This window comes from Harpia harpyja, chromosome 2, assembly GCF_026419915.1.
Source record: "Harpia harpyja isolate bHarHar1 chromosome 2, bHarHar1 primary haplotype, whole genome shotgun sequence".
Classification (NCBI taxonomy): Eukaryota; Metazoa; Chordata; class Aves; order Accipitriformes; family Accipitridae; genus Harpia; species Harpia harpyja.
Genome location: NC_068941.1, coordinates 90,134,000 through 90,248,783, shown reverse-complemented (window position 1 = coordinate 90,248,783; position 114,784 = coordinate 90,134,000). Strand labels below are relative to the sequence as shown.

Below are 114,784 nucleotides of genomic sequence, written 5' to 3'. Positions count from 1 at the left end.
GGGAAGTAGTTGATTCACCATCCCTGGAGGTATTCAAAAAGCAAGTGGACGGGGTACTCCAGGGCATGGTTTAGGGGGCATGGTTAATGGTTGGACTCGATGATCTTGAAGGTCTTTTCCAACCTAAATGATTCTATGATTCTAAGGCTTCTTGTCTGTTGATGCACATCAGGCCTGAGGCCTCCTGTCTGTTGGCGCCTCCAACACGTACCATTGACAAAGCTGAAGGGTTTTTTCTTGCCTAATTAGTACCTACCAAAATTTTGAAGTTTTCAAGCAAGCAAAAGTTCGTTAGTACAACGATACAGTAAAATTTTCCTTCTCCTGCCTTTGTTCGAGGCATCAGAACCACTGTCCGCACGACCCCTTGGACGGGAGCCAAACTCCCCTTTGTTTTTTTTCCCTTTTTAAAAATGGAGGCTATGTTTCCCCTTTTCCAGTCAGTGGGAACTTCCCTGGACTGCCACGACTTCTCAAATACGATGGATAGTGGCTTAGCCACTTCATCTGCCAGTTCCCTCGGGACCCGCGGCTGCACCTCATCAGGTCCCATGGACTTGTGCACCTTCAGGTTCCTTAGATGGTCTCGAACGTGATCTTCTCCTGCAGCGGGCAGGTCTTCGTTCTCCCAGTCCCTGCCTTGGCCTTCTGCGTCTTGGGCGGTGCGGCTGGAGCACTTGCCGGGGAAGACTGAGGCAACAAAGTCGTCGAGTACCTCAGCCTTCTCCATGTCCCGGGTAACCAGGTCTCCCCTTTCCTTCTGGAGAGGGCCCCCATTTTCCCTCGTCTTTCTTTTATGACGGACGTACCTATAGAAGCTTTTCTTGTTGCCCTTGACGTGCCTGGCCAGATTGAATTCCATCAGGGCTTTGGCTTTCCTAACCTGATCCCTGGCTGCTCGGGCAATTTCTCCGTATTCCTCCCAGGCTACCTGTCCTTGCTTCCACCCTCTGTAGGCTTCCTTTTTGTGTTTGAGTTTGTCCAGGAGCTCCTTGTTCATCCACGCAGGCCTCCTGGTGGTTTTGCCTGCCTTCCTCTTTGTTGGGGTGCATCGCTGCTCAGCTTGGCGGAGGTGACCCTTGAATATCGGCCAGCTCTCTTGGGCCCCTCTTCCCCCCAGGGCTGTATCCCACCGTACTCTCCCAAGCAGATCCCCGAAGAGGCCAAAGTCTGCTCTCCTCAAGTCCAGGGTAGCGAGCTTGCTGTGCGCCCTCCTTGCTGCCTGAAGGATCTTGAACTCCACCATTTCATGGTCACCGCAGCCAAGGCTGCCCTTGAGCTTCCCATGCCCCACCAGCCCCTCCTTGTTGGTGAGAACAAGGTCCAGCATGGCACCTCTCCTCGCCGGCTCCTCCATCGCTTGGAGAAGGCAGTTGTCATCGACGCGTTCCAGGAACCTCCCGGATTGCTTGCGCCGTGCCGTGTTGTCCCTCCAACAGATAGGTACTGGGGTGGTTGAAGTCCCCCGCGAGGACCGGGGCTTGTGAACGAGAGGCTGCTCCTCTCTGTCTGTAGAGGTCTCATCCGCTCGGTCCTCCTGGTGGGGTGGCCTGTAGCAGACCCCCCCATGGTGTCACCTGTCCCTGCCCTCCCTTTCATCCCGATCCATGGGCTCTCGGTCGGCTCCTCGTCCATCCCCAGGCGGACCTGGTCCACGCACTCCAGCTGGTCATTGACATGGAGGACGACACCCCCTCCTCACCTGCCCTGCCTGTCCTTCCTAGAGAGCCTGTCTCCTTCCATGCCAACGCTCCAGTCACAGGAGCCACCCCACCACGTCTCCGTGATGCCGATAAGATCACAGCCCTGCAGCTGTGCGCACGTCTCAGCTCCTCTTGTTTATTCCCCAGGCTTTCTGGGCTCCATGCCGAGGCTCCATCCTGGGGACCCCTGTGGGGACAGCCCATCCCCACGTCACCGTGACGCGGGCAGGGGCATGGGCAGGACGCAGCTCAACCCCCCGTCCCTGAGCCCCCAGTCCCAGCCCCAACCCCAGCACTGCCGGCCCTCGTGCAGACCTTGGGGCCACCAGCACCCCGTCCGGGGGGCTGGCGGGGAGCCCTCTCCCGTGCCGGGGTCAGGCACCGGGGGCCGAGCAGGGCTGGGCGCGGGGGTCACCCCAGGCAGAGCTGGGGGGGCGAGTGGGCAGGGGTTGGCGGCGCCAGGAAGGCTGAGGGCGATGGTGTGGCGTGACATGCAGGGGCTTTAATGACAGAGGTGTCGCTAAAGGGGAGTCTGGGGGACCACGGCGGGGGTGGGCGACAACGGCGCCTGTGGGTGTCCCCCAGGTCCGGCTGTGGCGAGGCTCACAGGACCCTCCTCTTCTCCTGCGGTAGTCGAGGGTCCTGGCTTCGACACCTGGGGGAGAAGCGATGCTGAGCCCATCACCGCTCCCACCCCCGGCCGGGGCGGACCAGGACCTGGGCCCCCTCGGCCGTGGGGCCAGACAACACCACTGCCACCGCCACCGCCAGCATCGACGCCGGCACCGCAACCAGCACCTCTGCCCCTGCGCTGCCTCCTCCCACTGCGCTGCCTGCGCCGCCGGCCAGCCCAGGGACTCCTCCTGCGCCTCCTGCGCCGGGGCGGTGACCGGCGGACCCGCCGGCACATGGCGGTGCTGACGCGGGGCGGCCACCCTCCTCCTGCGGGCTGGGGCCGGCCGGCAGCCACGGAGGCCACGCACGGTCGGGCGTCGCCGTGGGGAAATTGTGATGCCACACGTGAAGTTGGCCTTGTAACGCGCCCGTATCGCAAAGGGCATCGCCCCGGCACCCCTATATAAAGCGGGGTGGTGGGTGCAGAGCCATCACCCTCCGGCAGGGCAGGGCGGCCACCGAAGCCGGGGAGCCAGAATGGCCAGGTCCAGGTGAAGCGGGAGCCGAAGCGGGAGCCGGCGCTGCCGCTGCTGCCGCACCACGCGCTGCATCCTCAGCCGCCCTCGCTGCCGGTACAGGGTGAGGCGACGCAGACCTGCGGCACGCGGCCGCCGGTACAGGGTGCGGTGGTGGGATGGGAAACACAGCGGACGCTGCTGAGCAGACCCCAGCACTGGGCGTCTGCGGAGCCAGTGTCCCGAGAAGCCCAGCCACCGCTGACTCCATGCTGCCAGAGTACCGAGGCCCTGGCTCCACCAATAAATCTGGAATGCTGGCATGAGCTGTGTGTGTTCTGGCTGTGTGTCCCCCTGTGCGCCGGCTGCGTGTCCCCCGCCGTCGTGTCCCGTGGGTGGGCGTCCGCGTCTGATGGGGGGGGGGGTGTGTGTCCCGTGGGTGCGCCTGTCCAGGACCAGCACGCGTCTCCAGGGCTGGAGATGCCCCAGCCTGCCGGCTCCTGTGCTGGGTCTGACCCCCGTCTCCATGTCCCAGACCATCTCCACATCCCCAGCCCATCTCCACGTCCCCAGGCCACTTCCATGTCCCAGCCCATCTCCACGTCCCAATCGGCCTCCATGTCCCCAAACCATCTCCACATCCCTAGCCCATCCCCATGTCCCAGCCCATGCCCATGCTCTCCGGGCAGTGGTGCCCTCCCCGAGGGAGCAGTGTGTCACCCTGTGGCATTCCCAGGGATTTTGGGCTGTGAAGGCTCCCGAGGGTGGCCCTGAGCAGGCGGGCAGGTGCCACCTGCCAGCGATGCCCTGACCACTCGGGACAAGGATCCTGGTCCTTCCCATGGTCCTGGGGGAGCCGTCCACCGCAGTGCCCCAGGAGAGAAGGGCAGCAGCTTTTTTTCACTTTTGAGAAAGGCCTTTTGAGGAGTCGGGTGGGAATTAGGAGCTCCCTGCTGCGGGTCCCCGTCAGGGCACTGGCACTGTCTCCATATCCCAGGACACCAGCACGGTCCCCATGTCCCAGGACACCGGCGCTGTCCCTCCCCATCCCTGGCTGCTCTGTGGCCCCTGTGGCCTCGCAAGACCCGGCACCAGCGGGTGCCGCAGACCCCCGGGACGGACCGAGTGTGGTGCCTGTGGGGGGGATGCCTCAATGATGGCCGGTCTGTGTAAGAGGTGGGTGGGGGCAGCCCTGGCCCCCCCCCGGTGACATGAGCCCAGGGACTGTCCCAAAGGGGCTGTGACCCAGCAGCGCTGGGGACCAAGCCCTGTCTCCACTTCTCCCAGCCACAGCAAGCACGCGTGAGCGAGCCAGGAGCAAGCCGGAGCCGGCAGCATGCGTGCCGCCCTCCAGAGCTTCCTCCGGCTGCTCTGCAGGTTCCTCTTCTTCAGCCTCACAGCGGCATTCGACGACGTCCTGCTCTGCTTCACCTTCCTCTTCCTCTTCATGCTGCTCCTGCCCCTCTTTGGGCTGCAGGACCGTGTGCTGCCGGCCCTGCTCGTCCTCGGGAGAGCCGTGCTCCCCGTCGCCGGCATCTTCCTCACCCACCTGCTGCCGGCCCTGGCCGCCTTCCTCACCGCGCTCTTCCCGCCCATCCTCCTCTTCCTCGGCATCACACATCTGCCGGTGCCACTGCCCGGCCGGGCCCTCGCGCTCGGCTGCGGAGCGGTGCCCGAGACCCCCCGCCTCAATATAGCCCCCGCAGCCGCCCCCTCCTTGCACCTCTGCTGAGGGGGAGCCGTGCCAGGGAGGGGTTCCAGGGGGGCATCGGGGGGGACACGTGCTCTTTCTGCCCCACAGCTGGGAGATCCCCTGCAGAGGCTGCCGGAGCTCTCCGTCTTGGCGAGCCCCTGTGCCGCGGGGGTCAGCCCCTCCGCATGGGCGCTGTCGGCCCATCCTGTGCCCCCCGGTGAGCCCCGGTGCCTCGGGTGAGGGCAGAGCCACCGGGCAGCACCGGGGACGGTGGCTCCAGGGCCAGTGCCGGAATCGGTCGGGGTCTCAGCTCTGGGACAGATGGATGCCTCCAGGGAGGTGATGGCAGGGGCCATATCCCCCCACGTCCCTCCCTGCTCCTCTCTGCACCGCTCCGAAGGTGCGAGATGAGGCTGTGCCCGGGAGGGTGCAGGATGGGTGCTCCCCAGCACCCGGTGCAGCTCATGCACCCTATGTACCCCATGCGCCCTGTGCAGCTTGTACAGCCTGTGCAACCCATGCACCCCATACGCACTGCGCAGCCCACGCACCCCGTACGGCCCGTGCACCCCGCTCTCCAGGGCCCAGGGGCTCCAGGAGCATCCCCTTGCAGTGCAGCCGCCTCCCCACTTTGTTGCTGTTAAGTTCCCAGCAAAACAACGCTGCAGCCTGACAGCCCTCGCTAATTGGAGTAAATTAATTTATCCTGGGTGCAGCTTTTTAGCACTTGGGTTGTTTCCTTGCATGAGAGATGAGCTCGCAGCTTCTGAATCCCTCTGGCTCTTGAATCGTTGTAGAGCCCAGGCTGTAATGGAGCCAGTGGGGTGAGGGGGGCTGCTGTGGTCAGCGCTGGGCAGGGGTGCTGGGGGGCCATGAGCTGTGGGGTATTAGCTGTCTCCCCCTTGGTTTGTTCATCCTCCGAAGAGATGCCGTGGGGCAGAAGGTGGGCGCGTGCCCAGCTGGAGGCTGGCGGCCGGCGGCTGCTGGGCACCCAGGGGTGGGCTGCATGGCGGGGGGGTCGGCCACAGGGATGGGGCACCCTGAGGATGGGGGTGCCGGGGTGGGGGGACCTGGGCATGCTGGACCGGTGGGAGCCTGGAGGCTGCTGGCAATGCAGGGCTTGCGTGCTGCTGGGGTGGTTGGGGCCACTGAGGGCTGCGAGGGGCTCACGTCACCCCAGAGCCGGGAGGGGGCCCGAGTGCCCCAGCCATGACTGTCCCAGGCACGGGGTGCTGCCTTCCCTCCCCTGCTCGCACGGGGCTCTGCTCTGCAGAGAAGAAGGAGCAGCCCCTGGGCACCGTCCCCTGTGCCCTGCGTGAGCACCTCTGCCCCAGGACAGGAGAGAGCTGGGGGTCTGCATCCGTGCCGCCCCCTCCCCTGTTCTGCAAGGGCTGGGCACGGGATGGCGCGTGGGGCCGTGCAAGGGCTGGAGTGGGGCTGGTGCGTGGGCTGTATCCCGCAGCACCCACACTTGCCCCGGCCCCTCCTCGGCTCTGTGGTGCCACATGGCCACCCCTGGGCATTGGCCACGCTCTGGCCCACGGGCCGAGTCACCAGCCCCGTTGCTCGCAGGAGGGGCTTGATAAGAAAAGTTTGATGTTACAAGAGAGTTAATAAAAGTCTTTCCTTCCCTCCTCTGCCCCGCTGCAGCAAATGGTGATAAATGGTTTCCATATGGTCCCCATAAAGGCAGCGAGTGCCACATGCCTCTCCCCTCTGCCCCAGCCGTAAGCAAATAAATTAAAGCAATTACTGCTGCAGCTCGTCTGGCTGTTAATGAGCCACGAGGAGCGGCTGAGAGCTCCCGACATGTCCCGAAAGCTGGAAATGTCAGCATCGCTCTTAAATACGGCGCGGCAAAGGCTGCCAGGTGCTGGGGCCCTCCAGGGCCACAGGCCGGCGGCTGGAAGGGTTGTGGGGTGCTCCGGGGAAGGGTTGTGGGGTGCTCCGGGGAACAGGAGTGGGGTGCTCCAGGGTGGGAGAGCCGCAGCGAGACGGCTGTGCGGGGTGGATGCGTCCAGGCTGTGCTGGGTACGTTGCCCTCCCAGCGTTGCCCCCAGCCTGGAGACCCCCCCAGATCCCTCAGGATCTCCAGGGGAGCCAGCTGAACCCCTCGGCTTCAGGGACCCGAAGCCGCGCGTGCTGGGGTGCGGGTTGGGGCACGTGGCCGGGGGCGCAGGCATCGGTGCATGGGCAGGGGTGCAGGGCAGGGGTGCAGGCAGGGTTGCGTGTTGGGGTGCAGGGCCAGGGATGCAGACTGGGGTGCCGGGCAGGGCAGAGATGCAGGTAGGGATTTGTGTTGGGGTGCAAGGGCAGGGGTGCAGGCGCAATCCGCGGGCCGCGACAGCCCTCTTGTGGTCCTGGTGCAGCTGGGACCCGGCTGGGGAGGGGACGGGGACGGGGAAGTGTCCCCGTGGGGTTTCCAGCTCCTCCCCGCAGCGGTGGGTCCCGCTGCAGCCGTGGGGGGCTCAGCGATGGGGTGCTCTCCCCACGACGCGTGGCTGAGCACCCTGTCTCAGCGCCGGGCCGTGCTGCCAGCGTTCCTGGGGACCAGGGAGTCCGCAGAGACTGAGCAGAGGCCAGAGGCCAGGGTGATGGGCAGGCACTGGCAGGGGTGTGTGGCGAGCGGGTCGCTTTGTGCGAGTGGGAATTGCGTGTGGGGCACAGATAAGAACACAGCACTCGTGCAAGCAGGATGCGTGCAGGGCGCCAGCGTGAGCACGGTGCTTGCGCAAGCGGGACGTGCACGCCAATGTGAGCGCGCGACTCGTCAGCAGGGTGCTGTGTGGGGCACCGACGTGAGCGCAGTGCTCGCGCAAGTGGGATGCATGCGCAGGGTCCCGTTGTGAGCATGTTGCTTGTGCAATGGGATGTGGGTGCAAGCACAGTACTTATGTGAGTGGGGTGTGCTTGTGGGGCACCGACGTGAGCACATTGCTCACGCAGGTAGGGTGCAAATGCAGGGCATCGATGCGAGCTTGTGTGCTTGTGCAAGCAGGGGCTGTGTGCAGGGCAGTAGGCATGTGGAAGGCACTGTTGCAAGCGTGTGAGTGGGGCGTGTGTGGTGGGCACAAATGTGAGCCTGTGAGCAGGGGGTGTGTGCAGAGCATAACTGTGAGCACGAGTGGGGCGTGCAAGCAGGCCACCACTGTGAGTGTGCGAACATTCAGGGCACCATTGCAGCGTGCGAAGTGTGCAGGGCACTGTTGCAGCGTGCGAGTGTGCGCAGCGCCATTGCGAGCACCAGTGCGCCGCTGCGGTGTGTGGGCGAGGGGCACGGTTGCAGCACATGAGTGCGCAAAGGCACTGTTGTGAGCATCTGATGCACCGCTGCAGCGTGTGAGCACGCAGGGCGCTGCTGCCAGCGCAGGGTGCTGCTGCTGCAGCATGTAAGTGTGCAGGGCCCCATTGCAACCGTGCAGGGCACCGTTGCAGCGTGTGAGCGTGCAGAACAGCGTGCGAGCATGGGTGGCCCCGTTGCAGCGTGCAAGCACGCGGAGCAGCATTGCAAGCATGCGGGGCACCATTGCAACCGTGCTGGGCCCTGCGCAGCGGAGCGGGTGGCAGCAGCAGCTGGGGCACAGCGGGGTCCCTGCCCGGACCCCCGGCTCCAGCTCTCTCCCAGAGCCTGGCTCCAGCGTCCCCCGGCTCCCGCAGCCTGGGAGAAGCCCGGCCGAAGCCCCTTGTGGCACAAGGTCCCTGAGGATTTGGGGACAGGCCTGGGTGGTCCCAGGGGGGTGCAGACCCCCATAGCAGCTGGGTGCCCCTGCCCTGCTCAGCCGAGGCCCTTGCTGGCAGAGGCAGCAGGTCCTGGGGGGGGTGGCAGGAGGGGTCCCCGGTACCCTGAAGCGAGGGGTCGTGGGGGGCATGTCCCCCCCGCTCCAGCTCTCGCCCTGCGCCACAGCTCCCTCGAGTGCAGCCTGAAGAGCCATCGAGCGCTTGCTCACCATGAAGTGCCAATTCCGGCACCAGCTGCACCGCGGCGCTGGGCCAGGCGCCCGGGGGGGGTGGCTGCACCCGCAGCCCCCGTTCCCTCCGGGGACAGCCGCAGCACCCAGCAGGTCACGGCCACCCCAGGGGGATGCCTTGGCTGCAGGGTGAGGATCCCCATGTGGGCAGGGGGGGGCTCCGGGGCAGACCCCCAGCACACGGCAGCATCCTGCGGCCGCCAGACCCAGCCTGGCCTCGGTGGCAGCCCGCGTCCCGTGGCAATGATGCGGCACGTCCCCAAGGCGGTCGCGGGGACGAGGTGACCCCAAACGCGTGTCGGTTGCCCAGAGCGTGCCACGCTTCGTGCCACCACCCTCCAGCATCCGTCGGCTGCAGGAGGGCCCTAGCAGGCAGCAGCCGGCAGCGGGTGCCCGCCGCGGGCAGGGGCTGCCGGTTTGCCCTCGGCACCGGGCCCAGTGCCGGCTGTGCCACGGCTGCGGCTTGCCGAACGCTCCCGCTCACCCCGGGCTGCGCTGGAGCCCGCCACCGTTGTACGCACAGGCAGCCTCATTAACCTTTCTTGATTAAGGCAATTATTTCCAGCACATTATCCTCTAATCTAAACATCGAGGCTGCGCTGCTCCGGGTGGGGGGGGGATGCTGGGGGCGGGAGCCGGCACCCACAGCTGGAGGGGCTGTGTGCTGCGGGGGATGCTGGCAGGGCAGGATGGGGGGGTGTCGCCGGGGTCCCTAGGTGGGGGTCCCCTCCCTGCCCTGCCTTGTCCCAGACCTGCAGGCAGAGACCTCCCTGGTGGGGGTGGGATGTGAGGAGGGGCCAGGGAGGGTCCTTGGGATGACCACGGCTCGTGGGAGCCCCCACCCCAGCTGCTCCCCCGTGGGGGCGGCCCCCCCGTGTCCCCCAGGGGCTGGAGGAGACCCCTGCGTGGGGCTGGGGGCTCCGGGGGGCTGTGGTGCTCGCCCTCCTGGTTGTGCGACTGAGTCCTGCATCCTCGCGTGGGATGCCCCATCCCTGCAGGAGGGACCCCCCCAGCCAAGGGAACTGGGGGGAGCTGGGTGGGCTGGCGGGTGCACCCCGGGAGCCGCTGCCTGCGTCGGGGACGATAAATATTTATGGGTGTTAAGGCAGATGTTCTCAGCATCGGTGGGATGGGAGGGGGCTGTTAGTGCGGCCATGCACACTGTCCCCCAGCGCCCCGGCTCCTCCGGCACCGTCGTGTGCCAGGCAAGGTGCCGGCGGCACCGGGAGACGTGGCAGCAGGGAAAGGCCAAAGCTGGTGCCAGGAGCCAAAGCCCAGAGCCTGGGGGTGCTGGGTGACCCCGGCTCCCTGCCTGGCCCTGGGGCTGCCCCATGGGGGTCACCTCCCTCCCCTGGGGTCACCGCCGGTGGGAGACCCTTGGCTGCACCCCCGCCAGCTGTGATGGGTGCTCACGCATGCACTGGTGGTCTGCTCCTTACCAGGGACCCCAGCCAGGAGGGAGGGGAGCCCGGGGCTGGGGAGGGGGCCGGGGAGGGTGCTGGGCACGGTGGGGCTGCCTCAGTGGCTCGGGGTGTCAAGGGGCAGCCTGGGAGCAGGGTTTGGGCTGGGGAATGGGGTCCGGAGCCATGGGGACACGAGAGATGACAGAGCAGGGACCTTCCCAGGAGCCAGGCAGTGGCTCCCTAAGGAAAACGGGTGCCAACGCACGGGTGGGCAGGGCTGGGTGGGTGCGTGTGTCCCCGCCACGTGTGCCATGTGTGCGTCCCCACCCCGTGTTCTCATCCCCACTGCGTGTGCATGTCCCCATGGCGTGTGCCATGTGCGTGTCCCCGCCACGTGTGCATGTCCCTGCCACGTGTATGGTCACATCCAAGTGTGGGACTCCCCCAAGGCAGCTCCGTGCCCCCCCTTGCTCGTGCCCGGGGCATGCCGCCAGGCTCAGCCATCGCAGCAGAGCCCTGCCGTCCCCTGTTGCCAGATGCCGCCGTGTTGGCGAAACCCTCCTGGCAGGGCTGGAGCAGCCGTGCCGGCCGGGGACCCCACAGTCGGGGGTGACGCTCCTTCCTCTGGGGCTCTGCAGGCGGCAGGGGCTGGGATTTTGGGGTTCCCCCCCACCTCCCCATGCTGGGTCCCAGGAGGAGCACAGCCCCCTGCCCAGCCTGCTCTGCCCAGGGTGCCTGGGTAGGGGCTGGGCCCCCGTTTTAGGTGCCCCTGCCTCCCTAGAGCCCCCCCAAGCCATCCCTGCCAATGCACCCAGCAATGCTTTTGGGGGGGGGGGGCTGTGTCCCCGGCCCACCCTGGTTTCGGGGCCTTGGGCAGTGCTGCCGCAGGCACTGACCGGTGCCCCCTCCCGTGGGGACAACACCTCTGGGGGGGGGGTCCCCACCTGTAGGCTTCGGAGCAGGCTGGGGAGGGGGGGTGGGATCCATCGGGACCGCAGTTTCAGCTGGGGTAGGCTGGCCCTGGCCGTGGGGGGGGTCCGGGCTCCCCATTCAGCCCTGCAGCAGTACCGGTGGGCGTCTGTTCGCTCCCCTGGCATGCAATGAGCTGCAAGGTCTCAGCTGCCTTCGAGGGGGTCCTCGCACGCGTGCTGCCCACGCAGGCAGGCCTGGGTGGTAGCGGTGGGGGGGCACAGAGACCCCCCCAATCCTGCCCGGGCAGGGGGGTTGCTGAGGGGCTGGGGCAGGGGACATGACCCCACGTCCCCCGGGGGTCTGACCCCGCAGGGCGTGGGGGCAGGAGCAGCTTCCCGGGGAGTCCCGTGGGTCCGGCGTGGGAGGGAGCACTGCGCCCGCCTTTCCGGAACTCCAGCAATGGGAACAAGCTGGGGGGGCCGAGCCGGGCCTGAGCTCTTCCAGCTGGGGGGGGGGGGGTGGGCTGGGACCCCGAGTCACCCCAGGGTGCGGGGGAAGGACCCTGGGGGGCTGTGGGGTGCAGGGTGGGTGCTGCCAGTACAGGGAAGCTGGGTGCTGAGGGGGGTGGGGGGTGGGGGTGAAGCCCCCCCCCCCTCCCTTGGGGCTGTATGTGGGACCCCCACGCACTCCTGCTGCTGTGGGACCGGTATCACTGTCCCTGGGGGTGTCCCCACGCGTCACCCCCTCCCCACTCACAGACCCCCCCAGAGCCGGTGCCCTTCTGCAAGGCCTTTTATTTCCACGTCAGAAAGCCCCCCCCCTTGCTCCGAGGGACCCCGGCACCGCTGTCCTGCACCACTGCCGTGGGGGGACTGGGACCACGGCAGGGGCACCCTGTCCCCAAGGGCAGGCGGGGGGGTGCCCCTGGCCCTGGGACCCCCGTGGTCAGCCCTGGCAGGGGCTGGGGCCATTGGGTGAGGACCCAGCGCCCAGAGAGGGGCAATGGGGGCAGCACGGGGGGGGGACACACACGTGCTGACACTGAGCAGGGCACGGCAGCGTCACCATCACTGTGGCACACAGCGGCACAAGACAAGGGCAGGGGGGGACATGGGCCACCCCCATGGGTTGGATGCAGACCGGGGGGAGTGGGGTTGGGTTTTTTTTTTTCCCTTTTTTTTTTTTATTTACAAAATTCCTGGCCGCTCCCTCCCGGCTGGGAGGACAGGGAAGACCCCAGCAGGAGCAGGCAGTGCCAGGGCCAGGGGTCTCCTGCCTGCCCTGCCAGAGCCCCCACCCACTGACTCGCCTGCTGCTAAAAATAATAATTATGTTAATATTAATAATAATAGTGATAATAATGAGAAAAGAGCTGCGGCTGTCTCCTGTGGCAGCCAGCCCTGGCAGCTGATGGGGCCGGGAGCTGTGCCATCCCCATGCCGGCGGCTTGGCTTGGTGGGCCGGGGCAGCCCAGACCCCCCACCCGGGCGGTGCCGAGGCCCCGATCCTGCGCGGGGGCGCGGGGCGCAGGCAGAGATCCGGCCTCGGCCGGCCGGGAGCTGCGGGTGGGCGGCTCCAGATGTGGAGCTGCACATCTGGGGAGAGAGAGCGCGCCGGCCACGGCGGTGAGATAGCCGGGAAGCGTAGGGGGGGGAGCTGGGTCCCACCGGAGCATCCATCCCACCCCCGAGCATCCATCCTGCCCTGGAACATCACCCCATCCTGCCCCGGAGCATCCATCCCTCCCGCCTCGGAGCATCCTGCCCACGGCTGCCGCTGCCCCACACTCCCACGGGTCTCTCAGTGTCTTTCTGAGGCTAAACCCAGAGCGTTTGGGTCATTCCCGGGGCTCCCCCCAAGGCTCTGGCCCCAGGAGGGGCTGCCCTCCGAGCCGAACCGTGCCAAGCCGAGCCGCGCCACGCCACGCCGATGCTGGTCCTGGCCAGGGTCACCCCCCTGCGAGGGGGCTGAGCTCCGTGGGGCTGGGCTGGGGAGGCTGCAGGGCAGCAGGGTGGTGGGTCCCACAGCCCCACGCGCCCCGATCCCCACGGGAGCCCCCGGGAGCGGGTTGGAGGGGCCGGTACCACCGGGCTGCGAGGCCACACTCAGTCCTGCTCCGTGTCGCGGCTCCGGCACCGTCCCGGCTCCCGTGGGCGGCACGAGGTGGCCGGGCACGGCTGCAAGGGAAGGTGAGGGGTGGGCACGCCGGGGCGGGGGATCCCTGGCCTCCTTGGCCCCGCTCCCCCTGCCCGTCCCAGCGGGATGGGGGGTTCCGGGGCCGGTGCATCCCAGGACCTACTGTGCTTAGGAATAGGCCAGTCCCTGGAGCGGCCGCGCAGGCGTGTGGAACTTGTCCGAGTCCTCGAAAGCCGGGTCTGGGCAGCGGGAGAGCGGGAGGGAGGCAGAGAGAGAGGGTGAGCCGAGGCAGGGGGGGGGTGACCGGTGGGCACGGGGAGGGGGGGACAGGGACGAGGGTAGCATGGTGCCCCCATCCCCGCGGTGCAGCCTCAGCCGTGCCCGGGCTGCAGGGAGGAGGCATGGAGTCAGGCAAGCACCCTGCTTGGGCACGGTGCCACCGGGACCCCCGACCCCCTCCGTGGGGCAAGGGGGATCTGGGGGTGGGCTTGGAGCCCCCCGGGCAGCGAGGGCAAGCCCTGCCCGCACTGGGCTCACCTTGCAGGCTGCTGCCGCTGGTGCTGGCACAGGCGGGCGGCGGGGAGGTCTGCGGCCGCACCACGGGGGCGAAGGCGCTTTTCTGCTTCACCGCCGAGATCATGTTGACGGGGGAGAAGGAGAAGACCCCGGTGGGGGTGGAGGCGTTGGTGCCCGACGGGAGGGTGATGGAGGAGGCGCCGAGCGGGGGGCTGGCGGGCATGACTGCGGGGAGAGACCCACTCAGGCCGGGCAGAGCTGGGGATGGGGCATCGCTCCCCAGGCGGGATGCCAGCATATCCCGGTGATGCCACGTGGGACCCGGCTTGCAAGGGCCAGGGCTAGGACTGAGGCTGTCTCGGCTGTGTCCCCGCTCCCCCTTGCCCTCGCCACTGGCTTTGGGGACACCCCGGGGCTGGTGCACGGCATTGGGGACACCCTGGGGCTGGTGCATGGCGTTGGGGACACCCCAAGGCTGGTGCACGGTGTTGGGGACACTCCAGAGCTGGTGTATGGCATTGGGGATGCCCCGGGGCTGGTGCACAGCGCTGGGGACACCCTGGGGCTGGTGCATGGCACTGGGGACACCCCAAGGCTGGTGCACAGCACTGGGGACACCCCAGGGCTAGTGCATGGTGTTGGGGATGCCCCAGGGCTGCTGGTGTACGGCTTTGGGGACACCTGAGGTTGGTGCAGAGTGTTGGGGACACCCCGGGGCTGGCACATGGCTTTGGAGACACCCCGGGGCACTGACTTACTGGCGTAGGGGGAGTTGGCGGTGGAGCCGTTGAGGAAGCTGGGGGAGCCGGGCACCCCCAGGCCGGCCATGGTGCCGCTGCCGTAGCCGTTGATGCCGGCGGTGCTGCTGTAGCTGCTCTGCTGCGGCGTGGAGCTGGGCACGTAGCCCCGCGGCGAGACGCTGCCCGTGTTTCGGGAGTAGCCTGCGGGCGAGAGGGGCCGGGGGTGGCACGGGGCAGGCAGGGACCCCCTCCCGCTGCCTGGCGTGGACCCCGGCCCACCTTGCTCGGTGCCCTGTGGGGAGTCGCCGATGTTGATGGCCAGCTGGCTGCCGAAGGAGTTCACCCCCATCATGCCGGCGGGGCCGTGGGTGCCGGCCAGCGAGGAGAGCTGGCTGGGGTTGCGGGGGACGCTGTAGAGAGCCTCGGCAATGTCCGCCGCTCGCTTCAGGATGATGTCCTGGGGGGGGGGGGGGAACGGGACGGGACACGGGGACGGCATCACCCCATGGCACGCAGAGCCTGGGGTGACCCCGGGGCTGTGCCGGGCAGCAATGTGGCAGGGGCAGCTGAGACCGCCCAAGCTCGTGTCACCTCCCAGGGCACCCGCAGCCCCGAGCATCCCCGGCCGGGCTGTGCCGGGCAGCGATGGGGCAGGGGGGACCGCGACCCCCCAGCTCGTGCCGCCGGCCGGGAAGGATGTGGGAACAAAGGCGGCTTTGGAGGCGCCAGCCCCGCAGCCTGACCCGGCTGCTCCCCTTCCCCTGCAGGTGGGGGGCTCGGGGGGGCCCACAGCGCTGACTCAGCGCCCAAGGAATCCTGATGTGAACCAGATGTGGGGCTGGGAGCCCGGGGCCAGCTCCTGCGTCCCCGCTCCAGCGTCGCAGGCTCAGGGTGCACACCGCGCCGAGCGGGCAGGGTGGGGGGCCGGGGGCAGGAGGGTGGGATGAGCCGGGGGGGGGGCTTGGCAGGACGGGGGGGGGCCGCGGTACCTGGTTGCTGTGGGGCATCCCGTAGAGAGCCTCCACCAGGTCGGCTGCCCGCTTCAGCAGGACCTCCTGGGCAGGGAGCGGGATGGGGCTCAGGGGGGGCCCGCACCCCCACCCCAGCCCCATCTGCACATGGGGGACATGCAGGCACCCTGCCCCGGCACCTCACCACGTCCCCACACCGGTGACATGTCCCCACGTCGGCACGTCCCCGAGCTGCCGTGCAATGCCCAAAGCCCCAGCCCAGCGCTGCCACAGCGGACCCACGGGGCGGGGGCCCGTTGTGTCCCCCCATGGGCCCCTCTGAGCCCCCCCATGGCCCACCCTGCCCCAGGCTCTGCCAGGGGTGGGGGGCAAACAGCACGGACCCACGCACACAGGGATCCCAGCACACAGCGGGAGCTGGGGGTTAGGGACCCTGGCCAGCCCACAGGCTGCACCCAGTGCCGGGGGGGGCACAAGGGCTCTGCGTCCCCCTCCCTGTCCCTTGGTCCTCTGGCACAGCCAGGGAAGACCCCTGGGTCGAGGCGAGGCAGTGCCCAGCACCCACGGGTGATGGCGTGTCCCTCCCTGCATCCGTGGGTGTCACCGAGCACGGCAGAGCACGGCATCCCCGCCAAACTCCAGGCGGGGGGTCCCTACCTTGGGCAGACGCTCGGGGTCCCCGGGGTGCCGGGGGATGACCTTCTGCAGCCGCTGGAACCCGTAGTCGATGGTGGGCTCGTTCAGCGCTGCCGAGAGAGAGGGGCTCAGCGGCTGCTGCGCAAGGGGCCACCCCGCCCCCCCCCGTCCCGGCCCCATGGGGAAACTGAGGCACAGACTGTGAGGCGAAGGGCTGAGCTGGGGTGTAGCAGGGGGGAACCCCACCTCCTGCAGGGACACCCCAGCTGTCCCCCCCTGTCCCCCACCCGTGCCAACAGCCCCTGCACCCCTTCCTCTCCCAACCCCCTGTCCGACAGCCCCAGCTGCCAGCCCCACTGCCGGGGGTCCCGGAGGGACGGGACGGTGCTGGAGCAGGGCAGGAGCCAGGGCAACCTGCAGCACGGCACGGAGCCGGTGTGAGGACAGACTGCCCAAGTCAGCGGCAACACGCCACGGCACACGGCCGCCACGGTGGGACCGATTCTCCACCGCACCGTGCACGCTGCCCTGCTTACACCCCACATGTGCATCATCCCCTACCCACACCCCACGTGTGCACGGCCCCACTCACGCCGCACACGTGTGCGTGGCCCTGCTCACGCCATACACACGTGCAGGGTCCCTGGGCTTGCTGCCTGGGGTTTTCAGTAGTGGTTTGCAATAACCCTTACTCCATCACCCCAATCCTACCCCCAACCCTGTCCCCGCCAGCAGGTCCCCCCCCCCCAGTCACAACACTACCCTTCTCCTAACTCTACCCCCTGCCCCATAACCCAACGCTGTCCTGCCCCAAACCCTTGCCCTACGCCCATCCCCTCGCCCTAACCCTGCAGCAGAGCCACCCATGGGGGGGGTCCCGCAGCAGGGCAGGGCTGTCCCCAGGGGCTGGCAGCAGCCCCAGGGCCGGGCAGCGGGCACAGAGATCCCCTGGGTACCGTCCTGGGGGTCTGTGCCCCCTTCCCGGGGGTCTGCACCCCTCACCGGTGTAGACGAAGCGTCCCGGGGCACCCTTGCAGAACTGCTTGGACTTGTAGGAGAGCGTCACCTCCACCACGCCGGGGATGTGCCGCGGAGGGGTCTGCACCCGGATGGCGTGAGGTGTGATGAGCTGCGGGGCGAGACGGGGCTCAGCCCATGGCCGGGGGGGGGGTCACGCCAGCCCCCCCCGCCACCCCCCCCTTCACCCTCCCCTACCTCACTCCACACCAGCATGGTGCCGAAGACGACCTGCAGCCCATCGAAGAAGTTGTCGCCGATGACGATGACGGTGGCACCTCCGGTGGTCCAGCCCTCGCTGGGGCTGATGGCTTTGATGCAGGGGGTGGCTGCTTCGGGCGGGAGGGGAGAGACAGGGCAGCAGTGAGTGTGGGGGCACGCGGGGCGGGAGCGGGGGACGCCGGGGTCGGGGCCGGGGGCGCGAGGCTGGGGGAGAGAAGGCAGAGAGGGAGAGCAGAGGCAGAAAGTGAGAACCAGGCAGCGGCGAGGGGGGGGACAGACACGGGTGGCCACGGATGCACGGACACGGACGGGGACGGTGAGGGAGAGCGCATGCAGGGGACGGACGGGGGGATGGAGAGCACATCGGTGCAGGGGAGTGGAAAGAGCACGCACAGGACAGACGGACGGAGAGCAAATAGGTCAGACGGGCGGACGGGGCACGTATGCAGTGGACGGAGGGACACAGACGGACGTGGCGGATGCACGGACGGACAGAACAGTGGATGGACAGCGAGCACCCAGGAGGGCAGGACAGCCTGCACGCGCGGGACGGACAGAGGGAGGAAGGGACAGACAGAAAACGCAGGTGCACGGCAGGCGGATGGAGAGGCCGTGTGTGCGTGCTGGGCGGACGGACAGACGTACAAGGCATAAATACGGCACTGGGTGCCCACCTCCAGGGCTGCCCGGGGCTGTGCCAGGGCTGGGGGAGCTGCAGCCTCTGAGCGGTGTGGGGCAGAGCTGGGGCACAGGCATCCCCTCCTCGGGGGTCCCGGCACGGGGACACAATTTCTGGGGCTGCTCCAGCACCGCGGGGCAGGCACGGCCACGGGGCTGCCCTGGCACCGTGGGGTGCACGTGGCCATGGGGCTGCCCTGGCGCTGCGGGGCACACACGGCCACGGGGCTGGGCTCCGGCACAGCCGGGGCAGGGGATGCCACGGTAGGAGCAGCACCCACCGGCAGGGACAGTTGTCTGCCCCTCCATGCGGCCGTGCACACGTGCCGGGGCAGGGCACACGCGTGTGCATGGGCACGTGCTTTGTGTGCGTGGGCACGCCGGGCGCCCGGCAGGGACTCACCTTCGGAGGGGTCGAGGCGCCGTGCCCGCCGCCCGTGCTTGGAGTTGTTGTGGACAAACATGTTGTCAGACACAGCCAGGACGTGGCCGTCCACGTTCACCGTCGTCGACACGACCACCTGCGGGACAGCCGGCTCAGGGCCACCGTCCCCGCAGCCCCAGGGCCGCCACGGAGGACGGGGGCTGGCGTGCCCTTCCCCACGGGGACCCCACAGGGTCCTCCCCCGCCTGCCGTGGGTATGTCACCCCACAGTGGGATCCTCACCCCGCTGCTCATCTCTAGTGTCCCCCCACACCCCTGAGCATCCCGGGACTGTCACGGGTGCCCTCCGGCCCCTCTGTGCCTTGGTGGTGACACGCGTGTGCAAATCTGCACCTGCGTGGTTGTGCACGCCTGTGTGCACATATGTGTACATGTGCCAAGGGGTGTGTGTGCATCTGCACACGTATGTGCGTGCAGGAGCACTTGTGTGCACGTATGCATGCATAGATGTGCATGCGTGTGCATGCATACCTACATGTGCACGCACGCGTGTGCCCCCATAACCGTGCAACACGCAGCGCCACAGGACCCCGGCCCCGGCCCTGGCACTGCCCCGGCATCAGCACCAGCCCGTCACCGTGTCACCGGCCTGGGGGACCCCGGACCCCAGGGGACACCCCAGCCCATCCCCTGTGCCCCCCCCCCCCGCACCCCGCTCCCCCCCTCCAGCCTGGACTTGGCTGCTCTCCCGGAGCTGCTTGGCGCTATGCAAATTGGATAGGTCGTTAATCATGTAAAAATGTCACAATTATCATATCTTTACGAGAGGCCCTAATGAAGGCGCCCGTGCTGGGTGGGGGACGGGCCGGACCCCCCCCTCTGCTCCGCTCCCGAACCTCCAGCTGCTGCGGGGAGAGCTGGGCTGCAGGCAGGGGACACGGGGGGAGTGTGCGGGGGGCGAGGGGACACGGGGGCTGCAGAGGGGTTCAAGAGCAATTAGGGTTTGCAAGTTAGGGTTTGCAAAGGGGTCGAGGGGAATCGGGGTTTGCAAAGGGATTGAGGGGAATTGGGTTTTGCAAAAGCGTTCAAAGAGAATTGAGGTTTGCAAAGGGATCGAGGGGAATTGGGGTTTGCAAAGGGGTTGAGGGGAATTAGGGACTCGATTCCCTGAATGGGCTCCCTGAATGGGGAATCGAGTCCCTAATTCCCCTCGGCCCCTTTGGGAAAATATATGAGGTCTCCAACCCTGTCCCCTCCTGCAGTCCCCCTGTGCGGGGCAGGGTTTGGAGGAGGAGGGGGTCCCAGTGCTTACCTGGAAGCGCCGCATATCCCGGGGGTTCCCCGCATTCTTCAGGCAGTTTTGGTTGCATTTGAGGAAAAACTTGAGGAAAAACCTGGGATGGAAGGAAAGAACCCAGCGGTCAGTGCTGGCAAAACCGGGGGGGGGCGCGGTGCCAGGGACCCCCTGATGTCTCCCCCCCACCCCATCCCTTGGTTCCTAGGGGCTGGGACGGGAGGAGAGCGTGAGGGATCACGGTTGCACACGCATGGTATCACGGTTGCACATGCGTGGGGATCACGGCGCACACTCCTGCGTGCATGGATGCACGGACCCACGCCTGGGGGCACAGCCAGATGTGCTCCCCAGGACCCCCACCGCAGGGTCCCCCTGCACACACATGTGCTTTCGGGCACCGAGGTGACAAACTTGCTGTCCCATCCCAGCCCTGGGCCACCCCACGGTGCACGGCCAAAGGCAGGCACAGCCACCGGCACCCTGCGTGGCCACACACGGGCGCACGGGCACACGCGTGCACACACACACACACACATATATTGGCTTTGCACCGTGCCCGGCCATCACGCTGTGCCAGCTGGCTTTGCCATGGCAGCTCACCGCGCTGTGCCCGCTCCCGGCCCCGGTGACCGCACGGTGCCGGGTCACTGCCGTGCCAACTCACCACAACACAGTAAGTCCCTGAGCTGTGCCAGGTCACCCCACCATGCCAGGCTACTGCACCATGCCAGCTCACCGCACCGTGCCAGGGCACTATGCCACGCACGGCCACCGTGCCGTGCCAGGACACTGTGCTATACCAGGTCAGCGTGCCATGCCAAGCCACCGTGTCCCTCTGTGCCATCTCCCTCCATCGGCCTGGCACGGGGCAGCGCATTTCCCGGCCCTCTTGCCAATGTGCCTGGGCTCTGCCCTGCCCGTGCAGGCAGCACGTCGGCAGGGCCTGGGCATTGCACGGGGCTGGTGCATCTCCGTGTGCCATCCTGTCCCCATCCCGGCGTGCCATCCTGTACCTATCCCACTGTGCCATCCTGTCCCCATCCCGGTGTGCCATCCTGTCCCAATCCCAGCATGTCATCCTGTCCCCATCCCAGTGTGCCATCCTGTCCCCATCCTGGTGTGCCATCCTGTCCCCATCCTGGTGTGCCATCCTGTCCCCATCCCAGCACGTCATCCTGTCCCCATCCCGGTGTGCCATCCTGTCCCAATCTCAGCACGTCATCCTGTCCCCATCCCAGCGTGCCATCCTGTACCTATCCCACTGTGCCATCCTGTCCCCATCCCAGCATGTCATCCTGTCCCCATCCCAGTGTGCCATCCTGTCCCAATCCCAGCATGTCATCCTGTCCCCATCCCAGTGTGCCATCCTGTCCCAATCTCAGCACATCATCCTGTCCCCATCCCAGCGTGCCATCCTGTCCCCATCCCGGTGTGCCATCCTGTCCCAATCCCAGCATGTCATCCTGTCCCCATCCCGGTGTGCCATCCTGTCCCAATCCCAGCACGTCATCCTGTCTCCATCCCAGCATGCCATCCTGTACCTATCCCACTGTGCCACCCTGTCCCCATCCCAGCGTGCCATGGTGCCCCATCCCAGTGTGCCATCCTGTTCCATCACAGCATGCCATCCTATCCCCATCCCAATGTGCCATCTTATCCCCTTCCCAGCATGCCATCCTATCCCACCCCACTGTGCCATCCTGCCCCATCCCAATTTGCCATCCTGTCCCCATCCAAGCGTGGCATCCTGCGCCATCCCAGAATGCCATCCCGTCCCCTTCTCAGTGTGTCATCTGGCCCCCACCCCAGTGTGCCATCCTGTCCCCATCCCAGAGTGCCATCCCGTCTCAGCAGCCTGTCCTGGCATCTCATCAGCACATCCAACTCTGGCACCTTACCCCGACATCCCGCTCCAGCACCCTGCCTTGGTATCCCACCCCAGCACCCCACCTCAGCCCCCCACTATGGGCCCCCCAGCCACCTCCCCAAGCACTGCAGTGGGGCTGGGGAGGGGGACGTAGGGGACAGGAGGGTCGGCAGGGGACGCAGGTGCCCAGCTGGAAGGTTCCCACGGCCCCATTAGCTGCTGGTGGAGGCTGGGGGGGGGGACACGGGTGCCCCGGGACACGGTGCAGCACCCGAGACCCCTGGGACCCCCTGCGATGCAGGTACAGGGACACGGCAGCGGGCACAGCCTTCCTGGCCCCAAACCCCCTTCAGCCCCATCCCGGGGGGGCACAGGCCAGGGGGACACCAGCCCCTGAGGCCATTGCGGCCCCCCCCAGGGGACTCTGGGCACCCTGAGCAGAGAGTGCACCCCAAGACCGTGCCCCCCCCCCCCCCAGAGGCTCCTGCCATCAGCCAGCGCCGGGGCACACAGAGAGGGGCTCCCACACCGCTGCTGCCGGGACGCTGCCCACGGGGGACGGTTTTCCTGGGCAAGGGCAGGAAGAGGGGGACCCCCCCGTGTCCCCCCATCACCCGCCGCCTGGCAGGTGGTAATCAGGGGAAGGAAGGAGCTGGAAAACGGCAGGAAAACACCCCCCCCCCCCCCGCCAGGAGATTGACAAGGGCGGCATGGGGCTGGGGGGTGACCCCCCCCCCGGCCCCCCCCAGCCCCCCGGCCCCGGCTCTGCGCTGCTGAGGGGGGGGATAATGCTGAACCCCAGGTCGGCCTCGTCCCCCCCGAGCGGCAGCCGCGCATATGGGCCCGGGAGTTAAAAATACAGGCGCTGTGCATGCATTAGCATCCCTAATGCACAGCGCTCCCCATTTAATATGCAAATTCCCGGCGCTGCTGCCGAACACCTTCTGTTCCGAGCGCATAAATTTGAATTTGCAATTAGAATAATCTTGTATAATTAATGAAAAGCGTCAATTTTAGCTCCTAAGTAATTTGATTAACATGTTGATAGGGCACTTATCTGGCTCTCTAAACCAGTGGGGCTGGGCGTCGGGCTGGGGAGCGGGGCTGGGGGGGGCCGGGGGGGAGCGGGCGGCGGGCTGGGGACCCGCCTGGCCCCGGGTGACCCCCGAGGGCCCTGGGGACGGAGGAGGAGGACGAGGGGGCACTGGGGAAGCCCCCTCCACCCCCCGGCTCCCCTCAGCACAGCCGAGGGAAGGGGATGGGGATGCCACCAGCCCGGGGATGTCACCTCCTTGGGGCACAGCCCCGAGGGGTCCTTGGGGAGAAGGGGGCTGGGGCGGCCTCGGGGGACACTTGCCTTGGGGGGGGGATCACCTCCCACCCGGCAGGCAGCCGGGGCTGGGATCAGCCCCAGCCTCCAGCACAGGGGGGTCACAGGGCACCCCCCGCGCACCCCAAAAGCACCAGCGTGGGTGCAGCACCCAGGACACCTGCGGGACGAGGCGGCTGAGGGGACGGTGGGACGCGGGGACGTCACTACCAGGAGGTTTGTCTTGGCTGAGCCGCGGCAGCTGCATCCCACGGCCGCGCTGGAGTCCCGGGGGCCGCGATCCCCACAGCTGGCCGGGGCACAGCTGGCCGGGGGCGGCGGGGGGGGGGGCACAGCTGGCTGGCGCTGGCAGGGTGGGAGGGAGGCCGGGGGTCGGGGACCCGCCGCAGCGGGGCCGGCGTCACTCCGGGGTGCGGGGGCCAGGGGGTGCGGGAGCAGGGTCTGTGCCAGCCCTCGTCCCCCAGGGACCCAGGCACCCTCCGGTGCCACGGGGACTCAGCGGAGGGGGAAGCTGCTCACGGGGAAACCCCCCCCCCCCGGGATCAAGGGACCGTGCTTGCAAGCAGGGTGAGGTGCTGCGCCCCCCCGGCCCCAGTGACGAGGTGACCGAGCCCTGCAGAGCGAGCTGGGGGTCCCTAAAACCCCTCAGCACCCCTGGGCTTCGCTCGGCGTCACCAGGGAGGTGCCACCGTGCTGGGAGCTGCATGGGGACAGAGGGATGGGGACACGATGGGGATGCTGTGGGATGGAGGGAGGAACAGCTCAAGGGCTGGTGGGAGGGAGGGAGAGGAGAAAGGAGGGAGGAAGGAACGGGTGGATGGATGGAGGGATGGAGAAGAATGGGGGATGGATGGAAGGAGAGAGGGATGGAGGGACAGAGGGATGGGTAATGGACAGAGGGAAGCACGGAGAGAAGGCTGGGTGGATGGAGGGAGGTGGGGTGCGTACAGTCTGTCCAGGGAGGGCAGAGGGACAGGGCTGCAGACAGACAGACAGACAGACGCCTGCCCCAGAGCCGGGAGGACGCGGTGTCCGTGCACACACCAGCAAGCGCTGCCTGTGCCAGGCTGGGCTTTCTGCTCCCCCTCTGCCCCAGCCTGGTGGCCCCATCCCGGCAGGGAGGACGGGTGCACGGTGCACCCCTCACCGTGGGGCGCGTGGCCGGCCCGTGCCGGGGGGGCACACGCCTGGGAACACCGTGCGGCACCGGGGTGTCCCTGCGGCACGTGGCCCCGGCGCGGGAGAGGGGCCGCCACGCGTCCCCCCCGTCGCTCGCCGAAGTGGCTGGATGCCGCCTGTATTATTTATTTGTTTGATGCACATCGGAAGTGCCGCGCTGACGGCAAACGGCACTTTCCCCATCTGTCACGGCTGGCTGTCACCGCAGCCCGGCACGGGGCCGGCAGCCACCGCAGCAAGCCAGACCCGGGGGGGGGGGGAACCGTGTGCCCTCCCAGCCCCCACATGCTGCTCCCCCAGCTCATTAGCTCTAACGAGGCCAGTGCTCGCACCCGGTCCCCAGCCCGGGAGATTCCCCATCCCAGTGCCTCAGGGGACCCCCCGCCGCTGCCACAACCCCCCCAGCCCCAGCGAGGTGCAGGGGGGGCCCCGCGCCCCGGGGTCCCCGGTACCTGTCGATGATGACGGGGTCGGAGGGGGTCTCGTTGCGGTTCCCGCAGCTCTTCTTGTCGCAGCAGCGGCTGGGCACGGCCGGGGAGAGGAGTCGGCGTGAGGGGAGCCGGGGGGGGCCGGGGCCAGCCCCACACCCCCCAACCCCCAGGGGAAAACCCACCAGAGCCCCATTTCCCACCCTTGTACCCCCCCAGCATTGCCCAGCCCTGCACTGTGGAGTAGGGGGGTCCTGACCCACAGCGGTGCAGGGCGGACAGGCGGGTGCTGCACAAGGGCCCAGGGTGCTGGGCTGGGGGGGGGGACGGACCCCAGGACAGGGACATCGGCCATGTGATGCCAGGGCATGGGGGGCCGTGGCAGAGAGGGCACCCCTGGGGTACCCCCCTTATCCACCCCACCGCCCCGCACCATGGGGCTGGGCTCCGATTTGGGGTTCTCTGGGGCTCAGGGTACACCCCAGCCCTGGGAAATGCTTGGTGAGCCAAGGGGGGGGGCTCTGAACCGGGGGTGCCCCAGCCCCACGCCATCCCTCGGGGGGCTCCACCTCACCCACGGGGGACACGGCAGCACGGGGCTCGTGCCGCCGCCGGCCAACAAACGTGGCGGTGCCGGCCCTGGGGAGTGCAGCGGGGAGGGGGGGCCCCCGGCCCTGGCATCGTTAGCGTGGCTCCTGGAGATCAATTAGCCGCGCTGGCACGGAGCGTTAATTTGCACAAACACCGAGCGCGAGGGTGGTAAACAAGAGCGGCGCTAATGGGGCACGGGGGACCCCGCGCTGGCAGCAGGCAGCTGGGGCAGGCAGCTGCCCGCCTGCCCAACACGGCACCCCTGGTGCTGCCGGATACCCGTGGGACCCCCGCCGGACCCCCCCCACCAGGACCCCCACGGGACCCCCACCTACCTGCACATGATCTCGTGGGTGAGGAGGACCCGGCACATCTCTGGGTTCTTGTCCTGCCCTTCGTAGATAATGGCCTGGGGGGGGGGGGGGAAAGAGAGCGCGCAGGGGGGGTGCCACCGCCGCCTGGCACCCTGCCCGTCCCCTGCCACCGCTCCAGCCTGTCCCCGAAACACGGACCCTCCCTGGGTGACCCCAGCCAGGCTGGGGGACCCCGATGGCAGCCGGGGTGGGAGCAGCGGGTGGGAGAGGGACCGGGCAGGGAGCGCTCGTGGGTGGGTGTGCAGCCGTGCACACCTCCGAGGAGTCGTGTGGGTGCGTGTGCACGCGTTTGTGCCCATGCACGCGTGTGTGCACGGCTGTACGTGCCCGCGCACACGCTGCTGCAGGCGCTCGTGCACGCCTGCCTTCGTGCACAGACGCGTGTTCGTGCACGTGGAGGGGTGTGCAAGCGCACGTGTGCCCACTCTGCACACCTGGGTGTGCGCATACGGCTGCCTGGCCTTACAGCCCCGCATGGGCGTGCACTTACAGACGTGCCCGCCTATGTGTGCACACATGTGTACAGATGTGCCCGCTCTGCACAGCTGCATGCACACGCACAGACGTGCCCGCCAGGCACACCCACGTGTGCACACGCGTGTGCAGGTGGCCCTGGGAGCTCGGTGGCCGACGGGGTCGGGGACTGCCGGCCCGGCCAAGCCGCCAGCCCCACGCCGTTACCTGCTTGGACATGGAGTCGATGAGGCGAACGTAGAGGTCCTGCTCAGTCCGGAGCCCTGCGGCGAAAGGGGAGGGGGTCAGCCCTGCCCGCACCCCCCCAGCCCCCCAGCCCCGGCACCCACCGTTGCTGTACAGCAGCTGGAGCCGGTAGTGGATCCCGTTGTTGGTTTTCTCGCCGTTCTGCTCCTGGGGGGAGGACGGTTGGATGGGGGGGGGCATCACGGTCCCCTCTCGGTGCAGCCCTCTGGCAGCCCCGGCCGGACCCAGGGCCGTGGAGCCGCTCTGGTAACTCCTCACATGTGCAATGAGTTTGAGAGAGGTCTCAGCCTCTGCAGCGCAGGCTCCTGCACCCCTCCAAGAGCAGGGGGATTGCCCGGTGGAGTGACCCCCCATCCCCGCCACAACCCCATCCCCACCAAAACCCCAGCGCCGGGGGGTCTCACCCGCTCCTTCTCCACGAAGTCGATGAAGGAGGTGCGCTCGATCTCCACGGGCTGGCCCTGCCGGTCATACATGGCCAGGACGAAGTGGAAGAAATTGGATTTCCGCAGGTTGGAGGGGGGCTGCTTCTCAAAGTGGGCTCGGGCCAGGCCCACCCCGCTGTCAGCAGAAGGAGCGGGGGGGGCGGTGAGCAGGGGGTGGCTGCCAGGACCCTCAGCACCCCCTCCCCAGGACCTCCAGCACCCCCTCCCCAGGGGTCCCCATTGCCAGGGGACAGGCTCGGTGGGAGCTGCCAAACTCCCGCAGGGTGGATGGGGGGAGCAGCCAGGACCCCCACGCTGCCCCGTGGCCACGACAAGCCCGTGCCATCCCCGTCCCCAACCGGTGTCACCGTCGGTGCTGCGGGAGCCGGCGCGGTGGCGGCGGCGTGGGGGGCCGCGGGAGCCGGACCAGCCCCCAGCGCGGCAGCCAGCGAGGCGAGGGGGCCAAGATAAACACGCGGATGTAAAAAGTTCCCCCCTTTCATGATTAAAAACACATCGGGCGACGAGGGAGGCGGGGGGGCGGGTTTGGCTCCCCCCCGCGCCAACCTCGGGGGGGGCTTCAGCTGCTGGAGCCAGTTCCCACGCTGCGCTGGGGACAGCCCTTGCACCCCACGGGGACCGCAGGGACCTTGCAGCCCCCCACTCCCCCGTGTGGGGCAGGACCCCATGGACCTTCCAGTCCCCCCCAGCATGGAGCAGGACCCCACAGCCCCCAGATCCCACCCCCACCATGCCAACAGCACCCTGCGGACCCCACTGGCCAGAGCCCGGGGCAGGGGTCAGCACTGGGGTGCAAATAAAGGGGGGGGACATGCACAAACACGCAGGGGGGTGACCCAGCACCCCCAGCCCTGCTCCCAGGAGCCCACCTGGGGACACAGTTTGGGGGGTGATGGGCTGGGTGCAACTCCCCCCCCGCTGCCAGCCCGAGGGGGTGCCCAGTGCAGGGGTCCCTCCGCCACCATCCCCGGCCACGGAGGGACACGGCCACTGCAGGAATGGGGGGGTCACACCCAGCCCCCTGCCCGCAGTACCCCGGCGGGGGGGCTGTCGAGGAGAGGAGCCCTGGGGTGCAGAGACACAATGCATAGGTGAGCAGCAGGACCCCCAGAACCCTGACCCCCACTGGGCCCCAATTTAGCCGGGGACAGGGCACATGGAGGGGGGGGCCAGGATGGGGGCACCCCTCCACCCACAGCTGGAGGATGGAGTGGGTCCCTGAGCCCTGTCCCTGCAGAGCCCCCAGCCCCACGGGACCCCTTGCTTACACCCCGCCGGGGGGGCTGTCCCAGCCGTGGGGGTCCTTCGCTCCTGCACAGCCGAGCCCCCCCCCCCTCCGCTCCCCCCCAATGCTGCTCCCATGGGCTGGCACTGCCCAGGGCCAATCTCTGCTCCCAGGGGCATCGCTGGATGCTCAGGGACGTGGGGACACGGGGACATCTCCCAGAGTCCCACACAAGCCACAGCCACCAGCATCCTCTCCAAACAAGAGAAGAAAATGGGGTTCAGCTCTTTTACCAGTGACCTGCTCCTGTGGCCGGTCCCAGGACCCTGGGGCAGAACCAGCACAGGGTGGGGGGGAGACCCCCCAGGCACCCTCCCCTCCTTTAATCATGGTCCTTGAGCTTTAATTAACCCCTGGCATCGCCCTCAGCCCCAGCCCCGACCCCAGCTGCAGGCACCAGCTGAGGCCAAGTGTGAAGCCCAGACCCTGAAAACCTCAGGGACGCTTCTCTGGAGACAAGTCTCCGTGACGGAGGAGAAAGCTCGTTAAGCTGATCGCCGGGGAGCCAAAACGTCCCCAGTCAGCAAACACCGGGGCATGTGCCTGGCACACGGGTGCCTGTGTGCACGGCCAACACGCGTGTCTGGGCACACATGTGCGGACAAACATGTGCACACTCGTGTCCCCGGGCACTGCTGGTGGCCGTGTCCTGGCACACCCCGTGGGTGGCCCTCGTCCCCTACCCAAGGCTGCAACCAGTGCCGATGGGTTTGCTCACAGGGCCCATCCCCACGGCATCTGGCCCTGCAGCGTGGGGTGCTGACCCCACCCGGGACCCCAACCCAGTGCGCCCAGTCGGCACGCCACTCAGCTCCCCGAGGGACGGGGACCCCCGGTGCCGCGGGGACCCCTCCGTCCCCCCAGCAGCATCCCCGGCCCTGCCACGCTGGAACCCGGCCACGGGGCTGCCAGCTGATGGGAAGGTGGCACGGTGCCGGCAGGGCGGCCGCAGCGAGCCAGCGCCCGCCCGGCTCCCCCATTCCCCTCCGCCCCCCCCAAAGCTTTGGCCCTAAAGTGCTGGGGGGGTGGGGGGGGTGATGGAGCCGCCAGCCCGGGCGGGTAATGGCTGCATCTCCGCTCCCAGCGCTGCCGAGACCCCGGCGTTCCGAGAGCCGAGCCTGGTTGCCATTAATTATTAAAGGCAATCAGAGCATTTCCTAGCAGAGGAGCCCAGCGAACGTCTCTTACAGTAAAGCAGCATCTTCCCTTGGCGGAGCCGCCAGGCACCCGGGGCACCACGCAATTACGCAGTCACGGCTCCCCGGGCGGCTCCGCCAAATGGGGGGCAGAGGGGGGAGCGCCGGACCCCACCCAGGAAGCCGAGACCCCGGGTGGGCTCACCCCACGGCCCACAGCCCCTCTCTGCCTTGCCCCGTGGCCCTGGCCCCCCTGCCCTCCCCTCGGCACGCCTGGGGCAGCCCCTCTGCCCGCAGGGGCTGCAGCCGTGGGTGCAGCTGGCATCGCCCGGGGACCCTGCGGTGGCCACGGGGTCCCACGGGAGTGGGGGGGGTCTTTGTGGGTGCTGGTGTGAGCCCCCCAGCCAGGGGTCTGAGAGGGACATGGGGTGGAGGCAGGCTGGGTCTGGAGGTGACGGGCACCCCAGGAGCGTGTCCACACGCATGACACTGCCGGCATGTGTGGCACATGCTCAGCTGCCGGGCACCACGGTGGGACGGGGAGGAGAGGGGGACATGGAGGGCACCACAGGCTGCCCAGCACCCGGCTCGGCAGGGGCAGGGGTGGGCAGGGGGTCTGTGAACCCCATCCTCATGCACCGGGCACGTGGCACGCAGGACCCCATCGGCACACGGCCAGCCACGTCCCTGCCACCGGGCAGCATCGCTGCCGGAGCCGCAGCGGTGGTCCCAGCCCTGTGCGTCCCCCTGCACTGCCAGAGCCGGGGCTGGGGGTGAGGGGGACGGATTTCACCCCTCTTTCTCGCAGCCCCGCTCTGGGACACAGGGAAGTTTCTGGGTGCGCAGCAGCAAGGCCAGCACCTCCCTGCGCCCCGGCTCGGACACCGCAGCCCCTGCCCTGGCACTGACCCCCCCAGCTCCCTGGGGCCGGGTGGGACCCTTGGTCCAGCCGCTCTCTGGGGGCTCCAGGCTGGGCCACGGTGGTGGCTGTCCCCCCCGACGGTGGCTGCGCTGGGATGGGGCTGGGGTGGCTTTGCCGGGGGGGATCGCTGCAGTTTTCAAGCATCCTCAGAGTATCTGCAAACGCGGTGGCTTTGGGGGGGACCCCGGGGAGCCCCCAGGGCTTCAGCCGCAGGGCGCAGCCTCCGGCGCAATCACGGTCCCCGGCGGAGAGCCAGCGGCAGGGCTGACACCGCAGCTGGGGACCCCGAGCTCGGGGTCGGCGCACACAACCGGGTGATGTCGTCCACGGAGCGGGTCGGTGCTGGAAGTGCTGGGGATGTCCTGCTTTGCTGGGGCCCCATGCAAAGGGGAGACATCCCCCCCTAGACTCTCAAGCCCCTTGTCCCTGGCCGAGGGCGTGGGGCACCCCAGGGAGGCAGTGGGCAAGCTGGCCCGGGTCCCCTCGCTCCTCCATGCCGTGGGGCATCTCCTGTCACCCCTGGACAAAGCCGCAGCACGCTCCAAGCACAGCCCCCCCTTTACCAACCCCCCGAACCCCATGGCGCACACAGGGGGTACAGCAGGAGCTGGGGTGCTGGGGACAGGGGTGAAGGTGTCCCCCAGCAGCCGCTGGGACCCCTCTGGGCACAAGGTGCAGAGAGAGCAGGGGACCAGGGTGCACAGAGTCCCCCGGGAGGGCATGGGATGGGGTACGCGGAGCCCTGAGCCCCCCGGCGAGGGCAGGGGATGGGGCCAGCCGGGACACGGGAGGGCATCGGGCTGCGGCACGGCAAGCCCGGCGATGCAGGCTGCCTGAGCGGCTGCAGCGGTCCCTCGCCCCAGCTGATGCTGCCAGCCCTGCCCGGGAGACAGGGATGGCACCGCTGCCAGCCCTGCCCTCGCTCTCAGCGGCTTTTCCCAGCAGAGCCGCGGCTCAGGGTGCAGGTCCCGGCGCCGGTGGATGCACGGCATGGCACAAGCCCCTTGCAGCTCCAGCAGTTGCTCTTGCCCTGCTGCCAGCACCCACTGGCCCTCCCAACACAGGGCAACAGGCCTGGCACGTGTGGGATGCCAGGGGGCTCGGGATGCCCCAGGAACCCGGGGGTGCTGAAGTCTGCGGGGGCCCCCGGGACACCCAAGGTACCCAGGCGTAGGGGTTACCCGGAGGCCCAAGGAGCCCAGGGCATGTGGGGCACCTGGAGCGCCTGAAGTACCCGGTGGGCACGAGGCACCTGGGATGCCCAAGGCATCCAGGCTGCCCAGGGATCCCAGGGTGCTGAGGATGTGGGGTGCCCAGCGTGCCCAGGGTGTGCAGGGCGCCTGGGATGCCCACGACACCCAGGATGCCCATCGTGCCCAGGATGCCCACAGCACCTGGGATGCTCACAGCACGCAGGATGCCTGTGGAGCCCGTGGTACCTAGGGTGCTTGCGGCACCCAGGATGCCCACAGTGCCTGGGACGCCTGCGGTGCCCAGGATGCCCATGGTGCCCGGGATGCCTGCAGCACCTGGGATGCCCACGGAGTCCGGGATGCCCATGGAGCCTGGGATGCCTGCAGCACCCGGGATGCCTGCAGCACCTGGGATGCCTGCGGAGCCCGGGATGCCCATGCAGCCTGGGATGCCTGCAGTGCCCGGGATGCCTGCAGTGCCCGGGATGCCCGCAGCGCCTGGGATGCTCCTAGAGCCCGAGATACCCACGGAGCCCAGCATACCCACAGCACCCGAGATGCCCACTGCACCCGGGATGCCCGTGGAGCCCGGGATACCCGCGGAGCCCCTTACCTCTGTGCCGCCGTGCTGGCGTCCAGGATGCTGGTGCCCTGCAGCCAGCGGACGGAGGGCAGCCCGGCGGTCAGCGGCTCTTCCTTCATGGGCAGCCCCCCCCGGGGCAGCGCCTCCTGCACGGAGAACATGGCAGGGGCTCAACGGCAGCCCCCCAACTTTCCTGCCCCGGGCCCGGCAGCGGAGCTCAGAGCCGGGCAGGTGCCGGGGGCCGCCGTCCCGGCCGCCGGGGAAGCGGCATCTGCGGCGGGTGGCCGGGCGGGAGCCGGGGGGAGGCTCGGGGGGAGGCTCGGGGGGAGGCGGGAGGCGGAGGCAGGCGGAGGCAGGGCCGGAGAAGTTGGAGACGGAGGCGACCAGCAGGCAAGTGCGGGGACCGGGAGGGGAAGGGGCGGGGGGCGGCGGGGGGGGGGGAGGGAGGGATGGGGAAGGCAGGGGAGGAGTGGAGGGAGGGATGGAGGAAGGCTTAGGGGAGTGGAGGGAGGGATGGAGGGAGGCAGAGGAGGAGTGGAGGGAGGGATGGGGAAGGCTTAGAGGAGCGGAGGGAGGGATGGGGAAGGCAGAGGAGGAGTGAAAGGAGGGAGGGATAGAGGGAGGCAGAGGAGGAGTGGAGGGAGGGGTGGAGGAAGGCTTAGAGGACTGGAGGGAGGGATGGAGGCAGAGCAGGAGTGGAGGCAGGGGTGGAGGAAGGCTCGGAGGACTGGAGGGAGGGATGGAGGGAGGCAGAGGAGCCCTGGAGGGAGGGATGGAGGAAGGCTGAGACGACCGGAGGGAGGGGTGGAGGGAGGCAGAGGAGGAGTGGAGGGAGGGATGGAGGAAGGCTGGGAGGAGGAGTGGAGGGATGGAGGGGGGAGGAGGCCGGAGAGGGGCGCGGGAGGGGGCAGGCTCGGCCCGGGATGGGGCGGGGGCGGGCGGCGGCGGCTCGTTACCGGGCGGGCGGCAGCGGCGGCGGCGGCGGCGGCGGCGGGCGCGGCGCGGGGGGGCGGCGGCGGCGGCGGCGGCGGCGGCGGCAGCGGCGGCAGCGGCAGCAGCAGCAGGAGCGGGCGGGCGGGGGGGCCGGGGGGCGTCGGGGGGCCGGGGGGGCCGCCTCCCCGCCGCCTCCCCGTTCCCCGGCCCCGCCGCCCCGCCGCGGCCACCAGCACCATCAGCACCAGCACCCGCCGCCGCGGCCCCGCCGCCGCCCCGCCGGCCCGGGCCATGCCGCCGCCGCCTCCCCGGGGAGGCAGGGCCGGAGCCGCCGGGGGAGGCGGGGGCCGTGGCCGGGCAGGCTGACATCATTCCGGGGAGGAGCGGTCCCTCCCCGCGCCGGCGGAGGGGCTCCGCGGCCAGCGCCGCACCGGCCGCGCCGGGGGAGGGAGGGATGGGGGGGGGGGGGGCGGCGGGGAGCGGGCCACCCCCCCCCCCCACCCCCCCCGGGGCCGGACAGGAGAGCCCCTGCGGTCCCCCCCCCCACCCGCCGGGGCGACTGCCGCGCCTCCCGGCCCGAGAGACCCCGGGGGGGGACCCCGGAGAAGACCCCGCCGCGTCCCCCGAGATGCTCGGGAGAGACCCCCAGGCGGGCGCCGGGGGGGGGCCGGGGGTCCCTGCACCTCCAGGGTCCCCCGCACTGACCCCCGCCGAGCCCCTCAGGCACCTCGGAGTGACCCCAAAGAGCCACCAAGTGCCCCCCAAACCCCAGCGTGACTAACCAGGCCCCTTGAGACGCCCCACACGGGACCCCCTGCGCTCCGGAGACGCCCCAGGGTGACCCCCAAAATCGCCCCCAGTGCCCCACTTAAACCCCACTGACCCTCTCTGGGGCACGGCCGGTGGGGTCTCAGCCCCCCACATCACCGTCCCCACAGCAGCGTCACGGCGAAGGGGACACGTCCCCATCCCCTCCCTGCTGTGCAGCCCTGCCAGGCAGGGTACAGGCAGGGTACAGGCAGGGTACAGGCAGGGAAGGGGGTGCCAGCCCTGTACGGCTGCCTCCAGTCCCTGCATCGCTGCTGGCCTGGGGGGGCAGCGGGCAGCACCCATCCCAGCTCCTCCTGGGGTGTCCCCAGGACCCAGTGAGGCTGGCTGGGTGCCCCGGGGGGGGGTGGACATTCCCCAGCGGTCCCTCGCCCGTGGGGAAAGGCCCCGAAGGATGCTGAGGAGTCGGGGCTTTGCTTGATCCTCCACTGGGGAGCCAGCGCTGCCAGCCCGGGGGAGGCGAGGGGGGGTCCTGGGGGAGCAGAGGCCTCCAACAGCCAAAGGGGCTGGGAATCCCAAACCCTGACCGGCTCCGGCTCTCCCTTGCTGCAGGAGGGCATGTCCGTGCCCAGGCAGCCAGGCTGCGGGCAGAGCCGGCGAGGGTGGCAGGCAGGGACCCCCGGGCAGCCCCTCACCGCGAGCAGCATCCCTCGCGCGCTGCCCTCTCGCTCGCACGCCGTGCAGGGGCTCTGCAGCCTGTCCCCCGATGCAGCTCCACGCTGCGCCCTTTTCCCTCCAGCCACGCAGCCCTGGGGCTGCTGCAGCACCTGCAAGGGGCTCTGCAGACTCCCCCGCCGCGGAGCTCAGCAGCAGGGGCCGAGCCCCCCCCCAGCACCCCCGGCTGTCACCCGGAGCCTCCTGAGGGCTGGCGGGGCCAGGACGTGTCCTGCAGAAATCGGGTGTGCGTTTATCCATGTGCCCGTCCATCCCAGCATCCATCTGTCCCTGCCCATGTCCATCCCAGCGTCCATCCATCCATACTCCCATCCTTCCCAGTGTCCACCCGTCCATGCCCCTCTCCATCCCAGCCTCCATCCGTCCATGCCCCCATCCATCCCAGCATCCATTCCTCCATGCCCCCATCCATCCCAGCATCCATTCCTTCATGTCCCCATCCTGCCCAGCTACCCCAGGGATGGGCACCACCAAAGGGACCCCAGCTCCCGCTGCGGGTAGAGCGGGGGGGCAGTGGAGGACCTGCTCCCTACCCCCCCCAATCTCCCAATTCCAGGTAGTGCTGGGCTGAGCCGTGCCGGGGAATGTGGGTCCCTCCGCTGGGACTGGCCCCCTGGGGAGACATGTTCCCTGGCACGGCTCCGGTAATGGGCCCTAATGGAAGCAGCGCGGCCAAGCGCTGGGGGGGGGGCGGCAGCACTGTGGGGGCTGCCCCCGCTCATGGCTGGGGGTGAGGGGGGATGTTCGGGGCCCCTCGCTCCAGCCACCCCCACAGTAAAACCCCGTGGGGCCAAGCAGTGGGGTGGGGGCTGCTGCACCCACCGCCCAGGGGCACCCACAGGGACCCCCGCCCCCCCCCCACACCTGCTTGCTGTGAATAGAGGGACACTGGGGAGGGGGCCGGGACCCCAGGGCAGTCGGGCTCCAGGGGGGGTCCAGGGGGGGACACAGAGGGTCTCACCCCTGCTCGCCTCCTCCCAGATGGGTTTTACGGACAGGCTTCTCCCTCCTTCCAGCTAATGGGCTGCGGGGCCCATGGGAGCCGCCGTGTTAGGGTAAGTGCAGGGTGGGGCTGAGCTGGAAGGGGGGAGCCCATTTATTGCCTCCCCAGGGACCCCCAGCACTGAGACCCCCCCCCCTTCCCCTGCGGGCAGCACTGGTGCTGCCAGGAGGGCTGGGTCCCTCCCGCAGTGGGCAGATGGGGACCCCCACGCAACCGGGATCCTGCCCCCAAACTGCCCCTCCTGGGGGGGGCTGGGGATGAGGGGGGAGAGGATGGGGACCCTGGGCAGGGCTCGGCCTCAGCCCTTGGCCCCAGTCTCACCTGGGCTGGCGAGGGGCCCCCCAGTCCCGTCCTGGCACGGGGATGGGCACAGGGAAAGGGGTTTGGCAGCAGAGCTGGGAAAGGCGACCCACACCAAGCCCACGCCAGACCCATGCCACCCCACACCAGATCCATGCCGAGCGCAGGCCATCCCCCCCCCCCAGCCAGGACCACCCCAAAGCCCCCCCAAGCCCCCCACCGCCCATGCCAAGCCCCCCCGGTGCATGTCACCCGTGCCATCTAGTGGGGTAAGGCCAGAAGGCAGCCGGGCACCCACCGGGCACCCGTTGGGTGCCCACCCCTCCCACGCCTGAAGCAGAGCCCTGTGTCCCCCCCCCAGGGACACCATCCTGGCACAGGGCACCGTCCCAGCACGGGGTGGGCAAGATGAGCAGCCCCAGCCCTTGGGCGCAGCCGCTTCAGCTCCGGTTTTATTGCAAAAAGAGTCCGTGGGGATGCGGGCACTCGGGGACGCTGGTGCCATGCGGGGTCCCGGCCCCGCTTGCTGCCGGCATGGCCCCCGCGGAGGGACCCCGGCATCGGGGGCGGCAGCCCGCGGTACTAGGAGGTACGGTCACTGCTGTGGGAATCCCCGCTGTCCCTTGCGCCGAGCTCAGGGCTGGCAAAAGCCTCCGGGCTGGTGGGCGAGGGGGACAGATGCTGCGTGTCCGGGACGCCGGGGTGAGGGTCCCCGGCGGGCTGCGGGACGGCACCCGCTTCTCGTTCCTGCGGGGCAGAGGTGTCGGGATGAGCAGGGTGGTGGGGGCTGCGGTCCCCAGCCCCATGGTCCTGGGAAGCCCCACTGTCCCCCTGGCCTGAGACCACGCTGTCTACGCCGGGCAGCCTGTCCTCCCGGGGCCGAGCCGGGGCTGGGTTCGCGGCGGCTCCTCCGTCCTCCGGCACCTCGTCCCCACCGGCCGGTGCCGGGCGAGCCGCCCTCCCAATGCCGTGATCCTCCTCGGCGGCCACCGGCGTGACTTGCTGGTGGCACATGGGGCACGTGTCCTGCACGTAGAGCCACTTGCGGAGGCAGGCGGCGTGGAAGAAGTGACTGCAGGGGGTGATGACGGCCACCTGCATGTCCTGCGGGCAGGGAGAGGACATCACCCGGTGGGCAGGAGACCCCCCTGGGCTGCCCAGAGCGGGGTCCCCCCGACACCGCAGGGCTGCTGGCGAGGGGAGGGGGCTGACCTGGAAGCAGATGGCACAGACATCGTTGTGGTCCTGCAGCTGCCCGCCAGTGGCCCGGGGCAGGGAGTTGATCTTCTTGGCAGCCTCGCGGCGCAGCAGAAAGCTCCTCCAGCCCGACTGAGCGCGCAGCCAGACATTGAAGTAGGAGTGGATGATGATGACGGAGGCGCCCATCCAGCTCCACTCCCCGAAGAGGGACTCCCAGGTGCCGTAGCCCACCACGCAGACGGCCACCAGGAACTCCAGCACCCGGCTCACCGCGTTCACGCAGTAGATGATCTCGTCCATCCGCTCCAGCGGCGTGTCCTGGAGCAGCTCCACCATGAAGAGGGCGTAGATGAAGAGGGTGCCCATCACCTGGGGGGTGGCGGGACAGCACCTCGTTGACGGTGGCCGGATGCCAGATCGCACATCCCCACCCAATGTTCCCAGTCGGGGCTGGGGGAGGGTGACTGGGGCAGGGTTGTGGGCACGGGACGGGCAGGGATGCCCACCCCGGGGGGCCCAGTGAGACCCCAGTCGGGGGGAGCGGGAGCTGCTGTACCTGCAGAGAGGTGAGCATGCAGCTGGAGACCAGGATCAGCAGCCAGAAATCCAGGTGGAAGAAGTGGGCGATCTTGTAGGCCATGAAGCAAGGGAAAACCAGCAAGAAGAGGCACGTGCTGACGCCGCGGAAATGCTTCCAGGGGCTCCTAGGGGAGGCACGGCTCAGCGGGGCCGTGCCCACCCCGGGAGCAACACCCACCGCCCTGGGACCCCACGCTCCAGCCTCCTCCTCTGGCACCGATTCTGCCCAAAAACAGGCAGTGAGGACCCGAGGCGGAGGGAGCACGTGGAGGGCACGGGACCCAGCCTGGCTCTTCCCCGACGCAGGGCGGGAGGAACCCCACCGCTCCTCCCCACTGCCCCCCAGCACAGGGGACCAGATCCTGCTGCTCTTCCTTCCCCCAGTACCTGTTGCGGGAGGCCCCCAACGCCAGCACGATGGGATCAGCTATCTCGATCATGGACTGCAGCGTGGAGGTCACCACGATGAAGAGGATGATGCTGAGGAGGAAGGTCCGCTGGAGGATCTGCAGGTCGAGCAGCCCCGTCTGCAGCGCCAGCAGCAGCAGCGTCACACCCTCCGTCACCCCCCTGCCAGGAGCGGGGCGTGAGGCCGGCGGCCGCAGGCACGTGCCACGTGGCACCGCGTGTGCCGTGCCCCGGTCACCCCTCGGGGACGCACCCCGGTCCCCAGATCCCTTGTGACACCCCCGTCCTCCCCACCCTGTGCTGGGCTCCCGCATGCAAACTGGGCTGGGAGGAGGGATGCCTGCCGGTGCCCCCCGCCTGCCCGTGCCCCCCGCCGCCGCGGGCTCACCTGTGCATGACGTTGCCGTTCTGGAAGGCGCCGAAGCCCAGCAGGTAAAACTTGCAGAGGCTGAGGACGCCCAGGGCGAGGTAGGAGACGGTGAAGGTGAGGCCGATGAGGGAGTACGGCGTGCTGCAGCACTCGGCCGCGCTGCAACGCAGCCCGGCGTGAGCGCGGATGCTGGCAGGGGCCAGGCAGCACAAAACAGAGCCCCAGCCCCTCCTCACCCTCCTCCCGCAGCCGCGCCAGAGGAAGGCTGACCTCCCCCCAGCTCCTGCCTGCCCTGGTCCCTACCTGCTGAGGAGGAGGAAGAGGAGGCCCTGCTGGGCCAGGGGACTGCTGGAGGAGGTGAGGAAGGAGGAGAGCCGGAGGGAGAAGAGCACCAGCCAGAAGACGAGGAAGAGGAGCGGGATGGCCAGCTGGCTCCAGAGGGACACCCCCAGCGCGACCAGCCGGTACACCTCCAGCGCCTGCGGGGACGGGATGCTCAGCGGAGCTGCCCCCCATCCCGCCCCACACGTTGGGGGCAAGGAGCGTACGGGTGGGGCCCGGCGGTGCGAGGGGACAGCCCTGCAGCCGACCCAGCATCAAGCCGGGCTCAGCATGGGACCCTCCATCCCGCAGCCCCCCGCCCCGCTCACCTGCACAACCTCCCGGCAGGCGGCGGCAGCCAGCTGGAAGGGGACGAGGACGTGGGAGCCGAGGACGTAAAGCACCTCCAGGGCGGTGAGGATGGCGGCAAAGGTGTCGAGGACGGGCAGGGCGTGGAGGGGGAGGCCGCAGAGGCGAGCCAGCACCGGCAGCAGCGGGGCACCGAACAGCCAGGGCTGCCTGCTCCTCATCAGGAGGGAGCAGAGGACGCACAGGCAGAGCTGGCCTGCGGAGGGGACGGGGACGCCTGGGCATGCGGGAGGATGCGGGACCCCCGTGCCCCCTCCCTGGCTCCCCCGGCACAGCCACTTTGCGCCGGCACCCGCCGCGGGAGATGGGGGGCTGGGGGCAGGCGCTGGCCGGGGGGGGACGCCTGGCAGGCAGCCCTGCCCCACGGCAAACCCTGCTGCTGCCCTCGCCCCGCCACAAGCAGCACCCCGAGACCACCCAGCCCCTTCCCCTGCGAGCCCCGGGGGTGGTGGTGGCAGCGGAAACCCCCCAGGGCTCATGTCTATCCCCCCTGCTCCATGCCAAGCGGCGCGGACCATCCGGCTCAGCCGTGCCATCGTCACCCACCACGCCGTCCCTCAGGTGACGGCTCCTGCGGCCGGGTCAGCGCAGGAGACCCTCACCCTGCCCAGTGCCACCTCCCGTCCCCTGACAGGGGACGTCTCGGGGGGCTGGGACCCCCCCGGCTCACCTGCGAGGGCGGTGGCGAAGCGGCCGAGCGCCGCGGGGTCGCTGTACACGGCGCCCTGGAAGCCATACTCCAGCTCGCGGCGGACGTAGTCCCTGCAGGGAGAGAGGCTCAGCCCCCGGCCCCCCCTCCGCCGTGCCCCGGCACGGCAACCCCCCGAGCCCCCCGGACTCACCTGGCCACCGTGTGCCCCGCGCCGAGCAGCAGCGCGGTGAGGAGGTGGAGGTAGAGCTTCACCAGGGACCGCACCGGCAGCATCAGCACCACCAGGCACAGCAAGTGGCCTGCGGAGATGGGGGGGACAGGGGGGTGAGACGGACCCACTGAGCCCCCCTGCCTGGCTGAGCCCCCCCTCCAGCCAGGCAGCCCCTGCCGGTGACACGGCCGTCACCGCGCGCAGCGCCGGGGTGGCGCGGGCAGGATGGGACTGGGAGAGGGACACCTCCGGGGTCCACAGCTGTCCCCGCTGCCAGGGGACACACGGTGCCGGGGGGGCACAACGTTGGGGACGCAGCGTCCGCCGGCCCTGGGGACAGCCCCACACCCAGCGGGTGTCCGCAGGGGCTGCTGCGGCGAGATCCCAGGCACGGCCAGCCCTTGGGTTGTCCCCAAACGTGGCCATCCTCTGGGATGTCCCCCCGTGTCCCCAGCCTGGCCACCCCAGGGTGTCCCCCTGTGTCCCCAGCCTGGTCATTCCTGGGGTGTCCCCCCCTGTCCCCAGCCTGGTCATCCCTTGGGGTGTCCCCTTGTGCCCCCAGCCTGTCTGTCCCCTGGGGTGTCCCCCCGTGCCCCCAGCCTGGCCAGGGCCTGGGTGTCCCCTTGTGTCCCCAGCCTGTCCATCCCTCGGGGTGTCCCCAACCTCTCCATCCCTCGGGGTGTCTCCACCACGTCCCCAGCCTGTCCAGCCTCTGCATGTCCGCAGCTTGGTCATCCCTTGGGGTGTCCCCTTGTGTCCCCAGCCTGTCTACCCCTGGGGTGTCCCCCGTGTCCCCAGCCTGTCTGTCCCCTGGGGTGTCCCCCTGTGTCCCCAGCCTGGTCATTCCTGGGGTGTCCCCCCCTGTCCCCAGCCTGTCCATCCCTTGGGGTGTCCCCTTGTGTCCCCAGCCTGTCTACCCCTGGGCTGTCCCCCGTGTCCCCAGCCTGTCTGTCCCCCGGGGTGTCCCCCCGTGTCCCCAGCCTGGTCATTCCTGGGGTGTCCCCTTGTGTCCCCAGCCTGTCCACCCCTTGGGGTGTCCCCACGATGTCCCCCCCCCCTGCCCCCAGCCTGTCCATCCTCGGGCTGCCCCCCCCGTGTCCCCAGGGTGGCCGCCCCCCCCTCTCCCCCCAGTCCCGCCGCAGCCCTCACCCAGGCAGTAGGCGCCCCGTAGGGCGGGGGGCCGGAGCAGGGGGGGGTCCCCGCGGCGGGGCCGCAGCAGGTCGCCGAGGGCCGCCGCGTCCCAGCGGTACAGCAGGTCCAGCAGCGCCAGCCCCGGCACCCGCAGCGCCACGTTGGCCACCGCCTCCAGCCGCGCCATGGCCGGGGGGGGCCGGGGAAGGGGGTCCGGGGTTGGGGGGGGGGGGTCCCCGCGTCCCGCAGCCCCGCCCGGGGGGACAGGGGGGACCCCCGACGCTGCCCCGGCCGGCTCCTCCGGCCCGGCAGGGGGCGCGCGTCCCGCGCCCGGCAGGGGCCCGTCTGCCTCTCGCCGGGGCCCGGCCGCCTCCCGCCGGGAGCTCCCTCTCCCGCTTCTCCCCCCTCCCGCTTCTCCCGCTTCTCGCGCCGCCGCGGCCGCGGCCGATCCGGTCCCTCCGCCACTTTCGCTTTCTCCCGCCCCGCCCCTACGCCCAGCGCGCAGCGGCGAGGCCACGCGCCGGGGCGGTGCGCTGACGCTGCGCCCGCCATCTTAGAAGAGGGCGCGGCGCCGTTTCCTCCACTAGGCCTCCCGCCATCTTGGATAAGGGCAGCGCGCCGGCGGCGGGGAGTGCGCGCGGCCATCTTGGGGAGGGGGGCGGTGCTCTGCGGTGACGTCGCTCCCGCCGCCCCGCCCCGCCCAGCCCCGCGTCAGCCATCTTGGGTGAGGGCAGGCGCTGAGGGTAGGCTCTGGCCGCCATTTTGGTAGGGGAGTCGGGGAGTGGGGGGGCCTGGGGTCCCCGGGGAAGGATGGGGTCCCCTGCCCCCAGAGGGGTCCAGTGGGGGCCTCAAGGACTGTCAGGGGGTCGCCTGAGGTCCCTTGGGATCAGTTGGGGTCCTCCGGGGTCACCTGGGACCAGATGGGGCCCTCTGGGGTGAGGTGGGGTCCTTTGGGGTTGGCTGAGGTAGTGTGGGCTCAAGCGGGGGTCCTCTGGGAATGGGGGGGACCCCATGGGAATATCTGGAGTTCTGGGGGTCGGCTGGGGCTGGGGGGGACCCCCCAGCATTGGCTGGGATCAGTGGGGACCTCGAGGATGGGGTCCCTGTGAGCCCCATCCCTCCGGGGTCTCAGGGGCCATCGCCGCTGTGGGGGGGACGAACTGGGGGGGGTCCCATGGCAGGTCCCCTCCGCACAGAGAGGTTGTGGCTGGTTTGGCACAGCCCCCTCCTCCCCCTCCCCCTCCCCGGGGCAGTGTGGGGCCAGGGCTGCCAAATTGTGGGGGATGGATGCTCCTCTGGCCTTGGGGTGCACTGGAGAGGTCAGGGATGGCAAAGCCCCACTGCCGGGGGCATCCCGGCTGTTCCTGGGGGGGGGAAGGTTCCCCCAGGCCCCCGGGCTGAGCAGCAGGCTGCAGCTGGGAAGGGGTGGGCAGGCTGTCCTTGGCTGTCCCCATGCACAGGGGACCCCAGAGACCTCAAGCTGCCACAGGGAGACCCCAGAGACCCCAGGCTGCTTCTGCATGTGGGTGCCCATGGCTGGGTACTGCGAGTGCTTTGAAAACTCGGAGCTGATCTTTAATCATAAGTTGAGAAAGCAGGGCGGGAGCTGAAGGCGCACAGGGTCCCGGCGTGGAGCTGCTGCCATGGCACGGGGACGTACCAGGCATGAGCCGGGCCGGTCCTGCCATCGTCCTCTCCTGGCTTCCCCTTGCCAATGCTGCTGCGGGCGTCTGGTATCCCAGGGAGGACACCCTCCAAACCCTGCAGCCCGTCCCCCCCAAACCCTGTTATCGGTACATCTCCTACGGGTGAAGCTGATTTTTCCCCCTGCTATACCGGGAAGCAGAGCTGCGGGCACAGCCCATGCTGCCAGAGGGGCTGCGTGCCCCGTCACGGGGCTCTTCTCCTCCCAGTTCGGTGCAGGATGGTTTGAGGTGCAACACCCAGTCTGGCGCTTCCCTGCTGGGTCAGGCTGGGCCTTTTCTAGCTTGAATTTTGCCGTTAGAGGCAGCAACAGGGCACCCCCCACTTCGGCTTCATCTCTTCCCCCTCCTTCCCTTTCTCCCTGGGGAAAAGGATGGGACTGGGACAGACCTTCCCAGCAGCAGCACCCCAAGTCCCGCTTTCTGCTGGGTTTCCACCTCAAACCTGTCCCGTTTCTCCCGGGTTTTGCTCTACCCCGGCCTGGGGCGAAGGGAGCCGCTCGCTCGGCAGGCATGCAGCCTGGGCTTCTCTGTGCACTGTGTGTCCCCGGGGGACCTGAGCAAGAAGTCAGACCTCGGAGTTAATAAATCAGCTCGAGTAATAATCACAAGGCCGTTTCCTAAATTACTTCTTCCCCTGCATATGCATCCGTACGGCTCCTCGGGGACAGTCGGCGGAGCCCGCTTGTCTCTGGGAATTGCCTGTCACCCGCGTGGTGACATCCTGAGCGGCGCTAATTGCTCGTTTAATGGGGCTGGTGGCTCTGGAGGAGAGGGACTTCTCCCCTGGTTTCACTTGGGGCTGAGTTTGCCGAGGTGGTGGATCCCGCAGACGGTGCTTGCGAGACAGCCCGGTCCCCCTGGGAGCTGGTCGGAAAGCAGCCTCCGGTGGGATGCTCCGCTCCGCCAGCATCAGGGGGGCCGAGGTTCCCGGTCCTGCTGAAAAAGAGGGCGCAGGCACCCCAAAACTGGGCACTGGGCTGGGGCCGGGGCCGGGCCGGGCCGGGCTCTCAGCTCCCCATCCCTGTGTCTGTGGAGCCGGGCTGGCAGCACCCCCGGCTGGGGGGCAAGAGGAGGGAGTTGGATGCAGCTGGAGGGCTGCAGATGTGCCGGTCATGCCGTAGCCCAGGGGGGGTTTGCAGAGGGACCCCCAAGAGCCCCCACAGGGGCTCCACAGGGGTCCCAGCCATCCTGGTGGGGTGACAGGGGACAGCCCCATTTTGCCCTCCCCCTGGTTGGGTGGCACAGGGGGGCTGGAAGACCAGTCCCCCCCCCACCGTAGGCATCCATCCGCTCGGCATCCAGCTCCTGCCTGCTCCCCCTGCCCCCCCCTCTGCCTGCAGGCAGCGCGTCTGCGGGGTCTGCACGTCCTCGGCGTGGGACTTGCCACGGTGCATTGGCAGGAGCAGAGCGAGGAACCCAGGAGACTCCGGGAGAGGATCCAGCCAAATCCCTCGCTGGAGAGATGCCAAAGCGAGAGGGGGGCACGCAGCTGGCACAGCTGCAAAGCCCCAGTACCAATGGTGGGGATGTCCCCCTCTCCCAGCCCCAAACCTGCTGCCGTTGGCGTGGCCGGTGGCACTCGCTCTCCTCCGAGATGCCGAGAGGAGAGGCTGGTGCCGAATTTTACCGCCCGTGCAACTGGGAGCGTTTAAACGTGCCGACCAGGAGCATCTTCGTGCTCCTGCCACAGCACCCACGGCCAAAACAGCCCGAACGGTCTGCAAAGCCTCGTTCTGTGTCAGTTCATCGCTGAGGATGGTTCCTGACTGAGCCCCGGGCTGAGCACCGATTCCTGCCGCCAGTCAGGGCAGGGGACGGGGGGGGTCCCGGGGATGTGGTGAGCCAGGCTGGGGACACCCTGCTGCTGTACTGGGACACAGCTCATCAGCGGGGAGGGGGACGTAAACGCACGGGGACAGCAGCATCGCCATCGCCGGACCCCGTGCAGCACAGACCCTGGGACAGCACACGTGGTCCCGGGCTTTCCGCCCGGGCACCCGTGACCCCGTAGGGATGGGGAGAAAGGTCCCAGCAAGGGTGGGCAGAGAGATTTAGTGGGAAACCTCCTGGGGACCAGAGCGGTGGGTGACAGAGGGGACCAGCAAGAGCTGCCCTCAGTCCCTGTCACTCTTGTACCCTCCCTTGGTGATCTGCAGATACTCGGCCCGTGCCTCAGTTTCCCCATGGGGCAGCAGGGAGCGCACGGCTCCCGCATCCCGCAGGCGGGAAGGACCGGCTTTTGGTGCCGGGGCTCCAGGGAGCAGCTGGGGCTGTCAGCACCGGTGGAGTGACCTTGCATCCGTGGGACCCCCCGAGCTGTCCTGGGTCCAGCTGTGGCAGGCTGGAAGGGGGGACATATCCTGCTCTTGAGGCATTTCCTCGGTGCCTGCGGTCAGCGTGCAGATGGGACCCCCTATGCCAAGCCGGGGTGATGGGGTGCTCATGGGGGGGGGCAGCTGGCCGAGAGAGGGTGAAAGAGGAGGAGCAGCACCGGGCAGCCCCGTGCCAGCCCTGGGCACCAGGCGGGAGCATCCCTGCTCAGAGCAGCATGAAATCGCCTCCCCAGCCCCAACTTACAACAACCGGGGTGGCACGGAGGCACCCCCAGGCCACGGCACCCTGCCTTGGGGTGCAGGGTCCCCTGGGCGAGAAGGTGCTGCTGCTTGGCTTTGGCCTTGGGGAGCAGGGTGAGACACCTGCCCGAGACTCGGCTGGGTTAGATTAGACGGGACTAGGTTGGATTAGATTAGATTGGAACTGGAAACATACCAGGTGGAGGGAAGGAGAGGATGGACAGGTGGGTGGATGGATGGACGGACAGACAGACGGATGGATGGCTGAGTGCAGGGGTGCAGTGGGGTGCAGGTGATCTTCCCGGCAGAGCCCCAGAACAAGGTTTTCCCCTCCAGCTCCTCGTCAGAAAGCGGGCTGAGTCAAGCTGGACTGGCTGGGCCAGAGGTGGGTGCCGGGAAGGTTTAGGCAAAGCCCTCATGCAGAGAGAAGCACGGGGCGATGGGTGTCCCTGGAGCATCCTCTCATGTGGCACCACCCGGTTTTGAAGGAATTGTCCGCTATTTGACATCATTTGTTCTCTGTTTTGTGCCCTGGTTTGGGTCCGTAGCCTGGAGCGAGAGCTCCTGCCTGGAGCCCGGGCTCCTGCCTGCTGCTGCAAAGCTGATCGTGAATGACTTGGGGGTTTTCTGCTCCCCGACGGGCAGAGGGACATTGCCCGAACAGGAGCTGTGCCCAGTCTGGGAAAAGCCCTGGGGATCTCCTGCTGACAGGAGCCGTCTCTGGCCGTAACTCCCACATCTGCCGGCAGAGCCGGAGTGTTTGGTGGGGATGCGCGTGCAGGTCCTCGTGCCGGCCTCATCCTCTTCCTGACCGTGAAATGCCGTGACTCTGCCAGGGACCTCAGAGGGAGAGGCTGCCCCTCGGTTATCAACCCGGGGCTTCTCCCTGCCTTCAAGCCTGCCTGGAGCTGCCTGCTGCTGTCACCGATGGATAAGGGATGGGGACAGACTCCAGCGCGACAGTCCCCGCTCCCTGATGTTATCATATAACGTCATGGTATCATGACGACATCTCTTGGCGTTACTGCAGGACCTCTCTCCCATTATTTTTCAACAGTCTTGGGAGTCTGGAGAGGTCCTGGTTGGCTGGAAGCTGGCAAATGTTGTCCCAGTTTTCAAGAAGAGTAAGGAGGAAGACCCTGGTAATTACAGCCTGTCGGTCTCACTTCAGTGCCTGGTAAAATGATGGAGAAAGTTATTCTGGGAGTGCTTGAAAACCACCTGAGAGACAATGCAGTCACTGGCCATAGCCAGCACTGCAGCACAAGAGGCAAGTCCCGCTTAACCAACTTAATTTCCTTTTACGACAAGGTCGCCTATCGAGTTGACCAAAGGCAGGCAGTAGATGTGGGGTTTGGGGATTTTAGCAAAGCTTTTGATACGTCTCTCACAGTATCCTTCTGGACAGAATGTCCAGCACACAGCTAGACAAGACCATAATACGTTGGGTCAGCAACTGGCTGATGGGTCGGGCCCAAAGGGTTATAGTAAATGGGGTGACATCAGGCTGGCGGCCGGTCACCAGTGGGCTTCCCCAGGGCTCAATTTTAGGGCCGTTGCTCTTTAATGTTTTTCTAAATGATGTAAATGATTTATCAAGAGCAATTGCCAGATTCTCCACCTGGGACAGGGCAATCCTGGTTATACATACAGACTGGGGGACAAGAGGCTGGAGAGCAGCCCCGCGGAAAGAGATCTGGGGGTTTGGGTTTATAGCAAGTTGAATAGGAGTCAACAGCGTGCCCTGGCAGCCCAAAGGGCCAACTGGGTCCTGGGGTGCATCCAGCACAGCATGGCTAGCCCGTTAAGGGGGTGATTGTCCCACTCTACACCGCAGTGGTGCGGCCCCACCTCAAGTACTGGGTGCAGTTTGGAGCACCTCAATAGAAGAAGGACATCAAACTGTTAGAGTTGAACAGGCTCCCCAGGGAAGTGGTCACGACACCAAGCCTGACAGATTTCGAGGAGCATCTGGATGATGCTACATCATGACTACATCTGGTTTAGTTTTAGGTAGTTGATCATAGAATATCTCGAGTTGGAAGGGACCCATCAGGATCATCAAGTCCAACTCCCTGCTCCTTGCAGTGCGATGGACTTGATGTTCCAGATGGGTCCCTTCCGACTCGAGATATTCTATGACTCTATGATTCACTGCTTGTGCAACTCGCAGCCAAGCCAGCTTCCTTCCTCCTCCTCGGCTGTTTTGTCTTCCTCCAGCATCATCCATCCTCTTGTTGACGGATGTTGGGGAACATCAGCCCTGACTCACCCCGTTTCACAACGCTGAAAACCCCGGCAGCATCCTCTCACCCCTCAAAGTCCTGGCGGCTCCAAATGGGTGAGCACCTCTGTCTGATGCCGCTCACGGATTTGGTGGTGCTGTATCCCTGGAAAACTTTATAAAAATTCAGGTAGGAAACAAAAGACTCCAGGCATTATAGTCCATATCCACATTATGTAGGAATGATGGAGTTGTGTTGACAGAAAAGCAAAGCGCAGCCCAATAAATTAAATGTTATTATTATGCCAATATGTAGAATCATAGAATATTGTGAGTTGGAAGGGACCCATCAGGATCATCGAGTCCAACTCCCTGCTCCTCGCAGGACTACGTAAAAACTAAACCATATGACTCAGAGCGTCCTCTAGATGCTCCTTGAACGCTGACTGGTTTGGTGCCGTGATCACTTCCCGGAGCAGCCTGTTCCAGTGTCCGACCACCCTCTCAGTGAAGAGCCTTTTCCTAATGTTCAATCTAAGCAGAGAACCTTTATGGCTGGGAAGCCCAACTGAGAAAGGCAGAGTGGAGGTACAGCACCGGTGAGTGGAGAAGGATGCTGACAGCATCTACAAAATGCTAAGGAAAACCCAAGAGGCCGCAGGTCTCTGCCAGGGCAGCAAATACAATCGCAGTAACAGGAGAATTCAGTCAATCCCCCAGAGACTCGCCAATGTGAAACCAGGTTCGATGCAGAAATGATGCTCGAGGTCCCATGTAGGACCTCTCCCTGTGCCGTGTCCTCAGCCAGGAAACGCGGCTATCCGTGAGTCCTGCTCCGCCGTTCCCGGACAACGAGCCTCGGCACAAGCAGGAGGAAACTGGGGATTGCCGGGGATGGGGGTCTGGGCTCTGCGGAGCCCCTCAACCGCGCTCAGCCCTGCTGTTCCTCTCCCTTCTGGGGCTGGCCATGTAGATGTGGCTCAAGAGATAACCAGCAAAACCCAGCTCTGCTGTAGAGCCCACCCTGCAGCCAAAACCAAGAGACTTCCGAACACAAAAGCCCCACAAAAAATGTCCATTATGCTAACAATGAACTAGAGAAAAAGGTCTTTAAATGGGAAAAAAAAACCCCACGTTAAAAGGAAGTTAAATGGAGCAGCTAAAAGGGGAGGGCTTGCAGGTGAGGTGGAGAACTTGGAGAAGTGCTGTGTGGGCCTGCAGGGACCCTCGGTGGTGGCCCCTCGCTGTCCCAGTGCACCCAGGGCTGCCTCCAATTCGGTGCTGGCGGCTGGCTCCGAGCCGGCCAGCAACTCGGCTGGAGCTCAGGGGGTGCTGGGGATGGGGACAGCACCGTCACCGCAGCTGGTGGTGGCCAGGATGGGGGGGTCCATGCCCTGGGGAGGGGGAGCAGGGAAGGAGAAGAGCAGGGGAGGAGGAGGATGAAGGTCTGCCCACCGCAGGGCCACTGGCCCATGCCAAGGGGGGCTGGGGGGGAAACGTGCCTCCAGGCTTATTAGCTATTTGTCCATTTGTCAAAAAAGCAGTTTCTGCACATTTGAAGATATTTCCAGTGCCTGTGTCAAACACGATGGTGGTTTGGGACGAAATGAGGAAAAAAAACCAAAAACCAGAAGTCCTGAAATACCACATCCTGGTGTTACCAGAGCAGAGCGTGGGCAGCTGGGGGCCTGGGGAGAGCGTGGTGCCGGCACCGGCGAGGTCTGTGCCATGGGTGGTGGTGCCGGCTGTCCCGCCACAGCGCCCAGGGTCGGTGCTGGGTGTCCCCGAGCAGACCCCGTGGCAGCGGGCACAGACCCCCGCTTTGGGGTTCACCGCCGGCAGGGATCTCCAGCCCGGTGCTGCCGGCAAGTGCCCGCCGCAGCCCCCAGCACGGTCCTGTGACAGGCGGCTTCCCCCGGTGCCAGACGGCAGCTCCCCACTCCCGACATGGCACGGATCCGGCCAGGATAGCGCCTGTCCTGGGCATCCCTCCCCATGCCCTCCGCGTGGCTTCCCAGCCGGGCAGAGCACGGCCCGCACACATCGCCAGTGTAACAGTGATGAATATGAGGATGATGATGATGATAATACAACCACCACCAGCCCTTCTCCTTGTTGATAACAGCGCGCTGCCAGCCCTGTTTGAAGCCTGCCTGCCCTGCTGGCAGATAAGGACGATGGCTCAGAGTCCGGCACCGCGCCGGGCACGCCGGGCTGGGTGCATCCCCCCGTTCTCTGCCACCGCTCACCGGGACCGGGGAGCCAGTTCCCTCCCGGGATTCAGGGGTTCCCCCAACATTTCTGCCCCTGAGGGTGGGAAACACAAACTGCAATCGAGTCGTGCTTTGGGACAAAAACCACAGGGTCAGGGTCGAGTGCCGCTCGTCAGCAGACGATGCCGCTCGGGGCGGGGGGACACGTGTGACGCTCCGGCCAGCGGCAGGAACCAGCACCCACAAGCTGCTGCGGGTGCCTGGCTGCCAGGTTCCCTTTCCCGGCACTTTGGGCTGCCCTCGCCGGCGTGCGCCAAGGCTTCGTCAGGAAGCAGCTCCCCGTGCCGTGCCGGCCACCGGGGATGGCCGCGGCAGGACCGGACCTGTACGAGAGCCTGCAGATCCACTACCCACCCAGCCCCGCTCGAGGTGAGCCCAGCCTTGCTGGGATGCTGCGGGCAGGAGCAGGCAGCTGGCTGATCCCCTTCCTTCCCCAGCCCTCTCCCAGCAGTGCCGGGGTCCCCGGGGTGGCTCAGCCCCGGCTCAGGGCACCTCCGGCTTCTCTCCCGCAGCGCCGGCGTTTGGGTCCCCTCTGGCCGCATCCCGCTGGACGCTGGGCACCATCCTGGCCATGGGCACGGGGGTGGTCCTGGTGCTGGGGGCTGCCCTGGCAGTCCTCATCACCCTGTGTAAGTGCCGCCGGGGCCGGGGGGGGGACCGGTGATGCCTGGCAGGGGCTGGGAGCAGGCAGGAGCCCGCAGGCAGCCCGGGCAGGACACTGACCCGCTGCCCTTCCCTTCCCAGACGTGCAGGGCCAGGCGGAGCTGTGGGCAGCACAGGCAGAGCTGGCGGCAGCCAGGGCCCCTCTGCTGCCTGACCCTGATGGTGAGTGGGACCCTGGGGCTGCCCTCAGTACCCCGGCCCCTGCCCGCAGCCCCTGCCCTCCAGCCCCTGCCTGCTACCACAGCCCCTGTCCCCAGCCCCTGCCTGCAGCCCCTGCCTGCAGCCCCTGTCCCCAGCCCCTGCCCGCAGCCCCTGTCTCCAGCCCCTGCCTGCAGCCCCTGTCCCCAGCCCCTGCCCGCAGCCCCTGTCCCCAGCCCCTGTCCCCAGCCCCTGTCCCCAGCCCGTCCCCAGCCCCTGCCTGCAGCCCCTGTCCCCAGCCCCTGTCCCCAGCCCCTACCCGCAGCCCCTGTCCCCAGCCCCTGTCCCCAGCCCCTGTCCCCAGCCCCTGTCCCCAGCCCCTGCCCGCAGCCCCTGTCCCCAGCCCCTGCCCACAGCCCCTGTCCCCAGCCCCTGTCCCCAGCCCCTGCCCGCAGCCCCTGTCCCCAGCCCCTGTCCCCAGCCCCTGTCCCCAGCCCCTGTCCCCAGCCCCTGCCCGCATCCCCTGCCTGGGGTGGTGGGCAGGCCACTGCTGGCTCCTCTCCCTGACCCCCCGGCAGGTCCTCGGAGCCCCAGTGAGAGCCCGGCAGTGGCGCAGAGGCGGAAGGAGCAGCTCGGTAATGTCCCTGGTCTGGGGGGGGGGGGGGGGATCATGTCTGGGATGTCTGGGATGACACCCATCCCTGGGCCGCCCTGGCCCCGGCAGCTGGCACCCCCGTCCCCACGGCTGCCCGATCCCCAGGGCGGTGGCTGCAGGGACTGTCCCTGGGCTGGCGGTACCACCGGGGGAACATCTACTACTTCTCGGGGGAGCAGAAGCCGTGGGGCGACGCGGAGGCCGCCTGCCGCTCCACGCACTCCCACCTCACCTCCGTCACCAGCCCCGAGGAGCAGGTGGGTACTCGGGGCTGCAGCACCCATCGCCGCCTTCTCCTGCCTGCACCGCCGCTGCCTGCTCCCGCGCACCTTTTTGGCCAACACTCCCTCCTGCCTGTGCCTCCTCCTGCCCACAATCCCTCCTGCCCACATTCCCTCCTGCCCGTGCATCCTCCTGCCCGCATTCCCTCCTGCCCGCATTCCCTCCTGCCCCCATTCCCTCCTGCCTGTGCATCCTCCTGCCCGTGCATCCCCCTGCCCACACTCCCTCCTGCCTGCACCCCCTCCTGCACATGCACCCTCCTGCCCACCCCCTCTCCTACCCGTGCCCCCCCCGCCTGTGCCCCCTGCCCATGCCCCCCCCCCACCCATGCCCCCTCTGCCCGCACCCCTGCCCTGTCCCACAGGACTACCTGGCGCAGGAGACGAGGGGAAAATCTTACTGGATCGGACTGGCGGCCACGGGCCCGGGGGGCTCCTGGCGCTGGGTGGATGGGGCTGCCTATTCCCAGGCCCAGAGGTGAGCTTGGGGGTGGTGGGGGGGGAAGACCAGCAGCCCCGGCACCCATCCTCCCCCGCTGATCCCACTCTGCCCCAGCAGTTTCTGGGCACCGGGGCAGCCGGACAGCACCGATTATGGGCCCTGGGGCCGGGAGAACTGTGCCCAGATCCACCCCGTGGGCAACGGTCTCTGGAACGACCATAACTGCAACTTCACCTTCCCCTGGATCTGCAAGAGGGACCTCAGCGGGCCCTGATGCCACGCTGCCGGATCCACCACCGGCCACGCTGCCGGCGTGCTGCCAGCCCCATGGCACGCGTGCCGGGATGAGCCCCCCAGGGACCTCCGCTCCTCCCTGAAGCAGGGCAGCTCCCAAGCGAGCGCCCGTGCCACGACGCTGATGCCGGTGCCATCCCGGTGCTGCCCCCCGCCGCACCGAGACCACTTTGCTCAGCTCTGATTAAACTGCTCCTGCTGCACCTCCTCCGGCTGCCTCTCGCCTTCCCCATCGAGGGGGGGTTGGCTCCATCGCCCCTACAGCCCCCAGCACGCGGTGAGGTCCCCCCCAGCCCCTCTGCCCTGCTCACCTTGGGGACCTTTGCTGGCATCAACCACGGTGCCACAGCGCTCACGTTGTGGGGGTCCCACGAGTGCCACGGGAGGGACAGATCCATCCCCTTGCCCTGCGAGCGCGGTGGGAGGGGGTACCGGGACCCCTCCGCGCCTGCAGCCCCCACCGGTGTGCCTGGCCAGATCCCACTCAGCATCACGGACAGAGAGACCCACCAGAGCCAAAGCCTAGCACTGCCGATGCCCAGCACCGCTCCCTGGGCACTTCAGCTTTACCGGTGTGGTTGTGGGGGGAAACATTTTGGGGTCTGTCCCCCCCCAGCAGCCCCTCCACAGTGTCAGGGACGTCCCCGGCACGCCGGCATGCCAGCGGTGGCAGGAGAACTGGGCATGATGTCTCCTGGCTTCCCGGCTCTTCCGGCACCCAGAAACTGCCGGGGCAGGATCCTGCTCACCGCTGCGCCCTGCGGAGCTGGGCAGGTGCGTGCCAGCTCCTGCCACCTCCCAGGGTGTCACGCGCGTCCCCTGGCCCCGAGCAGCATCATTTGGGGACAACCAAACCCCGTGCCGGGCACACGGCCACGTCCTGCCCCGCTACCCATTTATTTAATCCTCCACCCCGGTGACCCCGATGCACCAGGGCCGGTTGTACCCACCCTGGCTGTCCTGTCCCCCGCCGGGTTCCCTCCCGTCGCGAGGTGACGGACCCCCGTCTCCGGCCTTCCCGTCCCACAGCAGAGGGGACCTGCGCTGCCCTTGGCCGCTGCTCCCCCACTGGGGACCCCCCACCTTCCCCATAGCACCCAGACGGGGAAACCCCAACCCGGGGTCCCTCGTGCGGAGGGGACGGAGGTGCCCAGCACCCATCCGTCCTTCGGGCTGGCGGGTGAGAGGTTTGCAGAAGCCCCCGTGGGAGAACCACCTCTTTTTTAACGTCCATTTACGGCCCCGCAGAGCCACCACCCCGCTGTCCTGTGTGGATGAAGTGGTTCAGGAACGCGGCGCCATCGCAGCTCCGGATGGATTTTTATGGGGACGGCTATTAGCGCTACCCAACCCTCCCGCAACAGCATCGGGGGGAAATAAACGGATTAAAAACCTGCTCTTTCCTGGCTCCTTGCTCTTTATTCCTGAGCCGCTTTTCCTGTCCATCCCGCCGGGGCTTGGCGACCACCTCGGATCCCTCCCTTCTCTCTCCCCTCACCTCCGAAATATCGGAGGGGGGTACCGCCCGTAGCTCAGCGGGATGCTTTGATGCCCATCTCCCGGTCCATCGCCTGAAGGAAACGTTCGTTGAGGAAAAGCATCTGCCCGTGGGGCAGGAGACGATCGAGGAGGAGGTCGGCGGTCTCGGGTCGGAGCAGGACGTCGGCGCCGGGGCCGAGGAGTCGGAGGGAGACGAGCAGGCGGGGGGCCAGGCGGCGTAGGGTGATTTCGGCCAACGATAGATTCTCCTGGGGGTCACAAACCAAGGCGAAGGCGAGGGCCAAAACCGACAGCCAGGCTACCGTCGTTCGTTCGGGGAAGGGGTCCCCGGGGGGCAGCTGGAAAAGTCCCCCCGGGGCGTCTTGGAGCGAGATCGGTTCGTCGGGGAGCTGGGAGAGCTGGGGGGAAGACGGACGCCCCAAAGACGATTGAAGCAGCTGGCACTGGGAGGCCACTTGCCTGGGAGAGAAGAAGGGGGGGACACCCTCGTGTTAAGACCCCCCCCCACAATCCAGGGATAGGGTGACCCCCTCTATTGGGGGGCTGTCACAATTCTGGGAGTCCCACTGCGCCCAGACCCCCCCCCAAAGAAGGAGGGGAGGGATACACAGACACCCACAGAGAGGGGGTGTCGCAGCCCCAGGGGTCCCGTTGAGCCCAGACCCCTTAAAAGGAGAGGGCGGGGGGTCCCATAGAGGGGGGGGTCACCAACCCCGGGGGTCCCACCGAACCCAAGCCCACCCCCGCGGGGTAGGGTGGGGGGGGTGGCTGGGGGGGTCCCGGGTACCTGGCCACGGCCAGCAACTCCTCCTTGCGGCGGAGGCGCTGCCGGGGGGGTCCCCCAGGTCGGGGGGGGGTCCCGAAAGTCCGAGCGTAGAGGAGGCGGCAAGGGGCGGGGCTAGACGGGGCGTGGCCGGGCGTGGCGGGGGGATCCGCCCCGCCCAGCGCCAGCAGGACGAACGCCCGCACCATGGCAACGCCGCTCGCGACCCCCGGCCCGCCGCCCAGGTCACGTGGCGGGGGTAAAGGCGGAGTCGATCCCTCTTCCTCCACTCCGCCGGTTCCTATTGGCCGGCGGGAACCTTGTTCGGATTGGCGTAGCGCGGGAAAGGGCAAGGAAGGGAACGGCGGCGGGGATTGGTGGAAACCGGGAAGTGTGGGGCGGGGAGCGAGGGGAGCTTAGCGCCCACCCTTCTGCCGGGTCACGATTGGCCAAGGCTAGGTGGGCGGCGCGCCGATTGGCGGAGAGGGGCTAGTGGGCGGGATAGGAAGTACGGCCCTGAGAGGGATGGCATGGCCGGCCGGGGGGCAGGATCACCGGGGAGGGTGACAGGGCCTGGGGGACACAGGATCACCCGGGGAGGGGGGGGGGGTGTGTGACAGGGCCAGAGTGGGGGTGCCCCCCCCCCAGGCAGCCGTGTCCTGGCCGTGGGACCCCCCCCAGTCACCCCTCTGGCCCCATCCCTCCTCCCGCCCCATGCACAGCCCTGGGGATTGGGAGTGTGTGGGGGGGTCCATCCGTGACCTGCAGCCCCGCAGCCCCTGCCCCATGTGCCCCCCCCCCGTGGTGGCCCTGGGAGTGGGGCCAGGCTGCCCCACACGGGCACAGGGCCACCACCGGGTGGGGGGGGGGCCGGCAGGAGTGGGACAGAAGTTTTAGGGTCCCCTGCCCCAGCTGGCCCCCCCCCGACGCAGGAACAGCATTAAATGGGATATTTGTCCCTGCCCCAGCCCCCTGGGGAAGCCCCCAGCCCCACGGGGATGCTGTCACCCCCACCCTCTCCCCTTCAAACAGCTCTCCCAAGCCCCTCCAGCCCAGCCCAGTCACCCCAGGGTTGGGGAGCACCCACCCCACACAGCCCCCCTTTGCTTTGCGGCGCAGCCACAGACACACGCCCAGGGTTTGTTCTGCCTCCTGACTGAATTGTTAATGAATTTTTTTAAAAAACAAAACAAAACATAAAAGTAAACAAGACACAAGGGTACAGCCCAACAGGGGCAGCTCCCGGCCGAGGAAACGCTTCTTGCCCTCCCCAGTTCATGGTGCTTTGGCAGCCGGTTCATAGGCAAGTGCTGCCCCGATCCGGGGGGGGGGGGTGGGTGGTGAAGCCCCTCCTACCCCTTGAAGTTCACCACAGCTGGCTTGGAAGTGGAGAACAAACTTTAAATAAGATGGGGGGTGTGTGTAAAAAACCCCACAGACAGACAGACAAAAAACCAAAACACGGAACAAACCCAGGCTGATGCGGTCAGTGACTATTACAGGGGGCACCCCCAGGGTGCTCACCCACCCCCAGCCATCTGCCCCCCCCTCCACCCCTGGAGAAGGGCCAGGGCTGGGGCCCTGCAGCACCCACCAGCTGCAAAGGGGGTTTAAGTGCTTTTCTGCAACAGTTCTGCCAATTAAGCTCTGCCAGGGGCTTCCAGCCCTCCTGGGGGGCTCCCCACCCTCCCTGGGGGCACCCAGCCCCAGAGAGGGGCTGCTCAGCTCCATGCCCCCCCCCCCCCCGGGCTCAGGGGACATCTCCTGCAGCCCAGTGGCTTTCCCAGGGCTGGCACCCTCCAAGCCCAGGGTGCAAGGGGAAGGGGCTGGAGCAATGGCTTGGGGGGCTGCCCCACAGAGCTGGGGGGGGGGGGGGGGGGGCAGCCTGTACTTACCACAGCTCTGCCCTCCCCCCTGCCCCAAGCCCCAGAGGAAGGTTGAATCTGGCAGTGACTTATAGCCTGGGGTGGAGGGAACAGGCCCAGGCATCCCCCCCCCACCCCACTAGAGCCCCCAACCACCCTTTAGCTTTTACCCTAAACCCTTTTGAGGGTAAAAAGGTGTAAAACCACAACCATGCCTGCCACCCTGCTGCTGACAGTCAGCGATGCTGTGCAGGGTACCCAGCAGAGCAGGGCTGGGGGGGGGACCACAGGTTTTGGGCCGGGAGATGTTGCCTGATGGCAGCCCCGGGGTGGGTGGGGGGCTGCGGGGGTCCCCCGGAGCCATCAGAAGTTCTTGAGGCGGCTGTAGAGCTCCCGCTTGCTGCGCTCGCCCGCCCAGGTACGGCTCTTCAGGCGGAACTTGCGCAGGTCCTCTTTGAAGTCCTCGTGGTGCATGGGGCGATAGTCCTGGGGCTCGCAGTGTGTCTGGGCACCCCGCAGCCCCGTCAGCACCCACAGCGCAGCCCCCAGCCCCCACCCACCCACCCAGGGGCAAACCCAGCGCCCCAGGGCCCCCGGCGCAGCCCCCTGCCCCTGGAGGTACCATCCTCATGGAGGATGCTCAGAGCCTGACCCCTCCTTCCACCCCGCAGAGCCGGGTTTGGGGAGGGGAGAAGGTGTTTCCCCCCCCCAGCCCTTGACCTCCTGCCAGGGATCCCCCTCCCACACAGGGGGCAAAGGTGGGGGGCTCACCTGGTACTGGGGGAAGAACTCCCGGTACCCCCCCCTTCAAGACGTAGAGCTCAGGGTAGTGGAGGTGGGGGTACTCGTTACAGGCTCGGTCCTTCTCCCTGAGGAACCGGCACCTGCGGAATAGGGGAAGGTGATGGGAAGGGGCTGCGGCAGGGTTTGTCACGGAGTCAGGATCCAGCCATGCCCGGGGGGTCCAGCAGACCCCAGCATCCACCCTCCCACCCCCCCGCCAACTCACATCCTGGGCCCCCTCTCAGAGGAGAACTCGCAGTGGAAGATGACGATCACCCTCTTGCTGGCGTCAAAGGGCACGATGGGCTTCTTCAGCAGGAACTCCTCCATGTCCTGCTCCATCGGCAGGTTGACGGCGCCCTGGGGAGGAAGAAGAGGCAGCTTTCATCCCCGCTGCTGCCTCCCGTTTCATGCGAGGGAGGGGGGGGTGTCAGTACGCTGCCCCCAGCCTCCCCCCCTGCCCAGCATCACCCCATCTACTGGGGCACCACCACCTTTCCTCCTTCCAGTTGGGGCTCTGCAGTTTGGAGGCTGCTCAACTCCTCGGGAGGGGGGGGGAAGGGGGCTCAGCCCCTCTGAGGTTTGATGGGTTTGAGACCCCCCCACCTCACAGGACCCTCCAAGCCCCAGCCCCGAGGGGCACAGCAGCGGTTCTGACCTTGATGTGGCCTCCCTCGTACTCGTAGGGGTACCTGCAGTCCACGATCACGCAGCTCTCGATGAGGCTGCTGAACTGCCCCGTCAGCACTGCTGCCATCTGCGGGGGGAGCCCGTCACCAAGGCGGGGAGGGGGGGAGACACGGGGGGGGGGGGGGAGCCAGGCAGGCAGCCCCACGGGGGCTTTTTGGGGAGAGGCTGCTGCTCCCTTACCATTTCGGGGGAAATGTACTTCAGGTCCTGGTGCTTCCCCTCCACTGTCTGCAGGAGGTAAGCCTGGAGGAGAGGCGAGGTGCTGGGTCAGGATCTGTCCTGGGGAGACCTCCCGGAGCAGGGGCTGTCACCCCGCTCCCCCAGCCCAGAAGACCCCCCCTCTGCAACATCTGCTCCCTGCAGGGGGGGGTGGGCAGTCTGCCCAGGAGAGATATGACTGCTGCACGGTGCTGGCACTGGAGGAGCAGCGGTCAGGCTCTTCATGTCCTATGGGGGCTGCAGGCTGGAAAGTCACAGCCCCAAGTCCCCTCATCCCCAAGCAAGGGCCACCAGCTGGGTTTGGGCTCTTGTACCAGTGCAGGGCTCTGCTGATGGTCCCTCTGTTTCAGGGGAAGTGTGTGTGTGGGGGGGGGGGGCAGCACCCCCGTGGCCCTACCTTGGAGTAGTCCCCGATGAGTTCCCGGTGGTCGTTGGCCAGCAGGTTCTCAATCTCCTCACGGCAGAAGGACCTGGAGCGCAGCAGCCACGGTTTCTGCGGAGACATCTCCCCCGGTGTTAGCAAGGGCTCCAGCAGAGCCAGGTCAGTCCCATCAGGGACAGGCTGGACCCCAGCAAGGACGCCTCACCCAGAGGTTTCCCCATCACCCACCGGCTCTGCCGCCGCCGCCTCCTCGCCGGGGGTACCAGCCACACTCCTCCGCCGCTTGGTTTTGACAGGGGTGTCCCTGTCCTGGGGCCGGTCTATCCGCTTCAGGATGGGTCTGATGACACTGGTGGGCATCGAGGGCGAGCGGAAAAGCTGCTGGCGCTTGCTGCGCTTCACGGGACGCTGTGCGGGGAGAGCCTGTGCTGCTGCCTGGGGGTCTGGCATCCCCCTGCATCCCCCCCAGCACCATGAGGGGGGGAGACAATGGTCCCATTCCAGTAGCCACACAGCACCCAGGATGAGCCCACAGCCCCTGGGGCTGGTGCTGCTCACCAACCAGCCCTTTCACCCTCACCCCCAGACCCCCACTTCGAGACCCCTCCACCCCTCAAGGCTCCCACGTACCAGCTCTGCCTCCTCCTTCCTCACCAGCGGCGCGGTCAGCAGGTTCTCCATCCCCTGCGGCACATCGGCATCGCTCTGCCAGGGCAGCGGCCGGGAGGGCCACGGGGGAGAGGCAGAGGAGAACGTGAAGGTGACAAGTCCCACCAGCTGCTTCCCACCCCCCCAGGCAGGGATGGACCCCGTGGACTCCACAGGTGGAGGAGCCCTCCCTACCTTCATCTCCTCCTCATCCAGGATCTCCATGAAGCCATCGTCTTCCTCCTCAGACATGGACGAGGTCAAGGAGCACCGGCACAGTATGATGGGGCTCTGGCCTTTGGGGACATTTTCCTTCTCGGGGGTGTCAAACTGGGGAGGACACAGCCCACGGCTCAGGAGTGGGGCCAGCCCCACGCCAGGCCTGTTTGGAGACAGGGTGTCCCCGCACCCCCCCAGGCTGTGACCCCACAGCCCCTTCAGCTCCCACATCCACAGGTCTCCAGGGCAAACGTGGAGGTTGGAGCAGCAGGTCCCAGCTCAGCAACCCCTGCCAGGGGACCATCCATCCCCGGTGCCACCCCCCTCCCCGGACCCCCCCCCCAGCCCCTCTCACCAGCAGGTCAGGCGCAGAGCCGGGTCTCTGGGCGAAGGGGTCCCTTCCCACAGCTCCATCGCCAGTGGGCAGCTGGCTGCGCTGACCCGGCCTCTGCGGCTTCTTGAAGACAAACCCCTCCTGTGGCAGGGGGGACGCACGGCATTAGCACCCCCCTGCCCCTTTCCCAGCCCCCTCCCCGGCCTCGCTGCCCCCCTCACCTTGTCCTCGGGCTCCCTCCAGCCCCTCTGCTCACTGGCCCTGCGGTCATTGAACTCCCGGGAGTGGGAGATGTTCTTCAGGACCGGGCTGGCCCCCAGGAGCCGCGGCTGTGGGGCAGGTAGAGGGGTCAGAGGTGCTGCACGGTCCCTGCTCTCCCCAGCTCCATCTTCCTCCCAGCTCAGTCAGGGGCCCAGCAGGATCCGGCCTCCCCCCCGGCTCAGACCTGCAGAGCCCCCGGGACTTACTGGCAGCGAGTGGATCCTCCGGATAAGGAGCTTATTGCTGCAAGAAGCAGGGAAAGAAAAGGATGGAATAAGAGCAGGTGCCCTGGACCGGCAGTGTCCCACAACACCCCCCCCAGAGGCTGGCATGGCCCCCCCCATCCCCTGGCACGGGGACATCCTGGGCACGGGGACAGCCAGGCTTGCCAGGTCTCGCCACAGGGACAGAGGCCCTTCACTTACTCCTTGAGAACCCTCCCGGACTCCGGGATCGCTTTCTCGAAGCTGTGGGGAGAGGACAGCCACGGTTAGGGGGGATGGCACCCCGCACCCCAGCCCGGGCAGCCCCGGAGCCCCAGGGATGGGCAGCCCCAGCCCTTACAGTGCTCCCACCCCACACAGAGGCTGGCAGCCCCCCAGTGGGGGGAAAGCAGCCGAGCAGCCAGGGCTTTCAGCCCCATGAAGGGTTAAAGCCCCATCTGGACACCACTGGTTTCAGGCTGGGGGACCCCAATCCCTGGCTGGGGTGGGGCAGCGGCACGCCGGGGTGGTCCGGAGCACCCCGCTGACCTCGCTCCGTGCCCAGACAAAGCCGGCGGCAGGGCCCCGCACGGGGCGGCAGCAGCGCCCGCTCTCCACCTGTATGTAAATCCATCCGCAGTGGGGATGCCGGGGATGTTGGCCGGCAGCCATATGGCCATGCCGGCGGCACGCCGCGGCAGGACGGGGACCGACGTGTCCCCTGCGGCCGAGCACACCCAGCCCCACGGCTACCCCAGCCCCACCATCTGCCCCCAGTTAGTTACTCATTCACCCGGCACATCTGCCAGGGCCAGGCTCTGCCAACGGCCGGGCAAGCGGCAGGGGAGGGGGACGGCGAAGACACTGGCATGGCACCGGCATGGGGGGCCTCGACTGCAGCTCTCCAGGGGTGGGGGGGGGCAGGCAGTGGGCACAGCAGGCAGAGCCCCTCACCCCTGCACAGGGCAGCACCGCAGACCTTCGCTCTCAGCTGAAGCCTACACCCCCACCCTGCACCCCCCCACCCCGTGGGGCCCACGCAGCAGCACCCCAAGGCTCTCCGGGGATGCCGGAGGTGTTGGGAGCCCAGGGGGGTGCTCAGCACCCTTGCCCCGCTGCGTGGCGAGCCGGCAGCCAGCCGTCCCTGCCGGCAAAGCCCGGAAGATGATTTGGCCCAGCCGCGGCAAGGCAGCACCGTGAAGGCTTCCTGCCTGCACCCGCTGCCAGACCCCTGCCCGCAGCGGGGCTGTGCTGATCCCCGGCGCTGACACCCCCCGCTCTCCCCGGTGCGGGGTGGTTTCTCACCTCCCCAGAAGCAGATTTGGGGGGGGGACGGGGCACAGCCCCCCAGCAAGGCCGAGACGGGCACTGCAGGCAGACCAGGGCAGGCAGGGCCCATGCTGCCTGCGGGAGGCAGGGGAGGGCAAGTGGGGGAGCCCCCGGAGGGGGGACGATGGGGCAAGGGGCACTCACACTTCCTCCAGCGCTGCAGGGTCCTCCTGCGTGGGGGAGTCCAGCCCCACTCCTGGGGAAACAAGGGGCAGGGTAGCACAGTGTGGGGGGAATCGGGGCCCACTGGGGACAGAGCCATGTTCTGCTCTGGGACCCGCTCCTGCAGGGTCCTTTGCAGGATGTGGCCCGGCCAAGGAGCCCCCCACGTCCCAGCTGTGCTTCCCCACTGTGCCAGCCAGCACCGGGGAGGAGGCCATGGATGGTGGTACCTGCTGGGTGCTCACGGGGGGCCCTCACCCAGCCCCCCCCCCCCAGCGTGGCAAGGGGGATGGCACTGACCCTGGAGCACCCATCCCAGCCAGGATGTCACCCCACGTCACCCCAGCCAGGGACCCCACTGGGGTGGTCCATGGCCAAGCCCCTGGGGAGCGGGGCTGGGGGCTCTCACCCATCGTCCCCCCCAGGGAAGGGGCCGCAGTCGGAAGCGCCGGGGAGGAAGTCCCAGTTTGAAGCAGGCGCGGGCTGAGCACCCGGCGGGACTGACTCAGAGCGGGGCCAGGAGCTGGGAGCAGAGCCCCGGCACCCACATGTACCCCAAGAAGCCCCCCGCCTCAACCTCCCTTCCTTGCCTCCCCAGCCGCTCGTCCAGCCCCCCCACGCCAGAGCTCCCTCTGCACAGCCCCAGTCCGGGATGGGGAGGGGTGGGGGGCCCCGCAGCAGCACCCATCACTCACCCATGTCCGAGGACTCGGAAGAGACGGAGTCCCGGGAGGAGACCGAGGCCACCGACTCCGGGGACAGACTGGACCGCTGGCTCTGGAAGGACAGCTCCGCCACCCTCCGCTTCGGGGTGTCGCAGTAGCTGCAGGCAGGGTGAAAGCGGGGGGGGGGGGTCAGCCCGCGGGTTGCCCCTCGCCCCCTCCCCCGGGAGCAGTGGTTAATGGGGGGGGGGGGGCAAACCCACCTAACCCCCCCTTCCCTTCCCCAGGCAGGGTCCCACCCCACACCCCCGGCCCCTCTCACCTGCCCAGCCCCACCAGGTTGTCCATATCCAGCGCCAGGGTGGTGACCGGGGACATGCCCGCCCGCCCCGCCGCCAACCCGGGCAGCCCACGGCCCCGCGCCGCCATGCGGGTAGAGGAAAGCAAATCAGAGCGCAATATTAAAGTATTAAATCCTTGCGGGGACCTTCCCCCCCCCTTCGTCCCGGCTTTCCTCCGCGGAGCCGAGCCGAGCCGCGCCGGGGTCCGCTCGAAGGGAACCAGCCAGGCGCGCGCCTGCCACCGCCCCTATTTATATTCGAAAAATAACAGGGGAGCGGCGGGGCGGCAGCCAATGGGGCGGGGAGGGGCGGGGCCGGGACGGCCAGGGGGCGGGGCCACGGCGCCGGGGGGCGGGGCCACGGCGTGGGCGGAGCGGGGGGGCCATGGATGGGGGGGCGCATGGAGGGGTGCATGGCTGGGGGGGACATGGCTGGGGGGACACACGGAGGGGTGCATGGCTGGGGGGGACATGGCTGGGGGGACACACGGAGGGGTGCGTGGCTGGGGGGGACATGGCTGGGGGGACACACAGAAGGGTGCATGGCTGGGGGGGACATGGCTGGGGACACACACAGAAGGGTGCATGGCTGGGGGGGACATGGCTGGGGGGACACACGGAGGGGTGCATGGCTGGGGGGGACATGGCTGGGGGGACACACAGAAGGGTGCATGGCTGGGGGGGACATGGCTGGGGGGACACATGGAGGGGTGCATGGCTGGGGGGGACATGGCTGGGGGGACACACAGAAGGGTGCATGGCTGGGGGGGACATGGCTGGGGGGACACACAGAAGGGTGCATGGCTGGGGGGGACATGGCTGGGGGGACATAGCTGGGAGTGACATGGAGAGGGGCATGTGCGGGGGGGGATACGGGGGGGTGCATGGTGGGGCGCACAGCTGGGGCGGGTGAGCGGTGGGTGTACGAGGGCGGACACGGATGGGTGTCTGTGAGCGATGGTGCAGCCCTGGGGGGGTCCCAGTGTTCGGACACGGGCCCCTCCTGGCCCCCCCCCCCCCAGCCCCCAACCGCAGGCCAGCTCCCAGGCCCGGAGCGGGTGCTGGGGGGGGTGCTGGAGGGTGCTGGGCTCAGCCACAGTGCGAGCTGGGGTCAGACTGGGGGCCAGCCCCACGTTGGGAAGGGAAGGGGGCCACGCTGCCCCCCAGCCCCAGGGAACAAGCCGGAAAGTCAGAACACCCCCATCCCACCCAGACCGGCTCCCCAGCCCGCAGGGACCACCGCTGCCCCCCCCCCCGCACGGCTGCCCCTCGCCCCGCTGTCCCCCTGGGGGTCCCACCCGGGTGCCCCCCCCCCCGGCTCCTCCCGGCTTAGACATCCACCGGTGCCAAAGCCACGTGCCACCGGGCCACGGTGCTGCCCAAAACCCAAACCTGCTGCCCTGTCCCCCCAGCCCGCCCCCCCACCCTGCCCGCCTGTCTGTCTGGGGAGGGCGGCCGGCCAGACCCCCGCCCGGGGAGGGGGTCTCCAGCGCGGCGGCCGGGGGCTTTCTGATGGCAAACCGGGCAGGAATGCGCTGGACGGCGGCGGCCTGGGTGGCCGTCCCGGTCTGTCATCCATTGTCCCCGGCCCCATTCTTTCCTTTCAGAGGGGGAAAGAAAAGAGGAGGGGGTGGCCGGGGTGGAGACCCCCTCTCCAGCCGGGGCAGGGGCAGGCGAGGGGGCAGCTCTCCCGGCTGGGGGGTGTTCGGCCCAACCGACACCCCCATAACGGCCAGATCCTGCTCTCCCGGAGCCCGTGCGAGGCATGGGGGTCCCGCAGCCCCCCCTCCCCAGGGATGCCAGGCAGGTCCCAGCGCAGCAGCGGGGCTGGGGGTCCCCGGGGTGTGGGGAGCAGGGCTGCAGCACCCCAGGGTGCCCCAGGGAGGAGGAGAGGTGGCCCCGCGGTGGTGGTGGGGGGCTCCCTGGCCCCCAGCACTCCTGGGTGGCTGCGGGACATTATCCCTGGCCACCAAGGGCTTTAATTGCTTCCAGCCACACGTGGCTGAGCCGGGGGGCCGAGGGGGGACCCAGCTGCGGTGGCTGCCCCGAGCCCGCGCTGGGGGGCCTCGGGGAGGGAAGGGGGGGGGGTCTCCGGCCAGCTTATGGGGCTCTGCAAGCGGCTGCGCTGTCGGGGAAGGGGCCACATGCTTAGCTCTCCCCCCCCCACCCCCAAACAGGGAGTTTTGGGGAGCGGGGCTGCAAGCAGGAGAGGGGAATGGGGGCCTCCCAGGGGGGGCTGCAGAGCCCCTTGCCCACAGCAGGACCCCCACAAAGCCCTGTCTGCTCCTCTCCGTGGTGGGATGCAGGCCCCCCCAGAGCCCCCCACCTCCGCAGGGTGCTGCTGCCTGCCCCGGTGCAGGGGCTCCGGGCTGGAGCCGGGGCTCAGTGTGGGGGGGCTTCAGGGGCTGGAGGAGGCTGGCTCGCTTTAATGGCCGCACAGCAAGAGCTGCCATAAAGATTACTCTAATTAACGAGGACGGGGTGAGGGGCTGTTTGCAGTGCCAGGGCTGGGTTGGTGGTGGTGGTGGGGGGTGTCCCCCTGCCCCACAGCCCCATGATGTCCCACCCCACTGGATGGCTGTGGGTGTCCCACCACCTCGCTGAGCCCCTCACCCAGTCTGGGCTGCCCCAGGAGGGGACCCTCACCTGGGGGACGAGCTCCCCCCCACCGTTCAGGAAATAATCCCACAGCATCCCCTTTTCCCTCTGGTTTCCCTCCCAGCCTGGGTGTTCTGGGCAGGGATTTGCACCAAAAATGCCGACATCTTCCACAAGAGCTTTCGCCTGGCCACGGAAAACCTGTTTTCTGCTCCAAGAGGCTTTCATGGCAAAGCATGCCCATCCAGCTGGTTTTTTCCAAATTCTTTATAGCCGTGGCTGGTTGTTCGCAGGGGGAGCTTACTGCTGTGCACGGGGTGGCTGCGGCAGGACCCCGGTGCTCTCGGTGCTGGCACCGGGAATGGGATGATGCAGGGAAGCGGGAAGCAGGAGCCTTTTATGGGTGCTGGGTGCTCGGCACTGGCCCCAGGGGATCTGTGGGGCAGGGCTGGCCTCAGCCCCACACGTGGCGTGGCGTGGCGTGGCGGCAGGGGATGCAGGAGGACGGGACCAGCGTCTGGCTCCGTCCCTGCCGGTGCCCGGCGGTTGAGGGATGGAGGGGTCCCCGGGGTCCAGCTCATGGGCAGCACACACACCGACATGGCCGGTGTCACCGCGGGCACTGCGAAGCCACCGGCTTGGAAATGTGGCATCTCTTGGTGGGGACCGTGGCCACACAACAGTGCAGGTGGTGAGCGGGGGGGGGTGGTGACCCTCCTCCCAAGCCACGGAGTGTGTGGGGCTCTGGAGCACCTTAGCACCAAAATACAGGATTTGAGGGATTTTAAAGACTGCAGATGTTGGCGAGCGGGAGGAACACAGGAGGAGGAGGGTGGCAGCGAGATGCCGAGGGGCCGGCAGTGACGGTGACACGCGACATGGCTCTGCCGGCACAGCCGGGACCCGTGGCCGTGGTGGAGGCTCTGGGCGAGGCTGCAATTTTGGGAGCTGTGGCCAGAGGTTCCTGGGGCTCCTGGAGCAAAACCTCCCCACCTCGAAGCATCCTTGACGGTGGCGGGGAGGAAGTTGTGGGGGGGGGCGGCAAAAGGGCGTCTCCGTCCCCCCCTTCCTGTTTTGCTGCTTTTTGCTCCGTGCACCCAGGGGAGGCTGCGGCTGCCACCCACTCCTGCGACTCGGGGCCCCGGGGACGGCGGCTGCTGCGATGAGCCCTGCCCTGCCACGTCGAGGGGGTTTCTGGTTCAACACGCTGAATTTGGTTCTGATTTGGCCAAAAATAAACCCTTTTAGTCTGCTTTTGTCTGCAGCGAGAAGCAAACCAGGAGTGAAACCCTGTTGGCCCCCCCCCCCTTTTGCAGCTGCTGTGGCCAGAAGAGGGACAGGGTGGGGAAACTGAGGCACGCATCCTGCAGGACTGCTGGCGGCAGAGCCGGGGCTCCTGGGTCCAGGCCCTGCCGTGGTGAGGGAGCAGCAGGGACCGAGCAGGCGTCAGCGGCAGATAAACCACCCCACCGATGAGAGCCGTCCCCGTGCTGTCCTCGTCCCACCTCGCTGGGGACCGAGCCACAGATGGGGCTTATCGGCATCCCCAGCGTCTCGCTCAGCCCCAGTATCGCTGCCCCCAGCGCCGTAATCTGCCCATTCCTGCCTGTGTGCCCGGGCGGCGGAGCAGCCCCACGGGGTGCCCGAGCCGCGGCACCGACCCTGCACCTCCCGGCTTGGCTCGTGCCGCGCTTTCAGCCGGCAGCGCTGCTTGGCTTCGTCAGGCGGGAGCCCGCAGCGTGGTCGCCTGGGAGGCAGCCAGGCTCATGGGCTACTGCCAGGGCGACTGTGATGCCGGTGTCCCGGGGAGTCCTCGCTGCCCACCCACAAACGTGGCTGGTTCTACTGGTACCCCTGTACCAGCCAGGGAGACGTGGCTGTGCCAACGGTATTTGGGGGAAGTGTCTGTCCCAGCTGAGGTGTCCATCCCAGAGAAGTGTCCATCCCAGCTAAGATGTCCATCCCAGCCATGGTGGTGTTGCAAATATTCTGGTAAAGAAATCAAAATTTAATCACATAAAAGAGTTTGGTTTGATTAAGAAGTAGAAAATTGTGAAGCATAGGTATGGCAGTGTTAAGTTTGAAATGTAGTCATAGGAACTTAGGAACTTTAGAAAATGTACTATGTGTAACCATAAGAATTCAAGTATTGTCTAAAATCAGTTAACCACAGAAACTTTGACAAAGATTTGTTGATTTGTAGTGTTTTGTTTTAGGAAACTAAGGAAACCATTACGGACACCAGTTTGCTGCTTGGAAACCCCTTACCCTTCCCACCTCAATCTAATTATCGAGGATTCTAATCAGTAGAGTTAAGTGAGATTAATTAATGATTGTTTTAACATAAGAATATTAATAAGATGGTGTGACTGAAGGACCAATTATTAGAAAGGTTACATTTAAGAATAGACATAGTATGCATTTTTATGTAAATTAATATAGATGATGGGGAGAATCGTACTGCGCAGAATCACCTAAGAGAGGTCAAGAAGCGGACAAGTGAGGAAGACTATGGAAGACCACCAGAGGGCTTCTGAAGACCACCAGAGACCTTCACTGCGCCTGCGTGAAGAGACATTTACATATGCTAATGATTTATCGGAAAGTTAATGATTATGTATAACATTTTCTAGAAATTTAGTGAATATGTATAACAGGTGTGTATTTAACCTGCACAGTTAGACTAGACAGGTGCACACGATAGGTGGAGCGATCCCCCGCGTGCCCAGCGCTGCAATAAAGGAGTGCCTGCTTCTTAAATTCTCATTGCTGTTAAGGAGTTTTATTCCGGATTTTGGTAACAGTGTCCATCCCAGTTATGGTGTCCATCCCAGCTAAGGTATCTGTCCCAGCTAAGATGTCCATCCCAGCTGTGGTGTCCATCCCAGTAAGATGTCCGTCCCAGCTAAGATGTCCGTCCCAGCTAAGATGTCCATCCCAGCTGTGGTGTCCATCCCAGCTAAGGTATCTGTCCCAGCTAAGATGTCCATCCCAGCTGTGGTGTCCATCCCAGTAAGGTGTCTGTCCCAGCTGTGGTGTCCATCCCAGTAAGATGTCCATCCCAGCTAAGATGTCCATCCCAGCTGTGGTGTCCATCCCAGTAAGATGTCTGTCCCAGCTAAGATGTCCATCCCAGCTGTGGTGTCCATCCCAGTAAGGTGTCTGTCCCAGCTGTGGTGTCCATCCCAGTAAGATGTCCATCCCAGCTAAGATGTCCATCCCAGCTGTGGTGTCCATCCCAGTAAGATGTCTGTCCCAGCTAAGATGTCCATCCCAGCTGTGGTGTCCATCCCAGTAAGGTGTCCGTCCCAGCTAAGATGTCCATCCCAGCTGTGGTGTCCATCCCAGTAAGATGTCCGTCCCAGCTAAGATGTCCATCCCAGCTGTGGTGTCCATCCCAGTAAGATGTCCGTCCCAGCTGTGGTGTCCATCCCAGCCATGGTGTCCACCCCCGGGACGTGCCCCCCCGGCAGCTGCCCCCCAGGTGGGGCGGCAGGCCTCGGGCCCAGGCTCGGGGTGCCCATTGCCAAGAGCAACATCCCGAGCCGGTTTTAGCCCGGGATCACTGGGAGCCGGAGCCGCCCGCCACATCGGGGTCCACCACGGCCCATCTTGGGCTCCCCCTCCCCGCACCTTCCCAGAGCGGGGACCCCCCCTTGCTGGGGACCTGGCACCTCCTGGGTGCCAGGCGCCCCCCCCCCAGCCTCCCCCACTGCTTGTTGCCCCCCCTTGACCTGGTCCTGGCCCCCCCAGAGCCTCCCCCCTTGCTCAAGGCCCCCCCCCCCCGTGTTCCTGGGCCCCCCATTGCTCACAGGATCCCTCAACCCGCTCCTGCACCCCCTAGACCCCCTCCCCTCCAGCTCAGACCCCCCCCAGACCCCCCTTGCCTAGAACCCCCAGCCCTCTCCCTTCTTCAGAGCCCCCCCAGACCCCCCGTCCCCCCTTGCCCAGGACCCCCGGTCCTCCGCCATTGCCCACAGCGGCCGCCCCCCGGCCGCCCGTTGCTAGGCGACGGCCGCGCGCTCCCGGCATGCCCCGCGGGGCCGTTGCCATGGCGGCGGGACGCGGCGCGGCCCGGGGAGGGCGGGAGGCCGCATGGCGGGCGGCGGAGCGGCGGGCGATCTGCGGGGTCTTTACCGCTGGTTGGACGCCGTGCCGCTCTCCCGGCCACGCAGGAACATCGCCCGGGATTTCAGCGACGGGGGTGGGACGGGGGGGCCCGGGGGGACGGGGACGGGGGGGGCCGGGCCTGCGGCTGGGCCTAGGCCGGAGTGGCCACCGGGCCTTGCGGGCCCGGGGCAGGGGGTCCCGGGGTGCCCGCCGCCCCCAGCCCCTCTCCACCTCTCCTTCCCCAGTGCTGGCAGCCGAGGTGGTGAAGTTCTTCTTTCCCGCCATGGTGCAGCTGCACAGCTACGTGCCCGCCAGCTCCACGCCGCAGAAGCTCGCCAACTGGGGCCATCTCAATAGGTAGCGGGGCGAGCGGCCCCCCTGTTCCCTCCCTCCTGTTCCCCCCCCCCCCCCGCTGTACAGAGTGTCCCTGTTTGTCCTGGCTGGGGACCTGGCCAGCTGGGACACAGCTAAGGGTGCTGCAGGCAGCGGGGGTGCCTGCCTGCCTGCCCTCCTGGGTGCTCATTTGACTCCTCTTTTAGGAAAGTGCTGAGTAAGCTGAACTTCTCCATCCCGGGTGACATGATCCGGCAGGTCGTGCAGTGCCGGCCGGGCACGGTGGAGCAGGTGCTGCTCGTGCTGCAGCAAAAGATCGAGGAGAAGCAGCAACAGAGCAAGGCGGTGTCTGGCCCAGGCCAGGTCAGCGGGGCCTGGGGGAAGGGGGGCACCCGGTGTGCCGTGTCTTGCTTGTAGGTGCCATGTGCCACGGGCTGGAGGGCAATGAGGGCGAGTGGCCACCCCACAGAGAGGTCAGTGTAATCAGGGCACAGCCAGGGGAGCCGGGCTGAGCTCTAGACATCCTTGTGGGTGTCACTATCCCATCTCATCACAAGGATTCCGCTGCCATCTCCCTGTCTGCAGCTCCATGGGGAAGTGCGGTGGGGTGTTCACAGGCAGGGGAGCCCCTCGCGTGGGCAGAGCCGGGGTAGGAGCGCCCCACCGGGAGCGATGCAGGCGGCACGGCCGCAGATGGCAGCCGTGCGCTGTCATGGGAAGTGCTGCGGTCCTGCTCACTCTGCAGCCTTGACTTGGCCCGGGCTGTCTCTGCCAGTGACTCTGGTGCTCAGGTCAGAGGAGGAATTCGCTAGGGGAAGGGCTGTGGCCCTGAAGCAGACAGGAATTCAGGCAGATGGATCCCAGCCCTGCCTTCGGGCTGTAACGCCGGCACAGTAGGCACCGCAGCCACGCTGGGAACACCCTGCTCTGAACTGGTCTCTCCCACTGCTGTGGGAGCAAACCCCCCACCCCAGTGTTCCCCAGGGCCTCGAGCCCCAGCACCGCTCAGAGAGGGGTGGCACGAGCAGCGGGGCAGGCTGGGGTACCTATCCCCCCTTCTCCTGACACTGGGGCCTGGCCAGGCCCCCTGCCTGCACAGGGGCTGTTTGTGGGCTCACCCACAGGGCAACCCACTGCTCACAGCCAGGCGTGACGGGTGTTTTCCTGCCTCTCCGTGCAGGAGCCGGGCGTACGGGCAGCGCTAGAAGATATCAGCTACCTGGAGACGGGTAGGGCCGGTGCGTGGGACATTGGGAAGGAGGGTCCCATCCTGGCCGTGCTATGGGCTACCCGGGTCCAGACCCCAAACTGTGACCTTGGAGGGGGGGCATACACAGCCCTGCCTCGTGCTGGGGCACCCAAATAACGAGCCTGGCCAGCCCTGGGGGGATAGGAGACACTGCTGGAAGGGTGCGTCCCCATGGTGGTGGTGGTGGTGGTGGTGGGGCAACAGAGCTGTTTGGGCAGATCATGTGCTAACTGCTGTGTTTTGCAGGCTACTCAAAGGCAAAGAGCAGTGTGGGAGGAGGCTATGCCCAGGAGTCTCCCAGAGCTGCGGGGTAAGGGCTGCTGGTGCTGTGCAGGGACACCGCAGGCATGTGCTGGGTGCTGGTGAGGTGCCCCTCCTGGGGGCTTCTCGAGGGAAGAGGCTTTGGGGGTCCCCACGGGGGTCAGGCGAGCCCAGTGCCGCAGAGGCAGTGGTGTGTGGGGCAGGATGTGGAGGAGCTGGGCATGTGCTTGAGCCCCGTGGCCTGTACGGCTCCATGGGCTGTGAGCATTGCTCCAGGAGGGGTCAGTTATTGTCCCGGCATTTCCTTTCCTGGTCCAGGGTGAAGAAGAGCTGCCATGGCTGTGCCCAGGCTCCCCCGGGGGACGCCGCCATCCGCCTGCAGCTGGCAGAGAGGGAGCAGGCCCTGCTCCTGGCGCAGGAGACCATCCAGGTGAGCCCACCCTCCATCACCCCAGCCAAGCGCTGTCCCTGTGGCGGCACCGAGGCAGGGACAGCCTCCCTTTGCCTCCCCAACTGTCCTGCGACAGTGGTGTACACGACAGCCCAAACGGGCATTTGCTCGGTGCCATCAACCTCCTGGGCTGCTCCTGTCACTGTACCCAGGCTCTGGTGGCACCCTCGGGCATGGGCCAGCCTGGCACTGGCTTTGCCGTGGTCCAGCTGGCCAACGTCTGGCTTGGACGCTCCTCTGGCTGCTCCCGGACAGGGCCGGGCTTCTAAAAGGTCTGGTCAAACCAGGCTAGAAAGGCAGCAATGCCTCAGCCTGGCCTGGAGACGCGGTTCTGTCCCTGCAGCAGCAGGTGTTTTTCTGGCATTTATTGGGTAAAAGCCCTTGTAAAGCCTCAGCCTGCAGATCTCCCTGCGGGGTGAACAGCTTTCTCTTTCAATCCTTCCTGCCTGGGCGTGCCCTCAATCTCTGTGGCACGCACCCACATCAGTCACATCAATCCGTGATTCCCAAAATGTTCCCGTTCCTCATCCTTTCTGGTCTGTCTTCCAGCCCGCAGTAATGAGGGTGATGCAGAACGGGCATGGCAGCTGCACAGACCCTCTGCTCGTGGCTTGCTGTGGCCCCTGGACCACCCTCGGGGCTGCAGACCAGGCTCCGGACATCCCTTATTCGCCCCTGGGCAGTGGGTGATTTTTGAAACGGAGCTTCATTCAGCACTGAGCCAGGGCAGTGGCTCTGTCTTGTCTAAAACCAGGGCTTTTCCACTGGAAAACATCTCCTAAGACATAAAATTTTGAAAGAGGGGAAGGAATGCTGTGGGGCATCTTAGATGGGAAGAGCTGTCACCAGGTCCTGGTGGGGAGCTGGGACTCCTGGGTCATGTTTTGCGGGAGTGTGAACTTGAGGCGGGTTGTTGTAGGAGCTGGAATTGGGACCCCAAATCTGGCAGTGGTGCTCACCTGCCTCAGCTTCCCTTGTGGTTAAAGGTGGCTGATGCCGCTCAGTGACCCCAGCAGCCACATCAGCCCGGCCCCGAGTTCCCTGTCCCCCCGTCCCCCTCGTCCTCGCTGATGGCTGTCAGGCAAGCCCCGGCCCCCCCCCCCCATGGAGCCTGTCTGGGGTGGATGGATGTGCTTCCCGCTCCCCGAAACCAAACTGAGGGGGTGTTGGGGTCTCTGCTCAGATCCTGCAGCTGAAGGTGGGGAGGCTGGAGCAGCTGCTGCACCTCAAGAATGTGAGGATAGACGACCTCAGCCGGCGTCTGCAGGAAGCCCAGTGCCAACAGCGGTGAGCGGACCCTCGCCCACCTGGCAGCCCCTTGCCCGGGGCCGCCCCCCCCGCTGCCTGCCCCACCTCTCCCACCCGTGGGATCTCCTGCTGACCTGGAAGAGCCATCCCAGTGCCTCCCAGTTGCCCCAGTTCCCAGGACAGACTCTCAAGGACAAAAGCCAGAGGTGGCAAAGGCAGATGCAGAAGCAGGGACCTCCGTGCCCACCTCCTGGTCCCCCCGCCATGCCTGCCGGCAGGCAGCAAGGTAGCGGCATCGCTACCACATGGGTTTCGCTCAGCCCTCCAGCCATCGCCCGCCGACAGCAGCGGTTCCTCCTTCCTTTGTCTTGCACGTGGGTAATTAAAAAGCGGGGTCATCACTCGGAGACCTCCCTTCGAGGCTGAGTCGCTGCCGGGGTCCCGCCTGCCCCAGCCTGGGGGTATTTATTTATTTCCCAGCTGATCCAGCATTGAGGGGCTGTCAGCAGCGTGGGGACGCCACTTGGCTGCCCCGGGCTGGGGAGACGTGCGCTGGCGGAGGCTGAGATTTAATCCCTTACCCAAAGCTGTTTGTTTTTGTAATCTCTGAGAAAATCCGTGCTTCGGCACACAGACCTGCTCATGGGTCTGGCACTGACCACGTGGGCAACCCAGCGTGGGGTGGGGGTACCTGGTAGTACGCCCCGCTCCTCCACCTGCCCTTGGCTGGTCCTGGGGCCGTCCCCACCGGTGGGGAGATGCCTGGGGGTGGCTCTGGCCGCAGCCTTCACTGAACTGGAGTCACCTGCGGCCTTTTTTAGGGTCAAACACGGTTGTTTTTTCCAACGCAAGGCCGAGCCATGCGCGGTGTCACGCGTTCCGGAGGCGAGGACGCGGCTGGGGCTCCAGCAGCTCCCTGGGAACGAAGCCCCCGGCTTTTTAAGCGTTCTGGCATCTGGAGGCCACAGGAAGAGGGTTTTTTTGGGGGGGGGGGCAGATTAGCCCCTGGGGTGTGCCGTGTCCCCTGTCCCTGCCTGTGAGATCCAGCCCTGCCTGCGAGCCCTGACCCCGCTGCCCCCCGCCCCGGGGGGACGGCTCTTGCCTGCACGGTGTGTGTGTGTGTATGTGGCGGGGGGGCCGCTGCCTCCCCCCCGCTCATTCCCAGGAGGGCGGACGTGCTTTTTGGAAGGGAACCGGCTGCCTTTTCCCGGCCAGGGACGTGTCCCGGTTGCCGTTCCCACCCTCGACGCCCCTGACGGCCGGCTCCCGCCGGTGAGCCGAGCCGTGGCCCTTTTCCCCCGTGCTCCCTCCCACCACCGAAGGGGCCCGGGCTCGGACATGGGGGTCTGAGCAATAAAAATTGCCAGGCGATGATAGGTTGCCGTGGCAACCGTATCGCCCGGGGATGGGGGGGGGGACACACCGGAGGGGTGCCCCCCCTCCCCTCCGCGCCGCCGCGCACCCCGCCGCCCACATGTGGCGCCCTACGGCCGTGCGCTCCCGCCCCCTATTGGCTGCCCCAGCCCCTTCGCCACGCCCCCTAGCGACAGTCCCGCCCCTTGGAGACGACCCTACCCCCGCCGGACCGCTCCTCGGGAAGCGGCGCCGTCGGAACGGCAGCCGATGGGCGTGGCGGGGAGGCGTGACCGCCGAGGGGTTCGACCAATAGGAACGGCGGAGGGTGTGTCGGGACCAATGGGAGGGAGGGGGGCGTGTCCCGGTAGTGGGAAGCGGGGAGCGGGGAGCACGGCGGCGTCCGGGACGCACCGGCCGGGGGTGAGTGAGGAAGGGACGGTGGGGACGGGGAGGGACCCCCGAGCTTCCCCCTCCCCGTTGTTCCCTCTCGGCACGACCGCTCCGGTGGGGTCCTCGCTTTGCCGGTCCCGGTGGGCTGGAGTAGGATGCTCGCCCGGGCCGGTCGCTGGCCCGTTGTGCTGCAGAGGGGAGCACCGAGGCCGGGGGCGCATCCCCGGGACCCTCTTTGCAGCACTGGGGCTGAGCCGGCGGGGGGTGAAAACGCGGTGTGGCGGGGGGGGATACCCACACCCACGCGTGACGGGGACCGGGGCCGCGCCGGTGATGGCGGAGGCAGATTGGGGCCACCCGGCGTGGCTCGGGCGGGGAGGCGTGCGTCAGCTCCGCCGCCTCCTTACTGCCGCTCACCCCCGGCCTGGGGGGGCCGGGGAGCCCCGGGAAGGGGCTGAGCGCTGGGAACCCACTGCCCGGGCTGCTGGGGGGGCAACGGCGTGGGACTGCCGGTGGGGTCTGTGGAGTGCCGACTACCCCGGGACTGCAGCCGCGGGGGGGGGGGGGGGCGAGTCTTGACCCCCTCAAGGGCACGGGGAGCCCGTGGGCCCCGCGTTTGCCCCTGCTGCGAGCCCAGGTGCGGTGCCCACCCTGGTCGCCGAGCTCCACGCTTCGCCCCTGCTTGGGGTCCACTTGCCCTGTGTCCCCCCCTCCCTGTGTCCAGTCCTGGGGTCTCCTCCCACCCTGTGCTGCCCGTGGATGCATTTCAGTGTCCCCCAGTGCATCTCTCTAGGCAACCCCAAATCCTGGGCTTTTCCCTCCCAGCTCTTTTCCAGGCTGGATCATCTCATCTTCGGGCAGCAGCACTGCGGGGCGCGGGGGCTACGGTGAGGGTCTGCCACCCCCCTCAGCCCCTGGAGAGGCTTCCTGCCCTTTCAGCTCTGCTTTTTTTTTTAATCTTATTTTTTTCCAGGGCTGACGCTGTTAAAGCTTTTTCTGTGAATGTCCCTGTGCTCAGCAGGCCCGGCTGCTGACAGCACCGTTTCAGGCACCTGCCTCCTACTGCCGGATTCCTCCGGTGCCCAGTGGTGGGACCAGGTGCCCGGTGATGTTACCAGCCCGTGTTTGGGCTCCCACAGCCTCCCGTGGGGCAGCGGGGCTGGGTGAGCCCCAGGGAGGAGGTTTCAGCCTGAGCTTCCATCAAAGGGGTCTTTGGGGTGTCAGATCCCGAACCCCTGGGTGGGAGGTGGGGGGCATGAGCCCTGTCACCCCCAGCCTGTCTCCGGTGGCTCTTCCTGCCTTAATGCAGGGACAGTACCCACCCTGGGGCTGAGGGTGCTGGGGGGGGTCATCCCTGAGAGCCGGCAGAGCAGGAGCCCGGGCTGGCTGGGTCACGCCGCAGACTCATGGTGGAGCGGGGCAGAGGAGCTGCCCGTCCTGCCGCTGCTCCTGCCCTGCCTGTGCCCATCACGCCTTGGGGTAGGGCTGGGTGCAGGCCCTGGCACGCTGCCTGCTGCTGCCCAAAGCCGGGCTGCCTGACGCCCCTGAGCTGCAGGCAGACTCCTCCCCGGCAGGTCTGTGCCGGAGCAGTGCCGGAGTCGCAGCCGTGCGTTGCCGTCGTGTCCGTGGTGCTTGGCTGGCTCTGGCACCCGGCCGGAGGCAGCAGCTGCCCTCCCCGGCTCTGCCTGCCCCTGCCTAACCCTGCCTGTTCCTTCCCCAGCTCCGGCACTCGGGAGCAGCGGCAGTGGCCCCGGAGGATGGCCTCCTGCCTGTGCCTTTGAAGTTTTGCACAAGGACGACTGCTGCGGGGACACATGGCTACGGCTAGCAAGGGTGAGTCCCCGGTGTCCCCCTCCTGCCTGCCTGCCCCTTGCCCCCTCCCGGGCTCCTTGCCCTGATACGGGGCCAGTCTCCAAGTTTGATGCTCCTTCCCAGCGAAGCCCCTCTGCCTGTGGCCCTGCCGGGGGGTCCCTCTGCCCACGACCCTGCTGGGGGGGTCCCTCTGCCTGCAGCCAGGGATGCAAGGGCTGCCTGGAGCTGCCCTCTCCATGCCCGGGGAGCAGCTGAGCAAGTCAGAGGCTACGGGGGACTGGGGGAACATTACTGCTGTTTTTCTGCCGTGAGTTGCGAGCGAGCACCCACTGAGGGGGCTTGCGGCGGGGTGGGGGCTCCACAGTGGTGTGCTGCCGGCACCACTCAGCTGCAGTCCCCCTCTAGTGATCGGCACAACCCTCGGCACCCCCCGCCCCAGGCAGGGCTGGTGCAGGAGGCAATGGGTGCCAGATGGGTGCTCCCGGCCTCTCCCAGACCCCGGCTGCCTCCCTGAAAAGCTCTGGCAGTGCCGGGCTTGGGGAGCTGGGCGCTTTGTCGGTGCCGGGAGGGGGACCCCAAAAGGTCGCTGGCATGAGACGCCCTATGGCGGCAGCACCCGGCTCTCTGCCGTGCCGAGACAAAGACCGAAGAGGCTCTTTGTGCCGCTGCTGGGCGTGATTTCGTCTTCCTTTGTGTGCCTGGTCACGGCTCCGGCCTCCGCGGCTCCTTCCCCACTGCCGGCGAGCGGGGCTGCGGGACGGCTCCATCCCGGGGGCTTTCCTCCCGCCGGCGGTGAAGCCTCCTTTGGCTTCCCGGCAGGACAAGGGCCAGGCGAGCGGTCTGTCGGTGGTGATGCCAAAGGACAGGCAGGTTGCCTGCTCTGGGCTGTCTTGTTCCTGGCAGCGTGGGGGATAGGGGCTGGGGGTCCCTGCTGGGGGGAACAGTGTGCTGGGGGAGCCCTGAGCCCCCCGTGCTTCCCCGCTGCCAGCCCTGCCTCCCCAGGGATTCTGGGGCCCGGACACCCTTGTTTTGGGAGGGACGCAGTGACTTCGAAGCTGGCATCTGCTTCCAGGGCTTACAATTGCTGCCGACACGTGCGAGGCAGGCGTCCCCCACCGTGGGCCATCCCCCCACCATAGGGTGTGGGTCGGACCCCCAAACCCCCCCCCGGGTGCCTGAGGAGCGTGGCACCAGACCGGCTGCCGGCACACCGACCGTGCAGGGTCCGGCAGGTCCCGGTGGCCCTCCTGCCGTGACTGCGGCGGGACTCACGATAAAACACACCAGCTCCAGGTGATTTTTCTGCCCAGCCCCTGCCTGATGGAGCCTCTGCCTGTACCTCTGCCTCTACTTCCCCTCGCTGCCGGGTGGGTGCAGGATGCACAACTGCATTTTGCCCCTAATGAGATTTCCATGCTGGCTGACTCACAGCAGGTCCTGCGTGGGTGGGTGCCCCTGCTCCTTCCACCCTACCCCACGTGCCCGGGGCTGTCGAGGTGCCACTGTCACCCGTCCAGGCTCTGCTGGGGGCTGTCCCCTCCTGCCAGGGCGAGGGCAGTCCCCGTCAGCCCCTCCTGAGCCGGGACAGGGGCACCATGCGGTGCAGCCTCTCAAGGTCACTGGGGTGCGTGCCGGCGGGTGACCTGGTTCCCGGGACAGCCAGTTCCTGGGACAGCTGCCCGCGGTGCCCGGCTGCCATCTTCGCCTTCCTCCAACCTCCCTCTCTCCAGAGGGTCTTCAGACACACCGTGTCAGGGGGCTAGCTGAGCACCGTGGCTGTCCGGGCCGATGATGGCTAAGTGCCCTCTGGACACGTTCGTCCCTGGGGGCCACTTGGCTTCCCGGGCTCCGTGCCGGGCATCGGCTGTGCTGCCTCCAAGTGCCGTGTGACGGAGACGCATATTTGGGATTTTCCCTGCTGGTCTCCTGGCAGGCATCAGAGCTCAGCTCCTCTGAGCCCGGAGCTGGCATCGGGATTCCTTATGGCAACCACGGGCTGAGACCTTGCCCGTCACCGCAGCTTCTGGCTGGTGCGTGGGTTCCATGCAGGTCCCAGGGCTCGTCCTGCCCTATGGCACCCATAAGGGCTCTGCGGGGCAGAGGGTTGCTGTGCCCTGTCACGGTGGGCCAGGGGCTGCCTGCATTTTGGCAGGGAGGATCCCGTCTGCGTCCCTTTCCCCACCGCAGCCACATGCAGCTGCATTGCTCTGCAAGCGGCTGAGTCTCTTGTTTTCCCCTGCGTGCAGGGAAGGGATTTCTGCCGAGCTGTTCCGGCTGAACAATGCTGAGTTATTAAATCTCCGGCGTTTCCAGCCTGCCGAGGCACAAAGAGCCTTTTCTTTAAGGAGGCGGCAATCTGCTCCCGGCCGCTGCCAGATGGATGCAATCGGTGGCCGGACTGGGGGGTTTCTTGGGGTGTACTGGGGAGGAGGAGGAAGAGGAGAGAGTGTTTTTTCTTGGAAGCTCACAGAGAGCCTATTGCAAAGGTGCAAGTGAAAGGGCTGCGGTGTCTGTGCCTCTGCGGGCTCCTGCCCGCTGTGGGGACCTCGGTGTCCCCAGGCAGGTGCCTGTCCTCACAGGGCAGGTGCCTTTTTGGGTTTCCCCAGGGCACCGTGGGGTTTGCTCCCCAACATGCTGGCCAGCTTTGCAGCCTTGGAGAGCCCTGCCCAACACCCTGGGATGTGTGGGAGCCCTTCCCGAGGGAAGCTGTCCTTCCTTCCCTGTCCTTGTCCCACCTGTGTCCCCTTCCCGGCACAGCACGTGTCCCTGCTCATCACGTTCCTCTGCGCCGAGAAAATCACGGGAGTAAGCAAATGCTGCTGAGCCCAGGGGACAGACGGGACCCTCACAGCCTCTGGACATTGGCTGGTGGCAGGTCCATGCGCTCCCCCCTGCTCGGACGGTGACCTCTCTGTGGCTGCTGGTCACCGGTGTCCGTGTGCCACCTCCCTAGCCTGTGGCACGGGGCATTTCTAAAATGGGAGAGCGGGGACACTGGGGAAGCCCCTCTGTGTCTGACGATGCTCCAGCCTCGATCTGTCCCCAGGGGCTGCGGGGGGACGCGGAGCTGGGGACGGAGTGGGTGCATCCCAGGTGGGCAGGGAGTGACGCCTGGGCTCTGTCCTCTCCTCCCTGTGCAGGCAGCAAGGTGAAGGGGGGGGGCGTGCGCTTCGCCCCCAGCCAGCTCGCTGAGGGGGCCCACGGCCACGTGCACTTCGATGAGAAGCTCCACGACTCGGCGGTGATGGTGACGCAGGAGAAGGACGGCAGCTTCCTCGTCAAGGTGGGAGCTGTGACCTGGGGGATGGCGGTGGGGAGGGGGGGTCCTGGTACCACCCTGGCCTGTCCCTTCACGTGGCAGCGGGGCTGGGTCCATCCTGGGGGCCCTGTGGGGTGGTTGTACCCCCCAGTGCTGCCCATTGTAGCTGTCTGAACTGCTCCGGGGAGTTTTCCATCGCTGCACTTCTGGACATTGCTCCGTCTCTGTTACAGTTCTCAGATTTGGGGGTGTTTCTGGCCCCGTTAGCTCCCTGGTGTACCTGGGGGGGGGCCTGGGAGCACCCTGAGAACCCAGGTCCTTCCCCACGGGGGGGCTGTGATGCTCCTGAGGGCACAGGTATAAACGTGGGTGCTTTGCTCCGTATTCACCCATTTAGCACCCAATTCCTGTGGCTGCATCCAGCCTCTGGCAGAGACGGGGGCAGGTTTGGGGCTGGCTGGGGACGGCCCCCAGCCTGTGTTGCTGCTGCCCGATCTGGACAGTGTTTGTGGGGTTGTCAGACCAGATCTGACAGGCTAGGGGTGGGATGCAGGCCCCCTCTGGAAATCAGGGTCTGGTGGCATCATGAGCAGTGGAGCCCAGTCCTGGCAGGGTGGGCTGGGGGACCCTGCTGCGCCCTGGATATTGGCGCTGGGGGGGGGACACACGGGACGGACATGGCACTGTCTCCTCTGCCCCTGTTTGGGGGGGACGGGGCTGAGCTGGGTCTCGCCCTGTGTGCCAGCAGTGCTGTGGCTTCTCACTTCCCTCCGGCCCCGTGGCTGTGGCCGTGGGTGGGTGTTGGCGTGGGTTCAGGTTTGACAGTGGCTCCCAAACCATGCCGGGGGCCAGTCATGGCAGTGGGGATAGCAAGCCATCTTTAATGACACCTTGTATTTCATCCTGGCAGGTTTGCAGACCTGAGCATTCGCTACCTGCCCCGTCCCACAGCTCCTCACCCCACACAGCAGGGCTGAGTGCTGGGAGCGGAGGCTTTGGTGCTGGCACGCCGTGGGCTTTGGTGGCAGCGGGGTCTGGGTGTGAGGTGGGCACCTTGGCAGTGACTTGGAGGTGCAGGTCACCAGTCCTCTGCCCAGAGCCGCTTTCTTGTGGCCGCTTTCACCTGGCGCGAAGCCGGCCCCTCTGTCCCAGCCTCTCCTTTGGAGGCCTTTTTCTCCCAAGAAATAAACCCCTCGGAGAGCGTTGGGGTTGCTCCAGCATTGCGTGCAGCAGAGCAATCTGAAACTCCCTTTCAGCTCTGAGTCAGTTATTTGTATCGGGCGGATGATGGGTTATTGCCCTAAAAATGGCAGTGAATTGCTTAGCAATTGCCAATCTGTAGGTGGTTGTTATTATTTTTTCCCACCCGTGCCGTGCAGCGTGCCATGGGCGCACCGGCACTGCACGTGCCTCTCTGGGGAAGGGGGGCAGCTGCCTGCTGCCCTCGGTGCTGCCAGCCCTGACGGCAGAGTGGGACCAGCCCGGCGCTGGCAGCCACCGTGCCCAGCTCAGCATGCTGGGGCCGCATTTAACCACGCAGCTCTTCCTTCTGAGCAGGTTTGGGGTGCACCCTGCAACCTGGCATGTGTCTCGGCGGCAGGAGACCACCCTCATCCTCTCCCCTATGGAGAAAAGGCTCTTTAGGGCTGGTCACCAAATGTCTTTCTATGGCCTTAAATCCCTGAAGCTGCACGTTGTTGTTTCCGTTGGTTTCTGCGTTGCAGTGATGCTTCGGAGCTGCTCGTAGCCAGGAATGTGCAAGCATATGGTGTGCATTTTATATCTGTGTGCGTATAGATAGATATGTATGCGTGCGTGTATTAATATGTATTTATGTGGCGGTTGAGGTGCAGCTTGGAGCAGGCTGTACATGTCTGTGTGGAAGACCGAGGGTGCCCGGCTGAGTTGTGCCCGCAGCAGGGCTTGCCCGCTGCTGCCGGCAGGGTTTGCGGCAGTCGGTGAGCAATGGGTACCCTGTGTCCCTGGGAAGGGATTGCCCCCTCGGCCGGGTTGGATCCTGGCTGTGCTCCGCGCTCTGCTGCAAGGAGGGTTTGCAGGCGCGTCCGGAGCTTTGCAGCAGGCGGGGAGCCCACCGCTCCCTTCCCAAAATGGCTTTTTCTGAGTGCAATGGAGACAGACACCGCTCTGGAGGCGGCCGGCTCTGAAAGTGCTCTGGTTTTCATCGTGGCAGTGGATAAATGACATTTGAAGGCGTGCTCTTGGAAACATCTTGGCTTTTAGAGACAAGAAACGGCAGCCGAACACGTTTGGCTTACGCTGGGAAAATTGGTCGCTGCTCCCATGACACCAAAGGGTGGTTGTTCCCAGGGCTTTGCTCAGATCTGGTTATTTTTGCTGCTTGCTTTGTGCTGCCAAAATAGACGTGTTTGTTACATTTTTCCCAATTGTTTAGGAAATAGCCCCTCCAGCTGCTGCCCCCCACCTTCCCGTGGGCTTTTGGGTGCCTGGTGCCTGGTGTGTCCCTGTCCCCAGGGTGGGCTGCCGAGGAGGACGGGATGAGACAGGATGATAGCAGCATAGGACCACCTCCCATGCGACTCTGCCTGCCCGAGGCATGGTGTGACCCCCACCGTGTCCCCCCCCTTCCTTGCAGGTGGGATTCCTGAAGATCCTCCACAAGTACGAGATCACGTTCCTCCTGCCCCCGGTGCAGAGGCTGGGGAAGGATGTCTGTGCCGTTCCCCTCCCCAACATCAACCTCCGAGTCATCAGCATCACCTCCCTGCCAGAAGGTAAGGTCCCCCCTTTGTCCCCCCTTTGTCCCCCCTTTGTCCCCCCTTTGTCCCCCCTTTGTCCCCCCTTTGTCCCCCCTTTGTCCCCCCGGGAGCTGCTGTGCCGGCTCCCGGATCCTGCCCTTGCTTCAACACATCGAGGGGTGAGCAGCGACAGGGGCACTGCCTGGGCCGGGGGGGGCTGCCAGACCCAGACGTACCCCTATAGTGCCCGTGGGGGTGGCAGGGGTGTCTGCCTCATGCTGGAGCCCCGTGGGGAGCATGAACCAAGCGCTCCCGTGGGGCAGGAGGCAGCTGGCAGCCCCCTGGTCCCGGGTGCACCCGTGGCTGTCCGGATTGAGCCCTCGCCAGGTGTGGGGGATGATTCCTCTCACCTGGGGAGCCCAGAGGACCCCCTGGGATCCTGTGGGGCAACTTCTATTGCCGTGGGGTTTCCTGCCTTGTGGGAACTCGATGGGTGAGCGTCCTCCAAAGCACTTTCCAAACCCCGAGCCTCGTCCTTCCCCTGAGCACGGCGGGGGGGGTGGCAGGCTGATCGGGCTGTCCCTGACCTGTGTGGCTTTGGGGACAAGTCCCACCGCAGCTGCTAGCAATGAGGGTGGCATTTGGTCCTGGCTCTGCCCAGGGTGGTCGTACCTCTGCCGGGGCGGCATCCCAGCGCCCATCCCTGCAGCGCTGCACTGGAGAGCTTTACCCCATGGAGAAGGAATCCGTGTTTCCACTGTGCCTCCCGGGAGACGCCCGACCCCGACCTGCGTGCTTGAAGAGCGGCTTTTGTGGCGTTTTAATCCAGAAACCTGCTGAACAGAGTCCAGACGTGCTGGTATTTTTAGCACTTGCTCTGTCTGCTCTTTGCCTGCACCAAGGGTCTGCCTAAAGAACAGGCTGGAGCCAAGGGGGGGTCGTCTCTCTGTCTGTCTCCAGGCTTCTTGCTAATTCTCTTGTTGTAGAGGAAAGGAGAATAATGTCCTGAAACGTAAGCGCTTGGCATGGGTCTGCGCAGAGGAGATACCTGGGCTTTGCTTTGTGCCGTGTCTGTGGCAGCTCAGTGCTGTCTGAGTCCATGCCAGGGGCTGGGCACATGGCAGCCCCCCGGGATCCCAGCTGCAGGGCTGGGGGTCCTGCTGGCTGCTCTGCCCCATCCTTCTCCATCCCCTTCCTGGCTCCCCCAGCCCTCGGTCCTGCTCGTTCTGCCTCATCCCCTCCGGCAGTGCAGGTTTGGCCGCAGCAGGCACCCGGCCCCACGGCTGTGGCTCCGTCCCCTGCAGAACTGCATCTCTCCATAACTTACCATCTGCAGTTGGGCGGTTAAATGCTCTTTTATCCCAAATGTGCATCAATCAGCTGCTGTTTCTTGTGGGTTCAGATCAGTCTGGGAGGCGGGAGGTGAAGAGTGGCCATGGGTTTGTGGAGCAGAGCCCACAGGCTGGTGCGAACGGGGACAAGGACAGAGACAGGGTTTGCTCCAAGATGCACCAGGCTCAGGCACCAGCCCGGCTCTGATCTGGGGTCAGTTTGCTGCTGGCACATCCGTGGGAGAAGGGAACAGGGCTGTGCACGGTGGCCCCGGCGCAGTGGCTGAGACAGCTGAGCGTCACCCTGGGCTCGGTGACAGCCGTCCTAGGGACACGGGAACTGCTCTGAGAATGCAGCGGGCTGCAAAGTGCCTTGGGGCACTTCGGCTGGTCCTGTGCCAGCTGCTGTGGTTGACAAGCAGCCGGTGGATGCTCTTTCCCGCATCCCCGTCCCCTCCGGCTCCCTGGGGCCGCAGTTTGCCACCTCTCCCTGTGCTGCCTCCCGGCAGCCGAGGGTTGGGAAGCGGGGCTGTGGCTGGCAGGGACAAGCTGTGGCTCTTCCCGTGCTGCTGCTGGCTCTGGCCCAGCAAAGCACTTAAGCTTTGTTTGCTTAAAGCTTCCCACCTCCGGCTGGCACACCCGGCCTGGGCCCAGGGCCAGGGCTCCCAAGGCTTTGGGGAAAGGAGCCCTTCGGGGACCGCAAGCAGCTCCGGTGGGACCCGGAGGAGTCCGGTGCCTCGCAGTGGTTCAGTGGCATCTGTCCCTGTGGTCCTTGGGGTCCTGGTGACAGCCGGGGCTCCCCTCGAGGCTCTGCTTCCCACGTCCTCGGCTGCGGGCAGGGATGGAGCTTGCCAGATTTGTCCAGTCATCAGCCAAATCCAGTCCCTGTGCTGCTGGCGGTCCTGAGGCCGCTCAGCCTGGGCAGAACGTGGTGCCTGGCTCTCGGCTGCGGTGACAGCCACGGCGGGGCTGGTGAGCAGGGCTGTGATCTGGAGCGTGGGCTGGAGACAAGGGGGCTCCCGGAGTTGGGAAGAAAGAGGTTTTGCCACCACTTCTCCCTCCTGCTTCCAGGTACAACCTTTCATCCTCATTTAAGGTGGAAGCTGCCTGATCCAAGCAGAGAAAGCGCTTCCCTACTCCGAGCTCCCCCTCTGGCTCCTGTGCTGGGTTGGGGACTCAGAGGAGCAGGCAGGGAAAATTCCTTGTGCCCATAGGTGTTTTGCTCTCCTCTGTCCCACTGCACTCCCCATGCAGGGCTGCTGTTTCCGAGCTCTGGGACTGAGCTTATGGAGCTGACTGCTGCATGTGCTCTGGAGCCTGGAGGATGCTCAGCGCGTTTTTATTTCTTTTTTTGTGCCGTTGCAGCATCGCCCTGTGCCAGCCATGTTGGGGTGCCTCCCTGTGAGCTCTGCGGGGGCTGCCCAGCCGCGTGCTCACAGCTTGCTTGTGCCCCCCGCACTGGGGTTTGACTAATGCCTTTCTGCAGCTGGTTTAATTTTCTGCCTCTTCTTTTATTTTTACATTGTGCTTTTTTTCCTCTGGATCAAAAACAACTGCCTCCTTCGGCCCTGCCAGCTCTGTCCCTGCGCTGGGGGGGCACGTGGCCGGGGGCCAGCCTTTGCCCCATCCAAGCTGGGGGCTCCAAGGGGTGTTTCCATGTTCCCTCTGCTCTGCAAGGAGGAAGACATAGCAATTTTGGCACAGGTGTTCCCGGCTGTGGTGGGACCCCCTCTCCCCCAGCTCCCCCCAGGTGTCTGCTGGTGTCCTGCTCTGCTGCTCCCTCCCTGTGGGGCTCTGCAAAGCCCCTGGGGTAGGGTGATGGGACAAGTGGGTCTCAGAGATGCCATCGGCTCAGGGTGCTGGGGGATGCTCAGCACCGTCACAGCAGTGCCCCGAGCCTGGCGCTGGGAAGAGCAGCTTCTCCCGACACCTCGTCTGCATCTCTGCGGAGCTTTTTGCATTTCAGCAAGGCTCAGCATGCTTTTCTCTGCCTCACGGGCAGGGAAACCGAGGCACGGGATGGGGAGGGAGCCCAGCAAGATTTGTGCTGTGTTGCTCAGCACTTCGGTGGTGGGCATGGGACTAAATCAGCCGTGCCCCAGGCTCTGCTGCCTCTGGGTGCCTGCGGTGAGCAGGGACTTCGGGATGGGGTAGGAAAGGTGCAGGCAGCTCTCGCAGCCGGAGCCCAGCTCCCAGGGTGTCTCTGTCCCCAGGCTACAGCGTGAAGTGCGAGTACACGGCGCACAAGGAGGGGGTCCTGAAGGAAGAGATGGTCCTGGCCAGCGAGGCCGGCGAAGGCGCCTGCATCAAGGTGGTGGTCCAAGCCCGTGTCATGGGTAAGGGTCTGGCAGCACCGGCGGGCAGCGGTGCGGGGACCTGGCGCGGTTCTTTGGGTTTCGGAGCCGTGATTCCTCCCCGGCACAGCCGGTGACGGGGAGCGCTGGCAGGTCTGGCTGGAGACCCCCTGATTTCTGCTGTGCCTGTGTCTGGGGAGCCAGGGATGCTCCCTGCATCCCCAACCCATCTCCTTCCAGCTCGCCCAGTTCCACCACTGTAGGCTTTCCCCACCTGGTGGACGTTTCTGGGAAATTGTCTAAACCAGCCGACTTCCACCCCAAAAATCCCCAGCCTGGGGGATGAAGCTGTGGGACCTCCCCAGTGAAGGGGTACATGGAGTGGGTTAGGGGGCACCCCGTTGCCCCCCGTCCTCATCCCCAGCCCAGCTGGGGGGCTGTGCCCAAGCCCACTGGGGTCCCCCTCTCCTCTAGCTGCAGCTGCTTGTCTTTATTCTTTTTCCTCCCCCACCTTGCTGCCTAATTTGGGTTTGTTAATTAGAGCAGCGTTTTGTAGCTCGGCTTCCTCTGCTTTGTGTGACGTGTGACTGCTTTCACCAGCATCTTCCACACAGCTGGTCCCGGGGTCCCTGGGCCTGGCAGGGCTGGCAGTTCACTCCCCAGCACCCCCCTGCTATATCTCACTGTGTCCCCACCCCACGTCCCAGCCTGGCCCCCAGCACCCCCGGCACTGCAGCGCCCGAGCCTTGGCACACCAGGGGCTGAGCACCATCCTGGTGCAGCATCCCTGCATCTCCCAGTCCCCTGGGTGCCAGCATCCCTTGCGTGGGGACCACGGGAGGGAGGATAAGCACCTGTGAGCCTGAAAACTCCCCAAAAGGGCTTTCAAAAAGGTGAAACGAAGCCCCCCCACAGCCAGGCTGAGGCCATATGTGGCTGCTCCCCAGCTCTGTCCCCATCTCCACTGTCCCCTCCTGTCCCACAGACCGGCACCACGGCACGCCGATGCTCCTGGACGGGGTGCGCTGCATCGGCGCAGAGCTGGAGTACGACTCGGAGCAGAGCGACTGGCATGGCTTTGACTAGCCCCCCCCCCCGCCCCTCCCGCTGCCTGCGTGGCTCCTGAGGACGAAGCTCAAATTTAAAAAAGAAAAAAAACAAACCCCAAACCCCCTCACCCCATGTCGGCAGGTCCTGGGGGCTGCAGCTCTGTGGACACCATGGAGCTGGGGGGGCAAGCTGCTGCTTCCCCAGCTGCGGCCACCACTGCTGCCATGCACACAGCGTGCCCACCCTCCCTGCTGTAGGGTCGGGGGGGTCCCTGAAGCGCAGGAGGGACTCCACGAATGCTGGAGCATCTCTTGCTGGAACCTTGGGGAGGGATCCTGCTTGCTGCCTCCAGCTGCTCTTGCTGCTTTCCCCTTGCTTTTATCCCCAGGAGAGGGGACGGTTGGGGGGTGGCGGAGCCTCAGCTGAGCCCCCCGGGGTGGAATTTTGCCTCTTGGGGTGTGGAGCTGAGATGGGCCAAGGGAGGATCTGGCAGCAGGAGGGAAGCTGGGTCCCCAGCAGCTCCGGCACTGGTGCCTGTGTCCCTGTGGCAGAGCCTGTCCCTGTCCTCACGTCGCAGCCATTGCCTTGGTCTCCTTCCATTTTGCTTTTTTCTCTCCTCTTTTTTTTTTTTTTTTTTTTCCCCTGGTAAGACCCATGGTACAAGGACCAGGAGAAGTGGCTCAGTTTTGAAAGCAACAGGAGGCTTTATGTGCCTATATATATATATAAATATATAGATATATATATACACATCTATGTGTATGTGTGGGGTTTTTTTGACGTACAAAAATCTGTAGAGGTAAATAATAAACTTCAGCTGAGAAGGGGCTGGAGCTCAGTTTGCCACCATTCAACCCCCCCAGGAGCATTGGAGCTGGTGGCTGCAACCTGACTAAAACCCCCAGAGGAGAGTGGGGAACAGGGGACACCCCCAGGGCTGGGGTGTCACATCCATTTATTTGTGCACCCCGGGGCGTGAGGGGCTGCATGAGCCCATCCCTGCGTGGGGATGGGTGTTGCGGGGGTGGACACAGATCATCCCGAGTGGCCCTAAATAGAGTGAGGGGCTTCATGCTGCAAATTGCTCGGGCTTCCAGTTAAAAGGGGGGCTGGGAGAGGGTGAAGGTGTGCCACTACTACTGGCACTGTCCCCCTCCTGTGCCGCTGTCCCTGTCCTCGCTGGGCTGTGCTGGCCCCATCAAGCTCTGTCACGTGGGGGGTGGCAGCTGTGAGGGCAACATGATATATATAAAAATATTTATATATATATTTTTATATATATATATATAAAAAATAGAAATGTGGGGTTACAGAAAGTGTGTGTGCTGGTATTCAGGAGCCGGCAGTAGCCCCTACCCACACTTGGGGGGGGCAGCCTGAGCCCCCAGCCCTGTCTTGGCCAGGCAGCAGCAGTGCCCCTGCCCCACTCGACCATGCCAGGGGTGCAGTCACCCTTTCTGAGAGTCGGACCCCCACCCATTTCCATGGGAGGCGCGGGCCCCGGTGCAGCACTGCCCGGCAGCACATGGGGAGCATCTTTGGGGTGCCCCATGCGCGGGGGGGGGATGACCATCAGCATGGGGGCCGGTGGCAGCCTTGCGGCTCAAAACCAGGGCCACGAGCCGCTCGTGCACGTGGGGGTCCCGTGGGGCCAGAGCCCAAAGGAGGTGCTGGTGGGGGTCCCCATCCCTCCCCGCACGGCCCCGTGGGCAGGAGGGGCTCAGTTGGAGAGGAAATCAATGGTGGCTCGGACCGTCTTGGAGGTGCGGATGTCCATGGCGGTGACCTTGATCTCCGTGTCCCCGAACTGCATGCTGGCACGGATCTCGCGTCGGCCGCGGGCCGGGCTGCCGGCGTCGCCCAGCGCCTCCAGCTCCAGGCTGATGGTGCCGCACTTGCGCACGCCGGGGTCGGTGATGTAGACCACGTCGTCGGTGGCACAGCAGTAGATGTTGATGATGGTCTTGCGCTGGCCCGGCCGGGCCGGGCAGTAGCTGCGCTGGACCACCTCCCCCAGTGCCACGGACTGGTCGACGGAGACGAACTTCTCAAAGATGTCGGTGCACCAGTTCTTGCCCTCCTTCACCAACAGCTTCTCCCGCGGGTGCTTCCCCTCCACGAACTTGTTGAGCACCCCCACGCCGTAGGTCAGGGGCGAGCGGCGGACGCGGACGATGGTGGGGTCGAGGCCGAAGAGCACGGCCCCTTTGAGGATGGTCAGCCCCACGTCTTGGGGGATGATGACGCGGCAGGTGGGGCCGAAGGCTGCCTGGACGGCGTGCTGCAGCATGGCCGACTCCGCGAAGCCCCCCACCAGGAAGAGGAACTTGATGCCTTGGACCTCCGGCTTCTTCAGGAGGTCGTCTGGGGGGGGAGAGAGGGGGCCGTTGGGCAGGGCTGGGGGCTGCCTGTGGTCCTCTACCCCTGCCCCGCTGAGAACAGGCACCGGGCATGGCTGGGGGGGTGCCACTGCAGGGTGCCAGGGCCCTGGGGAGAGGGGACACCCCCCACACACCCCTTGCAGGGTGGCAGGGGGTCTGGCAACCGGGCTGCTCCCACACCCCCAGGACCTACCGATGTGTTTGATGATCTGGCTGATGGTGGGCTGGAAGAGCTCGCTCATGGCCTCCGAGGACATCCGCAGCATCCCTTGGGACGACCACTTCACAAAGTTGACGCTGGGGAGGGAGAGAGGGTCCGGGGTTGCCCCTCACCAAAGGCTCCCCCCTGGGGATCCCCCAGCCCGGCAGACCCAGGAGCAGAGCACCCCACCTATCCTTGTCCCCCCCCCCCAAATTTAGGTCCCTCTGGGGCCACATGCTCCCCAGGGGTCCCCAAGCCCTGTTATTCCCCCCCCTCTCCCCAGCCGGCTTCTCACTTGCTCTTCTTGAGCGCCGTCTCCACGTTCTGGCCCCGGTGCTTGCGGTAGAAGTCGATGAAGGAGAAGGGCAGGGAGACGTTGAGGGGGCTGGCGCGGGAGGGGGCTGCCGCCCGCTTGCGGGCCTCGAAGGCGATGGTCAGGTCCACCCAGGCGGCGGGACGCTTGGCCTTGAAGGTGGCGATGAAATCCTCCCCGAAAATGTGGCACAGCAGCTTCTCGAAAGCCAGGTCTACCCCCACGGCCCCGTAGGGACCCCCTGGGGAGGGCATGGGGGGGTGGGCTAGGTCAGGCAACGTCCCCATGGCACACACATCCCCGTGTCCCCCATCACCATGTCCCCAGCCCCCCCCCAGCATCACCTAGCAAAGCCTGGGACACTTTCAGTGCAAGACCACGGCCCCCAGCCCCACTGTGGCTCTTCTGCAGGGGGATCAGGGTGGGGGGACGTGGAGGGGAGCCCCCCACCCAGGGCTGGACCAGGGGACAGGGACAGGTACCTGCATTAGCAGGGGGGCATGGAAACGTCCCCCGGGAGCAGGGAGAAGGCAGGCAGCGTGGCTGCGGGGACAGCGGTCCCCTGGACCAAAGGGCACCCTGTCGGGGGGTCCCTGGGTGATGCTCGGGGGGCTCAGTGCCTCCCCCCACGGCATGGCTCTGCCAGGCAGTGCCGGGGGCTTTCCAGCCCCATACCCAGCTCTGCAGGGAAGCTCAGGCTGGTGGCTGTCACTCGCGAGCCGCTATTTGTCTGGGGGTGCACGGCCATCGTGTGCCCAAATCTCACCCCCGGGATGGGCTGAGGCCGGGGGGGCTTCGCGTGCCCCCCGGGAGCAGGGTGGGAAGCCCGTGGGCACGGGCCAGGACACTTCACAGCCCTAAGTCACCCTGCGCCTTCCCTGCGTGCCCGGGTGGCACTGGGGGCTGCGATCCCCAGCACACGGGGACACCCGTGGGGTTTCATGTCCCCAAACCAGTGTGCTCTCGGCCTCAGCCTTGGCTTCTGCCCCCATCCCACCCTGCACCCCCACCCTCTCCCACCCACATCCCTGTCCAACTGGTATCCCCCAACCCAGCACCCCCGTCCCACCCGAGCCCCTCCAACCCAGCACCCCTCCAGCCCAAAACTCCTGTCCCACTGGCACATCTGTCCCACCTGAGCCCCCCCAGCCCAGCACCCCTGTCCCACCAGCACCCCATCCCTGTCCCACCTGGCCCCCTGTCCCAGCTGAGCCCCCCCAGCCCAGCACCCCAGTCCCACCTTGTCCCCCTCTAACCCCGCACCCCTGTCCCACCAGCACCCCCAATCCAGCACCCCATCCCTGTCCCCCCCCCCCCCCCAGCCCAGCACCCCTGTCCCACCTTTCCCCCCCCCAATCCCAGCACCCCGGTCCCTCTATCACCCCACAACCCAGCACCCCGGTCCCACCTGAGCCCCTCTCCCACCTGACCCCCCCCCAGCCCAGCATCCCTGTCCCACCGACACCCCCAGCCCATCACCCCCACCCCACTTCGCCCCCCCAGCCCTCCCCTGCCTTGCTCCCTCCTGACACCAGGTGGTGCCACAGACCCAGCCACGACCCTGCCGGGGACTGAGAGGGGACCCCGGCCCAGGAGGGGGTCGCTGGTGGCGGGGGGGGGACGACACAGAATGGGTCTGGGGGCCACAGCCCACCTGAGGCTTTGTACAGCTCCTTCAGCGTCCCCTGCGGCTTCTCGATCTGGTGCACGGTGAGGTCCACCGTCCCGCCGCCGCAGTCCGCCACGATGTAGCGGTCACCTGCGGGCAAGGACGAGGGCCGAGTGGGGGTCCCGGGTCCCCCCCCAGCCCCTGTGGGGTGTCCCCCAGCACCGCAGCAGGGCTGGCCCCCTGGGACACCCATCCCGTGGGTTGGGAGCAGCCGCTAGGACACGGCCGTGGGTCGCAAGGCTGTGCTTTCCCCAGGGAAAAAAAAGCTGCTTTAACCAAAATACGGGGTTTTTTTGTTTGTTTGTTTGTTTTTTCCCCCCCCACCCAAAAAACAGCCGAAGAAGTTTTGGAGGGCAGGAGGGGGACATTGTGGTGTTTGCTTGGAACAGTGGGACGGGAAGGTGGCAGACAGACCCCCCCTGCCCTCACCGGCATCCTCTGGGGCATCGGGACTGAGTGACAGACCGGAGCCGTGTCACCCCCATGGCAGGACCCTTCCCTGGCGCTGGCAGGGCCACGCTGGGGGTCCCTGGGGGGCTCAGCCACAGTGGGTACATCCGGCCCCCCATCCTCTCGCCCAGGGTGACCCTGGGGGCCAGGCAGCACCAGTGGGGACTCCTGCTTGTCCTGTCCCCCCCCACCAGTGAATCTTCCCCGGGATGGGGTCTGCTGCGGGGGGGTGCACTGCCCGTCACCCCTCCTACCTGCCTGCATTTCCGACCAGAGCTCCCCCACTCCCGACTCCACCAGGAAGGTACGGCTGTGCCGGGACCGCCGGAGCTGCTCTCGGGCTGAGGGACAGAGCAGAGGGGCTGGTGTCAGACTGGGGAGGGGGGCACCGGGGCCAGGAGCATCCCTGGGATCCCAGCCCCCGCAGTGGGTGGCTGCACTGGGAGCACTGGTTGCCCACTCCCCTCCAGCCGGGACACCTGACATGGCCCTGGCTGCAGCGCGGAGGAGCTGGTCCAGCCATCCCACTGTTCTGCCTGGGATCCCACAGGATCCCACCTCGCCAGAGGTGTCCCTGGGCGATGCCGCCTCTTCCCCTGTTCTCCCCAGCTCGGGTGGGGTTTCCTCTGCTCCCCCCATCCCGGGACAGGGGACATCAAAGCAGCCCGGAAGGGCAGGGAGCTGTTTGGAGAAGGTGGGGTTATCCTGGCCTATTTTCGGCATGCCGAGATGGACACGGCACACTAATTTAATTAGCTTCAGCCCTGGGATGCAGCTCAAGCCCCTCCGTAAATCCAGGTGCAACCCCGGTTCGAGATGGACATGGCACACTAATTTAATTAGCTTCAGCCCTGGGATGCAGCTCAAGCCCCTCCGTAAATCCAGATGCAACCCCGGTTCTCCGGCCAAACACAAGACAAGGGCTGTGGCCACCGGCAGGTCCCAGCTCCGGGGCTTGGTCCCGGCTGGGCAAACCAGCTCTGTCCCGGTAAAGCCCCAGCTCCGTGGCTGGAGCGGAGGGGACCCCCAGGCTCCCCATGCGCGGGGGGAGCATCCTCGCAGGCAGCTCAGCAGAGGGTTTTGGACAGCCCCCGGAGCAGCGGGTAGATCCTTTCCCTGTCCCACGGTTACGGCATTGACAGGGGAGGTCGGCATGGGATTAGGAAGCCCGAGGGCTTGGCCCGTATGGAGGAGAAGGGAAGCAAGGAGCCAGGGTGGTGGAGGCTGAGCGGAGCGAGCTGCTGGGAGGAATCCAGGGCGGCTCCGGCTGAGCCAGCAGAAATGGCTCCGGATGGAAATGTGGGGAGAGGGAAGGGAAGAGGCGGCCCGGGGAGCTGGGGTGGTGCGGGTGGAGGTCAAGGGCAGGTTGGGCGGATGAAAGGGGCCACGACCATGGGGGACACACCTGGGAAAGCAGCCATCGCCTGCCCCGGCCATGTGGGCTTGGGGAGGGGGGCAAAGGGGGGAGCAGGGCTCCCCGGGGCTGCCAGAGAGGGGAGCAGCCACAGCCTTCTGCTCACCTCCCTTGGCACAGTGCCCCGTTCATCCCTGCCTCAGTTTCCCCCCATCACCAGAAGATGCTGCAGGCTGGGGGTCCCTGTGGCGGTGGAACCAGCCCTGCCCTCGCACGGGGGTGCAGGATTGCTGCGCTCCCTTTCTGGCTGCGGAGCACCCGCCGAGGACTTGCTCCGGCACACGTCAGTGCTGCGCAGAAACCCAAACGCCTTTTGCCAGAATCGGTCTCGTTTGCTAAAGTACCGGAGAAGGGAAAATTATAGGGAAGGGGATGGGAAAGCGGAAAAGAGCTGGGAAATCCAGGGTTATCCGTGGTGCTCAGCCCAGGGACCCCAGTGCTGCAGCCCGGGCTGAGCTGTGCCCCACGGTTGCCTCAAACCCCTTCCCCAGCCACGGCTGCCGACAGACCCTCAAGACCTGGCACGCGGGGCCGGATCCCTGCCTGCTCCATCTCCTGCTATTCCAGCCTCCCACCCTGCCAGGACCCTCTGCCAGCTCCCGGTCCCGCTCACCCTGCCGAAAACTGGAGTCGATGGAGTGGTCCGGCGCCAGCCCGTTGGCCGGGGGTTTGCAGCTCAGGTCGATCAGCTGGTGGAGGCGAAGTTTCCTGCAATAAATGGAAGCGGCTTCGGGCTCCAGCGCGATCAGCAGCTGCTCCGGATTCTCCGGGGACACCAGACCGGCCTGCGGAGATGACGGGGTGTCAGGGCAGAGAAGGTGCCGGTGCACCGGCACGTCCCTGCACGCCGCAGCCTTACGGCTGTGCTCGGGCAGGGCTTTCCTGGCCCTGGCCTTCGTGCATCGCTTTTGCCTGTATAGGTACTATACGTTGCACAGCAATCCTACGTGTTAGGGCTGTGCACCGGGCATCACCCGTTCAGTAGGGGTGGGTTAGCTCCTGCCCGTCCCAGGGACCCAGCGGTGGCACCAAGCACCCAAGGGGGACCCTCCATCCCTGGGGGAGCGCACGTCCCCATCCTCAGCCCCCCGCCTTGCTGCACGCCCAGCTCTGAAATCCTCCCACCCCACCAACGCTGGGTTTCAAAGCCGGCCCATGCCCAACAGCCAGAGTCCAGCTTTTGTTCTTTAGGCTGCCAGGACATGCCAGAGACCCTTCGTTATGGAGGCAGCACCCACAGGGGAGCGGGGGAAAGAGATACCCCCCCGAAAGCACAGCCTCCTGCGAGGGTCACCGTGCAGAACAGCCTCCCCCGGGGGTCCCCCTCACCTTGTAGGCAGCCTCTCGCATGAACTGCTTGGCCGGCTGCTTCCAGATGGCGGGCACGGTGATCACCCAGCGGATGGCATCTCTCTCGGGCAGGGACGGGCACTGGTCCTTCAGCTCCTGCCGGGCAAGAAGCAGCAGGTGACCCCCCCGGTTGGGGCATCGGAGCTCTCGGTGAAGGGTGAGGAAGCAACACGTGGAGAGGATGACACGCATGATGGTGCTCCATTTGGGGAGGGAGAGAAGGGCTGTGCTCATGTGACGGTGCAGGGAGACCCGGCTTGGGTGCCGGGGTGCCCTACCTGCACGGCGTGCTGCTTGAAGAAGCGGAGTGCGTGGGCAAACACCTCCAGTGCTTGCATTTTCTTCCCGTTGACAGCTTCTAGTTCAGTTTTCATGGTGAGGTCCTGCCAGGAAGAGCAGTAACAGCAAACAGATCACGCAGGCTGCTGGGACGTGGCCGGCATCCCATCCCGGCTCTGTTGGTGAGCCTTGGGCAGGGTGCTCGTCCCCCATCATGCCAAACAGACCAGCTGGGGCACGGGCACTGGAAGCACCACTCTGCAGCCACATCCATCTGCCCTGAAGAGGCTCGGATGGGGGGAACAAAAAAATTCACCCCCCTGCAAAGGGCTAAAACATTGCAAAATGCGTGTAAAGCAAACAGGGAGCTGGGTGTGCTCAGTCGGGATGCTGGTGATCAGAGGTTTTGCTTGTAGCCCCTCTCCAGCCCTCCTGGATTTCTGCTCCCCCCAGTGAGCCCCTCTCTTTGCTTTCTGCAAAGTGGGATAAATCCCTGGGGCCAGCTCAGCTCGCATCCAGCCCGGCCAGGGTCCCCGTGGATCCCCTGGGGAGGTCGGGGCAGGAGCAGGGACTCACGCTGGTGCTGTGAATCTTCATCTTAAATTTCTCAAAGTACAGCCAGTCGCGGGCTTCCTCGGGGTCCAGGTCGTGGTAGTAGTCCCTGGCAGTGTAGCCAAAGCTGTGGAAGATGCCCTCCGGTGTCAGCAGGAGGCTGGTGGGGGTCTTCTGGTTGGCCACCCCCGGGTCCCCTCCTTCCCATTTCCTGCAAGCAGAAGCCAGCAGCAGCCCGTGAACATCAAGGCCAGAGAACGGATCCTGCCCCATTTCATTTATTTATATGGGCCCAACCTCAAGCGCCTTAAAGAGGGACAAAGAAGGGACCAACATCCCTGGGAAGGCCATCGGGAAGAGTGCTTTGCTCCCTGTGCAACGCCTGCAGGGCTCCTCTGCACCCACGCAGGTCGTTAGAATAGAGCGCTAACGAAGAGGTGCTCTCACCCCATCCTCCCGCTCAGTGCGAGACCCATTTCACGGGCTCCTTCCACCCGCCGCTGCCAGGCAGCATCCCTCACCCGTGATGGTGTGGGTGTTCGTTGCCCAGCCCGGCTCCATCCCTGCCTCCCGGCAAGCCGGCTTCCAGCCCCTTCGGGCAAAAAGTCCTTTAACAGCCCTGGGAGCAGCGCTCCGGGCTCCGGCTGCTCCTCACCTCATCATGTGGATGGCCTCGGGGTCGCTGGAGAAGCTGAAGGCGTAGCCGCTGGATGTGGTGCCGAAGTCGATGGCCACCACCACGGCGAAGGAGGCGGTTTGCTGGGAGCGAGCCTCGCTCCTCTGAAACGCAAGGGCAGCGGTTAGGGATGGGCTCTGTCCTGGGGGCGAGCATCAAAACAGGGCTGGCTGCTTCAGAAAAGGGGTTAAAAAAACCCCTGAACAACCCATGAAAGGGTTAATTTTTCCTGGATCAGGCCCAAGGGCACTGCGATTTCTGCCCAGGGAAGGGACGCAGTGATGCTGTGGTTTTCTCTGCAATGATGCCAAAAACAAGGGGCAATTCCTCCTCTTACATGGCTCCAAATCACCGAGAAAAGGGACTGCCTGGCACCAGGCTCTGCGGGGTTCCTGCGGTGGTTCCCAAAGGCAGGCTCATGGGACAAGGGGATTTGGGCAGCCCCAGAGAGGGATGGATGGAGGGATGGATGGAGGGAGGGTCTGTCCCTGAGAGCTGCCTGGGGCTGCGGTCAGGTCTCTGTTTCTTCCTGGGCTGGGGTGGTGCTGAGCCCTCCACACTTGAACCCTGGCAAATTTTAGCTGAGATTCCCCAAGACCTTCCCTGCTCCCGATCTTGGTCCAAGGGACTTCATCCCAGGTGTCCCCACAGGTCACCCAACCGAAAACCTTCCTGGCCCAGCTGCTTCAGGGGGTTCCCGCTGCTGCTTTTCTGGTCCTGCCTTTGGGCCCCCATCCTTCGCCTCCCGGTCGTGGCAGGGAGCCGCGGTGCCGGAGGAGCCACGAAGATGCAGCAAGCCCTGTACCCATGTCACCAGCCCAGGCTGCCGCCCTCGTCCGCCGCAGCCTCCCAGGCGCGCGGGGCAGACACGGAAAGTTAAAAGCCCTCATTAACTTTTAACGCATCCAGATTTGATAAGCGCAGACATTACCTAGCCGTGAAAAAAGCCGGCGATTAGCATGGGTGAAGTGGTTGTCTCAGAAATGTGCATGTTCAGGGAGCTGCAAGGACAGCGAGCGCTGGGGAGGAACTGGCTCCGGCACGCTCCCTGCCTGTGTCCTTCCACACCGGGCAGTCCCGGGGGACATGCAGGTAGGAGCAAGCTGAGGCCAGGAGCTTTGCAAGGAGTTAAACTTATGCTGGTGTTTTCTCCGGCTCCTCTCCTGCCTCCTGTGCTGGAAAAAACCTCCATCCCGTCAATCCCACAGCTAAGGGGGAGGATTTGGGCCCCGGTGATAGACTGACCCATCCTTCGGCTGGTATCAGGGTGTGCAGTGGGGATGGCAACCAGCCCAGGAGGGGAGGTAGTAGGAGGCGACCACCGACCAGGGAAGGATCAGAGGGGGCAATGCCGGGGAGACAGAGCCCGGCAGCCCCACTGGACCCCCCACAACTGCCTTACCGGCGACTGGGAGGGCGTCAGCGGGGCGATGCTGCAGCTGTCGTGGGGCGTCCCCGGGGAGCCAGGAGGGGACGGCGTGGGGCACCGCTCACCGTTGGCACCTGGGGACACAGCAGGGTGAGGCTGGGATGGGAACGGGCCCTGGTCCCTCCTGAAGACCCTTCCCCGAGATGAGGGCAACACGTGACATCCCCATAAAGATGCAGCCGGTGCGGGCTCAGAGATGCTGCAGGGGCTGCTCCCAGTGGGGTCCGTACAGGGCAATTCTGGGCTCGAGAGGCTTCCCACGCTTTTTTCAACCGTGTTTAAGGAAGGATCCAATCAGCACTGATTAAATTAGCAAACGAGGAACCCCTTGGAGGTGTCATAAGGAGGTGCAGGAACTGGCTGCACCTGGTGTTAGCACCGGTGAGCTGCTGGTGAGCTCACAGGGATCCCTCCCACTGGGGATGGGGCTCACAGCCACGCAGAGGATGGGGACAGTGGCCAGAGAAGAGCCACAGGACTGAGGGACCTTCTCCTGTGGGGCTGGGGGATATCAGCTCTTGCTCAGCAAGAAGATGGTGAGGGTGAGTTGGTCGTGGTGTTTCAGGGAGGAGTTCAGCTCGCTGGCGTGGGCAGGCTTTGGTGATGAGACACGGGCTCAATGTCTTCTCCATCGCCAGAGAGGAACTGGCACACGGAGGAAAAGTCATCTCATCTTGAAGACAGTATCCAAAGTAAGTCAGGTGAACCTGCAAGCCCAGTTTCTCCCTGTTGATTCTGTAGAGACCCTTGGTGGTGGCTGCAGATGGAGATGTTCTCCTGTAGACGAGCCCGCCGAGGTGGGATGGATCCTGCCTTGCACCTCTGAAGGGGACCAGAGAAGTGGAAGTGCAGTGGTCTTTGGCAAAGGAGCAGCCGGATCTAATTCCTTGCAGCTGACGGTAGCAGAGTCAGGACTAAAAACCCATGACGTGTTTGTAGCAGAAAGGGATGCAGTGGTTCTCCAGAGCTGCCTATTTTTAAATCAGGACAGCCATCATCACATAAATACACGCTAGTTCAGCTTGGCAGCGCCTGGTGGGGACGACTGCAAAGGATGCCAGAGACTGCTCCGGGCAAGCAGCTGAAACGCTTGTATCCAATGGGAACGGGGGGAAAACTTGGGAAAGAGCTGCCAGTGAGCTACCGAGGCAGAGCAAGCGTCTGCAACGTGAGGCCATGGAGACCTGGCTGCTTGGCCCTTGGCAAGGGGAGGTGTGCTCGGCTCAGACCCACGGCCACGGTGCAGAACAACCCAGTTTGGTGGAGACCCAGTAAATCCTGCGTGAGCCCGTGATAACTCCGAGACATTGAGGTTTAGCCTGCGCGGGGAGCTCAGGGAGGCTCGTGCTGTCATGCACTACAGCGAGCCATGGACGTGCACGGGGCCAGGCACCGCGCTGTGGTGGCTTGCGCAGTTGCCCTTGCTCTGCGGTGCCTCCTCCTCTTCCTCCTCCTCGAAACACCAGCCAGCTCTGTGTCTCCTCGGGTGACCCCCCCACCAGCTCCTCCACCAGCAGAAGCCTTGTCCTGGGAATCCCCATTAATCCTGGTGTGTCAGCCCAGGCTGGAGCGGCTGCAGAAGCCCCGGTGGGACGCCTGGCCCCCAGCCCAGCCAGCGCCGGGATGGTGCGAGCCCCGGGGCTGTCCTGCACGCCGACGGCGCGGGGCTGCCTGTTGCCTGCACTCCTCTTGCCACATGGCTCCAATTAGCAGAGGGGATTAATCATCCGCCCTGCGAAAGCACGAGCCGATGGACAGGCTCCAGCTGTTGGCGGGGGGCAGTTGGGAAGGGGCTGGTGCAGCTGATGGAGCGGGGCCACCTTTCCCAAGGGGCTCGGCCGGCTCCGGCTCTGGCGAGGGTATGGCCATGCTGGGAATGGGATGTGGGGTCCAGGCGGTGACACCGGGGAGGCGGAGGGGCCGCCCGCCCCACGGGCTCTGCGGAGACCCACGCTTTGGGCTTGCGGCTCCGTGCCGGGAGCCTGCTGGGATCTGGACCACGGGAGCAGGGACAAGCAGCACCCGCTCCCAGCTGGACTCTGGAGAGGTTTGGGGCTGGAGGAGGCTCCTCAGTCTTTCCTCAGGGAAGCGTAAAACTCCAGCTCTTCTTTGCCAGAGGGTGCCGGCAGCTGGTGTCTGTGTCCAGGCGAACCCACCCCAGCTCCCACTGTGACCAGTTTGCACCAGGATGCCCAAGGGGCAACTCCTTAAATCCCTCTGGCAGCTCGGGAGCCCCAGAGCCTGCAGCAGGGGTGCTCTGGAACCCCCCAACAGCAGCAGCCATGGGGTGGGAGTCAGGTTCAGCCGTGCGGGCACCCCCTGTCCTGGCAGTGGGGGTCCCGGCTGCTCCCCCCTGCTTCGTCTCCTTGGCCGGCTGAGAGCCGAGCCGCCGGCACATCGCTCGCACCGGTCTCGGTGCCGCGGTGTCAGGGACGGTGCTGTGCCACGTGCCCCCCGGGAGATGTGCCAGCGGGCTCGGATGCTCCTCGCCGCGACACGGCTCCGGTCCCTTCACTCTTGCTCTGTAAGTGCCTTTCGCTGTATCCCGTGTCTGTGCCATGAATATTTGATCCCCGACAAACAGGAACGTCCCTGCGGGCATCTCCGTGTGCCGGCAGAGCCCTGCAGCGGGGGGAGGCCGGTGTCCCCCAGCCGTGGGGGGAAAACATTCCTGGGGGTCCGGACCCCAGCCTGGGGCTGTGCTCATGAAACATCGTTTCTGCAGGTCCAGAGCCGGAGCTGGTACCCTCCAGCGTGTGGGCACTGGGCTCCCAGTGGTCTGGGGGAGCTGGGGGGGACCCGCAGGGGTTTAATTCTTGCAATGGCCTCTTTGCTCAGGCTGTTCCCTGGCTTTGTGTTTGCAGGGTCAGGTTTCCTCGGCCGCAGCAGCTGGTTCTGGTTACCCCAGCGCAGGAGCAGCGTGGGGGGCTCCTCCGCACCGCAGACGGGAGGACGGTTGCGGGGGGGGACGCCCGGGTGCGCGGGGGAGCGAAGGGAGAGGGGCCAGGAGTGTCACGCTTGCAGAGAGCTCGTCTCTGCTGGGGGGGGGGGGGGGCTGTGAGCAGGGGACCCCCCCACTGCCATGCCCGCTGGGCACCTTCCCTGGGGAGCAGCCTTACCCATCCGGAGACTCTGCATCCCGGGCTCCAGGAGCATCGCCATGGCGGCCTCGCCTTCCCGGCTGCAAGAGAAGGAGGATGGACGACGGGATGAGTGTCCGTGTGCCCGGAGGTGCTGGCTACCCTCTCAGCAGCGGGGTGCACAGCGTGCCACGGGCTGGGGTGTCCGTGGGGTCCCCTCACCCCCCTGAGCATTACTGGGTGAGCCCAGGCTCAAGCCCCCCCTCGAAGACCCAGCAGGGACAGGGCTGGCTGTGACCCTGCATCCCCCGGGACCCCGCAGGAGCAGGGGCTGCAGGTGGGAGACCCCCAAAGCCCGGGGACTCAGGTTGCAATAGGGTGCAGGAGGGTTGGGGGCTGTGCCGGGGGGCTGTCCCAGTTCAGCACGCACCCGATCGGCACCGGCCAGGTGCCGGCACGGCCGCCGGCACAGCCTCTGGGGGAGCGGGGGAACCCCGTTCCTTTCATTAAGCAGGTCAGACACGTGCGTGATACAGATGTTGTGCGCAAAACGCCGTTCCACCAGAGTGGGGTCTATGCTGCAGATTTTTAGGCTTGATCACAGAAAGAAACTGAGGGCAGGCGATCCTTTAAAGTTATTTTCTTAATTGAAGTGGTCACTGCCCAGGGCCAGGCTCCCCGCAGCATGGTGGCCGCACCGGCAGGAGCAGGAATGGCCGAAGGCGTTGCTGCCTGTCCTAAGGGCTGTGACCCAGCGTTGACCAGCTTCAAAACTGCTTTCCCAGCATAATAAACTGGCTCTTGGCTCTTTGCCTGATCCCATCACCTCCGAGGCTGCCTGCCCCACGCCGACCGCTTTCATCCTGCGGAGCTGCGGGCTCAGGACAAGGCTTAGCTCATCGGGGAGAGGCTTTGCTCCGAGCCAAACCCACCCACGCGCTGCCGGCCCGGCGGCCTGATCCTGCTCTCGGCAGCCTCCCGAAAAAAAACCCCTTGTGCTAAAAATGGCAGGTGGTGAGCCTTTCCCCGGAGCGGGGGGACTTCTGCTCCGGCCACCCCGGCGGAGGGTGCGGCGAGGGGCTGAGCGAGGAGGAGCTGTGGCCGATGCAGGCTGTGGGTCAAACCACAGCGGGGAATGTGGTGCTGGTGGTCCTGGGAGGGCACGAGGGGGTATCTGGCAGGCTGAGGCTGGCAGAGGGTCTTCTCCAACAAAACCGGGCTTTCCATGAGGTTGTGAGAGTGCCCTGCAAGGATGTGCCCAGGGGATCGCCCCTTCAATGACAGAAACTCTTCCCCAGGGCTTAGCTTGCTTTTTTGGTGTCTGTTTGTCCTGGCTTCAGGTTGGACACCCCTCATGCTTCTCTGGAGCCAGGTAAGGGGTAACTCCGAGCCTGTCACCCCAGAGCCCAGCCCAATGGGGTCTGTGCAGGGACATCCTCCGTGCCCCCCGTCCCCGGGGTCTGAGCTCCCAGGGGAGGCTTCCTGCATCCCGCTGATGCACGGAGCTGTCAGCCCGAGCAGGAGGGAAAAGCAAGACCTTGGGCTCTGGTGACTTGATGGTTTCGTTCCCTGCCCCTCCGTGGCCACGGGATGGTCCGGGCAGTCGGTCTGGAGCCTGTGCAGACCCTCAGGCTCAGGGTGGCTGAAATCCTCCATCTCAGCAAACCAAACTCTGACAGTAGATCTCACCAGGGGGGTGGCTGATGGCTGCCTTTGTCCCCAAGCTGCCAAGCCCCCGCCTGGGGTCCTGGCAAGGAAGATGAGTGGGCTCAGCCCACCCTGGCAGCTGGTGGCAGCAGACAGAGGGGCTGAGGTCTCCTCCAGCCCCCCAAGGGGTTTCGTCTGGCCGTGCCTCTCCTCGTACAGCGCTGGAGACCCGGCTTCTGCACCCCGTGCTGCCAGGGCACTGGTGAGGCTTTGGGGTACCCAGTGAGCCCAGCACCCCCACAATCCTGGCCGGCGGACACAAATGGATCCCTTCCTTCCCACGCACATGCGTGTGAGCAGGGCACCCGTGCAGAGCCCTCGTGTCCTCCAGCACTGTCCCCGTGCTGGTCCCGGGCAGTGACTGCTCTGCCTGCACGTGAATCTGCCTGTGTGTGAAGCTGCCTGCACCCGTGCCCCCTCCCAGGGACATGGGCTGAAGCCCCCAGCTCCGGGGGGGCCCCGCCATGCTGCCGGGGAGAGGGTCCCGGCGGTTCCCGGTGCTCGCTCCGGCAGCTTGTGCAGGAGCAGCGTTTTTTGAGGACTTTCCACCATTTCCGCCTCTGCAAGGGCTCACGGAAACGGGGAAAGGAAACAAGTTTGGGACGGCTTCAGGGCAGGCGGACAGGCAGGGCACCGGGGCCTCGGCATCGCCGAGCATGGCACGGGGACGCCGGCTTCGCTGGGCACGGTGCCCCCGTGGCTGGGGCTGCCCCAGCTCGGGGGGGGGAGGTCTTGGGGCAGCTGTGGGGCTGGGGTCCAGATGTGTGGGGAGCGGGAGGAGGCGTTCATCCCCACAAGCCTGTCGTGCTGGGAGCGAGCACATCTGCGGGGCTGGGGAGCCCCCAAATTCTCCGGGCAAGGCTGTCGGGTTTCCATGACCGTTTGTGGGTGTCCTCCCCTTGCCACGGCTGGGACACGGGGGCCGGCGGGATGTCCCTGGCACGGCTTGCCCCGGCGTGGGCTGACACATCACTTGCAGCCCCTGCGCGGTGCTGGCACGTCACGGCACTATCCCTGTGGTTTGCGGTGGTATCCCCGCCGGTCACAGCAGTATCCCCCCAGGACAGGGTGCGTGGGGGGACAGGACCCACGAAAACTCAGGAGGGGCTCAACGCAGCAATCCCCACTCCCACCCGTGCCCGCAGCCCGCATCCTCGCTGGGGAGAGGCCTCGGGGATCCTGACACCCCTCACCCGCCCCAGTGCCGGTGTGCTCGCTCACCAGTGCCCCCAAACTGGGGAGACACCCCAGGCATCCCGGCTGGCCGGGATGGTGACACCCTCGCCCCGGCCAAGGGAAAAGCCGGGCGATGCCGGGTCCCCACACCTCAGGCGGAGCGTCCGCTGGTCCCCAGCTCCCACGAAGCCCCACGGCCGCTTACCTCTGGGAGGGGGGGGACAGGTTGGGGACCCCTCAGTCCAGCCACCACCTTCTCGCTCCAGCTGTGCCGGCCGGGTGCCGGCTCCCACCGCCACCGGCGATGCCCTCCCGCCCACAGCCGCCAGCGATGCCCAGCGGCTCCGGCAGCGGCCCGTCCGCGCAGCCCCCCTTGCTCTCCTGCTTTCCTCTGGCTTCCCTGAGCGCCTTCCTCCCACTCCCACTCCCGGCCGGCGCCCAGCCCAGCCAGCGCCTCAAATTGCAATTCCAGCTGCAGATGTGGGAGCGGGAGGAGGAGGAGGCAGGGCCAGCGCCGCCGGGAACGAAACCTAAACTCCCCGCTTGGCCCCGGGCTCGCCGCAGACTCCCCGAATCGGGGGACCGCGGGCTGCCGAGGGGGGATGGACCCCTGAGGGGAACGAGGCTCCCAAAACAGCCGGGAATGGGGATGCTGGGGGGAGAAGGGAGAGACACCGACAATCCTCCACCTCTGCCGGCGCTGTCGCCCCGTTAATTTGTCTTTTTTCTGTCCCCACGCTCGTTTCTCTCCCAGTTTTTGTCACTCCCTTCATCCTGGCTGACACATCAGACGTAGCCCCATGGCTCTCTGCGCCCGTCTTTCCCTACCGCTGGCTCTCTGCCCATCGGTCTGTCCTGCCTGTCTGTCCATCTGTCCAGACATCCAGCCACCTCCTGACTTCAGAGCCCCATTTCTCCCAGCCCCGCAGCCCCCCCGAGCCGTGCTGCTCTCCAGACGGGGCTCCCGGCTTGGGCTGTGCTGGGGAAGCAGTGCCGGGGTGTCCCAAGAGCAGGAGGCGGGCGAGGGCTCCGTCCTGCGGCTCCCAAAGGTCTCCGTGCCAAGAAGAAACCATCCGTGGAGGACTCAAAAGCACGGGCAGATCATTGGGATCACTGGGGACATTGGGATCATTGAGATAATTGGGATCGTTGAGATATTTGAGATCATTGGGATCACTGAGAACATTGGGATCGTTGAGATAATTGAGATCATTGTGATCATTGAGATCATTGGGATCGTTGAGATAATTGGGATCATTGGGATCATTGAGATAATTGAGATCATTGGGATCATTGAGATCATTGGGATCACTGAGATAATTGAGATTGTTGAGATCATTGGGATCATTGCTATCAGGGAGATCATTGGGATCACTGGGATCATGCATGAAGCTCAAGAAGCCCCTGACCTGCGGATCGCTGCAGGCTGGGGGGGTGGTCATACTAAAAACCTGCAAAGGTATATAAAACTAAGATATACCAAATTAACACAGTACATGTAAATTGGATCCCAAAGGGATTATCTAGCAGGTCCTAAACTGTCATGGGGAGCTGAGGCTCCGTGCTGCTGGAGTCGTACTGGGGGAAACCTTGGTATATTTGCTGGGACAGTCCCTGGGGGGCATGAAGCTGCAGGAGCCCAGCTGAGGGACAGGACCGCGGGCAGGACTGCCTGTGGGCTGGATGCGATCAAAGGACGGGCACGGAAAGCCCCATGGCTGGGAATGGGCATCGGCTAGGGATGTGGTGGCCTGGAGCAGGATGGGATGGATGGTCGGCTGCGAGTGACAGGCTGACACTGACAGGAGATGCACGGGTGGGAGCGGAGGGGCCACCGCGGCAGCACCGTCCTGTGCCAGCGCCGGCTCTGCTGCGGGGACATCGAAACACCGAAGAGGGCAGGAGGGTGAATGATGAAGTGGCAACGAGGAGCTGAGCTCTCTGCGTGGAGCCCGAGTCCCTGCCGGGGGCTCAGGTCTCTGAAGCGGAGATGAAGTTGCTGGGCTTTTGCTCTTCTCCCTGGGCTGGGCAGCCCAGACACCCCGGTGATGGGCTCTGCAGGGTGAGTGCGGCCTGAGGGCCACGCTCCACGTTTGCCTCCCTGGACCATCCCCTGGAGGGTGTTAGGGGACTCTTCCTCACAGACGTGGAAAAGGGCTGGGGGGCCTGTGATGTACTGGTTGTCTGTCCGCCCCCCCCCCACCTATCACTGCACATGCACATCTGTCCATCTCCTGACTCACTATACCCGTGCATCCCTCCTGCCCGCACACACACACATTTATCTACCTGCCTGCTGCCTGCTCCCTCCCTTCCTCCTCTTTCTGTAGCAGCGTCTGAGTCACCGGTCCCAGTTTGGGAACTGGGACGAGCCTGATGGTGCCTGGATGTGTGGTGGGCTGGGAGGGGGTTGAGCAGGCAGCTCCTGCAGGCAGGTCAGGCAGGAGCTGGGCGAAGTACGGAGCTAGGGCCAGCCGCCGTGGGTTCCTGAGCAGGCTGTGTGCACATAGGCATGCGTGCACATACACACGCATGGGCATGTACAGGCATGCACATACGTGCATGCACATGTTGCCTCCTCCTTCCTGCGCCGGCTGGACAGAAAAAGCCACTTTCCAGGTCATGCAGGGCAGCAGGTGCCCAGCTGTACTGGGGCTGTACTGGGGCCATACTGGGGCTGGCGGGGGTCGAGGCGATGGGCTGGGTGGCCGGAGCAGGGAGGCCTCAGTCCCCCCCCCCGGGAGCCCTGTCCTGCATCGCTGCGCTGGAGCCGGGGAAGCTTCTGGAGGGAGGGGAAGAGAGGGGCGGAGGGGGCTACGCCTGTGTTTTCTTCCCTGGCTCCTCGTCAAGAGATGAGGTAGCGCTTTCCGGTAATTGAGGCAAGTCCCATGGAAATGCCTCGGTGAGACAGGAAGCCCGGGAGGAGAACGGAGAACCGGAGCTGGGAAGTGAGCACCGGTCCCCGGCCAGGACGCAAAGCCTGTGCTCTGCCAGGGGGGGAAAACAAAGGCCAGGCTGGTGTGTCCCCCATGCCGGCATCCCGTGCTGCTCCAGGGGCCGGCACCGGTGCCCCCTTCCCCGGGAGCTGGGGCAGGCGCCGGCCAGGCACAGCCCTACGGGCACGCAGGCAGCCTTGTCCCCTCCTGCCCAGTTCACCCAGTTTGCTCCTCCAAAGGCAGGCATCTCCCAGGGCGAGCAAAGCAGAGAGCTGGTCCTTGCCGTGCCAAGACCTGCAGCGTGAGGAGGTCAACCTTCATCGTCATCCTCATCACCTTCCATCGCCAGGCATCCCGGCGTGGGGCTGGGAGAGTGGGATGGAGAGGCGGGTGGTGGGGCCGGTGCAAACAGCGGTGAAGGAAGGAGCCGTGAACCAGACCAAGACCAGCACAACCTTGATGCCAAGGGGATCCCACGGGGAAGGGGGTGCTGTCGCCCACAGCCCCCCCCTCCGCCCCTTCCCTGTGCCGGCACACCGGGAGCAAGGACGGAGCACACCCAGCCTGGGAAGGGCCAGCTCGCTTCCTTCTCACAGCACAGCCCCTGCTTGCAGCCAGCGGGAACGGCTCCGGCCAAGGGCACAGCAGCCGGCGGGGCCGGCGCTTGCAGGGGGCCGCGGTGATGATGGCCAGGCCGGGTGGGTACCGGCCAATTTACGAATTTTCCCATTGTTGGCCGTCCCACCCGTCCCCGCTGTTCCTTGCAGAGCTGCAGCCCCCTTTGGGCTGTTCTGGGTCCCTCCGAGGTTCTGCCCTAGCCCGTGCCCCATCTCACCATACTCTTGTACTGTGCTGAGATGGCCGAGTGCCGCCCCGGGGGGGGCTTTTCGGGTTGGTGGCACCCGCTCCAGCTTCCCACGGAAACCACGGGTAGATGGAAAGCACCGAAGCGCGGGGGCCATCTGCGGTTGTTTTACACATGGTTTGGGACAGGCTGTCAGCAAACAGCTGTCAGCAAACAGCCCGTGCCTCGGTTTCCCCACTGTCCCCATTGCCAGAGGTGTCGGGGAGGGCTGTGCTGGGCAGGGGGTGCAGAGATCGAGCTCCCAGCAGCTGAGCCCCCACAAAGCTGCTTGCGGCTGCTCCCCAAACACCCCTCCATGCCCTCCGGGGGCCGTAGGAGCTGCCGAGTGGGGCTTGGGGTGCAGGTGGGGATGAGCCGGCTCGTGGCTCCATCATTTTCCCGGGTGCCCAGACAGCCGCCAGCCAGTGTGCCGTCACCATGCCTGCCCGCTGGGTCTGGTCCCAATGTGGCGATGTCCCGTCCCCCCCCCCCCAAGGACACCGGGAGCCCCACAGGCCCCGGGTGTTTGGTCTGAAGGAAAAGATGGGGGGCTGCCGGCACAGCCCAGGTCAAATGCCCAGTGGAGTCCTGCCGACCCGGCCGGACCCCTGGGTCCTCGTCCCAGCCCTGGGGTCCCTGCCGTGATGGAGGAGAAGGAGGACGAGGACGCACGTTACACCCGCACGCCGCCTGTCCCGGCTGGGTGTCTGGAAAGCATTAGCCAGCCGAGCTGGTGCGTTAGCCACTAACGAAGAGAGGACGTGAGTGCTGGTCTGGGTGCGGAGGCAGGCACGCTGCATTCCCCTCCCCAGCTCCCCACGGCTCCTGCCACCAGTCAGCGAATATTTCCTGAACTGGGTCAGCTGGAGTTCTCCAGGAAAGGAAAATAAACCCAGCGAGAGGGCCCGAACGGGGGGCACAGGGCTGGGGGAGGACCTGTGCAGCAGCTCTCCCTTGGGGACCTCTGCACTGTCCCAGCTGGGGGGGGTCAGGACTCCCGGGTCCCCTCCTGGTGCCCAGCTGTGCCCAGCTGTGCCCTTGCCTCCACCTCCACCACTCTTTAGTGACAGTCCCCATCTAGGTGACCCTAATTCGCTGGTAAAACCATCATGGACTGCGTGTTTGGACTGCCTGTCCCCTGGTCTCTGCGCTGGGCCCCCAGGGACCCCCATCCGAGACCCCCTTTCCTCTGTGGGCACCGGGAGCCGGTGGCCGCAGGCATGTGGGGACGAAAGAGGCAGGATGGTGGGGGGCAGCAGCAGGGAGCTGCTATTTCCCTGGGATTTTTGCCACCCCTCAGGGCACTGCGGGCTTAAACCCAGAAAAATCCCGTCACACAGTTGTGTGTGTGACATTTCTCCCTCCCCGTCTCTGGGACCTACGCAGAGCCCTGCCACGGCATCGCCCCGCTACGGCATCACCCGTGCCGAGAGCCTGCCTGGCCGCTGCCTGGGTTTCCCAGCTCTCCGATGGGAGACCCCGTCCTCCGCTAACCCACCCTGCAGGTGGGTGCTGTGCCGTGCCCCACGGCAGGGCTGGAAACCTGGGCAGAGCTGATGGCTGGGGCCGGCAGACCGGTGGCCGGAGGGGCTGCTCCTATTGCCGCTGCTCAGCCCACCCCTGGCCTTATCCTGCAGCACCCATGGGTGCTGCTGAGGCTGCCCGGGGTGGTCGCCTGCCTTTCCCACCCTCTGCCTGGGGCAGGCAGGGCACAGCTGGGGCAGACCACAGGCACCCCGCACTCGTGGCTCCCTTTAAGCAGCGCTGCTGGGTGAGGCCAGAGGGATTTGGGCTGCTCCGAATTCCCCCAGGATCTCACACCCAGCTCCCGGCCGGCTGCCTGGGACCGGGGGTGGAGAAGCCCCTGCAGAGCTGCTTCCCCCCCCCGGCATCCTCAGCTGCCCGGGATATCCCTGCTGGCCGGCCCCGGCTCTTCCCTGGGAAGGGAAATGGAGGATTTGAAACAAAAATGGATCTTTCCACCCTCCCGCATCCTGGGGACCCCGCAACCCTGCCCTGCTCAGCACAGCCCTGGCAGCGCGGTGGGAAGGGGGGGCTCCTGCAGGCCTCCAGCTACAGCTCCTGAGACTGATGTTTCAGGTCCTGATAACCGTGAGCGGTGAAAAAAAGATGAGCAAAATGCAAAATGATGTAGCAAAGTGGCTGCAGCCGGGAACAAGGGAGCTGAGCGGCGTAGGAAGGATCTTTAGCCTCTTCCCCGCAATCTCGGCCGCTGTTAGTAATGCGATGCAGGCGAGAGCCGTGTCGGGGACATCGCCTTGACAGCAGCCGTCCCTGAGAGCTTTTAAACACATCCTTCACTTTGGGCTCAGCGTCCTGCCCAGTGCGTGGCAGGAGTGATGGCCGGGAGCGGGGCGAAAGCATCTCCTACCCCCACAGCAGCCGAGCGTGGCCCTGCCGGTTCAGCTTCAAGCACTGGGGCTGGAGGGGGCTTCGTGGGGGGGGAAAGGTGCCTGGATGAAGGGTCCCCATCTCCCAGGTGGTGACAGCCCTGGGGATGGGCAGCATTGGGGCGAGGGTATCCTGCACGGGAAAACCGTGTCGTGGGATGATGCCTTAAAAATTTCTCGTGAAGCTGCTTTCTCTTAACTTTCCCTGCAAACATTTGGATTTTCAAGCCGATGTTTTACTACCAGCAGTTTTGGCAGAAACTGCTTTTTCCCTTCCAGAAAACTGAAGAAAAACCCAAAATGAGAGTATTTCCATCCAAAGCTGCTGTTGTTCTTCACAAAACCTCTTGTGAATGGGAAAGCTGTTTCTTGCCCTGCAGCAGCTCTCCCGGCAGGCACCCCTCCGTCCCTCGGCCGCCGGCGCCGCCGGCAGCAGGATCTCCTGGTGCCGAGGGGCTCATCCCACAGAACCCGAGCAGCTCCTGGGGGTCCGGGTGGGCGCTGAGGGGACAGGAGGGAGGGACATGGCCACAGCCCTGGGGGAGATGGGTCCCACTTGCTCCCCAGACAGCTGTGGCGGGGCCGGCTCGTTGTGGGATGGCTCCTGAAAAGCGATGCCTAATGCTAAGATGGAGAGCCAAGAGTATTTTTCTTCTTAAAAAGGGGTGTAATGGAGGATGAGGTGTGCAGGGACTTGTAAGGAAGGAGAGTTGTGGCCTCGGCCATCGGGGATTGCTCCCTGCTCTGGGAGAGGAGGGCAGGAGCAGAGTTGATCCTCCCTCCACCATTTCTGATCCTTCCCAGGTGCTGCCTATTTGTGTCCCCCCTCCCCAGCCTTGTGCCCCCCAGGGACCGGTGCCGTCTGTCCCCCGCCACATTACAGCCCTTCAGGAGAGCAGCAGCTCCAGCGCTGACAGCGAGCAGGGCTCCATGTCCGCTGTGGACAAGAAAGATTTTAGCCCGGGACATGGGGACCGCAGGCATGTTAGTGGGGCTGTCCCCACCCCGAGCCGGGGGCAGGCGAGGCTTTGGCTCACAGCAGTGAAACCCTCCCTGGGTCTGCCACCGGGAAAATGCTTTCAGCACATCCCAGCATTGCCGTAGATGGGAGCGAGGGGGGCATTTTTTCGTGCCAGGGGTGCCAGGCATCCTCTGGGCGTGAGAAGGTGGCCCCAGGGTGTGGGAACAGCTGCCTGCGGCTGGAGGAGCTGGGGACCGAGGGTTTGATCCCTGTCCTCGTGGTTGACTCTGCCCGGTGCTTGTCTCTGTGTCTTTCGCAGGGCTGCCAGCAAGACACCGAGCTGGCCTGGCTCCACGCCCGGGAAGGTTAAAAGCAACCTCAGGATCCTGGTTGGGATGGGGTGAGGGTGGCCAGGCACCTCCAAGGCTTTGCACTGTCCTGGGGGATGCTCGAGCATCCATGTGCTCTCATCTCATCTCACCGTGCTCGAGCATTCCCCGTGGCCTGGGAGATGCTCGAGTGGTTGGGAAGAGGGAGGGGAGGTGAGAGCTGAGCCGGACCTTGGCTGCCCGCCATGGGATGCTGCAGCAGCATTGGCACAATCTGATTTCTTCCCTGTGGAGCTGATGGTCTCCCAGTAACATCCCCACGGGCTTGAAATCTTCTGCCTCCATGGAGGAGCTTCGCAGCCTGCCCTTTGCCCAGTGCTGCAGCAAAGGGCTGCTGGGGGGGGTCCTCTCCCTATCACCAGCCCTGTGTGCACACACGTGCACAAATCCCGTGCCGTGGGGAGGCTCTGGACTAGTTGGCACCTTGGCATGCTGGAGCTGGGCGAGGGTGGAGGTGTTTCCTTTGCCCCCAGCCAGCACCCCCTGCATCCCATCCAGCCCCCCCAAGCTCAGAGGAGCCAGGTCCTGCCCGTGGGGACACAGCGAGGCCACAACTGACCCCACGCCTCAGGGCATGAAGCTCCCAAGTCCCTTTGCCGGTCAGCACAGGACCAGTGGGGTACTTAGAAGCTGCTCTGCTGCTGCACAGCCTGGGGCTGGTGGGACCCAGCATCTTCCCGGGGGGGTTCATGGGCCAGGATGCCCTCGGAGCAGCCCGGCTGCCTGTGGGACAGTGCTGCCGAGCCGGTCTCTGCCCGTGCTACACGTGCTGTCGGCAAGGATGGAGCATCACCCTGAGCCAGGACGGGGTTGTCACGGCTTCAGGTCTGGGGTCTTTGGTCCCTCGGGGAGAGGGGAGCAGGTAGGCACTGTGTTTAGGAAAAGCAAACCCTCGGGTTTAGGCTGAGCTGGGCTTAGGGTCCGGTCTTGTCAGGACCCACTCGGGTGGGCTGCAGCAGTGGCTGGGGTGGGAGCGATGCTGCAGGTAACCTGCAACTCCCAAGGGCGTCCCTCACCTGGCCTCAGGGCTCGTGGCCCATCTCACCGGCACAGCCTGGGCTGGCTCCACCGCTGCCCGGCACCAGCGGGGACGAGCGACGGCTGCGGTGCAGCTCCCTGGCAGCGCAGCACGAGCATTGCCATGTCATATCACATTACATTGTACTTTATTGCTCATTGTGTCACAGGAATAATTTAAGTCGCTTTTCTCATCTGGGACCGCAGAAAACCCTGTCTGGCTCTTGAACTAATGAAGCGTCTGGGATCAGTGACTCGAAATGCTTAAAACACTTCAGTCCAGCATTTCCTAAATTTAAAAGTCAGATTTGTGCATTTGAAATTGATTTTTCACTTGAAAGCTTACTTTGCTTCTACATATGTGAATGTTAAAATCTCCTGGAGATGTTGAACCCAACCCAAAACATTTCCTTCAAGTCAAGCAACAGCTCAGCCTGAAACTTCTGCTCTCACAAGCACAGAAACCAGCAGTACCTTCCAGGGCCATCCCAAGCCAGGGCTTTTTATTTTAGCTGCACGCTTGTGCACACCCGAACTTCACAGGGGCCGGGCGGGCGATGCTCTGCCCGTAGGCACGAGCAAAGGTTTGAACCTGTGGCACAACCCCGGTCCTCAGCCCCACAACATCCCCTCACCCCGGCAGGTCTCCCCTGCCCTTCCTGCGCTGCCCCCCCGGCTGCTGCCCCCCGCCTCTGCCTGAGCCCCGCAGCCCCTTGTCCCCAGCTCTGCACCCCGCCAGCAGCCCCCATGCCATGCCATCCCACCTGATCCCATGCCATGCCATCCCATCCCATGCCATGCCATCCCATCTCATGCCATGCCATGCCATGCCATCCCATCCTATGCCATGACATGCCATCCCAGCTCATCCCATCCCATCCCATCCCATCCCATCCCATCCCATCCCAGGGACCCCTAAACCAGCCCCCTGGGTGAGGGCTCATCACCCCCGCTTTGTGTTCCCTGCTCTCTTCCCGCACTGTTGGGGTGAGGAAAAAACACCCCAGATATGGGGGGACGACACCAGCGGGGCTGGGGCAGCCCCCAGGCCGGGCTGCCATGCTGCAGACCCCCTTACCGGCTCACACCCCCTCCCGCCGCAGTCTCCCCCCTCCCCGACCCACCGGCTCTGCAGAACCCAGCCCGCAGCCAGAGCCCGGGGGGAGCCCGGGGGCCTCGCACCCACCCCACTGCCAAAGAAAATATTTACCCAGCGCTGAAATGAGCCGGGCCGGGTTCCCAGGGCTGGGTGACCCTTGGCGGCCCGCCGGCGCTGGGGACTCGGAGTGGGGGGGACGTCGGGAAGCCGGCTCTCGCTGCAAGCCTGAACCAGCTCCGTGGGAATGGAGGGGAAGAGTTCAATACCTGCCAGCCCCCTCGGCATCCCCCAGCACATTCCAGATAGAGGGGATCCATATGTGCCTGGCTCTGCGGATGCCTGGGGTGTGCCGCTGCCGGGGGTGCCTGTGCTCGGGGCGATGTGGGGGGGGATGCGCCCGGACCACCGTGCGGGAGGTCCCCAACATCTGTCTGACTCTGAGCGGGGTGGACAGGGGCCCGGGGGCTGCCCAACAACCCCCAGAGCAGCCCCTCTCCCTTCAGGCCGGCAGCTCTGGTCAGCACTCGGCCCCCCCGGGAGCCCCCCCCCCCGGCCGGGACAGCTCTTCCCAGTCTCCCCTCTCAAAGAAAAATAGTCTCTGTTGACTCAGGTGCCAGCACTGAGCACGGCGACGCAGGGGCTTGGCCGCGGTTTTATAGCCTGTCTCCCAGTGGAGTGGCTATTTATTTTATTTGTCCTTTTCTTTCAGCCTTTCACCCCAGAAAGGTTAAGGTGAGGCTTGGAGGGGGGGGCTGCAGGGAGATTCGGCCCCATCCTCCAGCACCGCCTCCTCTCCCGCCTGCTTCTTCCAGCTTCCAGCACCGACAGAAAGCCAAAAGGCAAATTTCGGAGGGGGGAGCTGGGTTTTGCCCCCATTCCCGCTGCGGAGGTGGCTTTGGGGTCCCCTCAGCCAGTGGGGACTGTGGCGAGTTGAGGGGGGGGTCCCTGGGGTGGGTGCCTGGCACATCCCTGCCGGCCAGGATGGGATGGCTGATTTATGCTCACTCTTCCCATCGATGTTTTCCTCTCCTCTCCCTCCTGACAGCCCACACCTCAAATTCCTGGGATGTCCCCAGGCAGCTCCTTATCACTCTGGTATGCTGGCCAGCCCACATTCCTCCTGGCCAAGGAGCGAGCTGCCTCCCACCTTTCTCCCTTGGTTTTTGCCGAGTCCTGTCCCCTGTCCCTCCACCAGCTCTGGAAAGCGCAGCCAGGCTCACGGTGTGCTCAGAGCCATGCCAGCGGACGTCACGGGCTGGGGGGGAACCCCACGGGGCAAGGTGGGGAGAGCTTTTCCCCCCAGAAGATGCTCGTCCCAGGCTGCAGCGACGGCCACCGCTCCCTCCCTGGGCGCAGGGCACGGGTTTCGTTGGCACATTGCACACTTTCACTGATTTCCCTGATTTTCTTCATTTGTTTCGGCTTCCCCAGAAGGTTCCCCTTTGCAGATGGCCACCACCCTGGGGTAATGTGTCTTGGGACCTGGAAAGAGGAACTGGATGGGGCTCTGCCCTGGATGCAGCCCACTGCCCACACGAAGGCTGGGGGCAGAGGGCTGCGGAGGCAGGCAGCCCCTGCGTGCCTGGCACCCCGCGAGCGGCTGACCCAGCGGGGACAGCAAGCTCTGCTGCTGCCCGTGTCGCCAATTTGGGGAAGCCCGCAGGTCCCTGCGGCTTGGCTGGCTGAGGGCAGAGAGGGTAAAAGCTGTGAGCGGGTGGGGATGCTGAGCGGGCACGGGAGCTGCCAGCCAACACCTCGCTTCGGACGCGTCTGCCGAGATCCTGAGCTTCTGCGGGGCTCGGGGAGCTGGGGGAGAGGTGGGCTGTTGACCCCGAGGACGTGCCCGGAGGGTGGGATGAGGGTCCGCAGGGTCTAACGCAGCCTGGCTGTTCTGGAGATGGGTGCAGGTTTCCAATGGCTCTTTGAAAGGGACTCGATAG

At 66.0% G+C, this 114,784-nt stretch overlaps 8 protein-coding genes across 14 annotated transcripts; 3 read left to right on the top strand and 5 right to left on the bottom strand.

The window, feature by feature from the left end:
- Window positions 1-11,586: 11,586 nt before the first annotated feature.
- EBF4 (EBF family member 4) lies at window positions 11,587-32,735 on the bottom strand. 4 transcript variants are annotated; one of them, XM_052780919.1, is made up of 18 exons: window positions 32,418-32,735; window positions 31,492-31,607; window positions 26,301-26,457; window positions 25,980-26,043; window positions 25,858-25,913; window positions 25,138-25,211; window positions 24,236-24,304; window positions 19,423-19,504; window positions 18,129-18,246; window positions 17,024-17,157; window positions 16,811-16,907; window positions 15,830-15,918; window positions 15,191-15,256; window positions 14,481-14,658; window positions 14,220-14,402; window positions 13,483-13,686; window positions 13,109-13,184; window positions 11,587-12,986 (listed from the first exon to the last, which is right to left on the bottom strand). In XM_052780919.1, exons 1-17 carry the CDS (start codon window positions 32,685-32,687, stop codon window positions 13,114-13,116), a joined length of 2,028 nt encoding a protein of 675 aa, XP_052636879.1. In that variant the 5' UTR covers window positions 32,688-32,735; the 3' UTR covers window positions 11,587-12,986; window positions 13,109-13,113. The 4 variants fall into 4 exon arrangements, with proteins under 4 accessions (XP_052636879.1, XP_052636877.1, XP_052636878.1 ...); XM_052780917.1 differs by having other exon boundaries at window positions 16,811-16,937; window positions 32,418-32,734; XM_052780918.1 differs by having other exon boundaries at window positions 16,811-16,937; window positions 17,024-17,154; window positions 32,418-32,734.
- A 2,899-nt stretch (window positions 32,736-35,634) lies between these two features.
- Window positions 35,635-40,703, bottom strand: LOC128139029 (RING finger protein 145-like). Of its 2 annotated transcripts, none has more exons than XM_052780916.1 (10): window positions 40,460-40,703; window positions 39,290-39,398; window positions 39,118-39,209; window positions 38,408-38,643; window positions 38,061-38,236; window positions 37,776-37,916; window positions 37,367-37,459; window positions 36,957-37,104; window positions 36,413-36,769; window positions 35,635-36,304 (listed from the first exon to the last, which is right to left on the bottom strand). In XM_052780916.1, the coding sequence occupies exons 1-10, from the start codon at window positions 40,626-40,628 to the stop codon at window positions 35,783-35,785; spliced, it is 2,043 nt and encodes a 680-aa protein (XP_052636876.1). In that variant the 5' UTR covers window positions 40,629-40,703; the 3' UTR covers window positions 35,635-35,782. The 2 variants fall into 2 exon arrangements, with proteins under 2 accessions (XP_052636876.1, XP_052636875.1); XM_052780915.1 differs by having other exon boundaries at window positions 37,367-37,549; window positions 40,460-40,701.
- An 8,669-nt stretch (window positions 40,704-49,372) lies between these two features.
- LOC128139027 (C-type lectin domain family 4 member F-like) lies at window positions 49,373-51,893 on the top strand. Its single transcript, XM_052780912.1, has 7 exons — window positions 49,373-49,586; window positions 49,730-49,846; window positions 49,962-50,042; window positions 50,597-50,653; window positions 50,779-50,930; window positions 51,320-51,432; window positions 51,514-51,893. The coding sequence occupies exons 1-7, from the start codon at window positions 49,520-49,522 to the stop codon at window positions 51,668-51,670; spliced, it is 744 nt and encodes a 247-aa protein (XP_052636872.1). The 5' UTR covers window positions 49,373-49,519; the 3' UTR covers window positions 51,671-51,893.
- Window positions 51,894-53,089: 1,196 nt separating this feature from the next.
- On the bottom strand, window positions 53,090-54,207 carry AP5S1 (adaptor related protein complex 5 subunit sigma 1). Its single transcript, XM_052780913.1, has 2 exons — window positions 53,978-54,207; window positions 53,090-53,649 (listed from the first exon to the last, which is right to left on the bottom strand). Exons 1-2 carry the CDS (start codon window positions 54,160-54,162, stop codon window positions 53,223-53,225), a joined length of 612 nt encoding a protein of 203 aa, XP_052636873.1. The 5' UTR covers window positions 54,163-54,207; the 3' UTR covers window positions 53,090-53,222.
- A 1,911-nt stretch (window positions 54,208-56,118) lies between these two features.
- CDC25B (cell division cycle 25B) lies at window positions 56,119-62,200 on the bottom strand. Its single transcript, XM_052780911.1, is given in 17 exon segments — window positions 56,119-56,322; window positions 56,590-56,622; window positions 56,624-56,702; window positions 56,828-56,961; window positions 57,260-57,358; window positions 57,472-57,534; window positions 57,908-58,003; window positions 58,121-58,300; window positions 58,523-58,597; window positions 58,736-58,870; window positions 59,115-59,234; window positions 59,315-59,422; window positions 59,561-59,597; window positions 59,780-59,821; window positions 61,031-61,082; window positions 61,744-61,871; window positions 62,033-62,200. Coding segments are annotated over 17 exon segments (1,629 nt in total). The 5' UTR covers window positions 62,140-62,200; the 3' UTR covers window positions 56,119-56,181.
- A 6,519-nt stretch (window positions 62,201-68,719) lies between these two features.
- Window positions 68,720-72,707, top strand: SPEF1 (sperm flagellar 1). 2 transcript variants are annotated; one of them, XM_052811348.1, is made up of 7 exons: window positions 68,720-68,852; window positions 69,004-69,115; window positions 69,298-69,454; window positions 70,272-70,320; window positions 70,587-70,650; window positions 70,920-71,031; window positions 72,236-72,707. In XM_052811348.1, exons 1-7 carry the CDS (start codon window positions 68,744-68,746, stop codon window positions 72,341-72,343), a joined length of 711 nt encoding a protein of 236 aa, XP_052667308.1. In that variant the 5' UTR covers window positions 68,720-68,743; the 3' UTR covers window positions 72,344-72,707. The 2 variants fall into 2 exon arrangements, with proteins under 2 accessions (XP_052667308.1, XP_052667299.1); XM_052811339.1 differs by having other exon boundaries at window positions 70,272-70,329.
- Window positions 72,708-74,005: 1,298 nt separating this feature from the next.
- Window positions 74,006-87,336, top strand: ADISSP (adipose secreted signaling protein). Of its 2 annotated transcripts, none has more exons than XM_052780910.1 (6): window positions 74,006-74,076; window positions 75,767-75,879; window positions 78,999-79,141; window positions 81,732-81,870; window positions 85,379-85,501; window positions 86,445-87,336. In XM_052780910.1, exons 2-6 carry the CDS (start codon window positions 75,861-75,863, stop codon window positions 86,543-86,545), a joined length of 525 nt encoding a protein of 174 aa, XP_052636870.1. In that variant the 5' UTR covers window positions 74,006-74,076; window positions 75,767-75,860; the 3' UTR covers window positions 86,546-87,336. The 2 variants fall into 2 exon arrangements, with proteins under 2 accessions (XP_052636870.1, XP_052636869.1); XM_052780909.1 differs by lacking the exon at window positions 74,006-74,076 and adding an exon at window positions 75,031-75,144.
- An 855-nt stretch (window positions 87,337-88,191) lies between these two features.
- Window positions 88,192-103,550, bottom strand: HSPA12B (heat shock protein family A (Hsp70) member 12B). Its single transcript, XM_052780908.1, has 13 exons — window positions 103,393-103,550; window positions 100,344-100,405; window positions 97,198-97,298; window positions 95,775-95,899; window positions 95,144-95,330; window positions 94,567-94,671; window positions 94,268-94,384; window positions 93,552-93,723; window positions 91,779-91,865; window positions 91,060-91,164; window positions 89,388-89,646; window positions 89,084-89,187; window positions 88,192-88,873 (listed from the first exon to the last, which is right to left on the bottom strand). The coding sequence occupies exons 2-13, from the start codon at window positions 100,384-100,386 to the stop codon at window positions 88,230-88,232; spliced, it is 2,049 nt and encodes a 682-aa protein (XP_052636868.1). The 5' UTR covers window positions 100,387-100,405; window positions 103,393-103,550; the 3' UTR covers window positions 88,192-88,229.
- Window positions 103,551-114,784: the final 11,234 nt, after the last annotated feature.

Excerpts from the sequence above, each read along its gene's own strand:
- EBF4 (XM_052780917.1), bottom strand. The coding sequence starts at position 32,687 with ATGGCCCGGGCCGGCGGGGCGGCGGCGGGGCCGCGGCGGCGGGTGCTG. Across the intron at positions 26,044-26,300 it reads ACTTCGTGGAGAAGGAGCGG|GAGCAGAACGGCGAGAAAAC; the intron begins GTGAGACCCCCC and ends TCCTCCCCCCAG. Across the intron at positions 19,505-24,235 it reads GACCCCGTCATCATCGACAG|GTTTTTCCTCAAGTTTTTCC; the intron begins GTACCGGGGACC and ends CTTCCATCCCAG.
- LOC128139029 (XM_052780915.1), bottom strand. The coding sequence starts at position 40,628 with ATGGCGCGGCTGGAGGCGGTGGCCAACGTGGCGCTGCGGGTGCCGGGG. Across the intron at positions 39,210-39,289 it reads GCGGGGCACACGGTGGCCAG|GGACTACGTCCGCCGCGAGC; the intron begins GTGAGTCCGGGG and ends CTCTCCCTGCAG. Across the intron at positions 38,644-39,117 it reads CTTCGCCACCGCCCTCGCAG|GCCAGCTCTGCCTGTGCGTC; the intron begins GTGAGCCGGGGG and ends TCCCCTCCGCAG.
- LOC128139027 (XM_052780912.1), top strand. The coding sequence starts at position 49,520 with ATGGCCGCGGCAGGACCGGACCTGTACGAGAGCCTGCAGATCCACTAC. Across the intron at positions 50,931-51,319 it reads TCACCAGCCCCGAGGAGCAG|GACTACCTGGCGCAGGAGAC; the intron begins GTGGGTACTCGG and ends CCTGTCCCACAG. Across the intron at positions 51,433-51,513 it reads GCCTATTCCCAGGCCCAGAG|TTTCTGGGCACCGGGGCAGC; the intron begins GTGAGCTTGGGG and ends CTGCCCCAGCAG.
- AP5S1 (XM_052780913.1), bottom strand. The coding sequence starts at position 54,162 with ATGGTGCGGGCGTTCGTCCTGCTGGCGCTGGGCGGGGCGGATCCCCCC. Across the intron at positions 53,650-53,977 it reads GAGTTGCTGGCCGTGGCCAG|GCAAGTGGCCTCCCAGTGCC; the intron begins GTACCCGGGACC and ends CTTCTCTCCCAG.
- SPEF1 (XM_052811339.1), top strand. The coding sequence starts at position 68,744 with ATGGCGGGCGGCGGAGCGGCGGGCGATCTGCGGGGTCTTTACCGCTGG. Across the intron at positions 70,330-70,586 it reads CCTGGAGACGGGTAGGGCCG|GCTACTCAAAGGCAAAGAGC; the intron begins GTGCGTGGGACA and ends TGTGTTTTGCAG. Across the intron at positions 70,651-70,919 it reads GAGTCTCCCAGAGCTGCGGG|GGTGAAGAAGAGCTGCCATG; the intron begins GTAAGGGCTGCT and ends TTCCTGGTCCAG.
- ADISSP (XM_052780910.1), top strand. Across the intron at positions 81,871-85,378 it reads CATCACCTCCCTGCCAGAAG|GCTACAGCGTGAAGTGCGAG; the intron begins GTAAGGTCCCCC and ends CTCTGTCCCCAG. Across the intron at positions 85,502-86,444 it reads GGTCCAAGCCCGTGTCATGG|ACCGGCACCACGGCACGCCG; the intron begins GTAAGGGTCTGG and ends CCTGTCCCACAG.
- HSPA12B (XM_052780908.1), bottom strand. The coding sequence starts at position 100,386 with ATGGCGATGCTCCTGGAGCCCGGGATGCAGAGTCTCCGGATGG. Across the intron at positions 91,866-93,551 it reads CGACTCCAGTTTTCGGCAGG|CCCGAGAGCAGCTCCGGCGG; the intron begins GTGAGCGGGACC and ends TCTGTCCCTCAG. Across the intron at positions 89,188-89,387 it reads ACGGCGCTCAAGAAGAGCAA|CGTCAACTTTGTGAAGTGGT; the intron begins GTGAGAAGCCGG and ends CTCCCTCCCCAG.